A 144,179-nucleotide genomic window follows, 5' to 3' on the forward strand; every position below is an offset into this window, starting at 1 on the left:
TACAAAATGAACCTTCGTCATTCTCAGATGCCGTCAAGCATCAAGTATGGAAAGATGCTATGACTGTAGAATATGAGTCTATTATGGAGAATGATGTCTGGGAAGCAGTTCCCAGACCCTGGACAAGACAATTGTTACTTCAAAATGGCTTTACAAGATAAAGCATGCAGCAGATGGAAGCACGGAAAAGTATAAGGCTCGTTTTCTTGCTCGAGGTTTCTCCCAAAAGGAAGGTACAGACTATGATGAGATATTTCCACCTGTTGCTAGATATACGACCATCCACTCGATCATAGCCCTTGTGGCTTCATAAGGATGGAACCTACATCAGATGGATGTCAAGACTGCGTTCTTGCACGAATCGATCAAAGAAGAGGTCTACGTGGAGGAACCCAAAGGATTTGAGATTTATGATCGAAAATCTCATGTATGCAGGTTGAAGAAGGCTCTCTATGGGCTGAAGCAAGCACCCCGAGCATGGTATGAGAGGATCGATAGCTACTTGATGAAGCTGGGATTCATTAGGAGTGAAGCCGATTCTAACCTTTACTTTAAGGTTGAAGATGACAAGCCTCTCATACTGGTGTTGTATGTGGATGACCTCTTTCTAACAGGTGCAGACCCTCTCATTCACAAATGTAAGAGGGAGCTGGCTTCTGAATTTGAAATGAAGGACCTAGGACTGATGCACTACTTCCTAGGACTTGAAGTGTGGCAGAAGCCAAGAGAAACTTTCCTATCTCAAGGAAAATATGTGGTGAAGATATTGGAAAGATTCGGTATGATGGACTGCAAGCCTGTGACTACCTCGAGGATCTTAACTTTTAGAAGTTATATGGTAGTGATGTCAGACCAGATTTGGGAAATGCCTCTGAGTTTCATAAACTCATTCACATTGATGTTCTTAGTGAACCTCCATCTGAACATATTTTTTTGCAGTTAGCATTGTGAGCTCATATTTGGTTGAGCCTCACTGGATTGATGCCAGGAATCCTCTGAGATGTCTTCAGGACACAATCTCTCATGGATTAAGATACACTGCCGGAGATGTGAGATATACTGATGTTGATTGGGCAGGCAGTGTGGTGGACCGTAAGAGCACTTCCTGGTGCTGTTTCACCTTGGGATCTGCTTCGATATCCTGGATGAGCAGGAAGCAGAAGTCGGTGGCTTTGAGCACCGCGGAAGCAGGATATATTGTTGCTAGCATAACCTCGTGTGAGGTAGTTCGGTTGCAAAAGCTCTTCAGTGAGCTGTTTGGATTTACATTGGATACCACTGTGATTCTCTATAACAACCAGAGGTGGGATTCGATTATTGAGGAATCCCGTATTCGTCGATTGCTCCAGCAGATAGACATCATCTTGGATATGGTAAGTTGATGAGCAAGGAGGCTCCATCACATTAAGATGATGTACAGGTTGATACACCTTGTCAAAGCCCCGAGGAAAGATCTAATCTGTGATTTTCCCAAACAACTTGGAGTCGGTAAGAAACCCTTGTACAAGGGTCCTGCATGTTGCATACATTGAGCTCTGGGAGCTCTGAGGGCTTGCGGTTATTACTGGAGCAACATACGACCACAGGGTGACTCACCCTCCCCTGGTGGTGGACACTGGAATAAGATGATTCGCTCTCTTGTGGGACAAGATGATTCACTCTCTTGTGGAACAGGATGATTTGCTCTCCTGTGTAGTAGGATGATTAGTTCTCCTGTGAGGCGTGGATTGATGTGTTCTCCATGGCGGCCTGGATTGATGTGTTCTCCATGGAAATTGTAGCAGGATTGATGTGTTCTCCTGTGAGGCCTGGATTGATGTGTTCTCCATGGTAATTGTAGCAGGATTGATGTGTTCTCCTGTGAGGATAGGATTGATTAGTTCTCCTGTCGAGGCATCCTACCCATGCAGTCTAGGACTCATGGGAAGTACCTCTCATCTGATCAATTAGCAGGGAAATGAAGTTAGGGACCATAGTAGTACCGATGGACGCATCGTTGTAACTACCGTACTCCCTACGCTAGGATGACCTCCATTGATCTGGGATCAATGATACTAGTCTGGGACCAGTGGTAGGAGTTGTACCATACTATGACGCTGACTTCTGATCGGTTGAGACTGGTCTGGGATCAGTGGTACATACTCTGAGACTGACTTTGAGTCAGTGGAGGATGATATTGGTCTGGGACCATTGGAGTTGTACTCACTATGACGCTGACTTTGGGTTGGTTGAGACTGGTCTGAGACCAGTGGTACATACTCTGAGATTGACTTTGAGTCAGTATGATACATCCTCGATCATTTCTTCTTCTTCATAATTCAGACAAAAGCAGAGTAGAATAGAACAAAACAGTACAGATCAATGCAGGGCAGAACAAGACAAAGTAGAACAGGAAAAATAGAGCAGAGCAGGGCAAGGGTCAAGCTGTACAAGACAGTGCATTTGATGGATGAATAGTAACAACCGATAGACAGATTGCAAATGAAGTTCTCCATGGTTGAGAGGGAGTGTTAAAATTGGCAACCAGGGCAAAACTTCATGTGGGTCATCTTATTCATGGCCAATAATATTTTTATTAGATTCCTCTCGTCGAGAGGTGTAGGATTGATATAAATATCATCCAATTCCGATAAGTATTCATGGAGATATGAATTTATTTTGATTACGGAATTATTATGAAGCCGACCTACAACTCATGTAGGCTCATAAGCCCAACAGTCGCATCTATTCACCCACCAACGTTGTGTATAAATATAAGAGGACTTTTCCTCATTTAGACTCACTCATCTCATCACATCTCTCTCTCTCTACTGCGCAGAGATAAGTCTCTTCTCTATTGTGCTGAAATGGGTCTCTCTCTCTCACACATGTGAAGCCGGAAGCTGTTGAATTTGAAGCTGCAACTGCAGAAGTAAAGATTGACTTGCGTGGCCTAGAAGATCTCCTCTTTGGAACTACGCTATAGGTTCATCTGAACCTCCTTTTAAAGCCACAACTTTTGGTGGTGGAATGAAGTCAATCCGACGAACGGTTTGCAAGATATCGACTGCCCTAGTTTGAAGTCGGAAACTGCTGAAACTGAAGCTGCAACTGCAGAAGTAAAGATTGACTTGCGTGGCCTAGAAGATTCCTCATCTGAACTGCATTGTAGGTTCATCTGAACCTCGTTTGAAAGCCGCAACTTTTGGTCGTGGAATGAAGTCAATCCGACAAACGGTTTGCAAGATATCGACTGCCCTAGTTTGAAGCCGGAAACTGCTGAAACTGAAGCTGCAACTGCAGAAGTAAAGATTGACTTGCGTGGCCTAGAAGATCTCCTCATCTGAACTGCGCTGTAGGTTCATCTAAGCCTCCTTGGAAAGCTGAAACTTTTGGTGGTGGAATGAAGTCAATCCGACTGTCGGTTTGTGAGATATGGTCTGCCCTAGTTTGCTAATGAAGCCGCTAATGCTGATGCTACTGATCTAGGGTTTGCTACTGCTGGTATGAATCTGATTTATTGTACTATTTCTCTCTGCTGAATTATTGAAGATAGAAGAAGATTTGATCAAAGGGTTTCCCCACACATTGTGGGGTTTGTCCCTGGCTAGCCGCCACATCTTGTGTCTCTTGTCTTGGCTTGTTTTCTGTTGACCATTTAATGTTCTATCTGCACTTTACTTTATGTACATGTGATTGCTAATCGGTATAAGAAAAGGAAGTAAACTATTATAAGCATAAAACATACCATAACTTAACAAGTTACTATAAATTCTTGGTTTTAAAGGTTAGGGTTTGCGAAGATGAGGATAAAGCCCTAAGTTTAATGGAAACACATGACATAGTCCTTTCGATGTAGAAGCCTAGTTCCAGCATCCCCCAATACTACCTCGGGTGAGACTGCAACCTATGCTACACAGTTTATTTCCAAAAGGGCCAGTAGTGTAGGGTTTTTTTGGTTAGCGCAACCAACTCTGAACCTAGGTCCAAGCCCCCTCAAGCCAACATAATACCTAATATAAGGTAATAAAATGTTTACTTAAAAACTTGTGAACTTATCGAGAATTATATTGAGCATAATAATTGGGATTATAATGCCTTTGAATTCTATATAAATTTTAATACTTGATAGATAGTATTGTAGTTGAGGAGTTATAACTTAACACTACGCATGGCTAAAGAACACTTGTAGGTCTTCTTGTAACTATGTCGATGAAGGCTATATAAAAATTCCTAGTGTTAGGAATGATTAATCAAAGGAACCACGATTAATTGGAAAGGCTCATGAACTCCCTTAAGGATTCTTTTATAGATTTCCGGAAGGGCGCTGTGTAAAACATCTAATCTGCCCAACGTTTCGGATGGGAACTCCATCCATCCTTTGGTCCCTAATGATGGATGGAGTTACCATCCGAAACATTGGATGGATAAGATATTTTACACAGTGCCCTTCTAGAAATATATAACAATATGAAGCATTGTGGAAGTCTCCAATCACTTACTCCCTTATGTTTTCAAGTCTTCCTTGATAGAATCTAAAATTACAATAATAACATTGTCCTCCTATTGCTCTCAATTTTAATTTTAAACACAAGGTTCATACAAACTTAAGAGTTTTTGTACATTATATTGCAAGCTATAGTTTCTTGTATGCATGATTCATCTACTTATGCTATTTATCCTAACTAATGAATATTAATGTCAACTTATTGGCTCAGGTTAAAGGAAGTTAGTTCATGGTTTTTTATGAAAATCCATTCAAATAAAAATATATTAAATAAAATTGCAACTAATTTTACTTACAAGTAAATAAATATTCCATCACTAAGTTCCGTAAGTGAAAATGATACCACTTATTTAAGAAAATAAATAGGTTATTACTAAATTTCAATATATATATATATATATATACACACACACATATATAAGTTGCAAAATTTGAGATGTGAGAAACATAAACATTCATAACCAAATTCAAAGATAATTATCCAATTCTTGATTTGCCTTCTCTTGAACCCTATTTTCTAGTGCCACTAATGGTGTTATAAGAAAGGTATTCATCGATATAAAGAGAAAAGAATTAGATGAAGGACCTAGGACTATCCTATGAGAGAAGAAAAAAGCTACAAGAAACTCTATATTGTTATAGGAATCTACTATAAGTTGCAAAATTCGAGATGCGAGAAACATAAACATTCATAACCAAATTCAAAGACGATTATCCAATTCTTGATTTACCTTCTCTTGAACCCTATTTCCTAGTGCCACTAATGCTATTATAATAAAGGTATTCATTGATATAAATATAAAAGAATTAGATGAAGGACCCAGGACTATTCTATGAGAGAAGCAAAAAAGCTACAAGAAACTCTATATTGTTATAGGAAACTCCTATAGGAAATCCCAAATTTAATATTAAAGAGAGAAAGTGATTTTATACGGTCAAATATTTATCATAGAAGATAAATAATTCATGTGAAAATTGTAAGACTTACTCGGGAAAGTAAAAACACTATTAAATATACCTTATACAAGAACATGAAGATATGTCATACACCTTTCTACTCGAAATGAAGAAAAAAGCTAATAATAGTTTCCACATAAGAAAGCTTATATATGTACAAAAAAGGCACAATAAGGTCCTTGAGCTCCTGTGGGTGGGCCCTCCCCAAGGTGCTCAAACCCCCTTCAAAAAATCACACTAGTTGGCCAAATAACAAAAATGCTTCTTCATTAAATTGATGAAATGAAAGACATGAAAGCAATAGAAATGATAGAAAAGGAAAACTAACTCCTGATGTCAAAACTTAGTGTGGGGAATAACCTCCTTATTAGGAGGGTTAATTTCACTCAAAAATTCCTAAACTAGGGCCTAATCTCTAGTGATGTTTCTCAATCATCTAGATAGGTTCCTCTATTTAGGTCAAATTTTCTTAAATAGGAACAAGTGGATGAAAGTCAAGTTCTAATAGAAGAGGAAATAATATACCTAAAATATTTCTTTTTTGTTGGTTGAAAGTATCCTCACAAAATATGCTAACTCATTCAATCGATCTACATAAATAGGCCAAAATATCCCAACCATAATGTAAAAATAGCAGTCATGCATATATCAATCTTTTTGTTAATGCAAGGTCAATAAAATGTGGAACTAATAAAATATCATTAGAGTTGGGACTTCAATCCTTATGATCAATGATTAAGATTTGTAATCAACTAAAGGAAAACGCAAGCAGGGTAATAATTAAGAGGATACAACCTTAAATTTAGTATCTCTAATTGATCCTTGCATGGGCTTGAAATACTTGAGTTATAATATATGGACATAGAGAGAAAGAGAGAGATATTACCTAGTTTGGTTAATTTTAGGGAGAGAGGGAAAGAGAGCTTACCTAGTTTGGTTAATTTATTGGATTTCTCCTTAAGGTCTTATTTTTGGTTTTTTGGAAAGAAGCCCAATTATTAACAAGGATTAAATGAGTTCAAAATATCTTATAGACTAAAATGGATATTAGTATCCTTAGAATAATTCGACTTAAGTGTATGCATATTTGTAATTATACTCAAACTATGGTAGAAGTCTAAATTTTATTTCAGATCCTATAAATTTGTTTTATCCCTAGAGCCTAACCTTATGGTTTATTTTGGTTGTAAATTGAGGCATAGTACAATCAAGAAAAGGGATAAAGGGGTGAATGTTTAGTGTAATTAGGTGTCCTAATTATCTAGACATCTAGGAATTTTGGTTGCATGCCTAACAGTGGAATGGATAGGATGTTCTAGACATCCAAAGAATTAATTAAATGGATCTCCAAAAAACATTCATATGTCAAATGGCTCATATGGTTGGAACCCAAGCTAGTGTAATCGTAAAAGAAGGAACCCTAAAATTAGAGATGCAATTATCTACAACCTATCATTTTTTAACATGCAACAAGTTGAAATAAAAATTTAATCTAGATCCAAACGATAGGTGGATGAGAGATATAGGGAATATGTGGATCCCTTTATGAGGAACCATAGATTTTGTAGGAAGTCAAGGGGTTTTATATTGCATGTGATTGCATCCTTCCTAACATGGCAAGATAACATGTCATACGAAAATGGAAATGTAGATAGGTTATGAGGATGGGGCATGCTATTGTGAGATGAAAACATGGCATGTTTGTGTGGCATGCCAATGTGTCATGTTGATATGGCATGATGGTGTGAAGGAAATGACATTGTGGTAAATTTGGAATCAGTCACAATGGGTAACATGGATACTAGAAGTATAAAATCAGAACTTTCTAGAAAATGTCATTTTTGGTTTCTCCCAAATGTGGGATGGTCTAGATATATAGAGATCAAGATATGTAGAAGCACTAAATTTTGATTGTATTGATGATGCACTGGTAGCTTAATGACATGGAAACCAAAGTGTGATAGTTATGATGTGGAGGGATAGGTGGTAGTCATCATGGAAAATGACATGGAAATATGGTTGAAACACTAACCAAAGATTACTGGTACCCAGAGATCTAGAAATCTAAAATAATTAAAATTCACCATGGGAAGGATAAAATAGAAACTTGAATCCAAATATGACCTAGCAAGCCAAGGTGTCAAAATTAAAACATGGGTCAATATGATGGCGACGTAAAGTTGCAATATTAACACATGTCAACAACATGTTAGTGGGATGGATTTTGACATGGCATAAAATAGTAAATCTTCTTAGGGCCATAACTTTGTGCCATGAGCTCAAAATGTGATGAAATTTGTATCATGTGAAATCTATTAGAAAGCAAAAGACAATTGTAACCTTATAAAGGAGGTTCCAGATAGCTAAAATAAGAGTAAATTTGGATGACATGCCTCCATAAAGTAACCTTGGGGCTTGGGCATGTGTATCACATATCCTCAAAGAGGCCTAAAGGGGACTAGGTTTGTGTTGATGCCTCGAAAATCGCTGCATCAACATCAGGGAAAACCACCCAGTCTGGACCTTAAAAGCAACTCCTTTTCCATTTGGTGTGGTGGCTCTGACTGGATATAATGGGACCAGTTTCCCAATGATTTATAAATGGGATGGATAAGTGATCAATTTTCTAATATCTAATGTAAATGATGAATGATTTATTATAACATGCAAAAATATAAATAACTAATCTATCCTGGGAAGTCTTTCTCTTAGTGCAATTTTTTATGGTTCTTATTGACAAGTAGGCATATAGATGACTCTACTTATAAACAAAAATATTCATTCATATGATAATTACTTTGTTCAAGTAGTTGAACAAAGTAATAGTTAAAACATTATCACACTAATCTTTATATATTACTGATACATATAAATATGAAAAATAACAATTCTCAAACATTCAATAGTTATAAGTGAAAGAATTGCTATAAGAGCATATACATATATCAGTAATAGAAAAATTAAATAAATGTTGATTTACATAAAAGCATGAAACAAAAAACATAGATAATAGCACCATATGTGCTTGAATCTCCTCCAATATGAATTGCATTCAGATCCTGCCTTTCAATTTAGAAACACTTTTACAAGAAGCAATAGTGTATATCACATGAAAGTCTTCTTTATCAAAATTCAGAATTCATGTTTGTTTTCATAAAAATAAATATATTGGAAGTATAGTAGTGAAGCTTCCAATCCAAGTCTTAATACAAAAATTTGAGGACCCTTTCTAAAACCATGAAAGGGTCTATAAATACTATCTAAACTAACAAATTATGAATTAAAAATGCTATGTGATAGTATAATCAAATCATAGAAATTGTGATAATCTTCTCAAAATAGACATGCTGTAGTCGATCAGAGTGGTTCACTATTTTGGCTGACTATCTTGTGACCTGAGCTGGCAACATCGGTTGCAGTTCTGGCGGATGACTCATGTGCGAATATAATTGGGCAGTGTATGTGGCATCAGTGATTTCCGGAATCATATAACCGATTGCATCGGTGAGGCATTTCATCACTGTTTGTTGACTGTGTGGTTTAACAAGGAAGAACCAAAAGGTTTCCCATGTCAAAGTTTGAATGCCTGCTACTAATCTTTCCCTCTTTTCTAGCTCCTGTTTCCATGTCTATTCCAATGTTTTTATTGATGGAAGCTTCCCTAGAGAACACTCTGTAATTAAGTTTGACAAATAAAGAGTATCATTAATCAATTCAACCAGACCACTTGTTTCCAATTTGCATCTTGATGTCGCTCTTTCTGCTTTCATTAGTTGAGATTTCCATTCAAGGAATAGGATTTCTTTATGTGATTCCATAATTTGGGGTAGATTTGTAGCTTTTCCTTCTTTGGTTTCTTGCCAAGAGAGAAACTCTGTTAATATTTCATCTGCTTGCTCCAATTTCTATCTCGCATCAACTGACTTATTAATCATGGATGACGAAATTTCACATAGGGGAAGAACGAGAGAGATATTATGACATAATAGGCTCAACTGATTAGACAATGTTTTGGTAATTTGGAGAGCCTCTGATTTGAATTCTCCCACTTGGGGATATCCTTTGAATTTTTCTATTTGCAGTGACAGTTGAGCGATCTATTCTTCTTTTGATTTTCTCAACTATTCATTTAATGATCGCAGCTTGCTCAATGCTTGGGATAGCTCTTGTTGCTTCTGAATTGCATGTTGATCAATCCTTTGTTTTTCTTTGAGTAGTTGCTTGTTCAATTGATCATTTGACTGTCTCTGGGCTGCTAACTATTGTTCCAACTACTCTATCTTCTGTTGCTTCTCTTGTACCTGTGTTTCTAGCAAAAAAATTGCTTTTTCCTTTTCTTTAAGAAAGTTCTTTACCTCTGATGCTTTGTCCATTGTAGCTGTTGTGTATACTCTAACATACTAAGAGAGTTTAGTGAGATCTTCAGAAGGGTTGAATTCTTCTCTCCATACCACATTTGTTATCTCCATTTGTGAAGTTAAAAGAGGAGATTGATCAATTTTCCTCTTTTTCCTTTGTCTCTTGATTACAACCCTATGCTTAGGGCTGTAGAAGACATCCAAGGGTGGTATTTCTTCTACATGTAAAACAATTTCATCAGTTGGATTCTCAGGAATTATTTCTACATCCTTTTGAGTTATGGGTGGGCTGCTAGTTCCCTCAGTTGGAACTGTATTGATTGCTGATTTCTGACCAGTAGTCACCTCAGGTGTACTAAATCCTTGTAGATTTTCAGTATTGCTGATGATAGAATCAAATTGTTGCCATTCTTTGAGCAGTTTGGGATCAACATAAAGGCTTGTGTCAATGAGTTCACCACTTTTCTCTTACCCCTGCTCCTGCTCTGGGGATTTTTCTTTTTCAGTGATTTTCTCCTCTACGGGAATCTTGTCAGTTGCTTTCTGTTGAGTTTGGCTTGATGGCTAAACTGTAGGGGTTGTAGCTAATAGGTCCAAAGGCATATTTTGCAACCTCTGGGCTCTGAGCCTATTGAACGTTTCTAACCCTTCTTCTCCATATTTGATCCTAGCCAATGCTTTAACCTAAAAAAATATTTCGGCTGAAGCAAATAAATCATCAAAGACATTTGTTTCATGATCGAATTTGGCAAGTTTAGCTTGAGCGGTGACATTATGAGCTACCTTGTTTGGGTGATATTGCCTATTAGGAATGGTGGCAAGATTCAACATCTAAATCTTTTCTACCTCTTTTTCTGCATGCTTGTAGTCATGCAAAGTGAAAATGCCACATCTGTTTCTTAGAATCTCTAAGGGTTCTGGATGTCCCTTCAACAATTATCTGATATGCTAATTCTGGTGCTAACAATTTATCAGGAACATATAGAGGGAGAACATGAGGTTTAGTGAGACTTCCGAAAAGCCTTACATTGGTAAATTTCTCCTCTCCGAACCAGTTGCCTACTGTTGTTAGATCAGTTGTTGCATCCTGGGATATCCTGGGAGCGAGCTTATTGAAAATTGAATAATATATAGGTGAAACAAAATCATTGCAAATTCTGTACAGGTGATTTTTATAGTGTGCCTTTCACAACTGCTTGTGATAAATATGAATTGGGTTGGGATCTTTGGGAGTCCATTTCCATCCGAGTATCGGGAATTCAGAATTAAAAAAAATAATGTCCATAATATACACACTGCAGTAGAAAGGTGGAATGATTCGGGAAGTTGTAAATGATTTCCTTCTGTAATCTAATATCTCAGTGGCTAGTCTATCAGACAAAATATTTTCCCAATCCATAACATAACCATTAATTGTTGCTTCCATTAATGGGACCATCTCTATAGAAAATTTGGCAGAATCATGTTGTCCCCACAGTCTACACATCATAGCCCCATCATAGCAATAGGGAGAAGCTAGTGAGTCAACATAATACATACCCAATGAATCATGCTTATGTTTTTATGAGAAATTCCTTCATTGCTTGATCGGGTCTGACTCCAAGTCATTTTCCTTTGCAAATGCTTCTAGGAATGCCTTGTTGTAGTGCTTCTCAAGCTCTGGTAGATGGTACATTTGCCTGAGATCTTCAGGCTTGAATGAGCCGAATATCCTTCCATCTGTTGTGTAAAATGTTGTATCTGAAGTTGGGATTCTCTCAACCACCCATCTAACCACATCAGTGTATGGCAAGACTTTGGCCAGCGCTGCTATCCTGTGAAGATAAGAACAAGCCAATTCTTTGAAAGTTCCCTCTAACTTGTTGATTGAATCAACAGTGTCTTCTTCTGATAATTCTTTGGGCTCCTCCGCTTCTATCAAATTATAAATGCTTTCCTAGCTAGTATTTCCCAAGCTGAGACATGTTGTATCTGATATTAGTCCTTTCTGGCTCAGTCCTGGTTCTTTGGCTGTAGGAGTTGCTATGGGCTTCTTTGATTTGTTCCCCATTTTCTCTAGATTTACGGATTCGGAGAGACTCTCCATAGAAAATTGCAAACCGTAATACAGAGATATGCCGCTGAAAGCTAATATGAAAATGAACAGAATTAAGGCGATTGTTGTATAATAAATCAGATGTACAAAATTACCACAAACAAAATCTTTTGAAGGACACACTCTTAACTGTAAAATTTAATAGCCATTCGAGTCACCAATCGTAATGAATTAATACCATAAATGCCCATCTCGTCGATATTTATCTCAAGCGTATCTTAAGATTTCTCTGACCAGTGATTGACGATAAATCACAATCGGGAGTTTCAAAGGGAGAGGCTTAGTGACTTGCAATGAATATCTCCGATTGTCAAAAAGTAATATTATAATGGAGCAGATTATTATGCATGCAAATCATTTTATTGTATGTTTACCTTTTGAAATGCGTGCCTAATTGATTGACCACAAATCGGAGTTTGGCTTACACTATTGTCATTTGATATCGCCGATTGCCGATTGCGATATCAGATCAGAATATTTGATGAGGCCTTTTGTGTGTATCTTTGATATCTCCGATACCTGATTGCGATTACCTTTATCAGGTCAGAGAATATGATGAGGCCTTACTTTTATGTGTCCCTTTGTCACTTTCTATCTTTGACTTGCCGATTTGTGATTTCCTTTATCGGGTCGAAGGATCTGTTGGGGCCCCATTTGTGTATGTCCCTTTGTCATTGTGATGTGCGATCTCCGATCACTTTATCGCAATGTAGAATTATTTATAACGTTTTTAAAGGAACACTTTGTATTTTTCAAAAAAGCTTAACAAAATGAATCATTTACATTGGGTTTTTGATAAATATTTTCTACACAAAGAGGTCAATACCATTTTTATTCATTAATTCACAAATCTAACTAAGTTTTTATTTGAACAGGGACCCATTTCTTATTAAAAATTTTATGTAAAGATTTTTTTGAAAGGGGGGGTTGTTGTACAGCACAACAATTGGCGATTCACTGGGAGAAACATCCATTTCTGAGAAAATAATATAATATTTTAACCTTCTTAATCTGAAAACCTTAGTAGATGGAGAAAATCTAATATAACTAGGTAATCATAAATTCTGAATATAATGAAAACTATTTTTTCTATTTCCTTCTCACCTCAAAATTAAATACATCTTAAGTTTAAGTAAAGCTTAATTGGTTGATAATGATAAAACAAGAGACTTCTCCAACTTAGCTTGTATAATGACTCCTTTTTCACAGGTAGAGACACTGTTGCCAACAAACGTTTATAGTCTCGGCACGGTTACCTTTTAACCATTTGATCATTCACTGTCCCATCCATTTCAGAGTATGATTTAAAAGAATGAATCCAAAAGATATGTTTCCACATTTTTTGTATTGCATTTTCTTTTTTCCTTATTTCTTTATTCTGTAAGACAAAAAGCCATTGTCCTAGTTTGATGGCCAGCTATTAACAATGCCATTCATTGGTTGTAATTTAACCGAACAAGCTGGCTCGTGATGAGACCCCTTATAATTATAAGCCATTACCCTATTTTGGTATGCAGTGTTGGTAATGTCATTTGAACTAGTCCCCTATGATTATGGTAAGCAGGCTCATGATGAGACCTCTTATCTTTTCTATCAAATATATTTTGGAATTACAATTTGAAAAATCATAAACTTTGATGGATGGGGTGAATAATTTTCTCCTTAAGAGAAAATGGATGACAGTTTTAAGAGTTGAAGATGCTAAGATTAGATCAGTCTCTGCTTTGTATTGATAACCTTTTCAGGCTTCTAGAACTTAGAACGATTCACAATATTTTCAAGTTTTGAGAAGATTTCACAAAAATAAAAAGGGTTTTCAGAGTTTACTTATACCTAATTTCCTAGAATTTTCCTTTTCCCTCAAGGCTTCCATCTATCGGAAGTAAATATTAAGACTATTTTCTTTTAAGTAACCTTTTCAAAATAGTAAATACCAATAGAAGGCTATTTAAAACTTTATTTTCTAAGAAAGAAAATAAATTAATTATTCACACAAATATAGCTGAAAATTGAATATTTACAAAGTGAAAAGGGGTCACCTCCTCAATTGAAGAATTTTTTCAAGATAAGCCTATTGACAAGAAGAGAATCTCTCTTTCCTGATAGAACTTGCAATATGAATGTTGATGGGCCTATCTTCTCACTAATCTGAAATGGTCCGAGCCACATTTTCCGAAATTTAGTGTGTTCTCCTTTATCCTCGTGGGCTTTGTCCCATTTCAAAACAAGATCACCAACTTGTAAATGTTTTGAGTGGCTTGAAGTTGTATCAAAGGAAGACTTATTAATTTTTTGATGCTTGGCATGTGTAATTCGGGCTTTCTCCCATTCTTCCTCTAGTTTTAGAATCTGATTATGTCTTAATTGAATAGAAGATAAGGGATTTTATTCAATAAACTGCACTAAGGCTAGTGATGGAAGTACTAAGTTTTCTGGTATGACAGCCTCCTTTCCATACACTAGATTAAATGGAGAAGTGTCTATTGAGGCCTTCTGTGTTATACGGTCTGCCCATAATGCAAATATCAAAGACTTGTGCCAATTTTTATGATTCTGATCAATAGTTCTCTTAATGATTCTGATAAGATTTTTATTGGTAGATTCTGCTAAACCATTACACTGAGGGTAGTAGTTTGCAGAATATTTCAATTGGAATCCTCTTTTGACAGCAAATACAAGTATAGAATTACCAGAGAAATAAGATACATTATAAAAAATAAAAGCGTCTGGGACACCAAACTTGGTAATGATGAACTGATCTATGAATTCAATGATTGTCTCAGAGTTTGTTGTCTTCAAAGGAATTGCTTCTACCCACTTCGTAAAGTAATCGGTTGCTTTAAGGATATACTTATGCTTTTTGGATGAATGTGGAATAATTTCTCCAATGATATCCAATCCCCATTTTTCAAAGGGTTGTTCAATGTTGACTGGTTGCAGAGGAAAAGCTGGCTTCCTTTGCCTTCCACTGGTAGTTTGATATGTTCTACATTTCCTTACATATTCATGAGTATCTCTAAATAAGGTAGGCCAATAATACCCAACATGAATAATTTTGTGGGTTGTTGTGTCAGCTCCAAAATGTCCTCTTGCTGGACCATCATGTAATTCCTGCAAGACCTTTTTGCGCTTTAGGTTTTTCTAAGCATCTTAACAAAATTGAATCATAATTTCGTTTAAACAACACATCATCAACAATCATGAAGTTTTTTTCTTTTAGTCTAATGGCACGTTTATTTTTATAGGAAAGATTAGAAGGAGCATATCCATTTTTCAAATAGAATATCAAATCTGCATATTGGGATTCAAGATTAATGGTACTTAACTCATTGATTTCTTCGATATTGTTTGTACCTTCATGTTCCTGAATATTAGAAGCTCCTGCTAACAACCTGCAAAAGCCTTGGCCTTTGACAATCTTTGCTGGTCTAATGTCCAAATCATATTCTTGTAATGCTGTGACCCAATTTGCCCTTTTTTCTCCCAATTCCCTTTGAACTAGTAACTGTCTTACTACTGAAAAAGGGACTATAACTTTTGTGTGAGCCTTTAAGAGAAAGGGCCTAAAGTGTTTAATGGATTTGTATACAGCAAAGGCTTGCTTTTCAACTTTGGAATAATTAAGTTCAGCACCTTGAAGATTTGAACTATAGAATGAAATTGGTGCTTCCAAGTTTTGATCATTGATTTGTGTCAGCACTGCTGCGTAAGATGAATCAGATGCAAGAGTATATAAAATGAAATGATTTGAAAAATTGGGAGTGCTTAAAGAAGGAGCATTTATGATTGACTGCTTGATTGAATCAAATGCCTCTCTTTCTATAGGCCCCCATTTAAACACTGAGTTTTTCTTAATCATGGTTTGTAATAGTAAAACAATCTGCGAAAAATCTGGAACAAATCTTTTCATAAAATTAATTTGACCTAAAAATGATTGCATTGATTTTTTATTATGTTGAAATGGAATATCAGAAATCTCTTTGATTCTATCTGGATCAATATAAATACCATCTTTTGAAATAATGAATCCTAAGAGTTTACCTTGGTCAAGAGCAAAAAATGACTTCTTAGGATTGAGTGAAATGCCATACCTTTTACAGAGCTCAAAGATTTGTCTCAAATCTTATAAATGACTTGATCTTTTCTTAGAGAAGACAATAATTTCATACAAATAGAAAACTACTGATTTGTTAATTAGACCTTTGAATGCTATGTCCATCACTTTTTGGAATGTAGCTCCAACATTGATTAATCTGAAAGGCATTTTTTGATAGGCATAAGTTCCCCACTTAGTTCTGAAAGTAGTCTTAAGTCTGTCATCAGGGTGAACCAAAATTTGGTTATACCCTAAAAAACCATCTAAGAAAAACATTAGTTCAGAACCAACTACTGAATGGAGAGTTTGCTCCATTGTTGGTAGAGGAAAATTATCCTTTTGACTTGCTTTTTTAAGATTTCTGAAATCAATACAAAGTCTAATGTCGCCATTTTTCTTTCTTACTAGCACCAAGTTGGACACCCAATTTGAATGTCTGACAGGAAAAATTATCTTAGCCTTCAAGAGTTTGTTTAACTCGGCTTTTTTGACTTTCGAGGTTAAGATGAATTTTCCTTAATTTTTGTTGTACTGGCTTTTCTTCAAATATCATTGGAATTGTATGTTGTATGATAGAAGTATCATTTGTTTTCAAATCATCATAATTCCAAGCGAAGACATTTTTATACTTATTCAATAATCTGATAAATGCAATTCTTTCTTCTGAAGTAGGTCCTAATCCAAAATTGATGTTTTGTGGTTTGTCTTCCGTACCAAGGTTTATTAATTCAAATATCAAAGTAGAACTTTGGAGTTTTGAATTAGTAACCTGTTTAAACCTATATTTGATGTCATAAAGATCTTCATGTTTGACCACTGGTTTAGTTATTGAATTTTCTTCAATCTTTTCTTTCATTTGAAGATCATGCTCACTTTCATCAATAATTTGATCATCATAGGACTTATCGGAAGTTAAGAAATTTAAAATGTCATCATCATGATTAAATCCTCACCAGTTGCTGACATTATCGAGAATCAATGGTCTGAAAATTAATTCTACTGAAAAATCTATCGGGACTGTAATCTTCAGATGGAGGGAGATTAGAGGCAACATTGGTTAGTAAATCCACTGCTACATTCTAAGATCTAGGAATGGGAGAAATATTGAATGTTAGAAAATGAGATACAAGGTCTTGTACCAAGGATTGATAATGTTTAAGGTGACTAGAAAGGCAATGTATAGTATTTCTGACTTGTTTTATAATAATTTCTGAATCACCAAATACTTTCAAATATTGTACCTTAAGAATAACTGCTTTATAAAGTCCTTGAATCAAAGCTTCGTATTCAGCAGTATTGTTTGTGCACTCAAATTCTAATTTACATGATAGCATGGTCTTTTCTCCCTCAGGACTAACTAAAATACATCTTGCTCCTGCACCTTCATTAGATTTAGACCCATCAAAATATAATGACCAAAATAAAGGTTTATCTACAGTTTTATTTACAATTTCCTCAGCAGTTTTAATGCACCTTGATGTATCTGTTTGGGAAAATTTTTCAATTTGAGATGTGAAATTATTAACTGAGAAAGGTGATGATTGAGCAGTAAAATTACCAAAGAATGATTCAGATGAGTAGTTACCAAGAATGTTATTATTGAATGCTATAGGTTGGTTTTCTTGTTCAAACTCTGTCACAATATGAGTCATATGCTTCTCCCGATCAATCTTAATCTGATTTGGATTTCCTTTATAGGGCAGCCACATGTGAGACCAATCAGTAGAAATATAACCATGAAGTTTCTCAGACCAGTTTCTACTTAAAATCAAACCATAGAATTCAGAAATATCAGTGATTAATATGTCAATTCTCTGAACCACTCTTGGATCAGCTGATAACTTGATGGTAACCGAGTTGATTTCTCCTAATACTTGGACCTTAGTTCTATCTAATTGGACAATATGCACAACAAACTTTTGGGGTTCAATATTCAGTTTAGAACAAACCGAGGCCGACATTATATTGGATGAAGCCCCTGAGTCTATCAGGCAATTGTGAAAAATTCTATTATAAATCTCATAGGTCAAAAGAAAAGGAGGAGTATGGGAATTTGATCTATCTCTAATTAGAACAGTATCAGTGGCTTCCACTCTACCAGCTAGTGGTTTACCTGTATCATTAGCAGCATTGGACAATACAACATTCGGAAGGGGAGAAGAAGGTACTACATCCAATTCCTTGAGTAGCAATTTTTGTTCATGTTTGAGTTTACTGAGTTCAAACATGGTGATATTTTCCTTTGTTTTCTTCATTTCTTCAATGATGTTGTAATCCATAGAGTCTATAACTACTAATGTTTTAGATGTTGAAGGTGGATTGGAAGCTAATGGCTGATTTTCAGTAGGAGTGACAGTAGACTTCTTTGTGGGAGTCTTTTCCTTAGTAGTAGTACCCGTGTTCTTTTTCTTCTAAGTTACTTGAACAGGTTCTGGAGTGCCTTTACTCCTGGTACTTACTGGGAAAGTTTTCTGTTCATTTTCAGTATCAAAATTGGGCAAAATGAAGTCCCACATCCCATGACTTTCTACCACTACCTCTTCTTAAGTTTATTCATATGATAAGACTGTATCTTCTTCTTCATTGTCTTCGGGGTATGAATCTGCATTGGATATAGCATTAGGGAGTTTTGATTCTGGTTTCTTAAAGTTTCTAAATGGATTTTTAGTTGAAGTCCCAGCTACTTGTTTCTTGATTTCTATTATTTCATTTGACATAGACTTTATAACTTTTTGGAGACATTCCATATCGCATGGATCTTTAGCCATTTTTTTCGTTGAATCATCTTTGAAGGAGACTTTTTTATATTTTATATCTTCAAAAACAACTTTCTTTTCTAAGGCGATGATACGTTTTTCCACAGTAATTTCCTCTTTCATATTTTCTTCTAGAGTAGGTTTTCTAGCTCTATCTACAAAGATAGCTATGTTTGAAGGTAAATTTGTTATATACCATTCACTTCTAACTTGTTCAATAGGTCTAGAGGTAGTATGAATCTTATTTAAGAGTTTATTAAATTGTGAATTGAACTCTTTAATAGGTTCTTTAGATTCTGTTCTAAGATTTGAAAGATCATTGGTTAACGTTGCTATTATCACTTAAGAAATGATTTCTAAATTCGGAGCATCAGTTCCATTCCAAAGGATTGGTGCTAGCCTTGGTCTAGTCTTTCTATGGTTGCTTTAGTGTCTAAGATCTAGAAAAGAGTCTTGTTGGTATGGTCAAATAGGGTCAACACTCCGTTCTTGCCCATCACTGGTCCCACATCACACATTATTTCCATGTGTCAAGCTTGTGTCAAGGTTTAAATTTCACATTTGTTCCTAAGTCATAATGTTATATGGTTTTTAAGTCACTTTTATGGTTTTAAGAGTCTAAGTCATAGGGTTAGAGTCTCATTTCCATCATCAAATAAATCTCAACAACCTTGTTTTACACTTTATGGATATCATATCATGTTTTGAAAGTCATGTGTTTAGCCATTTTGAAAAAATTTTGAAACTTGCCACGAATCCACATTTTCGTAGCATAGACAGTGTAAAAAACTGGTTTTGCGCTACGAAATCACTGAACTAGGAGTTTTCGTAGCGTGCTACGAAACCCCTGAAGTAGCCTGTTTCAGCAGAAAAACTGTTTTTACTAGTCAACTTCCAGAAGGTTTCCTGAGCAGCTGAAAACTCAATTTTGAAAAGTGAAAGAGGCTTTTCTTCCTAACATACTAAAATGAAAAAATTCTTTCATTTTCTTCAAATTCATTCTGAGGTGGGAGAAATTTATGGTTAAACTTGTGCTACGAAACTGTTGTAGGTGCAGTTTTGTCTTCTAGTTTTAGTAGTCTTTTTCAAGATCAATTTCTGGTGACAAGAAAAATTATTTTGGAATTATAAGGGAGGTTTCTCTTCATTAAATCTCTGGCTACAATAACCTATCTCACTTTCTTCATAAGTGTTTTCAGTTAGGAGATACTAAGCTTTCATTGAGACCCTAATTTTAAAAAACGGATTTTTCTTGTTTTACATGTGTTTTTCAAGGACAGATTCTGGACAGCTGGAGAAGTGTTTTAAAAAACCAAGAGAATTTTTTTTCTAGACATCATGGAGTACAAAAACCTCCTTTAGTTTTGAAAAATGTGTCATGGATGAGGAGATAAAGGCTCTGTCCCACGTGCCAACTTTCAAGGATCCTAAACCTAAAAACAGGGAAACATGTTCCCTAATTTCTAGGGTTTGTCATCGGAAGTCAGGTGAAAACATGGGAGGCTTCATCAAATTCAACTTCATGAGGTTGCAGTTGTCAAAGAATGCATTTAATGTTTAGTTGAGGTGGTTTGGTCATAATAAGGAGTTACACTCCTAGTTGTATTAGGTCTCTAGGACTGCTAGTTAGCTGTCGAATGCATTTAAAGGTTTGTTTTATGGTTAGAATAGGTGTCACTGATGGAAAATTTGAATTCCCCTCATGATGGAGGAAGGAATCCAAGCTTGTAATGAACTCTATATATGAGAAGAGATGTAATGCACTTGAGGTTGGAAATTTTCAGAGAAAGACTCATATTGTGCCATTGTAGAAGATTATGTTTTTATGAATGCAGACTTTGGCTTTACTTCTCAGGATTCAGAAAGAGTTCAATGGTGCAATGGTGGCTTCTTTATTTTTGTCCTTATCTCCTTATGTGCAGTAGTATGAATGTATGATACTTAGAATTCATTGGTTATGCTCTAACTTCCTTCATACATTTGTAGACTGTGTTTTCCTTTATGCTACTGATGTACCCTTCATATGTTGAATTCTAGATGCCCTGACTTCCATGTAAAGCTAATTTTATTGTCATACTGAAGCGTTTATTGACTCCATAAGCCCAATGGATTCTTACTGATCATGTTCAACCATTCATATTTCTTCACTTGTTTCATAGAGTTAGTCATCTAATTCATTATCAAAAATATTTGATCTTGTGAGAAAGTCCTCTCAGGTTGGGGAGGCTAAGCCTCAGCCAAAAGTTGGTTTGAAATAGTTACTCAAAGTCTTCCTGATCAGCAGCCTATCAGGGGTGGATTTTTGTGATAACAGTTGCTACAGATCTGTCATCACCATATTTAGTTAAGAACTGTTCTTGAAAAATATTCCAACTAGTAATGGATCCTGATGGTAGGGAAAAGTACCAAGACCCAGCTGATCCTTGTAGGGTATAAGGGAAAATTTTAACAACCACATCTTCTTCAATAACTCCTTTTAAGTTAACTGACAACATAAAGTTGTTTATGTGTTCATCTGCCTGTATGCCTGCATCTGGATTGAATTTTGGCAACCATTTTTCAGGATGAGCTGGCAATGGGTTTAAAGGTGCAGGCATGGCGACTGCACTAGGACTGCTCCATGGGTTCTGTGCCATTGTCGAGCTACTAATAGATGATAGCGCAGATGAAGTTCCAGATGGCTGGGAAACAGATGTTGAAGTTGCAGTTCCCTGTTGAATGACAATCTGGAGTGGAGGAGTGGATGGTTGACTTCACAATGGAGAAGATGAAATGGATGATGATGATGAGAAAGTTTCACTATCAGATCCTTCAATAGTCTTCCTTGCTCTTTTCCTTTTAGGCAAAGGTAACTCAATAGGTTCAATACCAAGCTTTTTGCTCTGAAGTCTAGTGAGGGGGTGAGAAGGAATGAATTGCGAAGTCACACTGCCTTGTGATGACTCAGATTTCTGTGGTGATATCGAGAATCTTTGAAGTTTGTGGATTAGAGACTATACTTCAGGAGATTCTAGAGTTGATTTATCTGAGATGTTTTGGGGTTGAGCAGTGGTTGTTGTTTCCTCAACTTCTCGCTTGAACACTGGAGTTTTAGCATGCAAGGGGGAAGTCGGAGGTGAGGTGGAGGGAGATTTACTCTCAAAATGGATTGTAGATTTGGATTTTCTCGCCATTCACAATTCATGCCCTCCTTCTAGCGCCAAAAGTGTTGATGCCTCAAAAATCGCTGCATCAACATCGAGGAAACCCACCCAATCCAGACCTTAAAAATAGCTCATTTTTCGTTTGGTGTGGTGGCTCCGACTGGATATAATGGGACCAGTTTCCCAATGATTTATAAATGGGATGGATAAGTGATCAATTTTCTAATATCTAATGTGAATGACGGATGATTTATTCTAATATGCAACAATATAAATAACTAATCTATCTCGAGAAGTCTTTCCCTTAGTGCAATTTTTGATGGTTCTTATTGACAAGTAGGCATATAGATGACTCTACTTATAAACAAAAATATTCATTCATATGATAATTACTTTGTTCAAGTAGTTGAAAAAAGTAATAATTAAAATGTTGTGACACTAATCTTTATATATTACTGATACATATATATGAAAAATAACAATTCTCAAACATTCAATAGTGATAAGTGAAAGAATTGTCGTAAGAGTATATACATATATCAGTAATAGAAAAATTAAATAAATGTTGATTCACATAAAATCATGAAACAAAAAACATAGATAATAGTACCATATGTGTTTGAGTCTTCTCCAATATGAATTGCATTCAGATCCTGCCTTTTAACTTGGAAACACTTTTACAAGAAGCAATAGTGCATATCACATAAAAGTATTCTTTATCAAAATTCAAAATTTAGGTCCAGTTTTAATAAAAATAAATATATTGGAAGTACAGTAGTGCAACTTCCAATCCAAGTCTTAATACAAAAATTTGAGGACCCTTTCTAAAAACATGAAAGGGTCTATGAATACTATCTAAACTGACAAACTATGAAATAAAAATGCTATGTGTTGGTATAAACAAATCAAAGAAATTGTGATAATCTTCTCAAAATAGGCATGTTGTAGTCGGTCGGAGTGGTTCACTATTTTGGCTGACTATCTTGTGACCTAAGCTGGAAAATGGCAAGCATCGGTTGCAGTTATGGCAAATGAATCATGCATGAATGTAGCTAGGTAGTGTATGTGGCATCAGTAATTTCTAGAATCATATAAACGATTGCATCGGTGAGGCATTTCATCGTTGTTTGCTGACTGTTTGGTTTAACAAGGAAGAACCAAAAGGTTTCTCATGTCAAAGTTTGAATGCCTGCAACTAATCTTTCCCTCTTTTCTAGCTCATGTTTCCATGTCTGTTCCAATGTTTTTGTTGATGGAAGCTTCCCTGGAGAACACTCTGTAATTAAGTTTGACAAATAGAGAGTATCATTAATCAATTCAACTAGATTACTTCTTGCTGATTTGCATCTTGATGTCGCTCGTTCTGCTTTTATTAGTTGAGATTACTATTCAAGGAATATGATTTCTTTATGTGATTCCAAAATTTGGGGTAGATTTCCAGCTTTTCATTCTTTGGTTTCTTGCTAAGAGAGAAACTCTATTAATCTTTCATCTACTTGCTCCAATTTCTGTCTCACATCAACTGATTTATCAATTATGGATGACTAAATTTCACATAGGGGAAGAACGAGAGAGATATTATGACATAATAGGCTCAACTGATTAGACAATGTTTTGGTAATTTGGAGAGCCTATGATTTGAATTCTCCCACTTGGGGATATCCTTTGAATTTTTCTATTTGCAGTGATAGTTGAGCGATCTGTTCTTCTTTTGATTTTCTCAACTGTTCATTTAATGATCACAACTTTCTCAATGCTTGGGATAGCTCTTGTTTCTTCTGAATTGCATGTTGATCAATCCTTTGTTTTTCTTTGAGCAGTTGCTCATTCAATTGATCATTTGACTATCTCTGGGCTGCTAACTGTTGTTCCAACTACTCTATCTTCTGTTGCTTCTCTTGTACTTGTGTTTCTAGCAAAACAATTGCTTGTTCCTTTTCTTTAAGCAAGTTTCTTACCTCTGATGCTTTGTCCATTGTAGCTGCTATGTATGCTCCAACATACTAAGAGAGTTTAGTGAGATCTTCAGAAGGGTTGACTTCTTCTCTCCATACCACATTTGTTATCTCCATTTGTGAAGTTAAAAGAGGAGATTGATCAATTTTCCTCTTTTTCCTTTGTCTCTTGATTACAGCCCTATGCTTAGGGCTGTAGAAGACATCCAAGGGTGGTATTTATTCTACATGTAAAATAATTTCATCAGTTGGATTCTCAGGAATTATTTCTACATCCTTTTGAGTTATGGGTGGGCTGTTAGTTCCTTCAGTTGGAACTGTATTGATTGCCGATTTCTAACCAATGGTCACCTTAGGTGTTCTGAACCCTTGTAGACTTTCAGTATTGCTGATGATAGAATCAAATTGCTGCAATTCTTTGAGCAGTTTGGGATCAACATAAAGGTTTGTGTCAATGAGTTCACCACTTTTCTCTTCTCCCTGCTCCTGCTTTGGCTATTTTTCTTTTTCAGGGATCTTCTCCTCTAAAGGAGTCTTGTTGGCTACTTTTTGTTCAGTTTGGCTTGATGGTTGAACTGTAGGGGTTGTAGCTAATAGATCCAAAGGTAGAGTTTGCAACCTCTGGGCTCTAAGCCTATTGAACGTTTCTAACCCTACTTCTCCATATTTGATCCTAGCCAATGCTTTAACGTGAAAAATATTTCGACTGAAGCAAATAAATCATGAAAGACATCTACTTCATGATCGAATTTGGCAAGTTTAGCTTGAGCAGTGACATTATAAGCTACCTTGTTTGGGTCATATTTCCTGTTAGGAATGGTGGCAAGATTCAACATCTGAATCTTTTCTACCTCTTTTTCTGCATGCTTGTAGTCATGTAAAGTGAAAATGCCACATCGTAAGGGGAATATAGGCCACATCTATTTCTTAGAATCTCTAAGGGTTCTAGATGTCCCTTCAACAGTTATCTGATATGCAAATTCCCATGCTAACAATTTATTAGGCACATACAGAGGGAGAACACGAGGTTTAGTGAGACCGCTAAAAATTCTTACATAGGTAAATTTCTCCTCTCCGAACTAGCTGCCTACTGTTGTCAGATCAGTTTTTGCATCCTGGGATATCCTGGGAGTGGGCTTACTGAAAATTGAATAATATATATGTGAAACAAAACCATTGCAAATTCTGTATAGGTGATTTTTATAGTGTGCCTTCCACAACTGCTTGTGATAAATATGAATCGGGTTGGGATCTTTGGGAGTCCACTTCTATCTGAGTATCGGGAATTTAGAATTAAAATAAATAATGTCCATAATATACGCACTATAGTAGAAAGGTGGAATGATCCGAGAAGTTGTAAATGATTTCCTTCTGTAATCTAATATCTCAGTGGCTAGTCTATCCGACAAAATATTTTCCCAATCCATAACATAACCATTAATTGTTTCTTCCATTAACGGGACCATCTCTATAGAAAATTTGGCAGAATCATGTTGTCCTCATAGTCTACACATCATAGCCCTAGCATAGCACTAAGGAGAAGCTAGTGAGTCAACAGAATACTTACCCGATGAATCATGCTTATGTTTTTCCGGGAAATACCTCCTTTGCTTGATCGGGTTTGACTCCAAGTCGTTTTATTTTGAAAATGCTTCCAGGAATGCCTTATTGTAGTGCTTCTCGGGCTCTGGTAGATGGTACATTTGCCTGAGATGTTCTATCTGAAGTTGGGATTTTCTCAACCACCCATCTAACCACATCAATGCATGGCAAGACTTTGGCCCGCGCTACTATCCTATAAAGATAAGAACAAGAGAGTTCTTTGAGAGTTCCCTCTGACTTGTTTATTGAATTATGAGTGGCTTCTTTTGATAATTCTTCGGGCTCCTCTGCTTCTATCAAATTATAAATTCTTTCCCAGCTAATATTTCCCAGACTGAGACATGTTGTATCTGATATTAGTCCTTTCTTGCTCAGTCCTGGTTCTTTGGCTATAGGAGTTGTTATGGGATTCTTTGATTTCTTCCCCATTTTCTCTAGATTTACAAATTCAGAGAGACTCTGCACAGACAATTGCAAACCGTAATATAGAGATATGTCGTTCAAAGCTAATATGAAAATGAACAGAATTAAGGCGATTGTCATATGATAAATTAGATGTACAAAATTACCACGAATGAAATCTTGTGAAGAACACTTAACTGTAAAATTTAATAGCCGTTCGAGCCACCAATCATGATGAATTAATACCATAAATGCCCATCTCGTCGATATTTATCTCAAGCGTGTCTTAAGATTTCTCTGATGGGTGATCGGCGATAAATCGCAAATCGCAATCAGGAGTTTCAAAGGGAGAGGCTTAGTGACTTGCAATGAATATCTCCAATTGTCGAAAAGTAATATTATAATGGAGCGGAGTATTATGCATGCAAATCGTTTTATTGTATGTTTACCTTTTGAAATGCGCGCCTAATTGATTGATCACAAATCGGGGTTTGGCTTACGCTTTTGTCATTTGATATCGCCGATTGTCGATTGCGATATCGGATCGGAATATTTGATGAGGCCTTTTGTGTGTATCTTTGATACCTTCGATACCTTCGATACCCAATTGCAATTACCTTTATCGGGTTGGAGAATATGATGAGGCTTGATTTTTATGTGTCCCTTTGTCACTTTCTATCTCTGACTTGCCGATTTGTGATTTCCTTTATCGGGTCGGAGGATCTGTTGGGGCCACGTTTGTGTGTGTCCCTTTGTCATTGCGATATGCGATCTCCGATCACTTTATCATAATGTAGAATTATTTCAAATGTTTTTAAAGGAACACTTTGCATTTTTCAAAAAGGCTTAACAAAATGAATCATTTACATTGGGTTTTTGATAAAGATTTTCTTCGCAAAGAGGTCAATACAATTTTTATTCATTAATTCACAAATCTAACTAAGTTTATTTAAAAAGGGACCCATTTCTTATTAAAAATTTTATGTAAAGATTTTTTAGAAATGGGGGGTTGTTGTACAGCACAACAATTTGTTACAAATTAGTATTGAAGATCATTTTTAGTAAAAAGTCTTAATCCGAAATCAAGAGAGAGAGTAATATTGGTCATTGATAATGATAATTATTTTTATGAAGAAATTATAGCTTTCATTAATTGTTAATTTGAGATTTAAGTGGTTTTGAGGATTTATTTACTAGATATAATACCAATAAATATTTTACAATGAATTATAGTTGAAGCAGAGCATCAATCTTACGCCATTATAGGAAAATGAATATATTTCCAATGCAACACATGATGTGTAAATTAATCCTTTTTAATGAATTGATGATGGCATGTTATTTTCATCACAAAAGAAGACATAGAGTAGATAATAAAGGAATTTTAGTAGCAAGGTGCAATACAATATGGAATAAAACTTATACATCAAAGATTAGGAATCAAATGAGAATGAGGTTGTATAAATTCCTTTGAATCTAGTAGAGAGTATGAGAATCCTAAAGGTTAAACTTTACGTATGTAAGGTAGATAATGAGAGGTTAACATATAGAGGAAATCACAACATGGGCCAACTACAAGTAATGTAGAGAAACATCACTCCAAGAATGTACCCATATCATAAATGATTCAAAATCATGGGATAGTATCTATAATATGTTGGCATTATGACACAAGTTTGGTGCTATGACACAGGTGTTGTCCTTGATGGCAACTCACACAGATGACAGATCATAGTGCAGCAGGTCAGAAGCAAAGAATTGATGATTAGACTACAAAGAATGAAGAAAGAAAAGTATATACGCAGGTTCACTATATACCAAGTCGCGTACATACGCAGGTTCACTATATACCAAGTCGTGTACACACGCAGGTTCACTATATGCCAAGTCGCATATATACACAGGTTCGCTATATACCAAGCAGTGTATACACGTAGTTTCACTATATAAAAAGGTGTGTATATCGTACACACGCATTTTCACGCAATGAAAGGCACGTACATGTCGGAAAACTAAGTTTTGGGTCCGTGGTATTAAGACTTATGGTTTTGGACCTTGGTATTGCATCCAAAGTATTGAACCCAGGTATTGGGTCACTAGTATTGGTTCTAAATGGTTTTGGACCATGGTACTGAGTAAGGCCTAGGACTATAAAAGGGGAAGGAGATCATTGGGCAAAAGCATTGACTCAAGCATTGAATATCTAATAAAGAGAAAGATCTAGAATACTAGTCGTTGGGTAATTGTGCATAGCTGGATCTGAATCAAGGAGGAACCTGAGCGCTAGAAGAAGGATAAGTTCAATTGATGGGTCAAGATCTTAAGGCTTGAATAATAGTATCTTTGTGTTATTTTGATCTGTTATATTTGGCATGTGACTTGAACTATAAATCTAATAATCTAGGTTTAACTGATGTCTGAATAAGTGAAAAGGGTAAATTATCTTTTATAGATCTGTATGCAGGTTTGGCACAGCAGAGGCACGTATACACGCAAGTTGGCCTTAATACATCAGTGTATGCACATAGGTTTTACATATTGAGGTAGCGTACTTCTCATGAAATATGTTTTAGCTACTTCTGTTTATTGTTGCAGTGTTCTGGGTTTAGGATTGGTTCTGGTTACTGTCACTGTATTCTGATTACAACTTTCTAAGAAGTGATTGGTTGATGCAGATATAATTGATGTTTGATACAGTTTGAAAATTTATGAAACGTGGTCCCTGGAAGAAAATAGAAGGTTATAGCCTTCTGTAGGTCAGCACCTACGTACTAGTACCTCAGCTAGTAAAAGAGCTAAGGGAGTTGTAGCTCCCTTCCAGGAGAAGCTAGATAATGAGAGAAGGTTGTAGCCTTTTGCAGGTAGCAGCCTGCATACTGGTATAAGACTGCAACAGTGCAAAAAAATTGTAAAAAGAAGTTTCTAATTAAAAGAAGATAGAGACGAATTGCAGCAAGTGGTTTTCACCCACATCGGGTTTCCACCTTATATCTTGTGTTCTTATGTGTGACTGCCTATTCTGTTTTACTGTTCCTAGTTACTGTTTATATGGTTTTATGCACAGATTAATGATTAACATCTGAAGAATAATTTAAATTACAAGCCTACTAGTTATACGCTGGTTTCCTTAACTGTAGTTGCGTACATACGCGGTTTTCACTAACTAAAGTAGCGTATACAAATCTGATTGTGAAATGAAAAGTAATTGACCTGATAATACTGATTCACCCCCCCTCTCAGTATTATTTCCAACAATTGGAATCAGAGCAGGTCCATCAGAAGAAGCTTGATCGCTTGAAGGAAGATCTATCATCATGAGAAACTACGAAAAAGAGGCATCTATCAGGCCACCAATTTTTAATGGGAGCAACTTCGTCTATTGGAAGGTAAGAATCATAGCCTATCTTCAATCTCTTGGTATAGAAGTTTGGGATATCGTGGAAACAAGATACACATTTCCATCAGCAACTCCTACAAATACGGCTGGTAAGAAGCAGTATGAAACAAACGCAAAGGATGTCAATACTCTATTAGGGAGTTTATCTCAATCAGAATTCGTCAATGTTATGCATCTCAAAACCGCGAAAGAAATAGGGGACAAGATCATTCTGAGCTATGAAGGAGATGATCAGGTAAAACGGGAAAAACTACAAACTCTCATAATTCAGTATGAAAATCTCTGAATGCACAATGATTAAAGTGTGACTAACTATTTCTTACGTATAGATGAGATTGTTAATTGTATGAAAAAGTTGGGTGAAGAAATAAAAGAAGTTACTTTGGTTGAAAAGGTTCTAAGATCTTTGTCTTCTAAGTTTGAATCAAAAGTTTCTGCCATAGAAGAAAAGTAGAATCTACAGAGCATTACCATGTCACAGCTACACGGAATCCTAATTGCTTTCGAAATGAGAAAAGGGGGACCATCAGACAGGAGAGAAGCCACGTTCAAAGCCTCAGGAAAAGGAGAGTACAATGAGTCAGGACATACGTCAGAAGGAGAGGATGAATCAAACTTTGTCAAGAACCTTCAACGGGGTTCTCGAAGATTCAGAGGTAAGCTACCCTTCAAATGTTTTTCTTATGGAAGAGTCGGTCACTATGCTACCAAGTGTCCTCATAAAGATAAGCTTGACAAAGGTAAGGAACCAGTTAGATGGAACAGAAAACAGAATGTAACTAAGAAGAGCTATTAGACACATGAAGACAGTGATGGATTTTCAAATAGTGATGAAGATGAACAATGTAATGATTATAGACTTTTGATGGGTTTTGAAGATGATGATTTCTTGGATGCTATAGATGAAGAAGGTCTTTATGAAGAAATTTCTAAACTCAAAATTTGTTTAGAAGAAAAGAATATGATTATAGATACTCTGACATTCCAACTTGCTGAAAGGGAAAAACGCAATGAAAGTTAGAATGTGAAATTGTAGGACTTAGAAAAGATATTGAGAAATCAAAAGCTCTTAATCTTAGATTTGCTAAAGGATCTGAAACTTTAGATGAGATTATCAAAGTGCAGCGTTCTCCTCTAATCAATATAGGCCTTGGATATACTAAAGAAGCATCTCAAGCAGAGAAGCCATCCACCTCCAAAAGTTATCTTGATGCAGTAAGGAGAAGTAAACAGGATGACAATCGACATCAAAGGCATAATGTAGATCACCAGGTAAATCAGGGATAATTTACTTCAAGAATGAACAGAGATCACCAAGTAAATTGGGGGCAATATACTTCAAGGATGAACATAAGCTACAACCAACCACAGGTAAATCATTCTCAATTTTCCTCAAGAATGGATGTCAATAGAAACTACAATCATTTGGTCCGTAGGTTTGATAATCACAGGAATTTATTTAATGGCCAATGTTTCTCTTGTCATAACTTTGGACACAAAGCTGCTCAATGTGTTGCCTATAAGACCATCATGACTAGAGAATGTTGGCATTATGATTCAAGTGTTGTCCTTGATGGCAACTCACTCAGAGGTTGGTACAGGTGCTCAGAGGTTGGTACAGGTAATGGCAACTTAATCAGAAGACAGATCTTAGTACAGCATGCCAAGGAAGTTAATATACGCAGGTTCGTTAAGCCCAAGTCGCGTGTACACGCTAGTTGGATTCAGAAAAAGCGCGTGTATGTGGAAAAGTACCTTTGGTCCATGGTGGTTAGTCCTTGGAAGTTGTGCCTATGATTTCGGACCATTGTGTCTCGACGGGCGTGTCGATCCCTAGTTTTGAAGTTGATGGTATTGTGTTACTATGGTTTTGGTTCTTGGTATTGAGCAAGGCCTAAGACTATATAAGGAGAAGAAGATCATTAGGCAATATCATCTTTCGACAAGGCTTGAATATCTAAGAGAGAAAGAGATCTGATATGCAGATTCTGGGTTGCTTGATCTAAGCCAAGGAGAGATCACATCAGTTGATGGAAGACTAGATCTAAGGATAGATCGGGATCTAATGATTTGAAAGGCACTATCATGATATGGTTGATTATGCGTATTTCTAGATCTGCATATTGTCGCAATGTTATGTTCTGGGTCTAACTGATGTCTGGTACAGCTGCAAATTGAGAAAGTTTATTTTTAGATCTGTACGCAGGTTGGCTTCGGTAAAAGCGCGTGTATACGCGGGTTTTGCTCATTGAAGTAGCGTATATCTTTTGAAGCTTGATTTTGGGTTTACAGTGGGGTCTGACTGTTATTGCAGAGTTCTGTAGTCTGCTCTGTGTTCTGGTAACTGGTGATTGATAGGGTTCAGTGGTTCAGTGATTCAAAGTTTGATAATACAAGTATTGGTTGTTTTATGCTTCAATGATCTGTTGTGAAAGTTGAATGAATTGGGGTCTACAGATTGTAATGTTATGCTTCAGGAATATCCAGTCTGAAAATGTATGAAAGGTGGTACCTGAAGGAAAGAAGATTGTAGGTCAGCACCTACGTACTAGTATCTTGGCTAGTACAAGAGCAAAGGGGGTTGGAGCTCCCTTCCAAGGAAGTTTGGAGAACGAGAGAAGGTTGTAGCCTTCTGCAGGTTGTAGCCTGCGTACTGGTATAAGGCTGCACCAGTACAAAAGATTGTAAACTGAAGTTTCATATTAAAGAAAGATAGAGACAACTTGCAGCAGGTGGTTTTCACCCACATTGGGTTTCCACCTTACATCTTGGTGTTCATGTGTGTGGCTTTTGATCTGCTCTGTTATACTGCACCTGTTTACTGTTAATGTGGTGAATAATGTCCTGATGAACTTAACTGAAGAATAAGCTAACTAAATTATGAGTTTTCTTCTTATACGCTGTTTTATTTAGTCACAGTAGCGTGTACACGCTGGTTCACCTAACTGAAGTAGCGTATATGTTTCTGAGCATTGAAAAAGTTTGATTGATCTGATAATACTGATTCACCCCCCCTCTCAGTATTATTTCCAACAGAGAAGCACAAAAACAGAGTATGACTGGGATCATGAAAAGGACCTACAATAACTTTTCAGCTCTTGAAAATGAAATAGAATGTTCTATTTGTAACAACTTCGGTCATGAATATTCTAAATGCAGGAGTAGGTTTCAGCAAACATCTCAAAACGAGCAAGCTTCATTGAGTCCCAAAACATGGAGAAAGAAAGAACCGCAACCAGAAAGATGTGGTATAGCCTTATATGTGGAAGGGCAGGAAAATTAGTGGTACATCGAGAGTGGATGTTCGAAATATATGACAGGTGATAAAGAAAAACTTCAGTCATATAGTGCCTTAGAAAAGGAAAGGAAGGTCTCATTTGGAAATGACACCCCTGCACTCATAAAAGGTAAAGGTTCTGTTCTTTTGAAAGAAAAGGTCAAAGCTAGAAATGTTATGTATGTTGATGGCTTAAAGCATAACCTATTGAGTGTCAATCAAATGTGTGATCAAGGAAATGAGGTAATATTTCGATCAAATGGATGTATTGTCCGTGAGTTTGATATAGGAGAAACAGTGATCAAAGGCATAAGAACTCCCAATAATTTATACATACTGAAGGGAGGACAACAACAATGCTATCTAAGCAAGAATCATGAACACTAGCTATGGCACAAAAGATTGGGGCATATAAGTCTCTCTCAGATAAGGAAAGCATGCAAATATTAGGCGGTTCGTGATCTCCCTGACATTAGAATTCTAGACAATACAATATGCAAATCATGTCAGTTTGGTAAGCAAACCAGAACTAATTTTCCTGAGAAGGAAGGATCAACTAGCAGGCCACTTGAACTTGTCCATACTGATGTATGTGGTCCATCTAGGAAGAGGTCACCTCGAGGAGAAGAATACTTCATATTGTTCACTGACGATTTTTTTCCAGGATGTGTTGGATAAGACTTCTGAAGCATAAAGATGAAGCTTTTGAAAAGTTCAAAGCATTCAAAGCCTTGGTTGAAAAAGAATCAAATCGTGGAATCAAATGCCTCAGGTCTGATCGAGGAGGGGAATTTACCTCGGATGAATTTTTTGACTTTTGTGAAGAACATGGAATAAGAAGGGAATTCTCTATAGCAGGGACTCCTCAGCAAAATGGAGTAGTGGAAAGGATGAACAGAACGGTTCAACAAATCACTCATGCTATGCTTGATGAGTGTGAAACTCCCACAACCTTCTGGGGTGAAGCTGCATTTGCTGCAGTTACTATTCTCAACAAGACAAACGTCCGGGTGAACAACACTCAAACTCCTCATGAACTTTGGTATGGTAAGACTAGCATGGTAAAATACTTCAAAATTTTTGGAAGCAAATGTTACATCAAAAAGACTGATGAAAACCTTGGAAAGTTTGAGCCATGAGCTGATGAAGGCATTCTCCTTGGTTACTCTCCCCATAGCAAAGGATATAAGTGTTACAATAAAAGACTTAGAAAAATTGTTGAAAGTATTGATGTAGTGGTTTATGAAGAAGGAAACATTCCTAGGTAGGTAAAATCCAAAGATTTCGAAGATGATGAGGACTATCCTTCAACATAAAATCAGACTTATGATGAAGAAGAAACCCATGAGGCTCCAGAAGAATAGATAAGGTTCGAAGAAAAGACTCCTTCCAAGTACGTTCAAAAGAATCATCCAGAAACTCAAATTTTGGGGCAAAAAGAGGCAGGTGCACAAACAAGAAGAACTATTTCAGAAGCTTCAAGCTATCTAGCATTGCTCTCATCCACTGAACCACAAAATGTAAGTGAAGCATGCAAAGATGAATGCTCGGTCAGGGCCATGAATGAAGAACTTGAGCAGATTGAAAAGAATAACACTTGGCAGTTGGTTCCTAGACCAAATGATAAGAATGTCATAGGGACAAAATGGATATTCAAAAACAAGCTAAATGAAAATGGAGATGTTATTAGAAACAAGGCCAGACTTGTTTGTAAAGGGTATGCTCAACAAAGAAGTTATAGACTTTGAAGAAACTTTTGCACCGGTTGCTAGACTTGAAGCCATAAGAATGTTTCTTGCTCTTTCTAGCTTTCAGAAGTTCAAAGTATTTCAAATGGATGTGAAATCAGCCTTTTTAAATGGAGACTTAGAAGGAGTGTATATTGAGCAACCAGATGGATTCATCCTTGGAAATGATCCAAAACTTGTATGCAGACTTAAGAAGGCACTTTATGGTCTTAAACAAGCTCCAAGGGCTTGGTATTATCGTCTCGACAAATACCTCCATCAACAAGGTTTTTCAAAAGGATCAACAGATATCAATCTATATATAAAAAATGATAATGATAAATTGCTAATTCTTGTTGTGTATGTTGATGATATCATCTTTGGTAGCAATGAAGAAGCCACGAGTAAAAACTTTTCCTTCGTGATGCAGAAAGAATTCGAAATGTCCTTGATTGGTGAGCTGACATATTTTCTTGGCTTACAAGTCCAACAAAATAAAGACGGTATATTTTTATCTCAAACCAAGTACCTCAAGTAGATCTTGAAGAAATATGGCATGGAAGATTCGAAACCAGTATGTACCCCCATGGTAACAGGGTGCAGCCTCAGTGCAAATGATGAATCAGCAGCAGTACATCAACCAACCTATACATCCATGATTGGTAATCTGCTCTATCTGACGAGTACCTAACCAGACATCATGCATGCAGTGGGAATAGTTGGAAGATTCTAGGAAAATCCAAAAGAAGCACATCTTCAAGTGGTTAAAAGGATTTTCAAATATCTTCAAGGAACACAAAACTATGGCTTATGGTATCCTAGAGATACAGATCTCACACTTCATGCATATACAGATGCAGATTGGGCAGGAAGCGTGGATGATAGAAAAAGCACTAGTGGTGGTGCATTCTTTATGGCTTCCAGACTAGTATCTTGTTTCAGCAAGAAACAAAGTTCAATTGCTTTATCTACAATTGAAGCAGAATATGTGGTCGTTGCTTCTTGCTGCACACAACTTCTTTGGATGATGCAAACATTGCAAGACATCCAAATCACTTCTACTCTACCTATCTCCATTTTTTGTGATAATACAAGTGCAATCAGTATTTCAAAGAATCCATTCATGCATTCAAAGACCAAGAACATACCTATCAAATATCATTTTCTCCAGGAACAAGTTCTTGAACAAAAGGTAAAATTGGAGTATTTCCCCTCCAAAGAACAAGTTGTTGATATACTCACCAAACCACTGCCCAAGGAGACATTTGAATACCTCAGAAAAAAGCTGGGAATAGTTGATTCATCGTCTTGTTGTTGAAAGAAATTATCTGTTTCAGAGAATAGTGGTTGTATGCGAGTTTAATGAAGCGTATCTGCATATATACACTGATTTTTGTGGGTACAGTCGTGTATATGTTGGTTTGAAGAAAAACAATGGGAATAGACTTAGGATGAAAAGAGTCTGATATGGGTTTGATAGAGACCATCTGGCATAGGTTCAGGGGGGTCATATATGTCCAACAATGCATTTTTGGCATTATCTTAGAAGATCTTGGTTCAATTTCACAGCTGTTTTTGTTCAGGTGGAACAGGTACAGAAGAAGATCATGGTTGTCGGTCTGAATGATGATTGACAGATGTTGTTGATGTTAGTTGATGATCTTAGATATTTTTGTCTCTATGTCATGTATTTCCTTTATTATTAAGGTCATGTAACGACCTATGTTGGTTTCCCCACTATCCCTGGGATGGATGATGTAGTGTTCTTGTTTATCTTATGTAAACTCTTGGTATATCCCCACTTGGCAGGGAAATGGTTGTATGTATGAGTCTTTGGTGATAGGAAGGTCATGTATGATGTATAAAGTCATGTTTCGTCTTGTAGAACATCTTTTTGAAAACCTTGCCTACTGTCAGGGGGAGCATGGACAACACAGCAGAGTAGAGATTTCAGCATGTACTTAGGGTGAGCATAACCCTTTTCCCTTGATGACAAAGGGGGAGAATGACTTTGAGGAACTTGGGGTTGCCATCAAGTCCAAAGGGGGAGATTGTTGGCATTATGGCACAGGTTTGGCGCTATGACACAGGTGTTGTCCTTGATGGCAACTCACATAGATGACATATCATAGTGCAGCAGGTCAGAAGCAAAGAATTGATGATCAGACTACGAATAATGAAGAAAGAAAAGTATATACGCAGGTTCACTATATACCAAGTCGCGTACATACACAGGTTCACTATATACCAAGTTGTGTACACACACAAGTTCACTAAATACCAAGTCGCGTATATACGCAGGTTTGCTATATACCAAGTAGTGTATACACATAGTTTCACTATATAAAAAGGTGTGTATATTGTACACATGCAATTTCATGCAAGGAAAGGCGCGTACATGTCAAAAAACTAAGTTTTGGGTCCGTGGTATTTGGACCTTGGTATTGCGTCCGAAGTATTGAACCCAGGTATTGGGTCACTAGTATTGGTTCTAAATGGTTTTGGACCATGGTATTGAGTAAGGCCTAGGACTATAAAAGGGAAAGGAGATCATTGGGCAAAAGAATTGACTCAAGCATTGAATATCTGATAAAGAGTAAGATCTAGAATACTAGTCATTGGGTAATACTAGTCAAGGAGGAACCTAAGCGCTAGAAGAAGGATAAGTTCAATTGATGGGTCAAGATCTTAAGGCTTGAATAGTAGTATCTTTGTGTTATTTTGATCTGTTATATTTGGCACATGACTTGATATATAAACCTAATAATCTGGGTTTAACTGTTGTCTGAATAAGTGAAAAGGGTAAATTATATTTTATAGATCTGTACGCAGGTTCGGCACAGCAGAGGCACGTATACACGCAGGTTCATTAATTCAAAACAGCATATACACGGGTTAGCCTTAATACATCAGCGTATGCACGCAGGTTCTGCATATTGAAGTAGCGTACGTCTCATGAAATATGTTTTAGCTACTTCTGTTTATTGTTGCAATGTTCTGGGTTCAGGATTGGTTCTGGTTACTGTCACTGTATTCTGGTTACAGCTTTTTGAGAAGTGATTGGTTGATTCAGTATTGGTTTGTACAAAGGAGATTGGTTGATGCAGATATAATTGATGTTTGATCCAGTCTGAAAATTTATGAAACGTGGTCCCTGGAAGAAAAGAGAAGGTTGTAGCCTTCTGTAGGTCAGCACCTACGTACTAGTACCTCAGCTAGTACAGGAGCTAAGGGGGTTGTAGCTCCCTTCCAAGAGAAGCTGGAGAATGAGAGAAGGTTGTAGCCTTCTGCAGGTAACAACTGCGTACTGGTATAATACTACACCAGTACGGAAACATTGTAAAAAGAAGTTTCTAATTAAAAGAATATAGAGACGAATTGCAGCATGTAGATTTCACCCACATTGGGTTTCCACCTTATATCTTGTGATCTTATGTGTGACTACTTGTTTTTTTTTATTGTTCCTGGTTACCGTTTTTATGGTTTGATGCACAAATTAATGATTAACATCTAAAGAATAATTTAAATTACAAGTCTGCTGGTTATACGCTGGTTTCCTTAACTGTAGTTGCGTACATACGCGGTTTTCACTAACTGAAGTAGTATATACAAATCTGATTGTGAAATGAAAAATAATTGACCTGATAATATTGATTCACCCCCCGCTCAGTATTATTTCCAACATAATATAGAGAAGATTTCATCATGGAAGAGGCACATGCATGACAATAATGATATATCTTATGATAATACATCAACAAACTCTTCTAATGCAAAGTAAGATAGTTCTGAGAAGCTATCTATTGATGAGACTAAATTAGATTCCACAAAAGAACAAGAGACATTCAATAAATGTCATAACAAAGGAATTTAAGAAGAAAAAACCACTTATATGTGATGGTAATATTAAGGATCAAGGATCTAAGGCATGGCTACTAGCATTGAAAATGTATTTTTGTGTGCATAATTACTCTATAAATATGAAAGGCAGATTACCAACATTTAATTTATATGTAAGGGTTTCCATTTGGTGGGAGGAAATTAAAATTTTTGAAGGAATTAATGAAAGGAAGATGAATTGAAGGAATTTAAGAAATAGTTCAAGGAACAATTTTATCAAAATTATTATGGAGGGGAAATCGAGGAGTTCCATGATATTGGGTTGGGACAACTCACAATAGAAGAGTATGCAAATAAATTTATGGATTTGCTAAGGTATGTGCCCTACATTAAGGACACGAAAGTTAAAATACAATGATTTCTAATATGGTTTCCACAATCATGCAAACACATAGTTGAGTTTAATAAGATGAACACATTGGAAGATGACATTTCGAAGGTTAAGGCATTGGAAGATGTTATGAGGAGTCAAGGCATAGAATGAGGCCCCATAAGATATGGAAGAAAAAGGAAAAACCAAAATTTAAAGCCAAGGTATTGAAACCCTCTTGATATAGGCACTCAATGAGAATCACTAAGTCTAGTGCATTAAAAATGTGTGCATCAATAGAACTATCCCATCCAAAGTAGGAATAAAACAACATAATAAGTAAAGGAAAACATGGAAGAATAGAGGAAAATTCCACTAAAGTGTTAAGGATGTGGAGAAGAGAACCTACTAAGAGATTGTCCACACAAGAACAATGTACCACTACAAGAAAAAAGGTCATTGGCTAGGGTCATGCTTGTGACGGACCTTTAAGGTCTGTCACCAATGTCGCATATGGTGACAGTCTTTAAAAAAGAATTGTTGTAAGTTTATATAGTGATGGTCCTTTAGGGTTTGTCACCAAAGCCATTTTCAATGGCACTTTTGGTGAGGGTCGTTAAAGGCCCATCACTAATTCTCTCTTTGGTGACACTTTTGGTGAGGGTCGTTAAAGGCCCATCACTAATTCTCTCTTCGGTGACACTTCTAGTGACGATCCTTTATTGGCCATCACCAATGATATTTTTGGTCACTTTTGGTGATGGTCAATAAATTTTTGTCATCATTGATCATTCCAATGAGTTTCTGATGACACTTCATGTCTATAACAGACCTTTAAGGTCCATCACCAATGTCGCATATGGTGACGGTCTTTAAAAAATAATTGTTGTAAGTGTATATAGTGATGGTCCTTTAAGGTTTGTCACCAAATCCATTTTCATTGACACTTTTGGTGAGGGTTTTTAAAGGTCCATCACTAATTCTCTATTTTGTGACACTTTTGGTGAGGGTCATTAAAGGCTCATCACTAATTCTCTTTTTGGTGACACTTCTAGTGATGATCTTTTATTAACCCTCACCAATGCTCTTTTTGGTTACTTTTGATGATGGTCAAAAAAATTTCGTCATCATTGATCATTCCAATGAGTTTTTGTTAACGTTGTGTACATGTTACTATTTTTTTTGTCAAAAGATAATGATTTAAGACCATTGTTGTGGAGTCTTTTTCATTATGTGACCAAGGTCATAGTGGTTATAATAGTCAGTCAATTTGTTAAGAAGTAATTAGTGTGTATCATTTCTCTCATGTCATAAGAATATAGTTTTCCTATGAGTCAACAAATGACTCATCTCTATGAGGTTTATTATCTAGCAAATTTCATTTAAATAAAGTTCCACTAGTGTGTGTAGGAACTATATTATTTAATACATAATCAACCTTTGTCAATTCTTTTAATGAGAGAGACCTAGCACTCCTCAACACTCATGGCACACCTTAACATGCTTTGGAGAAGTACACTAACATTCCTTGGCACCTCGCATGTCTTGGAACATCTTTGTATGTGGAACATATTTGTACCTAGAACATCTTGCCATGAGTAGGATTCCCAAGCACATGTTGGCATGCACTAGCATAGCATATAAATCCCCTATCATGTGTTGGCATGCCGCATAGTCCCTAGCATGCCCTGGAACACCTTGGCATAATATTGCATTGACAAACATTAGCACTTGGCACACATTGGCACTTGGCATGTATTGGAACATATTATTAGTGTGCCTAGCATGCCCCTTTTGAAAGAGATAAAGTCCCGACTTATTAACCCTCTTATGTGTTAATTTTCTTGCATTTTAGCTTGGTTATTCCTTTTGTTGCCTTGAAACTCCTTGACACATATTGGCATAGTTTGGCACCATGCACATCCTAGCATGTCTTGGCACCTAACATGCCTTGGCACTATTTGGCACAGGTTAGCACACCCCGAAACTACTTAGCACACTCTAGCACTTCTTGATATTCCCTGATATTCCCTAGCATGCCTTACCCGTGCTTAGCATACCTTGTCACTCCCTCCTTCACATGAAAGCTAGCACTCATTGACACTCCCTAACACACCCTCATATTCATTCGCTTCCATGCATTTTGACCTAGTTCTCCCTTGTGTTATACTAGTACTCCCTAACACTCCTCAACATGCATTGGAACTCTCTAGCACACTCTATGCTCTACCACTTCATAGCATGCATCACACTGCCTGACACACATTGGCACTTGGCACGTGTTGGAACTTGGCAAGTCTTAGCATGTCTGGCATGCGTTGAGATGACTTGGTATGCTTTGGAAAGGTTTAATATTAAAGTTATGTGAGATCAATTATTGGAAACTCGATGAGAAGAAATGGAGGAAGATTTGGCACTTAGAATGCATTTACACTTGGCACTTGGCACCTATTAGTACCTAGTGTTGGTGTGCCTAGCATGCCCCTCATGGAAAAGTTAAATGGATGACTTATTAACCTTATCATGTGATCATTTCCCTGTAGTTTAACTTTTTCCTCCCTTTTGTTTCCGTGAAAGTCCCTGGCATGCATTGTCACACCCTTGTACATCTTGGCATGCCTTAGCACTCGGCTCATTTTATCTTGTTTGACATGTCTTTGTACTATCTGGCACATGTTAGCATGCTCTAGCATTACCTAACACACCTTGGTAGTCAAGACCTCACAACTAGCATTACATGTTTCCATGACTTGGGAACCTTACATTCACTAGAACACCTTGACACTCCCTGGTTGTCGTGCTCTATGTTATCCTCCACAATGTCCCGGGTTGATGAGGAGATCAACAGAAGTAACCACAGACCAAGATTTTAGTTTGGTAGCTAGCCCTACCAAACCAAAGAGGACTCTCTCTATGAAATCACAGCTAATACATGATTGGAATGTAAATGATTTTAGGCTAGATAGCTAGGCTCAGGTGGGTTTTGGAAAATTTAGGGTTTTGTTGTTGGATAAGGGAGAAAAACCAGGTAGTTAGGTCGGAGGATCAAAGGGTTACAAAAACAAAGATATAAAGGAGAAAGTTAGCATTAATTTTGTGATGTAACTTAGGGTTTTTTGGTGTAGTGTAGTGTTTAGAAGAAGAAAAAGGTCTTAATGAGCATGAAACATGAATTCATTAAGCAAGAAAGAAAGTAACAGATAATGATTTTTCCATCAACACAGAGATTTATGCAAAGAATTTTGTTTATAAACTGTAAGGAAAACCATTAAAGAATTGATGAATGGAAAGAGAAGGTGAATATCTTTCATATAAAGCTATAACAGAGAAAAGGTAACATCACAAACTTACTGCACATGAATTCCTAGATAATAGTTGCAAACAATGTCCATTGATTTCCATAAAATGTCGAAGTACAAGCTACAATAGTTCTCTCCTCTGAAATCCAACCCATTCTAGAACTCATAAACTGATACATAAAGACCAAGACAACATCTCCCCACTCTCAAGGGTCAAATCCATGACTCTAGGAACTATTCCATGAGGTGTTCTAACCAAACCCTAATGTCTAGGGAAGTTAAAAACAACTTCTACAACTAACTTTGACTCCAACCTCTCTCATAAATGAGGTCAAATTTACATCAAAAAAACTTACAAAGACTAACCACCCATTATTTACATTTTATTTTACCCCTCATATTCATCTACTTCACCCTTTTGACTTTTACCAAAGTCGAACTAGGAATAACAAAAAATTACATAGTGAAAATTTTACAAAAATCTAGAAATTTTTGGGTGTGCAGCGAGCTGTTGGAGGCCATTTTTGAGTGCCTTTATGAAGTCCAAATCCAAATCTGAAGCATTTTATGGAAATATGGGAGAGTTTAGATGTATTTAGAGTATGTTCTCACTCAAAATGACCCATTTTGGGGTGAGATATGGCCATTCTCCCAAGGTGTCTTCAAGTGCGCAATGAAATGGAAAAAGAGGGGCAACAAGGTGATTTTTGGCCTCTTTTTGGCAAATTTCTCAGAAAATGAACCCCAACCCAGGAAATTGGGAAAATGGGTTTTGAGAGGGGGTCATAATATCTGCAAAAAAAATTATTTTACATCATTTGGATCCTTGAGGAAGAAGCGAAACGTGAGCTTGCTGTGCTCCTAGATAGAAAATTGCCAAAAAATTGCAAGTTTGCACGAGTTTGCACCAAAACACAAAATTTTCTCCAAATTCTCCCAAATTTTGTGCCTGATGAGGTATGTTATGCAATCATGGATGCATCAGCAAGTAAATATAACTTACCATTTATCCTCTTGGCTGATTAGGGTTTCCTTGAGTTTTTCCTTCAATTGCTTGATTTTGACCTTGGCAACCTGATTCCTTGTGGAATAATGGATGGCAATTTTCTTTTGAAACTTGTTGTCCATGTTGGCATTGTCAAGGCACTTATCAAGGTGGAAATTGAATTTTTCAAGCCAAAACTCCCTGTCCTCATTTATTTCCATGGAAATCCTCTCTTCAAAGGTCAATTCTTCCATTTGTGGCTTTTGTTCTCTTTCCCTCTTAAGTGCCTTACTAAGACCCATTGTCCTTGGTTTCTTCCTTGCCACATGTCCTTCATGCTACTCAGTGTCCTCATGGTCCACCACTTCCTTTCCTTTCATCTTTTGTTTCTTGGCTTTGAATTTCTCTCTCTCCATGAATAGTTGTTTTGCCTTAAGTTGACTATTTTCTTGCTCAAGGAATGAAATGATGAATTTGGCCCTTTCCAAATTGTCCTTGAGCTCCATGATTTGAGAATCCTTCTCTTTGATGAATTGTTGTAGGGTTTGATGCTCATCATGTGCCTCCAAGTCAAATAGGTCAAATTCATGCTCAATGGGCTCCTCGTCATGCAAAGAAGCCTCATGATGTGATGGTGATCCATGTTTTGTTGATGTAGTAGGCTTGGCCCCTTCCTCAATTTGAGGAGAAAACACAAAGATTATGCCTCTCTGATATGTCTTAGTCACCTCAAGCCTAGGTGCCTTAGAAACCTCATCATGTTTTCTTGATGACCCCAACTCCATGGGTTGTACTGGCATGGTTTGGCGCTGGCTTGGTGAAGTGGTTATATGTGTTTTCAAGGCTGCCTCAATGAAGGTGTCCCATGTCATGTTATTCTCTTTCAACTGATGGAGTACTATAACCTTTATCAGGCTATGGTGAAAGAGGTTGGGATAATTAAATTTTCCTTTCAATTGCACCCTTTCAGACATTTTGGTTAGGCTCCTATACAAGTAGTTGGACAAATTTAGAGACTTGGCAGTTGTAAAGTGCATGAGTAGTCTTATGTGGTATTGATATAGCCTAGAAAATCTACCCTCACATGTGAAGGACTTCATGACAACCTTCATCAATGGTGAATATCTCTCCAACAAGTATCTAAATGGGAAAACATGTCAGTGAGCTCCTTTTTATTGTGATTTCAAGTAGGTTTTGTACTCTTCTAGGTCTAGGTTCATGCCTTTGAACCAGTTTTCACCATGGTTTGGTATGCCTGTAGCTTGAGAGATGGCATCCACTAAAAACATGAAATCAGTCCCTGCAATGGTGATCTTGTCTTCCTTCAAGGTGAGGGAAAATATACCTGTGAGATGCTCATGGTAACCTACTTCCTGCACTCTTTGACAAAATCCTAAACAATTGACAACTTCAAAGCATTTCATGAAAAATGGGGAGGAGGTGATTTCATTGCAATTAGAGGGCTCAAACCTTAGTATCTTTCCAACCTTGTTGTACTTCCTCTTCTCTAATGGTGATGATTCAGGTTCCATACTTCAAACCCTAGGTGAAAGGCAAGAAAATATAGTGAAATTTGTTGTTGTGAGGGAATGAGGTGGTATGATGGACTTAGGAGTTGCCTAAATTTGTAAGGAAATTTAGGAAGGTAGGCGATGATGTCAATGAGTAGGGGAAAATGAATTTTGGGAAACGAGTAAGGAGAGGTGGTAGAAAAGGCCAAAACATGGGCCTATCCTAGAAAGAGATAGGGTAGATTAGGGTTTAGAGTAAAATGATAGAAAATGAGGGGATAAGGCTTTGTGATGGATGCAAATGGTGTATTAGCTACAAAGAGAGGTGTAGGGAAAAAGAATCTAGGGTTTAGGGAAACAACTCATCATTTGAGGATCTGTTGATGGTTCTCGACCTGCCAACATTTCAAGGGGATCTTTTCGGTAATAAGTCCCAATTTTTCAGTTGAGCCTCTATGGAGTCCAAGGTAGTCAGGGCCTCTATGTGACCCTGGGGGCAATCTGGAGATATGGATGCCTTTGCATCAAAATGGTGGCTCTTGGTCGACTTCGAGCCTGAGCTAGGTATGTCCTATGGTGGATGATTCTCCATACAGTGACTAACTCCTCCTCTTTGGGCACCACCTCGCTACCGCGGCATGAAACTGACTCCTCCTCTGACCGTTACAGGCACTTGGCTGCCCAGAACAACCCACGACACCAATAGAATATGAACTAAACATAGAAAAATGTGGCTTACCTCCCCTGGGTCAAAGTTCTTATATTTCCCAGTTCAGTTCTTATGCACCTCCCCACTGTCTGCCAGCAAGCTAGGTGGCACATTGCAGGTCATGAAGGTAGACCAACCACTCCTAGGGAAGAGCCACACCCCACATTCTCCACCTAAATGTCGCTCCAGAGGAGAAATTCCTTGCCGGAAGAAGACCTAGAGTGAGGCAAGGGAAGCAAGAGCCCACCACCCACTCACACCAGCCCTGGGACTACAATTTCCATCATTGTAGTTTGTCGTGTGCTCTCTCAGATCCAATGGAAAAAGAGCTTGCCAGTTCCAGTCCCCTGCATACCCTTCAATCCTGAACTCATCCTGCACCATTGTCCCAAGCCTCTTCCTAAGCTAGGATGCCAATACCTTGCTTCTCTCCCTCACCCAACACTCCCTCCTCATCGCCCACCCTCTGCAAATGACCACGCTACTCTATCCTCCCTGCATTAAGTAACATTCGCGGGAGAGACAGACTCCCAGTAGCCATTAAGTTAGGCATGCTACACGTGGAGGCCCAACTAGCTCCATGCTCCAACCTACAGCCACCTGTCTCCTTGATTAGACACCTCCATCGAGGTCTTTTAGATTGTTATGTATCTTCTTTTGAAGATCCTACATTTCCCTAGGGTCCAGGTCCACTTTGGTGTGAATATTTGACCAAGCCGCCCTGAAGTGTTTATGCAGTGGGTTTGCCCCATAGTTGGCTAGCCAATCTATGACTTTATTGCCTTCACGGAGTACATAATTGGTACTGATGTATTTGAATTTTGTCAGGGCTTGTTGGATGTGAGAAAGTTGAGATTCTAGTCTCCAACTCCTAGACACCTTCTGGGGGGAAGATCCATTGATAATCCTTTGTACCATATCTATGATGAGGCGTGAGTCCCCCACTATTCTGATTTTTTGATATTGTAGGTTGGAGGCTAGGCTCAGGCTCACTTCCAATCCTGTTAGCTCAGCCATGTTATTCGTTGTTATACCACAAAATCAAGAGTAATATGCCTTTGGGGAGCCTACTGAGTCACGAATGATGTTGCCGAAACCTACCAGTTTGAGATTACCCTTAAAAGCCCCATTGAAATTAATCTGGAAGCAGTTATCAGGAGGGGAGGAATGAAAAGGGAGAGCAGGCAAGGGGCGTCGTGAGATAGGCATGCTCGGGTAGATCAAAGAAAATGAGAGGTTTAGATGGGCAAGAATCCGGGCTTCTAATGGGTCAAGATTCTAGTCATCAAGGGACTATGATTCAGAAAGTATGGATTCCCGGATATTTGACATTGTCAGGATCCATATGTTCACACTAGACAGAGTTTCTCCATTGAACAGGACCTGGTTCCTTTCTTTCTAAGTGTTCCATAGAATTAGACCCAAGGTTAACCATAAGGCCCCGTTCACCACCAAATTGGAGAATTGGTTAGTCTGCCAGTTCTTAAGGAGATCGTGGATGTCATCTAGATAGGTATCTATTGGTCCAAACAGGTGAGAGGTATGATCCCAAACATCACATGTTATGTGGCAGCCTCCAAAGAGATGGGAAAGGGATTCTTCTGCTTGCTTGTACATGATACATATTAACGGGCCAACAAAACCCCATTTTTGGAGGTGATCCCAGGTAAGAATCTGCTTGTGGCCCACTAGTCAGAGGAAGTGAGCAACCTTGGGCCATAGGTTGCTTCTCCAGATGTGTCACCAGAAGAGGTGATTCGATTGAGCCTGACCATTAGGCTAGATGAGATAGACTTCTTTCACTTAAAAGGTTCATGTTGTAGAATGACCCCATCTTAGTTTTTCCATCTCCTCGGATATATGGGCCCAACATTGAGAGAGATAATTCCCCAAGCATGCACTGACCTCCAATGAGATTATTTTTGACCAATCAACACCGTATTTCCATCTTCTTCATTGTGGTGTTCCACATCTCCCATCTAGTAATTCGATACGTAGAGGGACGAGATTGAGTGGAAAAGGGGTATCGAGTTAGAAAGTGATTGATCTTGAGAAAGTCGAGGGATATGCTTCCAGGAGTCCTACCAGAAGAGGGAAGATTTCCCATTCCTTACTTCCCAAGAGAAGTAGTCTTGAATTATATCACTATTATTATTAGCATTATTCCATATTGCAGATCTAATGCTTGTAAGAGGTTCGCAAAGGTAGGCTTCCTGCAATTTTCCTTGTCCATATTTCTGAGACCAAATCGTCTTCCATAGTTCATTCCCTCCTTGTATCCATCGCCACCAGTGATTTTCTCTGAGGGTGTCACTCAAGACATCCAGATCGTGCAAACGAAGCCCTCCCATGGTCTTCGGGAGATAAAGTTTATGTCAGGCTACTAATGGCCACTTCAGTACCATGGTTGCCCCACTCCAAAGGAATCTTCTAAATGTAACAACCAACTTGACATATGTTCTCTTAGAGGCCAGGAAGACAGATAGTTGATAAAATGACATAGCTTGTAGAGCATATTTCACCAAGGTGACCCTCCCTGCCAGGTTGAGAACACAGAACATCTAGGTCGATACTTTTTGGAGAGCTTATTGCAGAGGTATTTCCAGGGGGGAAATGTGGAGGGGATTGACAATGAGGGGGACCCCCAAATATTTAGAAGGGATATATCTAATTGAAAATCCCATAGCTCGAGAAAGATAAGCTTGGAAAGGCCTAGGAGTGTGAAAGAAATAACCCTTGGTCCCTGTCACACACTCTTATTCATTGATTTTTGTGCATTTGAAACTAGTTCTCCCTTGTGTTTCATTGGCACTCCTAAACACTTTTTGGCATGCATTGGCACACCTTGGCACTTGGCACATCTTGGCATGCTTCCCTAGCCACTAGCAATCCTTATCACTACCTAGCATACCTTGTCACTCCCTCCTTAGGACACCCTAAACACATTGACACTTCCTGTCACAAACTCTTATTCATTCATTTTGGTGCATTAATTTGACCTAGTTCTCCCTTATGTTTCCCCAAAACTCCCTAACACTTCCTATCATGCTTTGGCAGACCCTAAAACTTGGCACATCATGGCCGCATACTACCTGGAAACTCTAGCATGCCTTAGCACTGCCTAGCATACCATGTCACTCCATCCTTACCACACCTTGACCTCATTGACACTCCCTGTCACTCACTCTTATTCATTCGTTTTCATGAATTTTGACCTAGTGCTCCATTGAGTTTCCCTAGCACTCACTAGCACTCCTTACCATACATACGCACACCTTGGAACTTGGTACATCTTGGCATGTTTCCCTAGCACTCTAGCATGCCTTAGCGCTGCATAACATACCTTGCCACTCCCTCCTTAGCACAGTTGGAACTCGCTAACACTCCCTATCACATACTCTTATTCATTCATTTAAATGCAATTGAAACTAGTGCTCCCTTGTCTTTCCTTGGAACTCTCTAACACTCCCTAGCATGTGTTGATGCCACACCCTAACACTTGACACATATTGGAATGCCTTAACACTTGGAATGTATTGGCATGCCTAACATTTCGTGGAATTGTCTAGCATGTGTTAGCACTTCTTGGCATTCCTTGGCACACCTTGTCACTCCCTAGTTGTCATTCCCTTATAGATAGCCTTACTTTTTTGTGACTAGGGAACCCAACCAAGTCATTGAAAAATAGTGTTTTCCCTAGCCCAAAGTCTCCCTTTGTCTGAAACTGCTTTGTCTAGCCCCTTATCGCAATTGTAGGCTTGCCTCCTACAAGTCCTATTATAAAATTCTCCTAACACACTTGGTCCTTCGGACACCTGGAATTCAACAACACTCCCTGGAACACACTCCTATTTGTTCATTTAAATGCATTTTTACCTAGTTCTCCCTTGTGATTGCCTGACACTCTCCAACACTCCTTGAAATGCATTGACACTATCTGGAATTTTTTAGAACACCTTTTCATTCCTTGGCATGCCTCGAAACTCCTTAACTATCATGCCCTCACAACTACCCTTACTTTATTTCGCAACTTGAGAACCCAAACAAATCATGCCTCGACTACAACAGCTTGACCAAGTTACAGATAGTACAACTAGACTATTCCTTGTTCACCTAAGAACTTCCTATAACTCCTCTTATGATACTCATGTCGAATCTAAAATCATATAACTTAACAAGTTACTAAGACAAGACTCACACACAACCATGGTCATAAAATAACTAAGCAACATAGTTTACATTTTGACATGTTAGCACAACTAACAACCCCTTGGCACTATGTGGCACATGGTATCATTCCCTGAACTCCTTAACATGCTTTGGCACTCCCTGACACCTATCACACCTAGAACTCACTGACACTCCCCATCACACTCTTATTCATTAATTTCCATGCATGTGAAACTAGTGCTCCCTTATGTTTCCCTCGCACTTGACCCTAACAAATGCTAGAATGTGTTGGAGCCACACCTTGACGCCTGAAACATCTTTGCATGCCTTAGAACTTAGCCTGTATTGGCATGAAAAACATGCCTTGGGACTATCTAGCATGTGTCAGTACTTCATGGAATTCCCTAGAACACCTTGGCACTCCCTAGTTGTCATGCCCTCATAGATAAACTTACTCGTTTTGCGACTTGGGAAACCAACCAAGTCATTGGAAAAACCATGTTGTTCCCAACCCAAAGTCTCCCTTTCTCTGAAATTTCTTTTCCAAACCTTATCACAACCATAGGATTGCCTCCTGCAAGTCCTATTCGAAGCTTCTCCTAAAACACTTCATCCTTGGGACACCTAGAATTTGTTAACAGTCTTTGATACACACTCTGATTCGTTCATTTCCGAGAATTTTTACCTAGTTCTCCCTTGTGTTCCCTTGGAACTGCCTAACACTCCTCAACATGCATTGACATTTTCTGACATGTGTTAGTGTGCATTTTCATTCCTTGGCATGTCCTGAACCTCTCTATTTATCATGCCCTCACACTAAGACTCGGGAACACAACCAAGTTCTGCCTCGACTACAACAACTTGACCAAGTCACAATTACTACAACTATACTATTCCTTGTTCACCTAAGAACTACCTATAACTCATCTCAAGCTACTCATGTCTAATCTCAACTCACCCCACTTAGCAAGTTACCAAGCCAAGGATCACGTCCAACCATGGCCATAAAACAACTAAGCAACATAGTTTACATTTTGACCTGCCATAGAACCTTGTACATCTAAAAATCCATTTGGCACTATGTGGAAAACGTTAGCATCCCCTACATTCCTTGGAATTCTCTGGCACTTCCTAGCATACCCTACCACTCCTTGACATGACCTGGAACTCTACTAAGCCTTGGCACTTCCTAAGATATAACCTTGTCGCTCCCTCCTTAACGCACTTGGAACTCACTGACACTCCCTATCACACACTCTCATATGTTCATTTCCATGCATTTTGAATTAATTCTCTCTTTTCTTTCCATAGCACTCCCTAACACTCCCTGGCATGCATTGGAACACAATGGAACCTGGAACATCTTGGTATGTCACCTTGGAATTCTAACACTCCTTGACACTACCTAACATACATTGTCACTCCCTCCTTAGCACACCTAGAACTCACTGACACTCCCTGTCACACACTCTTATTGATTCATTTCCATGCATGTGAAACTAATGCTTCCTTGTGTTTCCTAGCACTCCATAACACTCCCTGGCATGAATTAGCACGCCCTAGCACCTAACACATCTTGGCATGTTGCTTTGACCTCTAACATGCCTTAACACTGCCTAACAGACTTTGTCACTCCCTTTTTAGCACACTTGGACCTCATTCATACTTCCTATCACAAACTCTTATTCATTCATTTGCATGCACTAATTTGACTTAGTTTTCTCTTGTGTTTCCTTGGCACTTCCTAGCACATGTTGGCACACCCTGGCACCTAGCACATCTTATGCGCATGTTTCCCTTCCACTCTAGCATGACTTGGTGATGCCTAACATACCATGTCACTCACTCCTTAGCACACCTGAAAGTCACTAAAACTCCCTATAACACACTCTTATTCATTGATTTCCATGCATTTTTACCTAGTGCTCCCTTGTGTTTCCCTATCACTCACTAACACTTCCTAGCACATGTTGGCACACCCTGGAACCTGGCACACCTTGGATGCATGTTGCCTTGGCACTCTAGCATGACTTAACATTGCCTAGCATACCACGTCACTCCCTCCTTAGCACACCTAGAACTCATTGACACTCCCTGTCACACACTCTTATTCATTCATTTCCATGCATTTTGACCTAGTTCTCCCTTGTGTTTCCCTGACACTCCCTAACACTCCTTAGAATGCATTGGCACACCCTGACACTTGGCACATCTTTCTATGCTTCCCTAGCACTCTAGCATGCCTTGACACTGCCTAACATACCTTGTCACTCCCTCTTTAGTGCACCTGGAGCTTGTTGACACTTCATTTCCATGCATTTGAAACTAGTACTCCCTTGTGTTTCCTTGATACTTGGCCCTCACACTCCCTAGCATGCGTTCGTGCCACACCTTAGCACTTGACACATCTTGGCATGCCTTAGAACTTGGCTTGTCTTGGCATGCCTATCATGCCTTGGAACTGTCTATCATGTGTTAGTACTTTCTAGCTTTCCCTGGAACACCTTCGTACTCCCTTGCTATCATGCCCTCATAGATAACCTTACTTTTTTTGTGAATTGGGAGCCAACAAAGTCATTGGAAAAAGAATGTTGTGCCCAACCCAATTAAGTCTCTATTTGTCTAAAACTTCTTTGTCTAGGCCCTTATTGTAACCATAGGCTTTCCTCCTACAAGTATTATTCTGACCTTATCCTAACACACTTTATCCTTGAGACACCTAGAATTCATTGACACTCCTTGGAACACACACTTATTCGTTCATTTCCATGCATTTTGACCTAGTTCTCCCTTGTGATGTTATGGCACTCTGTAACACTCCTCAACTACATTGACACTGTCTCACATGCACTAGCATTCCTTTTCATTCCTTGGCATGCCCTGACACTCCTTAGCTATCATTCCCTTACAACTACCCTCACTTTTCTTGGGACTTTGGAACCCAATCAAGTCTTGCCTCGACTACAACAACTTGACCAAGTTACGGCTACTACAACTAGACTATGAATTGTTCACCTAAGAATTGAATATAACTCATCTTAGGCTATTGTGAATATATTGTTGGACCATTACAATGTTTTATAGTATTATACTTCCCTTTACGAAACCCCCTTTTCTCTTTTGGGTTAATTTTCTTGAGTGAACTTTCAAATGGTTACTAATGATTTTTGTCAAGACCTTATATGAAATATTGCACAATGACACTAAATGGCACGTATCAAAACCAGCAAGATCCATTTATTTCTATAATAGTGTAAGGCAGGATGTGTTTATCACCTCATGTGTAGATGCCCCATTTATTATGAGATTCAAGGGATGTTCTATTGTCTTTATCTACATAAATGCTTTAAATAACCTCACATTAGCCATGAGTGGTGAGTCCAGGGGTGAATGTGTAAAACTATTAAAGTTACATCATGTCTAATTTCCTTTTACATCGTGAGGTTGTTCTCGAGTAAGGTTGATGCATCATCACAAGGGAGCATGACACAATTTTGTGGGGGAGCGATTAAAGTTGTAACACAATTCAAGTGATATACACCTCCAATGTAAATTCCATTATTATATGATTATGTCAAGTTATTAGAGAGGTTATTTATAGACAATACATTTAGTGTACTTGGAATTCATATGTTCATTGCCTCGACTCTAAGATGGATTTGTACTAGGTACACTTCATGCAAATGAGAGGGGGTGTTAGTGTTTAACCCACATATGCACTAGAGCATTGGATGTTTCTCTTAGATTCCCCTTGTTGTGTTCGAAGTGGGTTTACATTAGCATTAAGTTGAAACTAATCATCATGATCTTCCTCTTCTCAATAACATCTGCTAGCTTTTCCATATACATAAGACAGAGTTAGAGGTTCACCTCATATGTAGAAGCCGCATTTATTATGAGATTCAAGGGAAAATATATTGTCTCTATCAAGATTTGGATGGTTCATTGTCTACATTCTTTCAATACATGTGTAGCTCTTTTTATGAGGGAGGTTCTTGGATTTAGATATTTATATAATGCCTTATTTGACCTTCCCCATTTGAACTCTTTTAAGCAGGTCACCTCCTTCCATGTTGCCTTGCATATTTTGGGCCAAACTTGACAAACCAAGATTCAAACTTCTTCAACTATCAAATTGGTGAGGCCTCATACCTCATCTTGGCCTTAATGGGACATATTTCTTCAAAGAGACTTATGAAGATTTCCTATTGTAAATTGTAGGTTGCATATCTTAGGACCTATTATCCCCCTTTATATATGGGGTTCAGAGGAAATTTATAAATTTTCATTGTCATCTTAGCCTCTGGAATTATTTTCACATTGATCATTTTCTAGCTGAGGTATATACATCTATATGTAACTCATGGATTTATGATTCGCTTAATCACACCTTTCCTCAGCCATCTAGGATCCTAGGTGTAGGAAGAGGTTGCTTTAGCTACTGCATTTAGCTCGATATGTATGATCCATGTGTATATGATCACTTGAATGTGTATTATTTTTATTGTGACCACTTAAGAAGTCTATTCTAACTCTTAATGCTTTTCCTATAAATTCTAAGTTGGATTGTCCCATTGTGTTTCATAATTTTACTGAAATAAGTGTGTCATCTTGATGGTTTGGGAATATACTTGGTGATTTGAGTAGGTGCTACACATAAATATTATTGTACCCCTTATTTCCCTTAGTCAAATTTTATCCCATGTCATTCTATAGGATATTCATTCATTTTCCGCAGGTGAGACCTTTATGATTAAGCATTCATAGATTTTTGGCAAATTATTTCCCCCTTTGTCATTTGTGATGAAAGAAAAGAAAAATTAAAAGCCAAAATAATTAAAGATACACTAATACGATGTATCTAAGTCTAAACTCTAAGGTTAATGTGCAAATGCATGTAAATTTTATATCTATGAGTTATTCCAAACTAATGAAAAACTGATTCCCCAAGTCTTAGATATAAGAAAAAGGTGAAGAAAGGAAAATTAGGCCTGATGAATGGTAACCCATGATAATCAAACCCAAGATCTCAAAATGGCAACTGCGACTATTTCTAATTGTTTCCCTTGAACACTACATGAGTGGTGTGATGAAGGAAGTATCCCAAGTAGAAATCAACTAGCCTTAGATGAATTCCAAATTCCTAAAATATAGTAGTGAGAAAGTGTGGCATTTGGGTAATATCTTGGGCAATAAGCCACATTCTCTATTTCAAAAGAACATCCTTGAATCCCATTTATTTCTATTTCCACCAACATCAATCTAATAAACAACGATAAAACCTAGTTTTATGATATAAAACAAGTTTGGGATGGAGAGCCATGTTGAATGCATGGAGGCTTGAAATGCCAAATGGAACGCAAGTGGGCAGATGTTGCATTTATCTTGAATGTTTATGTAATAAAATTTTGTTTTGAGGGAAATCACAGAAAGTAAAGGAGAGCGGATAGGAGTAGGGTTGAACAACAAATGGACCACATAGGCATTGAGAAGAACACCTTGGAGTGAGGAGCTTCCCTTTCATTAAGAATGATTATGTTTACAAAGCTCATCAAATGCATGGATGAGGGTCACATGCTAAGTGTAGTGGGGGAGGGTAAGTAATTAGCACCCTTGGGTGGCTCTAATGCAAAGGGTTAGACATTATCCACATTAGATGTGAGTGTGGATCAATACAATATCACTAATTTACCATTCCATTGATTATTCTCCAAATATTAACTAAGTGTATTGTAGCCTTGAGGGTTAGTTTAAGTAACCATGAGTAAGATGTGATATCTGTCTCCCCATTTTGGTGAGGTTAGATGTTCATTTCTCTTGGTCCTCTAGGGGCAATATGCTTGGAAGTTTGGCAGTGATGGTCTACCTAAATTACCATCCATCAAAGATGGTGAAGTCTATGGCATTTTCCCAATCATATATATATGTAAAAGAAGGCCACACATAAGGTGGGTGCTCTCCTTATGGTTTCGCCCCATTGACACAATCATTTATGTCACACAAGGCCCAACCTACTTTGTTGGAAGACTATTGTTGAAGGAATAACTTAGGAACTTGGTGGAGAAGAAGCAAAACTTCTTGTCATTGCAGGGTCATATTTTGATCACATGAAGGACAATCAATGCTTGTGAGAATATTTGGCATTAGGATACAATGTTAGAGGTCTCATTTGTATGAGAGCTCAATAACTTCTTATTTGGAGGAGATATATGCAATAGTGCAGACATGACATAAACACAATGAGATAACTTAATTGTGAAAACTCTAATATATAATGTAATACACACCTTTTATAAACAAAAATAAATAAATATTTATTATTCTCAATATAAATATATTATTATTCTAAGTTGATTTAAATTGAATCCTTAGATTTATCCACACATATTATTAATTACACCAGATACATTTTGAAATGAAATAAATTATCATATAGAACTAATCATATAGAAATAATTTATCCCTCCAAAAACAAAATTAAAATTAAAATTTTATCCCTCCAAAAATAAAAATAAAAATTAGAAGTCAAAATGATTTACTGCTTGACTCTACCCCTATTTACAAAATTTCACCACCATTATCTAACCGTGTGTTACCACGGCACAATCGTCAAGAGCGAGAAACAAAACATTTGAAAACCATTACCTGACCACACATTACCTCCGTGCACAATCAGCGAAGGGTGGGAAGCAAAGTGGTTTCAAGTTTAAAACATGACTTTTCAATCAGACCATTGATTTAGAGTCTGTAAAGAAGAAAGTCAGAGAGGTTTGGCTTCTTAAGGTTTGGCTTCTTACTCATTTCAAAGACGTTTTTAGTAGTTCAATAGAGTTTTTTTCTAACCCATTATCCACAACCAGTTTCTGCAATAAAACCCTGATACGATCTCCCATATCTACCATCGTTTCACTCAATACATGACTCAAGCATAGGGCTTCTATGGATGTATGCATCTACCTGTTTGGACTTCAATTCACAAGAATGAGAGCATGTTGTAGAGGTTAGGGTTTATTTTTTCATATCTACATGCAGGAACAAGACAAAATTACTAGTCTTCTGTGATTTGGAGGTGCTACAAAATGAGGAGCCACATAGAGAATCTGTGGGCAATGTTAATTCTATTTCAAAAATTAAGAGGCTAATGTAGGCTATGGGAGGCCACGATTTCAATCTGAAGGACATTTTCAAGCCCAATTGCCGACGTACCATCAAGTTATTTCGAGCTCTCATCAATTTCTGGTGCTACAAGTGAGATGGATATTGTATGTTATGAGATCCTAGTGTTGGATTTTATATTGGGTTTAATGTGTTTTGACAATTTTTTCTTCATACTCAAGGAAAATATTTATTAGGGGTAGGCCAGACAATAATGGAATGCAACAACAAGCTTGAAAATGAATTACCGATAGAAGAGATGACCATCGAGGTTTTTCTGCCCAAATTCTAATATGAAAAATAATTGGTTTTCTTTAGATTTTTTTTTGTAAATTTAATTATCTTAGATTTGCATATTTTTTTTATTTTTTTATGGATCTAAACTGGAACGATAATTAAAAGAAATTGAGGAAGAGTGACAATCAAAGCAAATTCTAACTTAAGCACTACAAGCTAAAATTAAGAAGTTGCAGATGGATTTCAGCATCTTTGGGAAACATGGCATGATAAAGAAAATAGTTCTTCAAAGTAGGATTTAGAAAATTATCATAACTCCATCTCAATGGCTCGAATAGCTCCTCATTAACATGAGGATATAAACTCAGAAAATTTGGATCCCCTATTTGCATCTACTTTAAATCAAGTTTCCAATCATCCACAAGTCTTCTCATAAATGTAGCAGGTAGTACACGTACGGCTAGGGGAAAACATTTACATTCATCTGCAACTTGTCTCCATGTATTCGCTTTATCCTGGGGAATACCTTGGCCTTCAAAAGCTATCTTGAAAACCGAATCGGTGGCTTTGTTGAGGAATAGAGTTTGTACTTTCATGGACTCTTGTGCACCCATTTCTCCGTCTTGGCGAGCAAAAAGTATAATCTTGCTTCCCTGCTTATTGAAAAATGCCATGCCCAATTGATTAATATCAAAGAATCTCTATAAATCATCTAAGAACACAAGAATTTTCTTGTCCCTCAGAGAAGCAGACAATGACATCTTCCTATAATCAACATCATTATAGCTTGGTAAGTCATGCTTGATTTCATGAACAATACAACTCTGCAAGTTGTCCAAATTAGGGAATTTACCAACTTTAACCCAAATCACAAAATCAAAGCCTCCTCTATTAACCTTGAAAACGTTGTATGTTCTTTTTAGCAATGCTATTTTACCAACCCCTCCCATTCAATATATACAAATTACATGAACAACCGGCTCTCCCGTAAGCAAGCTCATTAGCTTCTTAGAGTTAATCTTAGACCCTACCAATCTAGTGGTTGGCTCCTCCTACAAGAGTACTATATATTGCTGTGTAGAGACGACTAGCATCTGAATACAGAGACTAAACTGTATATCATTAAGGAGACCCTTAAACACCTCATCGAAAGTTTTTTTCAAAGCTTTCATCTATTTTGAGACTTTGAACTTGGAAGGGTCGCAATCAGTACATTTCCAAGGCTATAATGAGCTAGTGATGAGTGTAATTCCTTTACCAATTTTAGCTTTCATCTCATCAAGCCAAGTTTTCAGCCATTGATGAGCCCCGGAAATGGGTAACTATATCGGCTCATTTTGCCTGTTATTCTCATTTAATCCACCATTCTTCATATTTTTATGCATGCTTTTGAATATATTTATGTTAATTGAGTGAATGGGAATAGTCACTTTACCACAAGGTCTAATATGTGCTTATTGTAGATTTTTGGACATTTTTGGACCAAGATCAAGCATTTATGAGTAGATTGATAGCCAAATTCGAAGAAACAAGGCTGAGGATTTATAGGAGGGGTGTCTCTTGCACTAAATGACCCCTTCCTCGAGTTCTCCACCATCAGCTCAGAGTTCAATAGCCCACCAAAGATGATTTGAAGGGGCAGTCGAGCAGGTCTAGTGGAGTGGTTGATTAACTATAGTTTTGGGCAGCCAAGCTCTTAAAGTTAAGGAGAAATCTCGGGAGTCCTCATTTGAATACGTAGGAAGGCTTCAAGCCTTAGTAGTTTAGCCATTTGATAGTCTATTTTCACACTTTAGTGCAGCCCTATATCAGCACATTTTTGAGCTTCTTCTTGCAGACAGTTTTTGTGATGTAACTATTACTTTTTGATCAATGAAGATGAATCCAGCTTTGAACCAACTCTAAGCTTTCTTAGGAGACTGTAGCTCTTGGGGTTGGGCCCAACCCAAGTGCCTAGTACCTACTTTGTGTACTTTTATGTGTTTTTCTTGCATTTATAGAATAATTTCTATTATTTAGGTTAAAATCTTGCTTTGTTATTTAGGTTGTTTTTGATGATTAAGATAGTTGTTCATGCTTCAGGTTGATTTTATAGTTTGATAATAGAAAATATCCACAAAAATTATTCAAAGCAATCCTTCATCTCCTTTCGCCCTCCTTGGGACCATGAATTGAGACCAAGGCACACTTGCTGCCACAAAAACATTGTTTTTGTCTTCCAATGCAATTGCTAGTGTTAGATTTTGAGTTGGAAAAGTTGATATCAGTTGTTTTCATGCTTAGATATGTTCTTACTTAGTTTCCATAGCTTTCTTGCATGATTTCCTATCTATAAACTTCTGTTCATCATGTTTCTGGTTTCTAGGTCAGAAATAGGGCAAAATAGGTAAATCTCTGTTTTTTTTAGTCTTTGCTTGGATTAGTTTTGGAAAGTAATGTGCAGAACACCTGTAAGACACTCCAGCCTATCCTTCCTCCATCATAAAACCTACTCCGGTCCCTCACTCAAGGTCTCCTTCACTCATTCGCCATACTTTCCCAACTTGCCCTAATTTCTACATTTTTGTACGACATTGCTTTCTTCATCCTTGAACAAATCCAACCATCTTCATCACTCTTGAGCTTCATTTACCAGGTTTTAGACCCCTTATCATCTCTATCCATCCTTTATTTCCACTTTCCCACCATTTTTCCACCATCAACCCTCTAAAAACCACTTTCGGCCTATTCCTGTAGAACTTCCTATAGATCCCCTGTAGCCTCCTGTAGAAGTTCACGCGAGCAATTTTTCAAGATCTGAGCATGGTGGAAATCTCCAGAAGGGTGCTAGGGACCCCTTAGGTCCTCTCCACACCTTCCCAACCTCCTGCAAATGCCCACTCCAATTACTTTCGCCAATAAACCTCTACACAGTCAAAAATAGTTAAAACATGTGCATAATAATTCTGCATAAAATTGCTCAAAAATACAAAAAGATGATCTTTCCATGTTTTCCTTTAGAAGTATCTTAAACACATGCATTTTACCTTTGCAATAGTCAATGGTATCCATTTCAGTAGCTTACATCTCTTTTCTTGCATAAGTAGGGTTAGTCAGAAAAACTAGGGTTTGTTAGGGTTTGCATTTCCTTTCAGCTTTCATCTTCTTTCTGCAAGTAAACTAGCCTCTTTTGAGTTAGCTTTCATCCATAATAGTTAAAAGCTTCTTCTAAGAACTCATAGAAGTTGGCTTAAGCTCCTAGCGAACTTTTGCCAACTGATCAAGTGATAGCCTGCAGTAAGAGCTAGTACTTGTGCATATAGCACCGTCACTTCCAAGTTTGTTATGAACTACCGTGTTGATAAAAGTAAAGTAGGGAGTTCCAAGAGTTGCAGCATCACTGCTGCAATACTAGAGCTCACCATATTTTTGGCACTGTTGTCGGGGAAGCGTCAGAGTATTTTGTGATTACTGCTTTTCTTCTATTTTCTACTACAACCTTCTGCTAAATTAGTTTTTTCCAAAAAAAGTAGAGTAGTTGTTTCATTTCCATTCTACAATTTCACTTCAGCAAGCGTAGATTAGATATTTCCTGCTTTCCTTTCAATTTTGTAATTTCAATTTTGCAAACGTAGATTATCATCTCCCGCTTTCATTTCAATTCCACAATTTCATTTCAGCAAGCGTAGATTAGCATTTCCTGCTTTCATTTCAATTCTGCAATTTCATTTCAGCAAGCATAGATTAGCATTTCCTGCTTTAATTTCAATTCCGCAATTTCATTTCAGCAAGCATACATTAGCATTTCCTACTTTCGTTTCAATTCCACAATTTCATTTCAACAAAACAGATTAGTCCTTTCTTACTTTCATTTCAATTCTACATTTTCATTTCAGCAAGATAGATTTCAGTTAGTTGCAATTTGTTGTTCAATCAATTTCAGTTTTGTAGGTACAAGCAGAAAAAAGAAACAAAAATCACTCAAAAAAAGAGATTTCCTTTCATGCCTCGTAGGAACAGAGACAATTCAGGAAAATTCCTACCCAACACCCCTACCACATCACTGAGTCACCCTTCTCTCTTCTTTGGTGGTAGTGATCCAGAAGAACCTATAGGTGAACCTCTAGAGATATACGAAGATCCTATAATAGAAGAAGAGCAAGAAACCATTCCTCCTGTGACCATGGCTAAAAACAGAAACGGTAGACGAAATGGGGAGAGAGTAGAAGGTGCCTTTCCCATCCAAGAGACCAATGGAGACACAAAAATGAAAAACATAAGTCCCTCAACCTTACCTCACTTCCATGGATTGACTACTGAAGACCCTGATACCTTCTTGTTTGAGTTTGTTGTCCTTTGTCGAACTTATGACTATGCAGAAGACGAGCAAAAGTTGAAACTCTTTTCCTCTACCCTCAAGGATGCAACACTCCGCTGGTTCATGGGGCTACCTGGAAACAGTATCACAACTTGGGCTCAAATACAGCAAGCCTTTAACAACAAATACTGGGACTACTGTAGGTCAAAGGATACAAAAGAAGAAATATTTCGAATGACCATGGGAAGTGATGAATCTTTAGCAGACTATGAAGAGAGGTTTCAACTCAGTTATAAAAGGGCTAGGTGCACACTTGACCCCGAATCTCTGAATTTGGTTCTGCTCAGAGGAGTCCCTGAAAACCTTCTAGATACCGTCCATTTGCTGGCCGGAGGAGACATCTACCAGCTACCTTATGATGACATAAATACTGTGTTTAGAAACCATTCTAGGGTAGCCAGAAAGAGAGGTAGGGGAATTCAACTCTCAGCCAGTACCCACTTATCTAGTTCATTCCTTAAAAACGAGTTTGCAAATCAGATGGAAGATTTCAAAAGCGAGATGAGACAGACCATTGCCATGCAAATGGATACCTTGCGAATCCAAAAGAAGCAAGAGGAAGCCAAGAGGTCTTTGACCATCTTTTGTCCCAGGTGCACCAGAAAGCATCCTAGGAACGAATGTCCATTGCACTCTGTAGAAGTGTGTTTTGTCTGTGAAGAATACCATCCTACAAATCAGTGCCCTTTCTTTCCCATATTTAAAGCTATATACAAAGGGGCTAAAAGAGCCACTAAACTACTCTACTTCATGAACCAAAGGAGGCCACATGGACCTAGACCTTACCAGCAGGGAATGCAAGGGACATCCCAAACTTATTACAACCACAATGAAGCCACTTACATACCTTCTTGGGGACCCCCTGCTCATCCTTCCTGGTCCACACCCCCTCCTTGGTCGTATCCTCCTCAATACCATACTCAACCAGCTACTCACTCGTTTCATTCTCACACTCAGCCACAACCTCAGTGGAATGCACCTCATCAGGGATGGAGGCCCCAATACAACTCTCCTCCCGCTCTTTTGCCTCCACCACCTGCTCAACCATAACCATTACCTCCTACTCCTCCCAGACAACCCCAGATACCCACTCAACCGAACCCGAACCCCAATAACAGACAGGCCCAGTAGGTATATACTGGAGAAACAACATGCCCTACCTATGCTACGGAGATTCAGAAGATTAACCTATGATCTAGGAAGGTCCTCCTAGATAGCCAACCTCCTCATAAGGAGGATGGGGAAGAGAAACAGAAAAGTGAACCCAAAGCCATTCTACCCAAGTTTCCTAAGAGACTATCTGGAACCACGCAGCCAAACCCAGAAGAGACTGAACTTCTGGGAGAACTTAAATAGTTATGCGTGAAAATACCACTTCTCCAGGACATAAAATATGTACCAATCCACAACAAATTGATCAAAGAGAAGTGTTTCAAGCACCCAGGCAGGCACAAGAGAGATGCCCCAACTATCAATGTCATAGGACAACTGTCTTACCTAATGTTGGGACAGGTAATCTATCCAAAATATCTGGAACCTAGGAGTCCTGTAGTCGATGTCCACATAAATGGCACCATAATCCTCCACAAATTGATTGATCTAGGAGCTTCCATTAACATAATGACCAGGGACACTATGCTCAAACTCAACCTTCAAAGTTCCGTAAGAAAGACCTCAATCGTACTGCAGTTGGCAGACCGCTCCACTATGACTCCTGAGGGGATTGTGGAAGATGACATGGTCTCCATTGATTCCTGGGAGTACCCTGCTAAATTCTTGGTCCTTCAGCCAAAAGAAAAACTCACTTGGTATCCCCTCATCTTGGGAAGGCCTTGGTTAGCTATTGCAGATGCTTATATCAGTTGTCCAGCTGGGAGCATGACCATCAAGAATGGGCATATGTACAAACAACTAGTCCTATATCCTCCTGCCCAACATCTGCTAGAACATGACTTACCTCTCTAGTTGGAGGAGGAAGATGAGGATGAAGTCTACTCTGCACCATTGTGCATAGTGGAAGCGACTAGGGGAGGTCCTCAAACTGAGGATGATCTTATTGAGAATTTGATTCAAAATCCACCCTCCGGTGTGTTTCCATTAGAAGAGTTCGTGGAAAAAACCCAAGCCAGTGCTTTAGTTGATCTCTGTGTGTCTAATGCGACCTCTCTCCAAGTTAATAATGTGGAATTTGGCCCTAAAAGAACTTTGAAGATTAACTCATCCCTATCCCCCTCTAAGGAGAAAGAGCTGTGTAGCTTATTGAACAGTCATTTGGATGCTTTTGCTTGGAGCTATAAGGAGATGAAATGAGTCCACCTTTCAGTCTATACCCATCAAATTTACATTAAAGAGGATTGTAAACCAGTTAGGGAGCCTCAAAGGAGGATGAATTCAGCCCTTAAGGACATTGTCAAAGAAGAACTGTAAGAGTTGTTGGATGCAGGATTCATCTACCCCATCTCTGATAGTGAGTGGGTTTCTCCTTTAGTGTTTGTGCCCAAGAAAAATAGGAAGTGGAGAATTTGTGTAGGTTATCGAGAACTTAACAAAGCCACCAAGAAGGACCATTTGCCTTTTCCTTTCATAGATCAAATGCCAGATGGCCTGGCAGGGAAGAAGTTCTTTTCCTTCCTAGATGGGTTTAGTGGGTACAATCAGATCCAAACCAACCCAGAAGACCAAGATAAGACCACTTTCACTTGTCCATGGGGTACCTTTGCCTACCGGGTCCTTCCCTTTGGGTTATGAAATGATCCTGCCACTTTCTAGAGAGCAGTACTAAGTATATTCGCTAAGCTAGTTCATGATTCAGTGGAAATCTATATGCATGATTTTACCCCTTATGGTTCTAACTTCCAAGAGGCTCTAACTAACCTGAGCAAAGTTTTAGCCAAGTGTATTGAAATGAACCTGTCCCTTAGTCCTGATAAATGTGAATTCCTAATGACTGAAGGGACCATGCTAGGTCATACAATTTCTCAGCAAGGTTTATAGGTGGATCCCAACAAGATTACTATCATCTAAAGGGTCCCACCTCCTCAAAAATTAAGAGATGTTCGGAGTTTTATAGGCTTAGCAGGATATTATAGAAGATTCATTAAAGATTTCAGTAAGCTAGCCTCTCCATTGTTTGGTATTTTGGGAAAGGATGCTGAGTTCATATGGACTGACAACTGTCAAGAGGCTCTGGATGCTTTGAAAGGTAAGATGATAACTGCCCCAATCTTGAGAGGTCCAAACTGGGCCCTACCTTTCATCATTCACACAGATGCCTCGAACAAAGCCATAGGAGTAGCCTTAGGACAAGTTGAAGAGAAGCTACCATATGCCATATATTTTGTCAGTAAAAACCTGTCCAAGGCAGAGTTAAACTATACTATAACTGAGAAAGAGCTCCTGGTTGTAGTCCATTCCCTAAACAAGTTCAGACACTACATCGCTAGCTATCAAACATTTGTGCATATTGATCATGCCGCAATTAGGTATTTGATGAATAAACCTGATGTAAATGTTCGTATCATTAGATTTTTATTGCAGCAATTTGATTTGACCATTGTTGATAAGCCAGGCAAGGAAAATGTTGTTGTTGATTTTCTGTCTAGACTAGATTTTCCTGCAGGTGAAGAAGGGATGGTGGATGATCACATGCTAGATGAACATCTGTTTTCTATCTCAGTACTCTCTCCATGGTTTGCTGATATAGAAAATTATTCGGTTTCAGCACAGTTTCCACCATACCTGTCCTCAAAAGAGAAGAGCAAGATCATGAGGAAAAGTGCCCCATTCACTTGGATTGGGGGCAATCTTTTTAAACTTGGCCTAGACTAGATTTTGAGGCGATGTGTCAGGGAGGAGGAAGCTTTTGACATCCTCCTAACCTGTCATGATGGACCCTGTGGGGGCCATTTTGTAGCAAAAAGAATCTCCTTCAAAATTCTATAGGCAGGGTATTATTGGCCCACTCTTCATCAAGATGTCAGGAGATACATCAGCCAATGTGACAAATGTCAAAGGATGGGGAAACCTACTCCAAAAGATGAGATGTCCTTGCAGCCTCAAGTGACTTTTGAACCATTTGAGAAGTGGGGCATGGACTTTGTGGGTCCTATCAACCCTCCTTCAAAACAGAAGTCCTACATCATTGTGTGCATGGATTACTTGAAAAAGTGGGTGGAAACAAAGGTAATCAAAGTAGAAACAGAAGAAAAAGTAGCTAAGTTTTTGAGGGAAAATATCTTCTACAAGTTTGGTTACCCAAGAGAATTAGTCACAAATCAAGGAAGTCAGTTTACCTCTAACCTGATTGAAGACCTGCTTACTCATCACAAGATTAAGCACAGGACTTCCACCCCTTATCATCCACAAGCAAATGGATAGGTGGAAGTTAGTAACATGGCTTTGGAAGGGATTTTGACTAAGGTAGTGAGCAGCAACAGAAAAGATTGGGTAGATCGCTTGGTTGAGGCCACTTGGGCCTTTAACACTCTTTGGAAAACTACAACAGGTTTCACACCCTATGAGCTGGTCTATGGGAAGAAGGCTTTGTTTTCCATAGAGTTTGAATGTAACACATTGAGGTTGGCAGCTCAGCTAGACCTAGATCTCAGCCACGCTCAATAAGAAAGATTGCTTCAGCTGAATGGATTAGAAGAACAAAGAATGCAGGCCCTTCTCCACTCAGAGGTATTCCAACTTCAAAGAAATATATGGCATGACCAACACCTCAAAGAAAAGAAATTTCAGCCAGGAGATTGGGTACTGCTATATGATTCAAGATACAAGGATTTCAAGGGCAAGCTGAGGACAAGATGGCTGGGACCATATACAGTGGAAACATGCAATGACAATGGTTCAGTCCTTATTCAGACCATTGATGAAGAAGCCATCCCCATGCTCGTCAATGGGCATAGATTGAAGATCTACAGGAAGCCCCTTTCCAAGCAGGAGTTCATTGAGACTCTTGGTAAATCAGTATTGGTAGTGGAGCAGGTCCTTGTATCCACTCCACCTACGCCATGAGCAAAAAAAAAAAAAAAAAAAAAAAACACAGAAAAAAAAAAGAAAAAAAAAAGAAAAAAGGAATAAAATATCCTTAGGTGAAAACCTCTTGGAGGCACCCCAGCTGTCTCAGACTAAAAAAAAAAGAAGAAAAAAGAAAATGAAAAAGAAGGAAAAAAGAAAAAGTAAACCTAATTTTTGTTGAATAAATTGCAGGCTACAAGAAGGTCATTGCAAGTCTTAGGAGGATTGCACAAGACAAAGACAGAGGACATGACTAGGCTGCATGCATCCCTCACAATCCATTCCTCCATGACCATTTCCCTTTCCTAAGATCTGGTCTCATTTGGTTTGAAATTTCACATCCTACAGGAAGCTCTATATCTTCTATAGGAGGATCCTGTAGAAACTACAGAAAAGCCAAAATTGATCTCAGAAGAGGACTCAAGGGTTTGAAATCTGTCTATGAGGCCTATGAACGTCCCTGCCTCCATCCATCGCCATATGTCACCCTTTTCCATCTCTATACACCTTCATTGCACTCATTTTTATGTCCCTGCACAGTCACACACAGAAATTTTGTTTCCTTCATGCTGCAAACAAAAAAAAATTAGTGACAAATAAAAGCGGCAGCCTTTTCACTCACCATATCTGATACCCTCCATCTGTGATTCCTTTTTAGCCGAGACCCTCATCAGTAGTTGTAGCCCTACTCATTTTAGCTTGAATTTTAAAAGAAGCAGCTACAGGAAATCCTACAGGATTCCTGTAGCAGCTGATCCCTCTGAAAGAGATACTCTAGAGATAGGGACAACAAAGTATGGAATATGAAACATGCAAGGATCTCTGCTTGAACATGTTAACATCAGCAAAAGCCAAGGCTGAGCATGCAGAGCGCAAGCAGCAACAACAATGAAGAAATGGGTTCCAAAATTCGAAATATGCATAACACGACCACGACTACATAGGTAATTGCCTAAACCTATTCCTCAATTACATGAATCATATTTCAAGGCTGTGTGACTATGGGAATGGTTTCGATTGAATGGAATCAGTGGCCAGTTATCTAGCCACCCTCGTTCAGTTACACATCCTCGTGGAATTCAAACAAGCCCCGTCAATTTCAAAACTGCCGATCAAATATGTAGCCAGCACGTGTGGTATGTCCATTCAGGAAGAAATATTCGGGATTGATAGTGGTGATCGCAGTCAGATGGCATGTGGAAAAATTATGACCATGACGTAGGATCAATGGTCCGGTCCGGCCACCTCATCTCCTCACCATGAATCATGCCAGCAGTTAAAAGACAGCTCAGTTAAGACATTCACCACCCTTTGTTCATTTTGCAATCACGACGTTCTCAATTGGAGTACACACCTACCACTTCCAGAGCAGCTAACCAATCAACCTCCGCCAGTTTTCTGCTTGTTTTTTAAAAATATCCCACCTATCGGGCTCTACAAGAGCACAGTTTCATTCTATAGGAGCTGGGATATTTCTACAAGAAGGGTTCTACAAGAAAGGCAGAGAAAAGCTCTGCAGAAAGAAAATCCGAGATTTTCGTCGAAATTCAAGCTCAAGATGAGGTAGGCTCAGGAAAACTTCTCTATGCATGATTTGTTTGAGTAAGGAACACATATTTCATTAAATTTGGAATTAAATAGTGGATTTAGAATTTAAAAATAACCAAATAACTTAATACTAGTGATTTCCTTGTTATAAAAAATTTCCAATTTTAATGAAATATGTGTTAAGGTGGTGAATTGAACACGGCATTAGATTGAAAAAAGAGAGTGAAAGTTTGCCTGTACATTGAAAAAAGTGAAAGTCTGCCTGCATATTTCCCTGAGTCTACACAGTTTCTTTTTCTCTCCACATCCGAAATCTCCTCATCCTTTTTCAAATTCTCCTGTAAGAAAGATACATGCAGCAGTAGAGGCTAGCCTATGTGTGTGTGAAAAAAACGAATTTGCATATCTATCCACTTGCTGAGAAAAGAACCTATGTCCTTATCCTCTGTTCTGTGGAAAAAAAATTCTTTTCAAAAACAGAAAGTCATATTCAGGGTGATAGCAGTTTAAAATAGGGGAATTATTGCCATTTGATGTTATAAGGAGCACACGGGAAATTCCTTCTTGGTTTTAGAAAAAACCGAATTCAGCTATCCTCTATTTCAGTGATTGACTATTTTTTTCCACCTGAGCATTTTCTTTTCTGGTTAAAACACAAAAAGAAGCACTCAACACCATGCCAGGAGGATTCATGAGAAAATAACCCTTAAACTCTAGCAAATTGTATGAGCACCCTGAGGTGGTGGACCTTTTCACCAGGGCAAACTGGATATCCTTCTTTGACAAAATTCAGGGTTATGATGAGGAGGTGATTGAAGAGTTTTTGATATCCCTAAGACCACATTCGAAGACACATGCCATAATTAGTTTTAGGGGTTTGACCCTAGAACTTACACTTGATTTCATCAGTAGAATTACTACTCTCCCATTGGGGCTCCCTTGGAGCAAAGAGGAGAAATCATTGGGACAAGTTGCTAAGAAAACATTTTTTTTGCCTGAGGAGCATCCTGTAGAAGATAAAAACAGGGTCAGAAGGACAAGCTTGCCTCCTTTCTGGAGTGAGGTCAGTTATCAAATAATGAAGTATATCACATGTGAAGGGAGGTTTAGCATCATTTATGGTTATCATTTTAGGTTGTTACATGAATTGAGGTATGGGATGGACTTGCCTCCAGCTAGAAAATTGAGCATCCCATATTTCCTCCTTCAGTCTTTAATTGAATTTGGTACAAAGCTAAATGCAGGGGTCCCAGATCAGTTGGCCCACCATGGGTTCATCAAACTATTGGTTGAAGATGCTTTAAACACCTATACTATCCCCATAGCTTGGGAAATCTTCAAAAATATCTCCAGGGATGATAACATCAGAACTTTGGCTAAGAACATCAGCCCATCCAGTAGTGATGAGGGGAAGCAAACTGAAGAAATTAAGAAGAACAATGATGAGGGAGCACAAGACATTCAAGCAGAGGGCAAAACAGAGGAAGAACAGAAGGAAAAAGAGGAATTTGACAAGACTACTGAGCCTAAGACAGAAAATGAGACAACAACAAAAATAGAGAAGGGAAAAAGGACAAAGATTGGAAAGAAAAAGGCCAAGAAAGCCCAAAAGAAGACTGCCATAGCCAAGGCAGGCACCCAATAAGAGAAAGAAAAGACACCCTGAGATGTCAGTGACACAAGCAAAAATAGTGGGCATAGAGATTTCTTCAGGAGGTGAAGGAAAAGAACAGCAGAAAGAAAAATCCCCTGAAATGTTGGCAAGGGAAGCAACAACTGTGTTTGCTGCATTAAGCACACCTACAAAACAAAAAGGAAAAAGAAAAAGGCAAACCTCCATGTACTTTAAAGCCAAAAAAAGAATAAGGATCAAAGTAGGCAAACCCCAGCCACCATCAAAGGAACCAATTGTCATTGAGAACTCACCCACTAAAAAGAAGGAAGAGTCTCATTCCGGGATAGCTATCACCTATGAAAGAAGAAGCCCAAAAACCTCCACATGGAAAGAGACAATCAAGTTGATGAATTCAAAGGTAGTTCTACAGGAAGCTGAAACATCTCTACAGGAAACTCTAGCCAAGTTAAAAGAAATTGAGAAATTGGAGGAGAAGGCAGTCAAATAGTCACAGGGGAAGAGCAAGGCCAAAGAAATACCTGAACCAACCCCTCAGCCTAATTTGGGCTCATATTACAATCTATTAGAGGGTGGGAAAATCATCCCACAGAAATTTGTTGTACCTTTATTCTTCGAATTATAAAAAGAGAGGGTTAGAACACACACATGGATGCAAATCGCCAAGTCTAAGGGAGTTGAGGACATAAGCCATATGGAGGACAAGCTAAAGGACATTAAGAGGGGAATTGGCCATGGTGAGACACATAGAAAGCAGCAAAAGAGCCCAGCTACAGGAGGAGAATGAATTGTTGAAAACGCAGTTGCAGCTACAGGAAGTTCATAAGGGAGATATGTTGTCCATTTTGGGAGGGCAGCAGCAGCAAGAAGGCCCTCTAGCAGACAAGGAAACAACCGAGAAACAATAGAAAGATGGAGAGCTACAAGCTAATGTTGAGATGCTAACAAAACTGCTGCAAGAAAAGGAGTCTCAGGCAACAGAAGAAGTACAGGTTTTAAAACAACAATTGCAAGAAAAAGAAGCCTAACTGGCCTGCATGGCCAGTTGGGCAATAGAAGCCTTACAATGTAGGAAACCTACTAAATCCTATGCATTATATCTTAAAGACCAATGGTTGCAATTTCAAATTAACAAATTGGCCCAAAGGGGCAGCACCCCATTCCAAAATTACAATCAGTTTATGCATTTGTGTGAAAGTAGCTCAGCTGAAGATAAGGCCAAGTTAGCATAATTCTATTTACACAACTTGGCGCTTCCTAACATGAATCTATGGTACCCAAACACTGCATTAGGAGATCTGCAACTCATGACCATGGCTTCTTGGCTAAGCCATGAGGAAAAGAGGGCAGTAGAGATTCAGAAAATTAAGGTCAAGGAGCTAAGTGAGCCACTCATGATCAGGGTAGAACCAGAAGATCCCTCAACTCTTATATATTCCCATTGGCACCTTTCAAACAACCCTCACATTGCACCTGGCTATGTTGAAAGGCAAGCTCAGGACATTGCTCACTTTGAAGACATGAAAAGATTGTTTGGTGATAATTGCATTCATGCTTACACAAGGAGATGGAACACATTGTCCCATAGTCTGAAAATAAGAGAGTACCACTCCCCAAACAGAATGAGAGAGGATATGAGAAGAGTACCCCTATACAAACAATCAATTCAGAACTTGAAAACCAATTGGATTGGCCTTAAGTTTAGCCATCCACTACTGCTAGGGCTGTTACAAGGGGTCAAGGAGGAAGACGAGCAAATACAATAGGAAGAAGTAGATAGAAAGGCATGTTTTCATGACTAAGAAGAGGACATCACCCCAGAGGCCTGGGATGTCAGAGAGGCAGTCAAAGAAATCAAAGATGATGAACTGGATTAGTTGCTCAGAGGATGAGCAACACATTCAGTAGTGTGGTGATGAGCCCTGGAAATGGGTAACTATATGGGCTCATTTTGCCTATTATTCTAATTTAATCCACCATTCTCCATAGTTTTATGCATGCTTTTGAATATATTTATGTTAATTGAGTGAATGGGAGTAGTCACTTTACCACAAAGTCTAATACGTGATTATTGCAGATTTTTGGACAGTTTTGGACCAAGATCAGGCATTTATGAGCAGATTGGAAGCCAAATTCGAAGAAACAAGGCTAAGGATTTATAGGAGGGGTGTCTCCTACACTAAATTACCCCTTCCTCGAGTTTTCCACCATCATCTTGGAGTTCAACAGCCCACCAAAGATGATTTCAAGGGGCAGCCGAGTAGGTCTAGTGAAGTGGTTGATTAACTACAGTTTTGGGCAGCCAAGCTCCTAAAGTTAAGGAGGACTACTGGGAGTCCTCATTTGCATAAGTAGAAAGGATTCAAGCTTGAATAGTTTAGCCATTTGATAGTCTATTTTCACACTTTAGTGTAGCCCTAAATCAACACATTTTCGAGCTTCTTCTTGCAGACAGTTTTTGTGATGTAATTATTATTTTTTTATCAACGAAGATGAATCCAGCTTTGAACTAGCTCTAAGCTTTCTTAGGAGGTTGTAGCTCTTGCGTTTGGGCCCAACCCAAGTGCCCAGTACCTCTTTTGTGTACTTTTATGTGTTTTTCTTGCATTCATAGAATAATTTCTGTTATTTAGGTTTAAATCTTGCTTTGTTATTTAGGTTGTTTTTTATGATTAAGATAGTTGTTCATGCTTCAGGTTGATTTGATAGTTTGATAACATAAAATATCCACAAAAAGTCTACCAAGCAATCCTTGATCTCCTTTTTCCCTCCTTGTGTTATCGGGAAAACTAGTGTCCATTCAGAGCTACTAGTCCCACTAAGACGGGTAGCTATCTTAGAAACAAACAAACTAAAGTCACTCATGTTTTCCTTTATGAGAGATAGATGAGAAAGAAGTAGAGAGTAACAAACTCAGTCTTTCGCTTGGCTCCTTGCTTGTTTCCTTTCCCCTTTGACAGAACTTCACCACTATTTCCTTACTTGTCCTGCTTCAAAGAGCACCTGTAGAGTCAAAGCAGCATAATACAATCAAAGCATAGAGATCTATAACCATAAACAATATAGGATCAGATGTATATTAACCATACAAATGCATATATCAATACAAGATTCAGAGATACACAAGAATATGGAGGAAAACTAAAATAGCTTTATTGATAGAAGTAGTAGAAGAGAGGATTACAACCCATTGGTCTGACCCAGCACCATCCTCCCAGCATGAAAGCCCTCTTCACCTCATGAAAAGCTTAGATCACCCAACAATACAATGTTGCACAGAGAAACCAACAACACTCTGTCAGGCGGAAAGAGTCAATTGTGCGGACACAACCAACCTCCCTAGGAGCCTAAGACTCTCTAGTGACAAACAAGACAAACAAGAGCAATCCTTCTCTAAACATGCATTTACTATACGGGAAATCAAGTGTTTAGATCCTACCTGTAATCCAACGCTGTTGTAGCAGTCCAGCTCCGCTGATCCGGATGAACTCCTCCTTCACTTTGAAACCTGCATACACTAACAATCAAACGATTAAATAGCACTTGATAATCTCATAGAATAAAACATATTTAACACATAGACCAAGGAGTACATGAAACAACTCATAAATAACAAGTTATTGAGAAGAATGGACTCATTTGCATTAATAGGTAACAAAAGGAACAAATACAACCTGAGCCTTGGTGTTGTGCAAGTCCCTCCCAGGGTCCATCAAGAGTTCTCCTTTACTTTGACAAAGCTCACCCACTTCCAAATAGAACAAGCAAAGATGGCAATCTCTCCTCACAAGCTTCTAAATGGGAGTCCTAATTCCTGCAGCATTTACCCTTAGAAATGTATAGCTTCCAACCTCTCCTCCTTCTGGCCCAATGCCTGTACTTATAGTGCTCAAGAGGAAGTTAATCAGGTCCACCATCAATGGGATAATCCCCTCTTTGGATGGGATAGCTCCCTTATTGATGGGATAAGTTCCTCTTTGGTAGGAGTGCATGAACCATCTGGAGGCGCTCAATACACGTCGAACAACCTTCTAGAATGCTCTAGAAATAACCACAAGTGACTTTTTAAAGATGAAACTTGCACATTTTAACCTTTTCAGGGGGACGCACCTGCACCTTTACATACAGAGCGTCCAAAGACGCAGTTTTTGTCAACATTGGGTGCGTCCCCGCAGGTAAGGTTGAGAGAACCTGCGTCCCCAGAGATAAATACATTTAGAAAGACTTTCTCTCTTTTTTGGAGTTTGACATGGAAAGTAGAGGCATAAGACTTGCCTAAGAGGGTAGCATGATTGTTGATAGAGCCATTCTAACTGTGAATAGTCATGGTGACATCTTTTAGTGTAACAGATTGCCCCCTAAAGTGCGAAGCCTGAAATAGATTAGGGTTTTGTATTATCTAGGAAGGGTGAAGCGCTTTATCATTTCAAGGATTATCTCGTGGAGAGCCTGGTCAGAACCTGCAATTTTCAACACAAAATACATGTATAAGATTATATCATCACTGAGGTAGGCATTCCCATACTCAGATTAAAACTTTAACTAATAGACTAACTACTCTGATACAGGAATGATCTTGCAGTACATCATAATCATAGACTTTTGTAGACACAGTATGGGCGCAGCCATCTGTTTATGATTAGTCTACTTAGATAATGAATACAAAACTGCTCGCAGCCTGGATGGTGGAAACTAGATCCAGGGTCTTCATTTCTACTTCCCGAATTGGTACGATTCTGGCCATGCGAATAAATGAGTTGATGTCGAACATGGTAGAAACCACTTGATTACCAGTCGATGATGTAAACTGTTAACAAGTGTGAGAGAGACCACCAGTAATGTCAATGGTTCTCAAAGTACCCAGTACAATCCATGAGATGTGAATGAATGAGTTGATGTCGAACATTTCACGGAATCCTTTGATCGAAAGTCAATGATGTAAACTGACGTCAAAGGCGAGAAACCTGCCATTGATGCATGCAGACTTCAAGGTACTGACGATTTCTAAGTCATCTCTCTAGATAATGTGCTGATGTCGATAGAAAGTGACCCGTTGCAGGCAAGCCCGCAACACGAAATCATTGTTCAAGTTGAAGAAATGTTGCTGTAAAGACTGACTCAGGGATGGTCAAATGGATGACAAGTATTTTGTAGATGAAAGTTTTGTTTGTAGACCTCTTGAACACATAACGACACGACAGATGGCTTGGTGCTAAATAACTCAAATTTAATCCCCGGAACCTGGCTGAAGACTTTCAAAGTAGTTTGATCAACTGTGAGGTAAAGGATTTCCCATCCCAGGTGAATGAAAAGTGTCGTGTTCAAGAGTGGTAATAAAGTTTCTTCTGAGACAAAAGGTAACAAATAGGCTCATTCTTCTCTCTTTTCCCCCACCATTTCTGGCAAGTACCTCTTTATTTTTAACAAGCTTGAGGAGGATAACATATGCTTGATTATAAGCTCATCCTTCGGATGAGTCCAACCTAGTTTTGATTCGAACCCTAGGAAGGAGTGGTTCGTTCCTGTTTGTAATTGAACAGGTCCTTTACTGTGAAATGTTTAACGAGCCCAGTATAGGAGAAACTCGGCGTTTTTCAATTTTAGAGAGTCTGAAAAACTTAAGAAGACTCCAAGTTGAACTTTTTCGTAGATTTGTGTCCCTCAAGCCCGAAAAAGTATAAAATAATACCTGGGGGAACCGCTTGATCTTGCGACCAAGGAGTACTTTCATAATTAGTGTCACTGACCTGAAAAGTAAAAAGCGATCAAGGACACGTCGTTTTATTTCCGTATCGAGTTTGAAACGACAAAAACCCGGCAATCTTTTCCTGATTCTACGGTCAGAAAAGAGCTATAAGGGGACCGTCTTTTAATTCCGTTTTAACAAGTGTAAAAGAAACGCTCGACAATCTTTTCATTTTTTAGGAGTCAGAAAAGGGCTTAAAAGATGACTCTGATATTTTGGTTCGTGAAAAATGACAATTTTCCCTCTAAGTCCCTTTGTCCTGCACAAAAGCAACACATTACTCATACCTATTTAAGATAGGCAAAAATACATCGAAAAACATCTATCCATGGTGAAAAATGAACAAATTCATCCAAAAAACCTATAAAAAGACTTTTTACAATATCATTTTTACCATTTTACTGTTGAGGTTGAAAAAAGGGCTTTTGGCAAGAAACTTCCTGTGGTTGCTGCGGAAAATCTAACCGTCAGAATCGAACGCCGTCTCTTCCAGGTATTTTACAACATCCTACTCTTCAATTTCATCCGATTAAAATTGATTTTTAGGTTTTAGTTTTGTTTTTTGGGGGGGTTTAGGTTTCAAAATGCGCCCCTCGGTGGACGCAGGTGCCCTTTGGGTGACCTGCGACCCCCGACTTTTTCCTATACAGGAAAATGGTCGGGGGACGCAGCCCACCTTCAGGCCAGCTGCGTCCGGATGCCCTGTGTTGTAAACGCGGGGTGCGTCCTCCGTGAAAGGCGGATTTTAAAACCCCAATCTCCACAAATAACCATTCAAATTTCCCCAAATCAGTTCTAATCATTGTTTCTTGGTGTGTAGGGCACTCACCATGTTGGATTGGAGAGAAAGAGAGCATGAGGACGTTGATTTAGCTGCAATTGAACATCAACCTTCCATTGATGCCCTAAAAGAATGCGGGCTATATAAATACTGGGCCATACCTGGCATGAGGGCTCAGGTGAGATTCTTAGAATGGCTGGTTGAGAGATGGAACGTTCAAGAGAAATGCTTTTACATAGGAGGGCACCAGCTCGAGATAGAGCCCTCTGATGTATACTTTCTCACTGGCTTGCCAAATAGAGGCGAGCAACTCAATCTAGCCGGGACTAGGCCGGGTGGCCAATCCCTTGTTAGTCTACAGGAAGATTGGTGCACACCTGGTGCACACCATTCAAAAGGCGTGGAGATCAAACACATCTCTCTGCGTGAGCTCAAAGTTATAGCGTTCACGGTTACCAGAATTTGCGGCGCAGCCGCTTTACACATTGCTTCCGGGTCCCAAATGCGGATGGAAATTGACTGTTACCAAGGCACCATTTTCAACTGGTGTGATGCTGTGTCGGCTAATGTGAAGAGCCAACTGACTAAGGCAAAGAACGGACGACTGAAAACTTTTGGATATGGGCCTTTAGTCGTGAGCTTTGCCTTAGAGAGAGTTCCGATGCTGATCCCTCAGCAACTCACTGTTGATATCTTGGGTCCTCGGGAGCCAAAGCTGGTACGATGGGTTGCGGTGATGGCCCGGCATCCTGACGAGGGCGCGGCAGTTGTTCGATTTTCTGATAGTTATTTTCACTGGTTGGAGGACCAGGTTTTCTCGATCCAGGACTTTCCGTATGCTGGAGTAGATTTTCGAGGTGATCCGGACATGGTTCTTCCACAGGGAGAACAATGGGATGACAGAGGTACTTTATTTTTCACAAGTTTTCAAATTATGTATTTTTTTTTTGTTTTTTATATATATCGTCTCAAAACTGACAGTAAAAATTTTCAAAATGCAGATGTTGGTCCACAGCGCCCAGCCAACCTCCGGCCTTTTGAGAGGAGACATCCAGTTGCACCGGTACAGGCCCCACAGGACGCGGCTACAGAGGTACTAGCTGAGTTGGAGCATGATCTAGAGCGTCTGACGGCGGATATGCCTGAGACTACTATGGATGATATTCCTATCAGGCTTCAGCGCTATGTAGTCGCAGTCCCTGGACCATTTAGGAGATTTTTGCGTAAGGTAGCCCGTGCAGTGGTGTCGTATAGGGAGCACCACCAGTGATTGGCTAGTCACTTTGTAGACACATGTGAAATTTTTGACTTTTTGTACTTTATCATTTTTGCCGATCATAAGGTGTTTTTCAACCTATGATCGAAGACGATGTATATTTTTTGACACACTCCTATCTATATATATATATATCACTATTACCGGTTTATCTTGTTTAACATATGTGATGAAATGCTTTTAAATTTACTTGCATGATTTATCGTAAATGTCTGTCCAACACTCGAGAAGCAATTGCATCTGCTAATGTATTTAAAGACCTTGGAATATGCTGATATTCAATGTAATCAAATTCACGTTCCAAGAGACGCACTCTCAAAAACAACCTTAATAACACAGGATTTCTAATGGCATAAACTCTATTAAGCTGTAATACAACAAGTTCAGAATCTAACCTCACTATCAAACGTCGAATTCCAAATGAAATAGATTCGGATAATAATTCAACCACTGCACTGTGTTCTGCAATGTTGTTCGTTGTTTGACCGAGGCTTACCCCATGCATAGAAACTAACTCGTCAAAGGGTGAATAGATAACCCAAGCTGCGGAAGAGATATTCCGTGTACTACGACAAGCACCATCAGCGAATCCAATGTATGTTTGGAGAGGCGTCGACATCTGCGATATCAAGAGTAAAACCAAGATAAGCCAGAATAACGACGAAAAACACACTCGCTAAGCTAAGCACACTGACTAACTAACAAACATACTGGCTAGAAAGAAAACCTAACCTAACTAAAACTTCTCCATACCCACCATTTAAGCATAATACCTCTTTAGGTAAAGTCCATTTCTGGGTTTACCCAAAGAGTCCCCATCAAAATCTACTAGCTCATAAGCCCCTTTTGCTAGCTTTCGCTTTACAATATAGGGTCCATGCCACATAGGAACGAATTTTCCAGCACCTAGCTTATCATTAGCTTGATCATATAATAGCACTAGGTCTCCCTCCGAAAAACTTCGAGGGGTCACATTTCTATCATACTGAGCTTTCATTTGCTTCGCGTGAGTCTCGATTGCCAATGCAGCGTCACGTCGAGTCTCATCTAATTTAGCTAAGTATAATAAACGTTTCTCCTCTTCGGAAGTAGCTGGGAGTAATTCGACAGCCATTTGAAGTGATGGGATTTCGCATTCAATGGGTAACACAACTTCCAAGCCATAAACTAGCTGGAAAGGAGTGAACCCTGTTGAAGTTTTCACTGAGGTTCGGTATGCCCATAGCGCCGAAAATAACATGTTGTGCCAATTCGACCGATGAATACCAATGGTTCGTCGGATCATGATAACTAGAACTTTGTTGATAGATTCAACCAAACCGTTGGCTTGCGGATAATAAGGAGTAGAGCTATCGTGGCGCAAACCAAGCTAGCTTGTAAGCTCAGTCATCATGATGTTTCGAAAATGGCTCCCATGGTCAGTAATGATTGCTTGTGGGACACCAAACCTAGTTATGATATGATTGAATACGAAAACTGCAGCTGTTTTGCCGCTTGCGTCGAATGTAGGCATCGCCTCGGCCCATTTAGTGAAATAATCAACCGCGAGGATGATATACGCATGCCCCCCGACCGAGTGAGGGTTACAAGTAATAAAGTCGATACCCCATTTGGCGAATGGACCAACGGCAATTATAGGGTGGAGAGGAGCAGGTGGTGCGCGCATCTTGCGATCAAACACTTGACAGTTGTAGCACTTCCGAACTGCAATGGTAGAATCTTTAAACATAGATGGCCAGAAATAGCCAGCGCGCAACACCTTCTGAGCTGTGGCATACCCAGACATATGACCGCCACATGCTCCAGAGTGACAATCATTCAAAACCCTCTCAGCCTCTTCATGAGTTAAACAACGTCGAAAAACTAAGTCTGCCCCCCGGCGATAAAGTGTATCTCCAATAATTTTGTATTGCTGGGATTGAAACCGAATTTTTCGACGTTCCGCCTTTGAAGCTTCAGGCCGAAAGGTTTGGGTTTGGAGATAGATGATTATATCCCCGTACCACGAATCTAAGGTACTGATAAGAAACAAAGATTCGTCCGCAATGGACTCCTCTGCCACAGTCTCTGTGTCAGTACGCGGGAAATCACACATCAATTCCGCAAAAACCAAGGATTTCTTAGACTTGGACTTCTCGAACTCCAAGTCGAACTCTTGCAGGATAACGATCCATTTAGAGTACTTGCCCCCTAGCAGTTGTTTTGTCAAAATTTAAATCATAGGGTTGCAATCCGAAATAACTGTAGTTTTACGGAGAAGAATGTAGTGATGAAAACGCTGGACAGCTTGAACGGCTGCCAGGGCCAATTTCTCCACATGTGAATATTTTAGCTCAGTGGGATTTAAGGTCCTACTGAGATAATATATCACATGTTCCGCTCCGAATTCATCTTCTTGAACTAACACCATTCCAATGGTGGAATGCGAAGCCGCGAGGTATAAGAAGTAGTCCTGGTTGTAGTTGGGAGGATGCAACAACGGTGCATGGGTCAACGTGTGTTTAACTGCATCAAAAGATTGTTGGGCAATCTCGTCCCAAAAGAATTGAACATTCTGTTTCAACAACCGTGTAAAACCTTTAGTGACCTCGGCGTAGTTAGGGATGAATCGTCGTAAAAAGTTCGCTTTCCCTTGCAAACTTTGGAGTTGGCGCAAACTCGAAGGAGGAGGCAATTTGATGATAGCTTCGACTTTCGAGGGATCGACGCAAATGCCGGCTTTTGAAACCACAAATCCCAGCAATCGACCTGTTTCTATACAAAAAACACACTTGTGGGGATTCAACCGAATTCGATAATGCCTACACCTCATAAAGATTGCTCGTAAGTGGACAAGATGATCAGCTCGATTTATAGAATGAGCAGGCAAATCATCGAGATACGGTTGCACAATGTGCTTGATGTCATGAAATGCGTAAGACATCGCCCGTTGAAAAGTGGCCCCGGCATTCTTAAGTCCAAAAGGTAATTTGCAATAAGCAAATGTCCCCCATGGACAAATGAATGCCGTTTTTGGTTGGTCGGCAGGTAGAATATTGATTTGATTATAGCCCGAAAAACCATCCATGAAGGAAAATCATCAATAATTTGATCGATATAAGGCGTAGGATAGTTGTCTTTTGGACAAGCTCGATTTATATCCCTATAGTCGATACAGATTCTTATTGTTCCTTGTTTTTTGTTGACCGGAACAATATTCGATACCCAATCCGTTAACGAGATCGGATAAATGAAACCTGCTTTCAACAGCTTTTCGACTTCTGCTTTAATGGCAGCGGCTTTTCGAGGGTGAATCTGACGCAATCATTGCCGGACGGGTTTAGCATCCGGGTAGGTCTTTATTTCATGAACAACAATGGCAGGATCGATTCCCGGCATTTCCTCGTAAGACCAGGCAAACACATCGCGGAATTCTTGGAATAGGGCCTTGTAAGTTTGGATTTCATCTTCTGTACATGCGACACCTATATGAATGTTCTCCTCAATTCCGGGCTTCACTGAAATATCAATGGGAATAGTACGAGAAATATTCCCTAAATTCAACTCTGAATCAGAATGTTTCGTTGGATCCTGAGCGTCTTTGACATATTCAGCGGTAAAGATGGATGAAAAATCATTTTCAAATGCATCATCCTTAGGTAAAAACGAAGATCTGTGATGGAGATCCTCCCATGGTAGATCGTCTACGCTTAGGATTTCGCGAAGTTGTTCGTCAGATGACACGACTTCGGGAAACGTTATCTGTTCTAAGGTTGAGGTGAAAAGTGATTCTTCATTGACCACATTCATTTGGTCGATCTCGGTTGAATGAGAGTCGGTAAAAGACATGACAGCTTCATAAGCAATTTCATATGGACTCAAAGGCATAGCATCACCGAATGAGTCTATCTCAGAGTCAGATGGGACAATCCAAGGATCATCATAAATAATGTTTTCTGATGTAATCATATGAATTGTTGCAAATGAAGGGTCTACGCCGAGTGGAGGGAGAGGAAAAGTTCCCAGTAAACCGGAATCCTTAACTAAACCTACACCAACGTCCCTATAAGGGATTGTCGTCTTACCGACATGCTGGATACTCTCTGAAGAGGCTGGGTCGGATGAAAAGTATGTCAGCTGATCAATAGTCACGATCTTACCGTTATGTGGAAACTTAATTACTCTGAAGACCGATGAAACGACCGCCGTCATAGCATATGACCAACTTCGACCCAAAAGAAGGTTGTAGTCTAGAGGGGCATCAACCACTTCCACATCCAGACTAACGGTTTTACCTTCCACCCCTATAGGCAATTCCTGTAGAATACCAAACGAACGGAACCCACGGCCATCAAAGGCCTTAAGGATGGTGGGGGATTGGTTCAATGAAGGAGAACCAAGGGATCTCCAACATTGAATCGACATAATACACGTAGAAGCTCCCTCATCAATCACAGTCCTATGAATAGGCCTGTTTTTTACTATCACTGGAATTTGGAAAGCCATATGATGGGGGAGACGCGATGTACTATTTTCTAGATCGAAGATTATTAGATTTGGGTCCTGAACATCAACAGCTCCTATAGCCGACAAAAGTAATTTTCGTTGTGCTGGGCATGATTGCAGCACTTCTAACGCCGACATTATTGAGGGTGAAACAGCTAAGTCCTCAACAATGTTGTAATTCTGGGCCGCTCTCGCATGTGGATTGAAAGCAGACCTTCGAAGTACACCCTTGGCGGGCGGTTTAATTACTAAGTCCGGGTTAGGTTTCTCGATCTGTAGTGGATCGGAACCGGGAGCTGAGGTTGATGGGTTAGAGTGAGAAGATTCTGCTTCCTTACCATCAACAGGATTCTTACTACCATAATCTTGCGATCGAGTCGCAATCCTCACATGAGACATCATCAAAATGGGTTCTTCACTGGCATTCGAGGAAGAACCTATCATCTTATTCTCCTGCTCCGGAAATGGATTTTTTAACACAGCAGGAGTGGGAGAACCTTTGACTATTTTCACAACCTCGGCCCGATGAGGGCAATCTCTCGTAAAATGATCCTCTTCACAAATAAGACAAGGATATCAAGGTTTGCGCTTTTCGTCATTGGTTTCCGACTTTTCCGTTTTCTCCTTCGGAGCCTTGTCTGCTTTAGCCTTCTTCTTTCCTTTCTTCTTTCCGCCGTTTTTTGATTTGGCCGTAGATGACTCTACAGCGTGAATATCGGCGGTAAGTTCAGGAGAAGACTCTCCTGTCGGGGAATCGGGCAAAGTGATAATAGGAGTAGTTGAAGCCTTGGAAGACTTCTTCTTGCTCTTTGTATTCACGATACCAATCATACCATCAGCGGCATGAGATCCCGAAGGAGCAGCAGCGATTTGATTCGACTTTGGAAGATCCGGAATCTTCTCGTGCAATGTACCCGACTGAGTGTAAACTAAGTCAAGGTATTGCGCCTGAGCAATGACTTGCTCCTCAGTAACTACTCCGGCCTTAGCTACATCTTTAGTAATCTTCGGTAATAATGATTTAACAAACCATTCAGCTAAGATTTGGTCCGGGATAAAAAATTTCACTAGCCTTCTTCGACGTCTCCACTCATGAATGTGATCAGAAATATACGTGGACGTTGATTGTTTTAGTGAAGTTAATAACTCCGTGCCGTTATCGTATCTGACCGGCAACTGAAAGTGAGTTAAGAACGAGGTAGCTAACTGGCTAAAATTGTAAAAAGAGGCTCGTGGTAACTCAATGTACCACTTGGCCGCGAGACCAATGAGTGTACGCTGGAAAAGACGTAAGCGGATCGAATCATCCAAGATAGAATTTGAAGCACACCAGAGGTGGTAAGTCATCACGTGATTGGACGGATCCTCTCCAGACTTACCTTCGAACTTGGGTATATCGCTGGGCAACTTATTTGGCATTGGCGGCCAGAACGGAAGATATTGAATTGGATCGTTCGTTAGGCGCGTCAAGTCTGGTAAATCCAAAGTTGCGATAAACGGTAACTACCGGTTAGGATCTCTAAAACTCTGGGTCACAATACCAGCCCCAGGAGGAGGATATCCAGGATAACTAGGAACAGGAGTCACATTTGGGATATTATATCCTCCTGGAAAACCAGGATTAACCGGACCATACTGGGGTTGTTGAGGTTGTTGATAAGTGTACCTAGGATACGGTTGATACTGGTAAACCGGTTGTTGGACAGCTTGCCCAGGTTGGTACTGTCCCTGGTACGGTTGGTGAACAAATTGAGGTTGAGTAGTGACAACCGTACTTATACCAGGCTGACCTATAGGCATCTGGACCGTGGTTTGAATCGTAGATCCAGACAACGGTAAAGATGTCTGACGAGTGGTTATAGAGACAGTAGAAACCGGAGCCGTCGATACTCCAGAAGTGAGTATGGTAGATGTGGCGGTAGTTGCAGCAGCCGTTTGAGATGGAGTACTAGGTGCAATTGGCGGCTGAGTAACTACCGAAGTTACAGAAGTTTGAACATTTGACTGGACAGGTTGCGGTTGCTGGGGTGGACCAGAAACTACGGGTTGTCCAGCTTGAGGTACCAACTGTATACTTGGCTGCAACACCTGTTGACCCTGTGACGGATCCCACACTAACATTCCATGGTATTGACCCGTAACAGGTTGAGGATACTGAGATCCATAGCCGGATTGAGGATAGGGTTGATAATTGTAAGGTGCAGTTCCCATACCTTGACCATATGATTGACCTTGAGGTGGTTGATAACCTTGACCTGAGTATTGACCTTGAGGTTGATAACCTTGAGGTAAATACGGATACTGGGGTTGACCTTGACCTTGAGGTTGGTACCCTTGAGGTTGATACCCTTGGGGTTGATACCCTTGGGGTTGCCATCCTTGAGGTTGCCATCCTTGAGGTTGATATTGATACTGAGGTTGACCTTGGGGTACATATTGAGACTGGGGTTGACCTTGAGGTATGTATTGCCCCATAGGCGCGTACTGACCTTGAGGTTGCCCCCCAGACACAAATGATGTACCTTGAGGTTGCCCCCCAGGCATTAACTGAGGCTGCCCCCCAGGTGGTAATTGGCCACCTTGAGGTTGGGAAACGGGAACTGAACCTGACATCATGTAAATGTCTCCTACACCCAATGGTACATTACCACTGTTTCCAACTAATAACCCATGATCAACGGGTTGAGGAGATGCCCCCGCAAAGGTACCAGAAAGAGATTGATACCCAGTGGGGACAGAAGGACCGCCATGTAAGAAAGATTCAGGACTTTGAGAAAACACGGACGACGGACCAGCCATATTTACAGGAGTGTGAATACCTCCAGGTGGAAAAGGAGTACGAGGTGTAGAAAAACCTAGCCCAAATTTGTCTAAATAATTGGTTAACGAAAGGTACCAAGTAGTACTTCTGGGAGGACTGTAAAAGATAGATTCACGCTCCCTTAGATCAATAGTAAGTTGATCTTCAGGATTAGAGACGCCTATTTCTTCCTCTGGAGCAAGTTCTTCGATAGCAATCAAACCAGTAGGAAGATTTTCGGTGATAATTCTTTCTATTCTCGGTGAATCAGGAACACTAGAAGTCGGAGTAACAGGTTCAGATATTTCTGGTTCTTCGCCTGTATCACTAGCAGATGAAAAACTACCAACAAGCTCAGAAACTGTAACAGCTTCGGGATTATAACCTGTCTCTAAGCCTTGGTAATCTGAATGGACTACCAAGGAAGATTCCCCTTCTTCAGGTGAACCTACTCTACTGCCACTAGGAGGAGTTACAAGGACCTTTAAACCTTCTAGATTACCTGGGTCGTCCCGAGGAGGTGATCCGCTAAGCCTACGGGATCTTCTCAACAATTCGGCCACAGAAACAACTTCAGGAGACTGGCCCCGAAGTCTACGGGACTGTCTCGGTAATTCCGCCATAGCTAAAAATCTTTTAACTACTACACACGAAATCAAAATAAAATTTCAAATCAAACCACCTAAAGTCTCTAAAGAACCAAACAAATGTGAATCACACGCCTAAAGAATCTAGAGCGTCAAACCAAGCACAAACAGTAGCCTTCCAGACCGAAAGTGCTAGTTGGTGATGAAGCCCAACATCGCTGGATTCAGTACAGAAGTGGCGGGTGGAACAGTTACCCCGGCAACCTGCTTAATGAATAGACTAGACCAAGTTCCTCCACTTTAACCGTCTCGAGTGAAGTGAACCCCCCAGAAAATCCAAGTGAGTCTAGCCGACGTGTGCTCCAGGTACAGTGGGACCTTCCCTCCACCGTCACCTCGGTAGAATCCTAAAGATAATGGTCACTAAGGTTACCAACCGCAACAAATGCACCTGGGGGAACAGTCTAAACTCCGACAGCACGCAAGGGCAGAGTAGCAAGCTCAATCCCCTTGCCGGCTCCTTGACAATAATCCAAGGTTTACCGAATAGTGACCCCTGGCTCCTCGACAATGGTTAATCCGAGGTTTACCGTTTGTAATACGTGCGTGTCTGGCGTCGTTCCCAACGAGGGGGGATTGATCCCCTCACTGGTTCGGACACGAGCTCATGCTTCTCCTTTAAGAGGAGCTTTCCCAGAGTACAAGTGAGACAATTGGATTTATTCTATCACAAGATAAGCTACTTGTTTGGTTTTGTTGTCTTGGAGAGTTAATTACTCACCTACTCCAAGACACTAGCCTGATCTAAATTGGTGTTTCAGAGCCCTAGTAAATAAAAGTTACTACGTCGATTTTACTTTAAGCGTTAATTTTATGGTTTTTCTTTAAAGACGAAAGGTAGCGGAAGTGAAATTAATGGTGTGTAGACTCGACTCAAACCACTACAAAGATGCACCTAAGATGATTTACGCTACTTTCTTTTTTCAATGAAATTCTTAACTAAGAGAGTTGAGAGATGCAAATTTTATAGAAAACCACTTCCTTAGAAAAGACAATCAAAGAAACAATTCTCTTTATCTTTCCAAGCATACAAACATGACCACTCCTTACGTGCACGAAAAAACTCTTTTTCTTTCAAAACTTTTCAAAGCTACTTGAAACAAAACTTTTCAAAGGAGATATTTTTTGTATTTTCTCTTTTTAATAAAGCATATAAACCTATCTTAACAAAAAAAACAATCTTAAAAGCCATAAAATCTATGAAAACTTGACTCACAAGCAAATCAAAACGGGAAATTACTCTAAGCAAACCTAACAAGGCAAAAGCTCACAAAGATGATTCTAGGTTGTTTTACTTGACCAAAATCAAATCAAGGACCAGCTAATGCAGAATCAAAAGACTAGTCAAAACAAAACTCAAATCTTTTTGTTCTTTTTGTAAAATGGAATTCAAGACTTAAACAACAAGCACTTCGAAATTTGCCCAAAAAGACAACTCAATGGTAAGTTGCTCTCACAGGTAGACTTTAGGACAGGTCTGACTTCTTAGAATGCTGACAAAACCAGAGAGATCTAAGGCTCGACAACTTCTACCGCCAAAGTCACTACAAGACCTACTCAAAAATCAGACCCTAGGGCTTAAACTTCGATGAAATCCACTAAAACACTCAATGCTATCGAAACAAGTTCAGGTGAAGATCTTTGACAAGGGACTAATGAATCTGGGCAGTAAAAACTAAGAAAAAACAAAATCTAAGAGCAAAAATGCAAAAAATGGAATTTTCTCAAATTTTAGCAGGGGACGCAGGCGACCCGTTAGCACAGGTGCGGGCCCGCTCTATGCACACAGCGACAGTGCGTCCAGGGACGCACTGTGCAACACTCAGAGGGTGCGTCCTACTGAAAAACTCAAGAAAAACCAAAATGAATCTAATCCTAAGCTAACCCACCCACAGACAAAGTCACAGAGCTAAAACCAGAAAAATAAACCAATTTTCTCAGAGCAAAGTTCACACAAAGGAAAAGACTTTTCACATCAATGGACTCCCCAGTGGAGTCGCCAATTTGTCAGGCGGAAAGAGTCGATTGTGCGGACACAACCAACCTCCCTAGGAGCCTAAGACTCTCTAGTGACAAACAATACAAACAAGAGCAATCCTTCTCTAAACATGCATTTACTATACGGGAAATCAAGTGTTTAGATCCTACCTGTAATCCAACGCTGTTGTAGCAGTCCAGCTCCGCTGATCCAGATGAGCTCCTCCTTCACTTTGAAACCTGCATACACTAACAATCAAACGATTAAATAGCACTTGATAATCTCATAGAATAAAACATATTTAACACATAGACCAAGGAGTACATGAAACAACTCATAAATAACAAGTTATTGAGAAGAATGGACTCATTTGCATTAATAGGTAACAAAAGGAACAAATACAACCTGAGCCTTGGTGTTGTGCAAGTCCCTCCCAGGGTCCATCAAGAGTTCTCCTTTACTTTGACAAAGCTCACCCACTTCCAAATAGAACAAGCAAAGATGGCAATCTCTCCTCACAAGCTTCTAAATGGGAGTCCTAATTCCTGCAGCATTTACCCTTAGAAATGTATAGCTTCCAACCTCTCCTCCTTCTGGCCCAATGCCTGTACTTATAGTGCTCAAGAGGAAGTTAATCAGGTCCACCATCAATGGGATAATCCCCTCTTTGGATGGGATAGCTCCCTTATTGATGGGATAAGTTCCTCTTTGGTAGGAGTGCATGAACCATCTGGAGGCGCTCAATACACGTCGAACAACCTTCTAGAATGCTCTAGAAATAACCACAAGTGACTTTTTAAAGACGAAACTTGCGCATTTTAACCTTTTCAGGGGGACGCACCTGCACCTTTACATACAGAGCGTCCAAAGACGCAGTTTTTGTCAACATTGGGTGCGTCCCCGCAGGTAAGGTTGAGAGAACCTGCGTCCCCAGAGATAAATACATTTAGAAAGACTTTCTCTCTTTTTTGGAGTTTGACATGGAAAGTAGAGGCATAAGACTTGCCTAAGAGGGTAGCATGACTGTTGATAGAGCCATTCTAACTGTGAATAGTCATGGTGACATCTTTTAGTGTAACACACTCCTTACAAAATACAAAATTCCAGCCTCTGGATCTCTAGGATGAGGGATCCATATATATATGTTTGCAGGTGGGTGAGTTAGCTTCTGGGACTTTGATTAGTGTCATCTCTCTGATAGTTCTTGGTTCCACTTGGAGATTTCATGATCTCTTACTCATCTCTGGGCGAATTCAGAGAGGAAATTGTCGAATGAGCAGCTTCTAGAAGATTCTCTGGGTTTGCACCTAGCAAACTACTTCTTCTATTTGTTTGCTCTCATTCATCCCACCCTATAGAAGGGCTTTCCAATATGCATCGCACCCTTAGCACTGAGCAGTCTGTATGGTCCAGTTTTGACCAGTTATGAGTAGTTTTTTAGGGAGAACTTCTAGGAGATGATGTAATCAGCTGAACTTGCTCCTTTAGGGTATGAAACAACACTTTTAGGGACTTAGAAGCCCTTGGTTTATGGACATATGTGATTGGGGTTACAGTGCCCAAATATGTCTATAACAGTTGCCACCTAAAGCATGAGGTCGTAAATCTTTTTGATGTCAGGTGAAATTCTTTATCGTGAGGATCTAAGGTTTTTTGAACCGGAAGGTGACCTATAATAAGATATAATACGATACATTATCTTCATAATATTTTCATGATCTAGTTGAGGTGGGCATTCCCATGCTCAGCATTATAAATTCATTTTCATGTTCATAGGACAAACAACCGTCTGTGTGGCAGACTGATGATTCTGGTAGAGCCATCATCCTTTGGCTTGGATGATTATCTGTGCAGCAATGATGTACATTTGATGTTTTTATTTTCCTGAATATATCATAGCCCGGATGGATGAAACTAGATCCGGGGTCTTCAAAAATCATTCAATCTTCGCCCGAAGTACAAGCCAATCCATGTGAAAAGATGTTCTGGTGTCGAACATGGAAAGACATCACCTGATTACCAGCCAATGATGTAAGTTGTTAATAGGCGCGAGAGGAATCACTGATAATGATAATGACCCTCAAGGTACTACAGTACAATTCACGTGGTGTGAATACATGAGTCGATGTCGAACACCATGCAAAATCTTTTGGTTGAAGGCGATTAATGTAAACCTGTTGTCGGAAGTGAGAAACTTGCCATTGAGGCATGTAAGCTTCAAAGTACTGAAAGGGTTGTTCCTAGGTCGACTTCTTGGATAATGAGCTGTTCTTGACAAGAAGTGACCTGTCAATGGAGGGCATTAATGAATCCCACATCTACGACACGGAATAGAGCAAATGATTTTGTGGAGGTGAAAACGATCTGATGATACAAGGTTCAGGGTGGCGGTCATGAAAGAATGAAGCATGAAGGTATTGCAGTGGATGAGACACAAGCTGGTTTGGTGAATTCTTTGAGCGAATTCTCTTGAACATATCGGTGACACTAAAATGGATTGGTAGCATTAACCCCAAAATATGGATGGTATGGTGGACCAATGGTAATATGACCAGTGAATGGAATAACACAACCCGACTCAATCATGGTGATGGAGTGAAAGTGTCATGTTCAAGAGCAACTTGCTACCAATAAAGTTTCTTCAAGTTTTCTTCCCAACTTTCCCCAGTCATTTCTGACCAGTACCTCTTTATTTTTGTCAATCTTGAGGAGGATAACATATGCTTGTTCTATAATTTACCCTTTGGGAAAACCCGTCGCTATGTTTTAACAAGTCTAGCGACAGTGAAACTTTCCCTTGCCTGCATGGACAAGTTTGTCACTATTGTTTTAACGAGTTTAATGACAAAGATAACTTGGTCCTTTTCATTTTTAGAGAGTGTGAAAAAGGACAGAAAGGAAACTCCAGTATTCCTTTTTCATAATGTAATCCCTTAAGTTCGAAAAAGTGTAAGATAATACGAAAGGGATGAATTTTTGATAGTTTTAACGAGCTGAACAAGACAAGTGCTCGATCTTTTTGTGTAATGATCCGTCAGGTCCAAAAATATTAAAATCTAGAGGAGGGATAGCACTTCCGATCGCTTTAACGAGCTGGAGAGGCTAATTGCTCAGCAATCTTTTCATATTTTATGAGTCAGATGAAAAGAGCTTAAAAGAGACTTGTTTTTTGAGGAATGAGTGATGTTTTTGGATAACAGCTGGTTCCAGGTAAGGTTTGGAACTTTTTCAATCATGGCAGTGTAAAGAAGGTGGCTAATAGGATCACTCATCGCAGCTGTTCCTGAAAAGGGGTAAACAATCAAATGGAGGTGTATGATCGACTAAAAAAGAGTGGAGGTGATGGTGAGAACACGACTAAGGTTCAAAAGCTGCTAATTATTTGATCGCAATGGTTATTTACCGAAGGTGGGGTTCATTTTTTAATGAGCTTGAACTCTATGGGAACACTTGCTCATTGCTAGGTTTATTTTTTAACAAGCTTGAACTTCGCATAAAACTGCTCATTGCTAGGTTTATTTTTTAACAAGCTTGAACTTCACATAAAACTACTCGTGTTCCTTTTTATGTAAGCTAGGAATGACCAAACTATAAAGCTAAAAAGCAAAAAAATGTTAAAAAGCTAAACAATGAAATTGGTCGTTTTTTCTTGTATAAAAATGTTTGCATGCCCCCAGCATAAAAAAAAAGTCTTCAGTAACCATATGGAAACTTACTGTGGTTAAGCAGGATGATTTTCTGTCAATACTTAGACAAAATACTTCCTGCACTTTGTCTGCCAAATAGACAAAGATGAAAGGTCACCTAGACTGATCACATAACTTACAAGGAAACTTATCTCTGCAGCTGGGTTTGTCTGCAAAATAGACAAGGGTGCATGACCCTTAAGCTTCGTTACATTCACCAGACTACTCATGGTAATTAGGTGGATGAAATGAAAGTTCTTTTACAGGATCAAGTGAAAGACTCGACTTAGAATTTTGCTTAGCCTTGTTTCATTTTTTAATGAGGTTGACACCAGTCAATGAACTATCCTTTGGCGACCTTTGATCACAACTCATAAGGGGTCATGAAGGAAAGATCTGGTTCCAATGCCCCCAGTACATAATGTACAACATGACTGAATTGCTCATCAGATGATGTAGGTATGATAGGGCTTGGGGGTAATACCTTTCGATGATCCACACTATCAAAATGGTCAGAGTTCTTATTAATCTTTGATGATGTAGAAGATATCATATGACAGGTTTCCAATGTGGCCACTTCCACTAGATTACTTGGAGGTGGGAGGGAAAAAGTACCCATTAAAAAAGGGTCTTTTAGGAGACCTACTCCGATATTTTGAAGCGATTGAGAGCTTCCATGGATCAATGGAATGCTTCCGGTAACTTGAGAACTATTGGGGGAAACGGTTAGTTGGTCAGCGATTGTAATTCCAACTTGGAAGGGAAATGCAATCTTTCTAAAATATGTTGACACAATAGCGGCCATAGCATAAATCCATGGCCTTCCTAGCAAGATATTGTAGTCAAGGTTTCCATCAAGGACCTTAACTTCAATTTCTACTGTCTTGCCCCCTAGTTCAACTTGCAAGTTACTTAATATCCCATATGGCGTGTATGTTCTTCCATCGAACACTTTTAATGTTGTTGATGATCGTGACAAGGGTGGAGAGCCTAAATTTTTCTAGCAACTCATTGACATAATACAGGTAGATGCCCCCTCATTAATAATTGTTTGATGAACAGTTTTGTTGAGGGCTTTCACTTGGATGAGGAAAGCGAGTTGGGCCAGTAGCTGAGGTTCATATCCTTTATGATTAAAGGCCACTATATTGAAATCCGTTGGATCAATCCCACCTATCGCTGATAACAAAGCCTGCTTTTGGGAGGGGAAATTCTGCAGTACTTCAAGTGTCGACATAGCGGATGAAGATTGGGCCAGATCCGCCACTATATTATAATTTTGTGTTGCTCAAGCATAAGGATTAAATTTCAATTTATGTACTACTCCCTTAGGTGGTTTTATTGTTAATTTAGGAATGATTGGTGGAACAACTTCTGGTGAAGTTGTTGTCAAACTACCGGGTTGATCTGTAGCCTTGTTGTTTAACGATTGTGGATTCCCATAATCTTTATTCCTTGTCGATATCGAAGCATCATTTTGCTATTTCAAGATGGATAGCATAAGAACTTGGGATGGGGAAGCAAGATCGATAGCAACCAGGTTTGTTTCTGGGCTTGGAAACGGATTAGTCAACACCGCTGGGGTATTTGAAGTTTTTAAAAATTTCATAACCTTAGCTTTATGTGGACAATCTTTCGTCCAATGGTCCTCATCACATATGTCATATGGCCCAGGAGGTTTCCTTTGCCCAGAAGTGTTTGCAGAATATTTTTTAGGAGATGAATCATCCTGTTTATTCTTTTTTGCTTTTCCCTTTCTTCTTTCCCCTTGGTTGCTTCGGTTCTTTGCCTTTGTCTACCAACACGACATTAACCTCCGAGGCAAGATGTTCTTCATTTGCATTTTGACCAGAAACCGTGCGGGCCTTTTTAGATGTAGCCTTTACAATTTTCGTGTTGGTTGTACCTATCACGCCATCGCCGGCATGAGAGTCTTTGTTTGATTTAGGAGGAGGAGGAACGGAAAACTCTAGTCTAGGAGCATCAGGGATTTTGTCATAGAGCTTGCCAAACTGAGTATAAATCAAATCTAGATATTGAACACGAGCAATAACTTGCTCTTTAGTGACAACCCCCCCTTACCCACATCTTCTGTAATAGAAGGTAATAATGACTTAAACATATCTTTTTACCATTCGACGACGATGTCACCACTGATGAATTTGATCAGATATGTGAGTGGTTGTCATCTGCTTAAAATTGGTAAGAAGCTATGTTCCTATTTCATACCTTATAGGTAACTGAAAATGGGTTAAAAAGGTTGTGGAAAGGGCGCTGAAGTCATCGAATGAAGCTCTAGGCAATTCGATGTACCATTTTGCTACCTGAACAGTTAACGTTCGCTGAAAGAGGTGAAACCTAATTGAATCATCATTGAGAGTGTTGGACGAACACCACGGATGAAAGGTCATCACATGATTCGACTGATCTTCACCCAGATTTCCATTGAATTTAGGAATATCTGACAGATGTTTATGACGAATTGCCAGCCACCAAGGGGTGTAAGAAATTGGATCGTTTGTTAGCCGATTTAGATCTGGTAACTCCAAAGTCACCACAAAGGGAAACTGTTGATTCAGGTTCGGTGAAGCATAACCAGGATAAGATGGGATCACCTGAGCTGTGGGTCTTTGCATACCAGCATAATCTATTTGATGTTGATAACTTTGATAAGGTTGTTGGGCATAACCATTTTGATATGATTGATGATAACCATTTTGAATATATGGCTACCCATTACTGGCAAAGTTTTGTTGCTCAGGTCCTTGGTAAGCTTACTGGAATTGCGGTTGTTGATGTTGCACCAGCCATGGTTGTGAAACCATTTGATGTTGCCCAATACTAGATGTTTGACCAAGATGAGGTACCCATTTGAGCTTGAGTAACTCCAGTTAAGGAGCCACCAATCAACGATCCCCAGTGGAGTCACCATTTTGTTATTGGAAAAACTAGTGTCCATTCAGAGCTGCTAGTCCCACTAAGATGGGTAGCTATCTTAGAAACAAACAAACTAAAGTCACTCATGTTTTCCTTTATGAGAGATAGATGAGAAAGAAGCAGAGAGTACCAACCTCAGTCTTTTGCTTGGCTCCGTGCTTGTTTCCTTTCCCCTTTGACAGAACTTCACCACTCTTTCCTTACTTGTCCCACTTTAAAGAGCACTTGTAGAGTCAAAGCAGCATAATACGATCAAAGCATAGAGATCTATAACCATAAACAATATAGGATTAGATGTATATTAACCATACAAATGCATATACCAATACAAGATTCAGAGATACACAAGAATATGGAGGAAAACTCAAATAGCTTTATTGATATAAGTAGTAAAAGAGAGGATTACAACCCATTGGTCTGACCTAGCACCATCCTCCCAGCATGAAAGCCCTCTTCACCGCATGAAAAGCTTAGATCACCCAACAATACAATGTTGCACAGAGAAACCAACAACACTTCCTTATAAAATACAAAATTCTAGCCTCTGGATCTCTAGGATGAGGGATCCATATATAGATGCTTATAGGTGGGTGAGTCAGCTTTTGGGTTTTTGATTAGTGTCATCTCTCAGATAGTTCTTGGTTCCACTTGGAGATTTCATGATCTCTTACTCATCCCTGGGCGAATTCAGAGAGGCAAGTCGAATGAGCAGCTTCTAGAAGATTCTCTGGGTTTGCACCTAGCAAAGTGCTTCTGCCATTTGTCTGCTCTCGCTCATCGCACCCTACAGAATGGATTTCCAGTATGAATTTCACTTTTTTCATGTCGCAAGTGAGATGCATCGCACCCTTAGCACTGAGTCGTCTGTATGGTCCAGTTTTGACCAGTTCTGAGTAGTTTTTCAGGGAGAAATTCTAGGAGATGACGTAATCAGCTGACCTTGCTCCTTTAGGGTATGAAACAACACTTTTAGGGACTTAGAAGCCCTTGATTTATGGAAATATGTTATTGGGGTTATAGTGCCAAAATATGTCTATAACACCTTGGGACCATGAATTGAGACCAAGGCACACTTGCTGCCACAAAAACACTATTTTTTCCTTCCAATGCAATTGCTAGTGTTAGATTTTGAGTTGGAAAAGTTGATATCAGTTGTGTTTTCATGCTTATATATGTTCTTACTTAGTTTTGATAGATTTATTACATGATTTCCAGTCTATAAACTTCTGTTCATCATGTTTATGGTTTCTAGGTTAGAATTAGGTCAAAAGAGATAAATCTCTGTTTTTTTTAGTCCTTGCTTGGATCAGTTTTGGAAAGTAATGTGAAAAACACCTGCAAGACACTCTAGCCTATCCTTCCTCCATCATACAACCTACTCTAGTTCCTCGCTCAAGGTCTCCTTCACTCATTCGCCATACTTTCCCAACTTTCCCTAAGTTCTACATTTTTTGTGCAACATTGCTTTCTTCATCCTTGAACAAATCCAACCATATTCATCACTCCTGAGCTTCATTTACCAGGTCTTAGACCCATTATCATCTCTATCCATCCTTCATTTCCACTTTCCCATCGTTTTTCCACCATCAACCCTCTAAAAACCACTTTCGGCCTGTTCCTGTAGAACTTCCTGTAGAATTTCCTGTAGATCCCCTGCAGCCTCCTGTAGAAGTTCACCCGAGCAATTTTTCGAGATCTAAGAGCAGTGTAAATATTTAGAAGGGTGCTAGGGACTCCTTAGGTCCTCTCCACACCTTCCCAACCTCCTGCAAATGCCCACTCCATTTCCTTTCACCCATAAATCTCTGCACATTAAAAAATAGTTAAAACACATGCATAATAATTCTGCATAAAATTGCTCAAAAATACAAAAAGATGATCTTTCCATATTTTCCTTTAGAAGTAGCTTAAGCACATGCATTTTACCTTTTCAATAGTCAATGGTATCCATTTCAGTAGCTTACATCTCTTTTCTTGCACAAGTAGGGTTAGTTAGTAAAACTAGGGTTTGCTAGGGTTTGCATTTCCTTTCAACTTTCATATTCTTTCTACAAGTATACTAGCCTCTTTTGAGTTAGCTTTCATCCATCACAGTTAAAATCTTCTTCTAATAACTCATAGAATTTGGCTTAAGATCCTAGCGAACTTGTGGCAGCTGATCAAGTGACAGCCTGCAGTAAGAGCTAGTACTTGTGCATATAGCGTCATCGCTTCCAAGTTTGTTATGAATTATTAGGTTGATAAAAGTACAGTAGGGAGTCCTAGGAGTTGCAGCATCATTACTGCAATACTGGAGCTCACCAGCAACCACGATGGTGTCTTTTTTTGAGCTCAGAATTGATCATTTATATGCTCTATAATCACTGAATAAACAACAATCTGATTTACAGGTTGAAGTTTGTAATTCCTAGAAGAAAACTAGCTAGTATAATAACCAGGTAAAATCTTGGATTTTATGGGCCCTTTTCCTTTTGTAGAGTTTAGAACTTTGAAAACCTAACTTGGATATCAATGTCAGGCTTATTTTAATTTTCAAAACATTTAAATCTATCATCCTTTGGTTGAATGCTGTCACCCAATACCCAATACTTACGAGCTTTTGGATTTCTCCCTTGACTGCATTGTATCATTACTTTTGCTAGACAAGCAATCAAGTAGATATTGCTTTTTACCTTGTAGTGCTTGGTTTTTGAAAATAAGATATGTTTGCACATGTTGAATACCTTAATACAAATGTATAATCAATACTGTCATAGAGACCACCTAACTATGCCTCTTAGACCATAGTGCCTCCACCCTAGCTTCTCCTGTCTCCATTTCTACTAAATGCTAAAAGTAACAAATCTCCAATATGATGAAAACCTGTATACTCTCTTTGGAAACTAACTCCGGACAATTTTACTAAATCATCTTGCATCTGAACTCTTGTTTAAACCAACCTCTAACTCAACAAAAATTGTCTCTGAAATCATACTCTAAACACTAACCTAATAAAATGCTCTAAACACTATCCTAATGAAATGTCCTGGCCCTAAACCCTCTAGTATAAGATGGAGAAAATATGGGGGTTAAAAAGAGGGTAGACATGAAAGGATTGAGATAATTGAGGGAGGAAAATAATTGGTACTAAAATAAAATGTTATCGATAGCAGCAGATTAAATGTGTACGGAGAATGATGCATACTACAAATCAAAACATACATATAATTATGATAATGGTACATTCTTTCTTGCAATAAAGAACAATATGATTATACTGATGAAATCATTAATTAGCAAGGGGATATTGCAATTTTCTCTCTCTTGAGATAGATAAGCATAGGCAACATATCCACCTTAGTGCCAAACTCCATAGAATCCATATATTTTTTAGACAAACTCATTTTGGATGGAAATTTTGCAACTATATCAACTTTAGACTCTATCAACTCTATAAGGAAGAAGCTGGTTGATCCACCATTAAAGTCTTCCATACATTACCTTCTCCATAGAAACCTGCGAGCAAAATAGTGCTTTTCCTTGCCATTTTGTTTGACAATCAATAAATATCCTCAAATTGCCACCTTCTAGCTAAGCTGACCAAGAATGAAGTTTGTTTATTCTAAATTGGTCCATACCCACAACACTCAATGAGATCTACAACTTTAAAATACATGTTTCACTATTTCATCTGTTTAAAATGTAAGCAAACCATTGGTTAACCCTATTTTAATATTTTATGAATTGCATTGGCAACAAGGGACTGATTGATTACAAACAGGCCTAAAACTTGGGACTTGAAAGATGTTATGACTTCAATATGGTTTGACACTATTTGATCCATCTGTCATTCTTGTCCTAAATTGTCTGACTCTTGCTAATCCTTCCCACTACCTGGGAGGTAACTCATATTCCTTAATGTAGTTTGTAGGTTTCATAGTAAAGAAGTGCTTGTCATATACTATCACCAATCTTGCTAATTAGGTCCGCTCACCTCTACTTGTATATTAAAGATACCATATTTTAGAATAATAACTTACGAAACTCCAATATAGTAGTGTTTCCATAGATATAAAGCATGGGGAGTAAATTTCAAGTTATCTTTTCGACTAAGAACCCTTCTTCCTATTCCATAGTTTCATTGAGTCGTAACCACTTCCTAGAGAATTTTTTTGTTAGAATTAGGAAGATATCCCAACTATCATTGGAGTGAGGGAAAGGTCTAGATATGGATCACAACCAACTCCCAAAAGGTTTCTTTGCCTTTCAAATTTCCAGGACAACTTCTTTGAAACAATATGCTAAGCATACCAACTTATCGCAAATATTGGAAATTCTGGCAATATAAAGGATCTGGCTTATCTAAAATGTCAAAAGCCCTAATGATACTCACTACATGTACATCTGTCTCTAAATGGTGTATAACTAAAGTTGTCGAGGAGCCTTTCCATTGATTTCCCTTGTCATACGTTTACTATTGCAAAAACTGTTGTCAATATTCTAATTGAATTTTAAGTGAGGGGAAGGTTCAAATAGATATTGCAACTAAATCCTAGCTATGTCTTGGGTAAACAACTTTAAATTTATAATACATCTACCTGGAAACAATCTGCTAAGTATTCTAGTTTCTTGCAAGTATTAGCAATCCTAAAAATTTAAATATATTTAAGGTATTAGACTCAAAAGGTCCCCTGATTCTAGGTAAAGCAATAGGCATCTCTAAAGGATATTTTAACTAAAATTTTCCATGGATATAGGTTCTACAATATTTGGGGAGGATGAAGGGAGCATAAAATGGTAAGAACAGGCATGAAAAAATGCCACCAAAAAATAAAATCCATCTTTAATCAGCTCATAGATGATGCCATGAAACTAATGGATGGTGGTGATTTCATTGAAGTAAATGATTTTCATTTCGACTGTCAGCCTTGGAATTTCCCTCTTAGGTTTTAGATAGCATGGGTTTATCTAGTGTGTACTATTTTTCTCTGGTGTTATGCATGTGTTTCTTGTGCTCAACCTTATTTTGGTAGTCATATGTTGATTTTTCTTACATGATATTCCATCTGCATATTTTCTTTATAGGTCATCAAAATCAATTCTGTACATGTCTTCATTTTCTGTAATATAATGTTTAGATGTGATAGTGGAGGCTACTTATAGTTAATTTGTGTTGGATTACTATTATCTAAACTCCTTTGCTCATATGTTTAAGCTTTGGTGTCTCATAAATGCAGATGTATATCAAGAGAGAAAGGATGCATTTGAACGAGAGGCTGGTAAGTAATGTTACATATTGTTCCCCACTGTAAGTTCATGTCACCTATTGTTCCCCACAAAAGGGATAGAAGAAAACTTGTCCTATTGTTTCAGTTACAACACTTTAGGTCTGGGCAGCTGGAGTTTTTACAAGTGATCAGTTTCCCCTTTGCTGGTTATTAGGCTTCTTTTCAGTCGTATTCCTTTGATTTTTGTCATCCATTCAACCTGTTTACCTACCACAACTTTTCCTGTGATTGCCTTTAATTTATTTGAAACTAATTTTCTTTTATGAAACCAATATTTATGCTGAATAGGATTTATCTTCTTTTTAATTGCTTTTGTGACCTTGTATAATTTGTCTTACAACCAAATTGGTAAAATGAAGTGCATGGGAGACTGTATGGTGATGTATATCGTGGTTTTCACTATTGTCATCTTTGCTCACATATTTGAAAAGAGAAATGCGAACATTAACAAATTTTTTATAGGATGTCGCCAACTAGTGTTTTCTTTCCCACGTTGAGTCAATCATTTGAAGACACACCAACTACGTGGTGTATGATACACCAACAGAAAAGCTATTGTATATCCTAATAAAATACTAAAAATGGAATTGTAAGGTTAAAATTTGTGTTACCATGATACGTACCAGCTAGATTTTTGAAAACCCAGTATCTGGAAATGGCAAGGATACATCAAGTACAAAAAATGTATTAATATTTTTAAAATTAAAAAATATATATTGAGAGTTTTGAATTGAAACCATTCATGAATCAAAAGATCCAAACTAAAGTCATTAGGTAATTTATAAATTTGAATATGAATGGTGACTTGAAGTTTGATGAGCTATGCAATACACTCTTACAGTAGGACAAATGGAAGAAATAAATCGATAGCAATAGTGAGACAGAGGGTTCAGAGCAGACCTTTGCAACCAGTGTCAATGGGAAAGGCAAATGGTTAAAAAAGAAAGGCGAATGCAATGGTGAAGATGCAACTAGAAGTTAGAAGAATATATGCCACCATAGAAAGGTGGGCCATATGAAGAAACATTGTAAAAAGAGGCTGGCTGATTAGAAAAATGGTGAGAGAGGGCCTCAACAAAAGGCTTATGTTGGGATCTCATAGCCCTTCCTCCAGGAAAGAAACCCATTGGTGGCAAATGGGTATACAAGGCCAAGGGAAATGAAGATGGCACACTTAACAAGCACAAGGTTGGGTTGGTCGGAAAATGGTACTGTTAGCGAGAGGGAATTGACTATGAGTAGAACTTTATGAGCACCACCCAATTAGTTCTAGCCATGGAAGCATACTTTGGTTGGAAGATCCATCAGGACTTGAAGAGTGCCTTCCATCAGATGGAGATTTCAAGAAGAGGTGTATATGCATCAACCAGAGGAGTCTTGGGTTCCAGTGGAGGAGCATCTTGTTTGCAGATTGTAGAAGACTATATATAGTGTAATGTAGACACCTTGGGCATTGTACATTAAGGTTGACAGATACTTCGATGAATAGGGTTCCAACATAGTCCTTCAGATTTTAATTTGTATGTCAAAAGTGTTGGTAATGATATCATTCTACTGGTCATTTATGTAGGTGACATTATTATTACAGCTAATAAGGTTAGTGCTATTAAACAAATGAATTCTAATATGAAAGATTTTGACATGACTAAGCTAGGCCTCCTACATTACTATCTAGGTATAGAAGTTTGGAAAATAGGGAGCAACACTTTTGTCTCACAAAAAGGAAAATGCTAGGATTTTACTTGATAGGTTTAGAAGTGCAAAATATCATCTACACCTATGGGGATAGGGCTGAAACTTTCAGCTAAGACTGACTCTAAAGAAGTTAATGAATCAATTTTCAGGTGACTAGTGGGGAGTGTGATATATCTTGTTGCCACTAGACTTGATTTGAGTTATGCTGTGAGCTTCATTTCTAGATTCATGAGAGCATCAAATGTAGATATTTGGACTATAGTGAAGTGAGTGTTGAGATATGTGAAAGAGACACTTGAATATAGAGGAAGCAAAGACCCTAGGCTGTGTTGGAATAGAAAATTAGATTGGGCAGTTTGTGTGGATGATAGAAAATCAGCTTCTCGATGTGTATTTAATCTTGGCGTGGGAGTAGTCACATAGGCTGGCAATAATGCAACATGTAGTAGTTCCTTAATTGACAAAAATAGAATATTGAGGATCAATGAAAGGAAAATTTGAGGTAGTTTGGCTGAGGAGGATGCTTTCAGAAATGATGTTGCAGACAAAGCCAATACCCCTATTTTGTCACAATCAATGGCTGCTCATATTATCGAACAATCATGTTTTCCATGACCATACCAAGCATGTTGAGATTCACTACCTCTTCATTAGACACCTTATAGAGGATGAATCTATTGAACTGTAGAATTGTACCACAAATAATCATACTATAGATATTTTCAATGAGTATTTGGGTTCCAATAAACTTGATGTAGTTAGTAGATTTCCCAGTAAGAGAGGGTCTTAAAATAAATATCAGGTTATAAGAATCAATTAGATATTAGACATGGGCATTAATAAAGTCAATTTCTACTTTAGGGTATTTTATAATTTTATTCTTTATTTCACTTTAGTGTATTTTTTGGTCTATCCCACATTCATAAAGTGGATTTGACTTGACTGGCTTGTAGCCCTTTATATCATTATTAATGCAATATTGATTTTCTTTACGTGTTCTTGTTCTTGTCACACTGAATATGTGGTGATAATCAAATACCTAGAACTTGTATAGAGTAGTGGAAAAAACATGTATGGCTATTGAGTCACTTGTTATGTGCCCTAGATATCAAACAAATTTTTTGCAAATTTATAACAAAAGTCACAGATCAATGCAAATGTTGTGTAGCCATTGATAATAGGATGAAAACCACTATAGAAACGTCCTTGTCAGGGTACATTGTTAGACCTAGACTAAAGTTGACGTAGGAAAGAAATCAAAACCGTTTGCATGTCCTTGTATTTGCAGATGCACGGAGATGTGTGCAACCCATTATTGTTGTTTTTGCATATATTCAGTGGTTGATGAATTAATTTCATTGTTTTTTTTGTTGGAGTTATTTATTTGTTTTTGGAAATTATTGATGAATTTTGTTAATTAATGATCAAGACTATATTAGGTATGAAGCGACCAGTTTGCCTACCTACTAGAAAACCTTGAGAGTTGCCAAAAGACTATCCAATTTTATTCTAGAAAGGAGTTTGAAGATTTAATTCTTAAAATTATGTGCATGTTATAATTTACCTTGTGATTTGTGAAAACGAAAAAAGACTTCCAGTTTTAATTAAGTAACTCAATTAGGTTTTGAGGCAAAGGGTACATGACTTCGAATTATTAGCTTGATAGATTGTCCAGCTTAATTCCACTAAATCCTTTTCTTGATGGAAAGAGATGTGTTAAAATTGGCAACCAGGGAAAAAATTCATGTGGGTCATCTTATTCATGGCTGATAATATTTTTATTAGATTCCTCTCGTCGAGAGGTGTAGGATTGATATAAAGATCATCCAATTCCGATAAGTATTCATGGAGATATGAATTTATTTTGATTATGGAATTATTATCAAGCCGACCTACAACTCATGTAGGCTCAGAAGCCCAACAGTCGCATCTATTCACCCACCAACGTTGTGTATAAATATAAGAGGACTTTTTCCTCATTTGGACTCACTCATCTCATCACATCTCTCTCTCTACTGCGCAGATATGAGTCTCTTCTCTACTGCGCTGAAATGGGTCTCTCTCTCTCACACATGTGAAGCCGGAAGCTGTTGAATTTGAAGCTGCAACTGAAAAGGTAAAGATTGACTTGCGTGGCCTAGAATATCTCCTCATCTGAACTGCATTGTAGGTTCATCTGAACCGCCTCTGGAAGCTGAAAATTTTGGTGGTGGAATGAAGTCAATCCGACGAACGGTTTGCAAGATATCGACTGCCCTAGTTTGAAGCCAGAAACTGCTAAAACTGAAGCTGCAACTGTAGAAGTAAAGATTGACTTCCGTGGCCTAGAGGATATCCTCATCTAAACTATTCTATAGGTTCATCTGAACCTCCTCTGGAAGCCAAAACTTTTGGTGGTGGAATGAAGTCAATCCGACTGTCGGTTTGTGAGATATGGTCTGCCCTAGTTTGATAATGAAGCCGCTAATGCTGATGCTACTGATCTACGGTTTGCTACTACTGATATGAATCAGATTTATTGTACTATTTCTCTCTGCTAAATTATTGAAGATAAAAGAAGATTTGATCAAAGGGTTTCCCCACACATTGTGGGGTTTGTCCCTGGCTAGCCACCACATCTTGTGTCTCTTGTCTTGGCTTGTTTTCTGTCGATCGTTTAATGTTCTATATGCACTTTACTTTATGTACATATGATTGCTAATCGGTGGAATATAATAAGAAAAAGAAGTAAACTGTTATAAGCATAGAACATACCATAACTTAACATGGTATCAGAGCTGAGGTGAAGACCAAGCCCGAGCAAGAGCAAGAGAAATCATTGAAGAGAAGATTGGCAAGGCTATCCTAAAAGAACTATGGGGTCCTCATCACTCTTTCCTGCCGAAGACAAGCTCCGTGAGAAAGCTGACTATCACGGATGGAAGATGTCTTTCAATCTAACCCTTGAAGATCAAGGAGTGATGGACCATGTAAGAGGCAATAGTGTTGAGCCTTCATCAAATGCATCTACTCCTGCCTGGAACAAATGGAAAAATGGAGAAGTCAAAACAAAGAAGATCATCCGGGACTCTATTGACAAGCGCTTGGTGGCCTACATCTCTGATCTAGACACCTCCAAGGAAATCTACGACAAACTGGTGAGTTTATTTAAAGTTAATGATGCAAATCAAGTTTTGTTTCTCAGAAATAAGTTGAGGGAAATCAAGAAGGGTAAAGATGAAAGTATGCAAGCATACTTCTTAAGAATCACCGAGATCAAGAACGATATCCTATATATTAGGGAAACCATTATTGACAGAGAAATGGCACTCACAACTCTCGAAGGATTACCATCTGAATGGTATGTGTTCAAGACTACTCTTCTGAACAATAATGTAATTCCTAGTTTCGAGGAATTAATGGCCGATGCATTCAAGAAGAAACAAGGGAAGAAGAGCAAGAAATGCCCATGCCTAAAGGTCCTCCTGCTGCCTTTTCTTCTCATGCTAAGAAAAGAAATAATTCCGGGACTAAATCAAAAGGAAATGTTGGACCTAAGGGTGGAAGAAAAGGATGATGTTACATCTGCGATAAAGAAGGTCACTATGCTAGGGAGTGCCCTGATAGAAAGGACTCACACCGGGATGATGATCAAAATCCCTCTGATGGCAAATCAAAGGAATGAAAAATTCAACAACAAAGGTAAGAGGAGAGCTGGGGATCGAGGAAGAGGATAACCATTCAAGAAGGCTAGTCCAAGATGTATTAAATGCACCTGACCTCAAAAGGAACCTAGTGTCCATCTTGGAAATGGAAGACAGAGGCTACAATGTAACCTTCAGCAATGGAAATGTATGTATATGGAAAAATAACGTTAAAGATGCCTTTACTCTTGGGTTTAGTGTTGATTCATTATATCAGGTCGATGGAAGTCTGCTAGGTGTCATGTCTTATGACACATCTCTTCAGTTCGAACTTTGGCATTAGAGGTTTGCCCCCCTTCATTAAAAAGATATACTCGGTGTAAGACAAATGGTGTCAGGGATGCCCGAATTTTGAGTAGAGAAAGAAGGTGTATGTCCGGGATGTGCCGAAGGAAAGCACAAAAGGGGACCATTCCCCTCAAGCCAAAGCAAGACCTCCGATATATTACAATTGGTTTACTCAGGCATACTTGAGGTTAGCATTAAGAGGGAGACTTCTACACCACATACTCCTGAGCAGAATGGTGTGGTGGGAAGGAAGAACCACACGATGATGGAAGCTGTTCGGGCCATGCTACATGATCAAAGAATTCTGAAGTTTCTATGGGCTGAAGCTGCAAACATTGTCGTATATGTACAAAATCGATGCCCTCATCAAGCATTGGGTTCCAAGACTCCTGAATAAAAATTCACTGGTAAGAAACCTGATGTTTCTCATTTTGAAATTTTTGGAAGCCCTGTATACTTTCATGTGCCAAAAGAGAAAAGAAATAAATTGGGAGCATCTGGAAAGAAGGGAATTTTCGTGGGCTATGGTGAAAATACTAAAGGCTATAGAATCTATGTAGCTGGTCAAAGGGAAGTCATAATAAGTCATGATGTCACCTTTGACGAAGATATGGCTCTCAGCAAGGTGATCAATCTTCTGACTTTGAGGAGCTCTCAAGAAGCCGACACCAGGGAACCAAAAGAAAAGGATGATGAATCAATGCCTGATGTAAAAGAACCCATGGATCTGATTTATCCTCCTCCATATGAGCCTTCCTCTTCTAGGAAGAGGCCTTCATGGCTTAAGGGGTTACTTGATGATGCTGAAGGACATGCTGCACCCCGAGGAACCTTTCATCAAAGTAAGAAACTTAACAGGTATCAGGGATACCTGACCATCATGAGCACGATCATACAAAATGAACCCTCATCATTCTCAGATGTCATCAAGCATTAACTATGGAAGGATGCTATGACCATAGAATATGAGTCTATTATGGAGAATGATGTCTGGGAAGTAGTTCCCAGACCCTGGACAAGACAATTGTTACTTCAAAATGGCTTTACAAGATAAAGCATGCAGCAAATGGAAGTATGGAAAAGTATAAGGTTCATTTTGTTGCTCGTGGTTTATCCCAGAAGGGAGGTATAGACTATGATATTTGAACCTGTTGCCAGATATACGACCATCCACTTGATCATAGCCCTTGTGGCTTCACAAGGATGGAACCTACATCAGATGGATGTCAAGACTGCGTTCTTGCATGGTTCTATCAAAGAAGAGGTCTATGTGGAGCAACCTGAAGGATTTGAGATTTATGATTGAAAATCTCATGTATGCAGGTTGAAGAAGGCTCTTTATGGGCTGAAGCAAGCACCCCGAGCATGGTATGAGAGGATCGGTAGCTGCTTGATGAAGCTGGGATTCACTAGGAGTGAAGCTGATCCTAACCTTTACTTTAAGGTTGAAGATGACAAGCCTCTCATACTGTTGTTGTATGTGGATGACCTCTTTCTAACAGGTGCAAACCCTCTCATTCACAAATGTAAGAGGGAGATGGCTTCTGAATTTGAAATGAAGGACCAAGGACTTGAAGTGTGGCAGAAGCCAAGGGAAATTTTCCTATCTCAAGGAAAATATGCGGTAAATATATTGGAAAGATTCGGTATGATGGACTGCAAGCGTGTGACTACCTCGAGGATCTTAACTTTTAGAAGTTATATGGTAGTGATGTCGGACCAGATTTGGGAAATGCCTCTGAGTTTCATAAACTCATTCACATTGATGTTCTTGGTGAACCTCCATCCGAACATATGTTTTGCAGCTAGCATTGTGAGCTCATATTTGGTTGAGCCTCACTGGATTGATGCCAAGAATCTTATGAGATATCTTTGTGGTACAATGGGTTAAGATACACTACCAGAGATATAAGACTACTTGGATATACTGATGTTGATTGGGCAGGCAGTGTGGTGGACCGTAAGAGCACTTCCGGGTGCTGTTTCACCTTGGGATCTGCTTCAATATCTTGGATGAGCAGGAATCAGAAGTCGGTGGCTTTGAGCACCACCGAGGCAGAATATATTTCTGCTAGCATGACCTCGTGTGAGGTTGTCTGGTTGCGAAATCTCTTCAGTGAGCTGTTTGGATTTACATTGGATACCACTGTGATTCTCTGTAACAACCAGAGGTGGGATTCGATTATTGAGGAATCCTGTATTCGTCAATTGCTCCAACAAATAGACATCATCTGGGATATGGTAAGTTGGTGAGCAAGGAGGCTCCATCACATTAAGATGATGTACAGGTTGATACACCTTGTCAAAGCCCTGAGGAAAGATCTAATCTGTGATTTTCCCAAACGACTTGGAGTTGGCAAGAAACCCTTGTACAAGGGTCCTGCATGTTGCATACAATGAGCTCTGGGAGCTCTGAGGGCTTGTGGTTCCTACTGGAGCAACATATGACCACAGGGTGACTCACCGTCCCCTGGTGGTGCACACTGGAGAAAGATGATTCGCTCTCTTATGGGACAAGATGATTCGCTCTCTTGTGGAACAGGATGATTCGCTCTCCTGTGTAGCAGGATGATTAGTTCTCCTGTGAGGCCTGGATTGATGTGTTCTCCATGGCAACCTGGATTGATGTGTTCTCCATGGCAATTGTAGCAGGATTGATGTGTTCTCCTGTGAGGCCTGGATTGATGTGTTCTCCATGGCAATTGTAGCAGGATTGATGTGTTCTCCTGTGAGGACAGGATTGATTAGTTCTCCTATCGAGGCATCTTACCCATGCAGTTTGGGACTCATGGGAAGTACCTCTCATCTGATCAATGAGCAGGGAAATGAAGTTAGGGACCATAGTAGTACCGATGGACGCATCGTTGTAACTACCGTACTCCCTACGCTAGGATGACCTCCATTGATCTGGGATCAATGATACTGTTCTGGGACCAGTGGTAGGAGTTGTACCATACTATGACGCTGACTTCGGGTCGGTTGAGACTGGTCTGGGATCAGTGGTACATACTCTGAGACTGACTTTGAGTCAGTGGAGGATGATATTGGTCTCGGACCATTGGAGTTGTACTCAGTATGACGCTGACTTTGGGTTGGTTGAGACTGGTCTGGGACCAGTGGTACATAATCTGAGACTGACTTTGAGTCAGTATGATACGTCCTCGATCATTTCTTCTTCTTCATAATTCAGACAAAAGCAGAGTAGAACAGAACAATGCAAGAGCAGAGCGGAATAGAACAAAACAGTACAGATCAGTGCAGGGCAGAACAAGACAAAGCAGAACATGCAAAATAGAGTAGAGCAGGGCAAGGGTCAGGCTGTACAAGGCAGTGCATTTGATGGATGAATAGTAACGACCGATAGACAGATTGCAGATGAAGTTCTCCATGGTTGAGAGGGAGTGTTAAAATTGGAAACTAGGGCAAAACTTCATGTAGGTCATCTTATTCATGGCTAATAATATTTTTGTTAAATTCCTATCGTCGAGAGGTGTAGGATTGATATAAAGATCATCCGATTCCGATAAGTATTCATGGAGATATGAATTTATTTTGATTATGGAATTATTATCAAGCCGACCTACAACTCATGTAGGCTCAGAAGCCCAACAGTCGCATCTATTCACCCACCAACGTTGTGTATAAATATAAGAGGACTTTTTCCTCATTTGGACTCACTCATCTCATCACATCTCTCTCTCTCTACTGCGCAGATATGAGTCTCTTCTCTACTGCGCTGAAATGGGTCTCTCTCTCTCACACATGTGAAGCCGGAAGCTGTTGAATTTGAAGCTGCAACTGCAGAAGTAAAGATTGACTTGCGTGGCCTAGAAGATCTCCTCATATGAACTGCACTGTAGGTTCATCTGAACCTCCTCTGGAAGCCGGAACTTTTGGTGGTGGAATGAAGTCAATCCGACGAACGGTTTGCAAGATATCGACTACCCTAGTTTGAAGCCAGAAACTGCTGAAACTGAAGCTGCAACTGCAGAAGTAAAGATTGACTTGCGTGGCCTAGAGGATCTCCTCATCTGAACTATGCTATAGGTTCATCTAAACCTCCTCTGGAAGCCGAAATTTTTGGTGGTGGAATGAAGTCAATCCGACTGTCGGTTTGTGAGATATGGTCTGCCCTAGTTTGATAATGAAGCCGCTAATGCTGATGCTACTGATCTAGGGTTTGCTACTGCTGATATGAATCAGATTTATTGTACTATTTCTCTCTGCTGAATTATTGAAGATAAAAGAAGATTTGATCAAAGGGTTTCCCCACACATTGTGTGGTTTGTCCCTGGCTAGCCACCACATCTTGTGTCTCTTGTCTTGGCTTGTTTTCTGTCGATCGTTTAATGTTCTATCTGCACTTTACTTTATGTACATATGATTGCTAATCGGTGGAATATAATAAGAAAAAGAAGTAAACTGTTATAAGCATAGAACATACCATAACTTAACATGGTATCAGAGCTGAGGTGAAGACATAGCCCGAGCAAGAGCAAGAGCAATCATTGAAGAGAAGATTGGCAAGGCTATCCTAAAAGAACTATGGGGTCCTCAACACTCTTTCCTGCCGAAGACAAGCTCCGTGAGAAAGCTGACTATCACGGATGGAAGATGTCTATCAATCTAACCCTTGAAGATCAAGGAGTGCTGGACCATGTGAGAGGCAATATTGTTGAGCCTTCATCAAATGCATCTGCTGCTGCCTGGAACAAATGGAAAAATGGAGAAGTCAAAACAAAGAAGATCATCCGGGACTCTATTGACAAGCGCTTGGTGGCCTACATCTCTGATCTAGACACCTCCAAGGAAATCTACGACAGACTGGTGAGTTTATTTAAAGTTAATGATGCAAATCAAGTTTTGTTTCTTAGAAATAAGTTAAGGGAAATCAAGAAGGGTAAAGATGAAAGTATGCAAGCATACTTCTTAAGAATCACCGAGATCAAGAACGATCTCCTATATATTGGGGAAACCATTACTGACAGAGAAATGGCACTCACAACTCTCGAAGGATTACCATCTGAATGGTATGTGTTCAGGACTACTCTTCTGAACAATAATGTAACTCCTAGTTTCGAGGAATTAATGGCTAGATGCATTCAAGAAGAAACAAGGGAAGAAGAGCAAGAAATGCCCATGCCTAAAGGTCCTCCTGCTGCCTTTTCTTCTCATGCTAAGAAAAGAAATAATTCCGGGACTAAATCAAAAGGAAATGTTGGACCTAAGTTTGGAAGAAAAGGATGATGTTACATCTGCGATAAAGAAGGTCACTATGCTAGGGAGTGCCCTGATAGAAAGGACTCACACCGGGATGATGATCAAAATCCCTCTGATGGAAAATCAAAGGAATGACAAATTCAACAACAAAGGTAAGAGGAGAGCTGGGGATCAAGGAAGAGGACAACCATTCAAGAAGGCTAGAAAGTCCAAGATGTATTAAATGCACCTGACCTCAAAAGGAACCTAGTGTCCATCTTGGCAATGGAAGACAGAGGCTACAATGTAACCTTCAGCAATGGAAAGGTATGTATATGGAAAAATAATGTTAAAGATGTCTTTACTCTTGGGTTTAGTGTTGATTCATTATATCAAGTCGATGGAAGTCTGCTAGGTGTCATGTCTTATGACACATCTCTTCAGTTCGAACTTTGGCATTAGAGATTTTCCCCCCTTCATTATAAAGCTATACTCGGTGTAAGACAAATGGTGTCAGGGATGCCCGAATTTTGAGTAGAGAAAGAAGGTGTATGTCCGGGATGTGCCGAAGGAAAGCTCAAAATGGGACCATTCCGCTCAAGCCAAAGCAATACCTCCGATATATTACAATTGGTTTACTCAGACATACTTGAGGTTGGCATTAAGAGGGAGACTTCTACACCACATACTCCTGATCAGAATGGTGTGGTGGGAAGGAAGAACCACACGATGATGGAAGCTGTCCGGGACATGCTACATGATCAAAGAATTCTGAAGTTTCTATGGGCTGAAGCTGCAAACACTGTCGTATATGTACAAAATCGATGCCCTCATCAAGCATTGGGTTCCAAGACTCCTGAAGAAAAATTCACTGGTAAGAAACCTGATGTTTCTCATTTTAAAATTTTTGGAAGCCCTGTATACTTTCATGTGCCGAAAGAGAAAAGAAATAAATTGGGAGCGTCTGGAAAGAAGGGAATTTTCGTGGGCTATGGTGAAAATACTAAAGGCTATAGAATCTATGTAGCCGGTCAAAGGGAAGTCATAATCAGTCATGATGTCACCTTTGACGAAGATATGGCTCTCAGCAAGGTGATCAATCTTCCGACTTTGAGGAGCTCTCAAAAAGCCGACACCAGGGAACCGAAAGAAAAGGATGATGAATCAATGCCTGATGTAGAAGAACCCATGGATCCGATTGATCGTCCTCCATATGAGCCTTCCTCTTCTAGGAAGAGGCCTTCATGGCTTAAGGGGTTACTTGGTGATGCTGAAGGACATGCTGCACCCCGAGGAACCTTTCATCAAAGTAAGAAACTTAACAGGTATCAGGGATACCTGACCATCATGAGCACGATCATACAAAATGAACCCTCATCATTCTCAGATGTCATCAAGCATTAACTATGGAAGGATGCTATGACCATAGAATATGAGTCTATTATGGAGAATGATGTCTGGGAAGTAGTTCCCAGACCCTGGACAAGACAATTGTTACTTCAAAATGGCTTTACAAGATAAAGCATGCAGCAAATGGAAGTATGGAAAAGTATAAGGTTCATTTTGTTGCTCGTGGTTTATCCCAAAAGGGAGGTATAGACTATGATATTTGAACCTGTTGCCAGATATACGACCATCCGCTTGATCATAGCCCTTGTGGCTTCACAAGGATGGAACCTACATCAGATGGATGTCAAGACTGCGTTCTTGCATGGTTCTATCAAAGAAGAGGTCTATGTGGAGCAACCTGAAGGATTTGAGATTTATGATTGAAAATCTCATGTATGCAGGTTGAAGAAGGCTCTCTATGGGCTAAATCAAGCACCCTGAGCATGGTATGAGAGGATCGATAGCTACTTGATGAAGCTGGGATTCACTAGGAGTGAAGCTGATCCTAACCTTTACTTTAAGGTTGAAGATGACAAGCCTCTCATACTAGTGTTGTATGTGGATGACCTCTTTCTAACAGGTGCAAACCCTCTCATTCACAAATGTAAGAGGGAGATGGCTTCTGAAGTTGAAATGAAGGACCAAGGACTTGAAGTGTGGCAGAAGCCAAGGGAAATTTTCCTATCTCAAGGAAAATATGTGGTAAATATATTGGAAATATTTGGTACGATGGACTGCAAGCCCGTGACTACCTCGAGGATCTTAACTTTTAGAAGTTATATGGTAGTGATGTCGGACCAGATTTGGGAAATGCCTCTGAGTTTCATAAACTCATTCACATTAATGTTCTTGGTGAACCTCCATCCGAACATATGTTTTGCAGTTAGCATGGTGAGCTCATATTTGGTTGAGCCTCACTGGATTGATGCCAAGAATCTTATGAGATATCTTTGTGGTACAATGGGTTAAGATACACTGCCAGAGATATAAGACTACTTGGATATACTGATGTTGATTGGGCAGGCAGTGTGGTGGACTGTAAGAGCACTTCCGGGTGCTGTTTCACCTTGGTATCTGCTTCGATATCCTGGATGAGCAGGAAGCAGAAGTCGGTGGCTTTGAGCACCGCCGAGGCAGAATATATTGCTGCTAGCATGACCTTGTGTGAGGTAGTCTGGTTGCGAAAGCTCCTCAGTGAGCTGTTTGGATTTACATTGGATACCACTGTGATTCTCTGTAACAACCAGAGGTGGGATTCGATTATTGAGGAATCCCATATTCGTCGATTGCTCCAGCAGATAGAAATCATCTGGGATATGGTAAGTTGGTGAGCAAGGAAGCTCCATCACATTAAGATGATGTACAGGTTGATACACCTTGTCAAAGCCCTGAGGAAAGATCTAATTTGTGATTTTCCCAAATGACTTGGAGTCAGCAAGAAACCCTTGTACAAGGGTCCTGCATGTTGCCTACATTGAGCTCTGGGAGCTCTGAGGGCTTGCGGTTCCTACTGGAGCAACATATGACCACAGGGTGACTCACCCTCCCCTGGTGGTGCACACTGGAACAAGATGATTCGCTCTCTTGTGGGACAAGATGATTCGCTCTCTTGTGTAATAGGATGATTCGCTCTCCTGTGTAGCAGGATGATTAGTTCTCCTGTGAGGCCTGGATTGATGTGTTCTCCATGGCAGCCTGGATTGATGTATTCTCCATGGCAATTGTAGCAGGATTGTTGTGTTCTCCTGTGAGGCCTGGATTGATGTGTTCTCCATGGAAATTGTAGCAGGATTGATGTGTTCTCCTGTGAGGACAGGATTGATTAGTTCTCCTGTCGAGGCATCTTACCCATGTAGTTTGGGACTCATGGGAAGTACCTCTCATCTGATCAATGAGCAGGGAAATGAAGTTAGGGACCATAGTAGTAGCGATGGATGCATCGTTGTAACTACCGTACTCCCTACGCTAGGATGACCTCCATTGATCTGGAATCAATGATACTGTTCTGGGACCAGTGGTAGGAGTTGTACCATACTATGACGCTGACTTCGGGTCGGTTAATACTGGTCTAGGATCAGTGGTACATACTCTGAGACTGACATTGAGTCAGTTGAGGATGATATTGGTCTGGGACCATTGGAGTTGTACTCACTATGACGCTGACTTTGGGTTGGTTGAGACTGGTCTGGGACTAGTGGTACATACTCTGAGACTGAATTTGAGTCAGTATGATACATCCTCGATCATTTCTTCTTCTTCATAATTCGGACAAAAGCAGAGTAGAACAGAACAATGCAAGAGCGGAGCAGAATAGAACAAAACAATACAGATCAGTGCAGGGCAGAACAAGACAAAGCAGAACAGGAAAAACAGAGTAGATCAGGGCAAGGGTCAGGCTGTACAAGGCAGTGCATTTGATGGATGAATAGTAACGACCGATAGACAGATTGCAGATGAAGTTCTCCATGGTTGAGAGGGAGTGTTAAAATTGGAAACTAGGGCAAAACTTCATGTGGGTCATCTTATTCATTGCTGATAATATTTTTATTACATTCCTCTCGTCGAGAGGTGTAGGATTGATATAAATATCATCTGATTCCGATAAGTATTCATGGAGATATGAATTTATTTTGATTATGAATTATTATCAAGCCGACCTACAACTCATGTAGGCTCAGAAGCCCAACAGTCGCATCTATTCACCCACCAACGTTGTGTATAAATATAAGAGGAATTTTTCCTCATTTGGACTCACTCATCTCATCACATCTCTCTGTCTCTACTGTGCAGATATGAGTCTCTTCTCTACTACGCTGAAATGGGTCTCTCTCTCTCTCACATGTGAAACCGGAAGCTGTTGAATTTGAAGCTGCAACTGCAGAAGTAAAGATTGACTTGCGTGGCCTAGAAGATCTCCTCATCTGAACTACGCTATAGGTTCATCTGAACTTCCTCTGGAAGCCGAAACTTTTGGTGGTGGAATGAAGTCAATCCGACGAACGGTTTGCAAGATATCGACTGCCCTAGTTTGAAGCCAGAAACTACTGAAACTGAAGCTGCAACTGCAGAAGTAAAGATTGACTTACGTGGCCTAGAGGATCTCCTCATCTGAACTGCGTTGTAGGTTCATCTGAACCTCCTCTGGAAGCCGAAACTTTTGGTGGTGGAATGAAGTCAATTCGACTGTCGATTTGTGAGATATGGTCTGCCCTAGTTTGATAATGAAGCCGCCAATGTTGATGCTACTGATCTAGGGTTTGCTACTGCGGACATGAATCAGATTTATTGTACTATTTCTCTCTGTTGAATTATTGAAGATAAAAGAAGATTTGATCAAAGGGTTTCCCCACACATTGTGGGGTTTGTCCCTGGCTAGCCGCCACATCTTGTGTCTCTTGTCTTGGCTTTTTTTCTGTCGATCGTGTAATGTTCTATCTGTACTTTACTTTATGTACATATGATTGCTAATCGGTGGAATATAATAAGAAAAAGAAGTAAACTGTTATAAGAATAGAACATACCATAACTTAACAAGATGGCAATTGAATAGAGTGGAAAGGTTGTTTTGATGAGTTTATGGAAATATGCCCTTCAAAATGAGGAAAATGAGAGTATGGTGGAGAACCAACAAGGACCTAGACCTAGAGATGAAGAAAGTTGAAGATATGACATGTAACTGGGAATTGGGTTACCATCCTAGACAACCAGCAATCACTATGGCTGTTTACCCAGCTGCCTCTGTGGATGGTGGTAGATCGGTTTGTGGTCTTAAGAAATTTTTTTGTAATCTTTGTAAAATTTGGAATTATTTTACTAGGGGAGTTTGGGGGGATTTGAGTAATGATAAAATGTGCTATTCAGTGTTGGGGCATGGAGGTGTGGTGGTAGAGTGGTAACACTCAAAATTGTTGTTTCAGTAATATTTTCCACTTTATATGTGACCAACTTAATGTTAGATGTTTTAGTTAGATGTGAGATGGTTAAACCATCCTACCCACTAGTGTTGGTATATGAATATGTCACCTATGTGTTTTAATTCAATTATTATTTATCCTCTCTACACCATTCCCTATGTAAATCGTGCACCTTAATTTTGTAGAAATAATTGCCAAGCAAACTTCTCTAAACTTTTGCTGACATCATCGACTTCTTTTTGTATACATATTTATTCTTTTCTCCCCTCCATGCTCACATATAAAATTTAATATTTAGCAGTCTTATTCTGGGAACTTGAAAGGTAAAATTATTTTGGAAACCATTCTTGAGAAAAGAGAGAATTTTGTTGCAAATCAATACTATGGAAAGTGTAATATATATTCCTGTTGAAATTTTTACTGCAGACATATTTATGAAACACAGGGGATTTTGCATGCAATATGTTACTGTCTTTTCCTAAATTTTCAATTATTTAAGTAGGAAGATGTATCCATATGCTCTAATCACTTACATGCATGCCAAATTGCAATGCATGGATATGATATGATTGGGAGCATCATAACATCATATCCTTACAACTATCTTTTTAGTTTTATCTTATTTGCATTCTCTAGTTCGCCCATACACAGGGGAATATGAACTAGTGCTTTAAAATATTACATTTCCATTCTGATATACTAGGGATTTACATTTGCAATTTTGATTTTTTTATGCTTCTTTATGTATTATCCATCCGTGTAGTGATTGTATTGCTCCAACTGATAAATTTTTTTTTCTAATAGTTAAAAAAGAAAAGAAAATACCACTATAAAATTGTGAGTCAAGTATAATTGTTTATTTCCTTGGAAACTATGTAGGTGCTTGATAAGGATGGTGGATTTTTTTCAAAAGGTAAGCTCGACAGTGGAATTGGGTGGTCAATCCATGGGGTGCCCTATCATAGTGGAGAGTATGAGTCAACCCTGACAATTGCTTATAGAGGTCAGTTAAATTCTTAGATTAACAGGGTTTTTATATCCACTCAATAACTCATTTTTGTTATTTTGAGACATGGTTTAACATTGTCATGATATTTTGTGCTGGTTTTCACCAATATTGTAGATACTTTGTGAGGAGTGGGGGCTCTTCCTTGAAATAGCTAACATCATTCAATGCTTGTGGCATATGATTTTAAAGAGAATCATGGAAGCTCACAGTAGCAAGATCTGGGCCCGCTTTGTTGTTGAGGTAATGCCATGGTTGCAAATAAGATAATTAATTCTCAGACCTTTGATTCCATGTAAATCTTCCTCTTTTATTTGTGTTTGGTTGCTTGAGTTGACCGTAGACTTCAAGAATTAGCATTTGGATTTATAATAAGAACAGTGTATGCAATTTATTTTAAGCTTGAGAGTGTTTCTAGAGTTGGAGAAAAGTGCCAAACCAAACAAATTGTTATGGTTGATGCTTAATAACTAATAGTTGGAGATTGTTATTGGGAATTTGATAATGTATTGTTGTAGACCATAAGATACTCTAGCTATCAATCTCTATATTTCACCAAATGTGCTCACGTATGTTTTGGCATATAAAATTATGAAGGCACCCTAACCTAATTTGTCGTGTTGTGTAATTTGGTAGTTTCATGGTATTTTTGGACAATAGTGACTTCTTGGATTGGAAGTGAAACTCTAACAATGTAAAAAGATCAATAATGTTCTAAGAACCACAAATAAATTTGAAAATCTCAATTTTGATCCTTGTTGAGCCCTGGACATGCATGTTACTAAAGACTATTTACATTTAGCCAAAGATTAGGTAAATCAATGAAATTGTATTGGGAGACTTAGTACTCTCACTCGAAGATGTAAATTAGAATTATGGAAATGTAGGAAGATGCACAAGGAGAAATAATATAGCACTATATTCTATGGCTTATGTTAGTGTCAGTGTCTTCACACTTCCATCGGTGATCAAATTGCTCTTTTGCATGCATATTAGGTGTCTCATTCGATCAGTTGTATTCCATTAGGTCATGGAACAACTGATGGTAGTAGTTTCATGTCAATTTCCCTCATGACATTCACATGCTGACTTGTTTACACATTTTTTTAGTCATTTACTGTCATCCTGTTTCATTTCATTTATAAAAACCAGTGTTAGGGGTTAGTTTCACTAGGTCTTAGGGTTTTTCATCATGGTCATCCGAATTGAATAAAAAGGGTCAGCAGGAACATGAGGAGAATAAAAAGGTTCATAGAGTCATAAGTTTACTTCTGTTATTCTAAATTAAGCTCTTTTTGTTGGAAATAATATTGAGAGGGGGGGTGAATCAGTATTATCAAACTCTTTTCAATTTATACTAATATTTGCAGTTCTTGACTAATGAAACTTGTGTATACCTTCCAGACTTATAATATAATATATTCTTCAGATGTGGATCATTAATCTATGTGTCAGAACCATAAAATAGGAACAAGAAAAATAGAGCAACCAATCACACCAAAGAACACAAGATATAAGGTGGAAACCCAATGTGGGTGAAAACCACCTGCTGCAATATGTCTCTATCTTCTTTCAATTAGAAACTTCTTTTTACAATGCTTTTGCACTAGTGTAGTCTTATACCAACACGCAGGCTTCAACCTGCAAAAGGCTACAACCTTCTCTTTTCTCTCAAGGGCCACGTTTCATGAATTTTCAGACTGGATCCATGAATATCAATCAAACATCAAATAGATCTGCAATTAATCAACTTCCTTGTGCAACTTACGGAGTCAATAACTTCTCAGAACACAGTACCAGTAACCAGACACCAATTCAAAACCCAGAACATAGTAGTAACAGAAAGAAGCAGTTAAAACATATTTCTAAAAAAGTTCGCAACTTCACCAATAGAAACCTGCGCACATCCGCAGCTTCTCTGTGTCTAATCTGCGGGTCTCTGCACCCACACTGTGTCAGTCCTACGAAATTCGCACCTGCGCTGTGAAAAACCTATGAACCTCTGCACCTTTTCTTGATAGACCTGTGGATCTCTGCACTTTCTCCTTGCCTGCTCTCCGGTTCTCCGCACCTGCACCGTGTTGCACCTGCGGTCGTGTAGGTACAGATAGTTTTTCAGAGTTCAAGTATACCCCAGACTATCAGATTTACAGATCTGATCATGCGCCAAGGAGATCTCAACCCATCAGTAGATCCGCCTTATAATTCTCAGGTTTCTCTTTGATTCAGATCCAGTTATCACTCACCATCTGATCACCAGAATTTTAGATCTTGCTCTCCTCAAGATATTCAACACATAAGTGCCTAGCCAATTGATCTCCTTTCCTTTTTATAGACAAGGCCTTACTCAAACCATGGTCCAAAACCATAGAGATCCAATACTAGGGACCCAAAACCTAGGTTCAATATTTTAGATGCAATACCACGGACCAAAACCATAGGATCAAAAACGTCGGACTAAATACCATGGATCAACCATAAAATTTCCCACGTGCGCGCATTTCTCTGCATGAAAGTGTGTGAACTTGACGTCTACACTTTTTGTTCGGAGAACCTGCGGGTATGTCTACACCTCTTGTTCGGATCACCTGCGGGTCCGCGACTTTTGTTTGGCGCACCTGCGGGTATCTCATTTTCTATCATTTTGAGAGCCTAAACTGTGATTTGTCACCAGAGAGAGTTGCCATCAAGGACAACACCTGTGCCATAGCGCCAAACCTGAGTCATAATGCCAACAATCTCCCCCTTTGGACTTGATGGCAACAACACCAAATCACTCTCCCCCTTTGACATCAAGGGCAAAGGGTGGACCAAGATATTCTCTTTCCTTGAAAAACATTCCGCTGACCATACTCCCCCTGAGTACCTGCTGAAATATCTGAATGAGCTCCCCTCTTTGTATATGCCAAGGTGTACCAATCTGTCCATGCTCCCTCTGAGTTCATGCTGAAATCTCTGCTCTGCTGAAGAGTGTTGTTCATGCTCCCCCTGACTGTAAGCAAGATCTGCAAAAAGATGTTCTAAGAAGAACATGACTCTATCATAAATGACCTTCCTATCACCAAAGACTCATACATACATCCATCTCCCAACCAAGTGGGAATTGACTCATCTACCCAACCAAGTGGGGCTACATCAAGGTTTACACATCACAAGAGTATAACATCATCCATCCCAGGCATAGTGGGGAAACCAACATAGGCCGTTACATGACCTTGACAAAAGAAATATAAGACATAGAGACAAAACATCAGCAGCATAATAATGCCAACAATGCACTATTAGAAGAATATATGCTCCCCCTGAACCTGTGCCAGTTGGTCTCTGACAGATCCATAAACCAGCGAATGTATACTCCAACAATTTCTGAAACAGATAAGATTCAACAGCAAGATGATGCATCAACTACCCCCAACTTTTGTCTGAGGTATTCAAAGGTCTCCCTGGGCAGTGGTTTGGTAAGAATATCAGCAACTTGTTCCTTAGAGGGAACATACTCCAATTTGACCTTTTGTTCAAGCACTTGTTCCCGAAGAAAATGATACTTGATTGGTATGTGCTTGGTCTTTGAATGCATGACAGGATTCTTTGAAATACTGATTGCACTTGTATTATCACAGAAGATGGAGATAGGTGGATTACAAGTGATTTGCATGTCATGCAATGTTTGCATCATCCAAAGGAGTTGTGTGCAGCAAGATGTAGTAGCTACATATTCTGCTTCAGCTGTAGATAATGCAATAGAGCTTTGTTTCTTGTTGAACCAAGATACTAATCTAGGACCCATGAAGAATGCACCACCACTAGTGCTTTTCCTGTCATCCACACTCCCTGCCCAATCCGCATCTGTATATGCATGAAGTGTGAGGTCTGTAACTTTAGGATACCATAAGCCATAGTTTTGAGTTCCTTGAAGATACTTGAAGATTCTCTTAACTTCCTGAAGATGAGTTTCCTTTGGATTTGCCTGAAACCTTCGAACTATTCCCACTGCATGCATAATGTCAGGTCAGGTACCTGTTAGATAGAGCAAACTACCAATCATGGATCTATAGGTTGGTTGATGTACTGCTGCCAATTCATCCTTCGCGCTGAGGCTGCATCCTGTCACCATAGGGGTACATACTGGTTTCGAATCCTCCATCCCATATTTCTTCAAGATCTGCTTGAGATACTTGGTTTGTGATAAAAAAATACCGTCTTTGTTTTGTTGGACTTGCAAACCAAGGAAATATGTGAGCTCACCAAGCATGGACATTTCAAACTCCTTTTGCATCACCAAGGCAAAATTTTGACTCATGCCTTCTTCATTGCTGCCAAAGATGATATCATCAACATACACAACTAGTATTAGCAATTTCTCATTGTCAACCTTTATATATAGATTGCTATCAGTTGATCCTTTTATAAAGCCTTGTTGATGGAGGTACTTATCCAACCGATAATACCACACCCTAGGAGCTTATTTAAGGCCATAGAGAGCCCTTTTGAGTCTGCATACAAGATTTGGATCATTTCCAAGAATAAACCCATTTGGTTGTTCAATATATACTTCTTCATCCAAGTCTCCATTCAAGAAAGCAGACTTCACGTCCATTTGAAATACTTTGAACTTCTGAAAGCTAGATAGAGCAAGGAACATCCTTATAGCCTCAAGTCTGGCAACTGGTGCAAATGTTTCTTCAAAGTCTATGCCTTCTTGTTGTGCATACCCTTTACAAACAAGTCTTGCCTTGTTTCTAACCACATCCCCATTTTCATTCAGCTTATTTTTGAAAATCCATTTTGTTCCTATGACATTTTTATCTTTTGGTCTAGGAACCAACTCCCAAGTGTTATTCCTTTCGATCTGCTCAAGTTCTTCATCCATTGCCTTGACCCAGCATTCATCTTTGCATGCTTCTCTTACATTTTGTGGTTCAGTGGAGGAGAGCAATGCCAAATAACTTGAAGCTTCTGCAATTGTTCTTCTTGTTTGTATACCTGCCTCTTTTTGCCCCAAAATTTGAGATTCTGGATGATTCTTCTGAACATACCTGGATGGATTTTTTTCTTCTATCCTTATCTGTTCCTCTGGTGCCTCATGGGTTTCTTCTTCATCATGAATCTGATTTGATGTTGATGGATAGTCCTCATCATCTTCGAAATCTTCAGATCTTACCTGCCTAGGAGTGTTTTCTTCATCAACCACTACATCAATACTTTCAACAATTTTTCCAAGCCTTTTATTGTAGCACTTGTAAGCTTTGCTATGGGGAGAGTAACCAAGGAGAATGCCTTCATCTACTCTAGGTTCAAACTTGCCAAGATTTTCATCAGTATTTTTGATATAGCATTTGCTTCCAAAAACTTTGAAATATTTTACCATAGGAGTCTTACCATACCAGAGCTCATGAGGAGTTTGAGTGCTGTTTACCCAGATGTTTGTCTTGTTGAGAATAACAACTGCAGCAAATGCAACTTCACCCCAGAAAGTTGCGAGAGTTTCAGATTCATCCATCATAGCACGAGCCATTTGTTGAACTATTCTATTCATCCTTTCCACTACTCCATTTTGCTGCGGAGTCCTTGCAGTAGAGAATTCCCTTCTTATTCCATGTTCTTCACAAAAATCGAAAAATTTATTTGAGGTAAACTCCCCACCTCTATTAGACCCGAGGCATTTAATTTTGTGATCTAATTCGTTTTCAACCAAGGCTTTGAAAGATTTGAATTTTTTTAAGGCTTCGTCTTTGTGCTTCATAAGTCCTATCTAACACATCTTGGAAAAATCGTCAATGAATAATATAAAGTATTCTTCTCCCTGAGGTGACCTTTTCCTAGATGGACCACATACATCAGTATGGACAAGTTCAAGTGGCCTGCTAGCTAATCCTTCCTTCTCAGGGAAGTTAGTTCTGGTTTGCTTACCAAACTGACATGATTCGCATATTGTATTATCTGGTATTCTGATGTCTGGAAGACCACGAACTGCCTGGTATTTGCATGCTTTCCTTATTTTTGAGAAGCTTAGATGCCCCAATCTCCAATGCCATAGCCAGTGTTCATCATTCCTGCTTAGATAGCATTGATGTTGCCCTTCTTTGAATATGTATAAATTATTTGGAGTTCTTATGCGTTTGATCATTGTTTTTCTTGTATCAAGATCACGAACACTACATCCATTTGATCGAAATATTACCTCAGTTCCTTGATCGCACATCTGATTGACACTCAATAGGATATGCTTTAAGCCATCAACATACATAACATTTCCAGCTTTGACCTTTTCTTTCAACTGAACAGAACCTTTACCTTTTATGAGGGCAGGGGTGTCATTTCCAAATGAGACCTTCTTCTCCTTCTCTAAGGCACTATATGACTGAAGTTTTTCCTTATCACCCATCATATGTTTCGAACATCCACTGTCGATGTACCATTGATTTTCCTGCCCTTCCGCATATAAGGCTATACCACATCTTTCTGGTTGCGGTTCTTTCATTCTCCATGTTTTGGCACTTGAGGCTTGTTCCTTCTGAGTTGTCTGCCGAAACCTGCTCCTGCATTCAGAATCTTCATGACCGAAATTGTTACAAATAGAACATTCTATTTCATTTTCAAGAGCAGAAAAGTTATTGTAGGTCCTTTTCATGATCCCAGTCATACTCCTCTGTTTTTGAGCTTCTCTAGTCATGATAGTTTTGTAGGCAACACACTGAGCTGCTTTGTGTCCAAAGTTATGACAAGAGAAACATTGGCCATTGAAGAAATTCCTGCGATTATCAATCCTGCGGACCGAATGATTGTAGTTTTCATTGACATCCATTCTTGAAGCAAATTGAGGATGATTTACCTGTGGTCTGTTGTAGCTTCTGTTTATCCTTGACGTCGATTGTCCCCAATTTACTTGGTGATCTCTGTTCATTCTTGAAGTAAAAGGTCCCTGATTTACCTGGTGAGCAGCATTGTGCCTTTGTTGTCGATTGTCAACTTGCTCACTTCTCCTTGCTGCATCAAGATAACTTTTGGAGGTGGATGGCTTCTGCGCTTGAGATGCTTCTTCATTATATCCCAGACCTGTCTTGATTAGTGGAGAATGCTGCACTTTGATAATCTCATCTAAAGTGTCAGATCCTTTAACAAATCTAAGGTTAAGAGCTTTTGTTTTCTCAATCTCTTTTCTAAGTTCCACAATTTCACATTCTAACTTTTCATGATGTTTTTCCTTTTCAGCAAGTTGGAATTGTAGAGTATCTATGATCACATTCTTCTCTTCTAAACAAATTTTGAGTCTAGAAATCTCTTCATAAAGACCTTCTTCATCTCTAGCATCTAGAAAATCATCATCTTCAAAAGCCATTAAAAGTTTATAATTATTACCTTGCTCATCTTCATCACTATTTGAAAGTCCATCACTATCCTCATGAGTGTAATAGCTCTTCTTATTTACATTCTGTTTTCTGTTCCATCTAACTGGTTCCTTACCTTTGTCAAGCTTATCTTTATGAGGACACTTGGCAGCATAGTGACCAACTCTTCCACAAGCAAAGCATTTGAAAGGTAACTTACCTCTGAATCTTCCAGAGCCCCGTTGAAGATTCTTGACGAAATTTGATTCTTCCTCTTCTTCTGACATATGTCCTGAGTCATAGGAATCTCCTTTTCCTGAGGCCTTGAATGCAGCTTCTCTCCTGTCTGATGGTCCTCCTTTCCTCATTTCGTAAGCAGTTAGAATTCTGTGCAGTTGTGACATGGTAAGGCTTTGTAGATTTTGTTTTTCTTCTATTGTAGAAATTTTTGATTCAAACTTAGAGGATAAAGATCTTAGAACCTTTTTCGACCACAACAACCTCTTTTATTCCTTCACCCAAGTTTTTCATACAAATAACAATCTCATCTATTCGTAGGAAATAGTTAGCCACACTTTCATCATTATGCATTCTGAGATTTTCATACTGAATTCTGAGGGTTTGAAGTTTTGCTCATTTTACCTGTTCATCTCCTTCGTAGCTCAGAACGATCTTGTCTCATATTTCTTTTGTGTTTTTGAGCTGCATAACCTTGACAAATTTTGTTTGAGATAGACTCCCTAATAGAGTATTGACAGCCTTTGCATTTGTTTCATATTGCTTCTTACCAGCCGGATCTGTAGGAGTTGCCGATGGAAATGTGTACTCTGTATCTATGATATCCCAGACTTCTGTACCAAGAGATTGAAGATAGGCTGTGATTCTTACCTTCCAATAGACGAAGTTTGTCCCATAAAAAATTGGTGGCCTGATCGATGCTTCTCTCTCGTAGTTGCTCATGATGATAGATCTTCCTTCAAGCAATCAAGCTTCTTTTGAAGGACCTGCTCTGATACCAATTGTTGGAAATAATACTGAGGGGGGGTGAATCAGAATTATCAAACTCTTTTCAATTTATACAAATATTTGCAGTTCTTGACTAATGAAACTTGTGTATACCTTCCAGACTTATAATTCAATATATTCTTCAGATGTGGATCATTAATCTGTGTGTCAGAACCATAAAACAGGAACAAGAAAAATAGAGAAACCAATCACACCAAAGAACACAAGATATAAGGTGGAAACCCAATGTGGGTGAAAACCACCTGCTGCAATATGTCTCTATCTTCTTCCAATTAGAAACTTCTTTTTACAATGCTTCTATATTGGTGCAGTCTTATACCAGCATGTAGGCTTCAACCTGTAGAAGGCTACAACCTTCTCTTTTCTCTCAAGGACCAAATTTCATGAATTTTCAGACTGGATCCATGAATATCAATCAAACATCAAATAGATCTGCAATTAATCAACTTCCTTGTGCAACTTACGGAATCAATAACTTCTTAGAACACAGTACTAGTAACCAGAAACCAATTAAAAACCCAGAACACAGCAGTAACAAAAAGGAGTTATAACATATTTCTAAAAAAGTCTGCAACTTCACCAATAGAAACCTGCACACATCCGCAGCTTCTCTGTGTCTAATCTATGGGTCTCCGTGCCCACACTGTGTCAGTCCTGCGAACTTCGGACCTGCACTGTGCAAAACCTGCCAACCTCTGCACCTTTTCTTGATAGACCTGCGGATCTCCACACTTTCTCCTTGTCTGCCCTGCGGTTCTTCGGAACTGCACTGTGTCGCACCTACGGTCCTGCGGGTATAGATAGTTTTTCAGACTTCAAGTATACCCCAAACTATCAGATTGACAGATCTGATCATGCGCCAAGGAGATCTCGACCCATCAGTAGATCCGCCTTATAATGCTCAGGTTTCTCCTTGATTCAGATCCAGTTATCACTCACCAACTGATCACCAGAATTTCAGATCTTGCTCTCCTTAAGATATTCAACACATAAGTGCCTAGCTAATTGATCTCCTTTCCTTTTTATAGACAAGGCCTTACTCAAACCATGGTCCAAAACCATAGAGATCCTATACTAGGGACCCAAAACCTGGGTTCAATATTTTAGTTGCAATACCACGGACCAAAACCATAGGGTCAAAAAAGTCAGACTAAATACCATGGATCAACCATAAAATTTCCCACGTGCACGCATTTCTCTACATGAAAGTGTGTGAACTTGACGTCCGCACTTTTTGTTCGGAGAACCTGTGGGTATGTCCGCACCTCTTGTTCAGATCACCTACGGGTCCGTAGCTTTTGTTTGGTGCACCTGCGGGTATCTCATTTTCTATCATTTTGAGAGCCTAAACTATGATTTGTCAGCAAAGAGAGTTGCCATCAAGGACAACACCTGTGCCATAGCGCCAAACCTGAGTCACAATGCCAACACTTTTACCTCAAAACTTTGTTTTGAGGTGAAATTGAGCATTTACAGTTAATGAATCACTTGATGTAATTTTATGTAATTTTATTGTCCTAATATGTAATTGAATAGCTCTTGGTGACCCGGTGACAAAATCAACTCCTACCACTACAAAAATTCAATGGATAAGTCCACTTGCAAAAAGGCAAAAGACAGATGTAAGTGAAAGATAGAATTTTTGAAAAAGCTATCAAAACTATAGAAGAGTGGGTCTTGGTTAATGAAAAATTAAAAGGATAAAGGTATAAAGGCAATTTCATGTGTTTCTTGTCTCCATTGTTGAATTGAAAGAGCCAAAGGGAGAAAAATCGTGATTTTGAGCAAACAAGGAAAAGAGGGGAAAAATCAGAGCATCTTCCTCGTGCTACGCATTATTTCCCTGGCACTGCGCATTAAATTGGTGTTGCACACCTATGGTAGGTTTCCAGTGTATTTTTGGTTTGGCGCTGCATATTAAACTTGCACTGCGCACCTGTTAGTGAGTATTGGTGAAGCCCAAATTGCCTCAAATTGCCTCCAAATTTCCTAAAAAACCAATTGATGCATGTTCCAAGTAAGTATATTACTCATCCTTACTAAGAAGAGTTATGCTTGGTTGCTTGAGTGTGTTTGGCTTCCTTTAGAGAAAACGCTAGCTAAATGTTAAACACATACCCTAACTAATTGCTAAATCACCTCTCACAAGTTATCAAAGGTCATTTGCTCATCTCTCTTACTCCATTCATATTGAGTTTTCAAAATCCCATTCCCTATCCCTCAGTCATCAAAATTTACTCCCCAAACCCCACTCTCCTTACCAAACCCTAGCCCTATACTCTATTCCCAAACCCTAATCCTATTACACTATTCCCAAACCCTAATCCTATTACACTATTCCCAAACCCTAACTTCAAAATTAATACATTCCACTACATCCACTTCACTATCAAACCCTTATTCCACATCCATAACACCATTCACTCCCCTCATTCCCCAAAAGAAACCCAAATTCCTATTCCCTCAAGCATTCACTTCCTCATACACATTACTTACTTCATATTTCAAATTCTCTTCATACTCATCTGCTTTCACTTCAAATTTCATCACCCATCATATTACCAAAAGCATGGAGAGAGATTCAGATTATGAGAGGGAAGAGGAAACTCTCAGTGATTCTTCCAGAGAAGCTCATGTGTCAAGAAAGCCACAAAAAGGGGGAAAGATCATCCGGGAGGAGCCCACCACTCTTACAGAATTGCTTGTTTGCCCTCTTGCTGTAGCTAGCTTTAAAAACCAATCTTGTTATTAGTTTTGTGAAATGGTAGAGAGGGTAAAATTTCATCATGAGCTTGCTAGGTTGTTTGTTATCCATATCCATAATGTCCAGGTGAAACTTGTCGGTGTTTCTTTCACCTTGACACCTGCCACCATTTCAACAACAAAAGGCATTCCTAATGTATGTGAGTAGTGGAATAAGGGGCAATATGTGGGCAAAGAACATTATGAGCCTAACATTAAGGCTAGATATCACAGTCAAATCAGCAGGGTTTTTCCTTTCAAATACTTGCAGAACATTTATGCTTCTCTCATGAAACTCTTTATCAAGTATTTCACCTGTGAAGGAAGGTTTTCCCGCATATATGCATATCATTTCAGGTTGTTGATGCACTTCACAAGAGTGAGGATGATGAACCTCCCTTACTTTATATGCAGGAATATTGAGAAGATGGCTCACTATGTCTAAAGGAAACCTTTCCCTAAACAACTCAACATCATTTACCACTTCTCACTGATCAAAATTGTTGTCTTGCATTAGCTAAGCTTGCTGAACATACCATGGGATACCTTTATTGCCAATGAGATTTTCAAAGGCCCTCAGGTGATTCCATCAGTGTCTCAGGAGGAAGGAGGGCCATCAGGACAACCAGATGTTCATGAGACCGAGACTATAGGTGTGCCAGTGTTTGTCACCTATGAGAGAGGCACAAGGAGGTTTTTTGATGCTACCAGGCGAGTACTATCTCCACTAGGGGTGGAAGGGGTCTTTTTTATTCACTAAAAAAAATGTCAAAGGGTAGAAATAAAGGAAAGCAAAAGATGCATGAAAAGAGCCCTCCTGAAGAGCAAGATAGAGAGTTTATTCTGATTGAGGAGGAGGTTACTGATTTGGGCCCTCAAAGCTCACGACTCAAGGACATTTATCAAAGAGAAAGAGGATGAAATACAAGCCTTATCACTTAACCTTGAGATGGCCAAATGGATCAAGATGACATCCCTTGAGCAAGAAATTGAAGATGACTGAGAGTCATGGTCGGAAAGGGTGAACATTCACCTTGAGAAGTTGCTTGAGAAAGCCAACAAAGAGAAAAAAATGCTGCGCCATATGGCTTATCACTACCTAACCGGGAACAAGATTTGCAAAACAAGGGTAAAGAGGCTAAAAGCTAAGCTAAAAGGAGCTTTGAGGAGCAAAAAAAAGCAAGATAAACTCAAGATCTTGGCTAAAGCATCATTGGCCCATCAAAGCACTTAAAAAGGATCATACATGCCAAATTTCAAGAAATTTGGAGAAATTTTTGACATTTTGAATTTTTGAAATTGAAAAACAGGGTTTTCCAACAGTGGCACTGCGCTTTTGTTGGGGACATTTTCTTGCAAAAAGGTTTACATTTTTGGAATCAGCATGGAAAAATATGAAAGCTCAAAAATATTGAGGAATTTTGGACAAGTTCTACGTCTCCAAAAGGTAAAAAAACACCCAAAAAGTGCCCTCTCTGCCACTTTTTTGCCACACAGGAAGCAGTCTTGGGAGAATCAATCTTTGGAGTGGCAAATCGACTCCAACTTCAGAAGTTCAAGTTGTTCCAAAAAGTAGACTCGACAATATTTCCAACTATCTATCTTGCACATAATTTGGACTCCAGGAAGGTTTCCAAAATTGGCCTAGAAAAAGTGTTGCACATTAAAATTTTGGTGTTGCACATTAAATTGATTTTGCTAGTTTTGCTTGATTTTCCATATTTTTCCTAGTTTTCTTGGGAGATCACTTTTTCCTCATTTCTTGGTAAATGTAAGAATGGTAAATGATGAATTCGATGTAAATATGGTTGAAAATCACTTCATAGGGTAGATACATCAAGTTCCAAGTGGTTTTGAGCTATAATGAATTAGTTTCCTTAGTTTTAGAGGCAAGTTGTTCTACTGCCTATATCCATGTTCTTAGTTTAGATATGATTGAAACCATCCCTCTTATCATGGATTCGACCTTGATAGCTAGCTTGAGTAGCTTCCTTGCCTATATCATGTACTTTTTGATTCATTTGTAAAGGTTGGATTTTGGCAGAAGTGTTGGACTCATTGAACATTTGTATCAACAGTTTGGCAAGGAATAAAACCAGGTTTCACAGCTATTTTTGTGGGATTCTTGTGACAATGAGTTTATTTATTGTTTCTTCTTTGTAATGAGTTTTTTCTGATGTTTTATATGTATCCACATCTCTCTCTCTTCTAAACTAAATGAATCAAGGTGAAGAGACAAAATACACTAATTTTACAGTGCTTTGTCTTGGGAATGCATTTGGTTTTCAATGTTTTCACTGTTTGAAGAGGATTCATAGTTTCTTTATCCCTCCTTAAATCCTTAGCTATCTTAATCTACCATCTCAATCCATTGCTAGTGTTAGCCTCCTATTGCGATAGGTTGTCATCTTTCATGATTGACAGTGGAAGTGCCAAATATGTTCATCTTTTTCATGCTGCAAAAGTTCCATATTTGATGAGTCATGCCATTTTTGAAGAATTTTTCAATTAAAGGGAAGGACAAACAGTTTAATCTTGGCTTCCCTAGGTTTAAATTTCATGTTTTAGAATATAGAGAATAAACATCTGTCCAAACTGTTTAATCTTGGCAGATTTGTAGATAGGTAGAGAATCTTGGGTGCTCATTAGCTTAATCTGAGCCCCGGAAGAAATAAGGGTAGATTTAAATAGGAGTGTAGCTGAAAGAAAAGTTGAAAAGTTGGGTTTCCTAGTTCAAGTGCACCCAAACCGAAAAGAAGAAAAAATGTTAGGTAAGTAGGCCGAGTAAGTAGTTTTGTGGTGGCAGAATGAGGAATTGTGATCCATTTTATGTTTTTAAGTGTTATATCCATTCAGATCACAAGTATGAGGCAATTTTCCCTTGGAGCAGCTCAAGTGAGGCATGTCTAACTTCCCCTTCTTCCTTTCCCCAAAATCATTCACTAACTTCCCCTAAAGAGGTCAATATCTGCTTGATATCTCTTAAATTCATCATTTTCCATAACATTTGCCTAAGTAAAGATCTGATTTACTTAAGGATGCTCATATTTCTTCTACAAGTCCTGTTTCCCCTTTAACACCTAAGATTTCTATACTTAGCGCTTTCTTCACCAATTTCATATTAATTTTTAACTTATTATATAAATCCCTTGTTATTTGCCCTTCCCCTATTAAAATATGCTGTAAATCCCCCTTATATACATATCCCCTCCCCTGGTTGAAACATAACCATAAATATTCCCTTGGGAATTACTAAGTTTACTTGAAACTTAGTAAGAACCCTCATTTTCCTCATGAAAACCCTTTTGATGTATAAAATCCCTTCATTAACCTTGTTGTTACCTTTTTCAAGGCAAAAAGCCTCCTCCGATCAGGGAGGCTTTCCCCCGATCGCAATGTCCCTTGTCCGATCACATATACATTCTTCTGATCCCTTTGGATCCTCCTCCGACGCGATATCGTAGTCGGAGGTCTCAATGATAGTGTTCATCCCCTTTGTTAATGCCCCGATATCAATCCTGCGGATGCGATTTCGCAATCGGCGTATCACAATCATATGTTCTCATATATATGCCTCTTCCCCTTGCATCCGAAGCGATATCGCTATCGAGAGGTGCCCCCATCATATTTCCCTTTTTATATATATATCTCCGCATTTTTGTAAAAACCTGCTTTATCGTGTTAAAACTAAGTTTTTCATAAAACTTACTTATAACGTAAAAACCCGCATTTTTCAAAAATATCGCATCGCAGCCGTCCATTGCCCCCGCCCAGATCAACGGCTCACATTATGTCGGCGATCTCCCATTTCGGCGATCGCAATTATATAAAGTCCCGCCCCCATGTCCCCGCCGATAGCGAAATGCCGAGTTAATCGCGGCCGCCCATTCGGGCCCTTAGATCAATGGTCCACATTGAGTCGCATCGCTCCCATGTAAAGCTCCGACTGGTCGTAGCCGAAAATGTTATAAAATGGAGCTTAATTGTGTGTCGGGTCCGCAGGGATCGGCACTATTCGCTCTGATATTCCGGAGCTGAAAAGTTATTAACAGTAGTTTAAAGGGCATTTCGGGTCCGATGACCCATTTCATTGTAATTCCGCTGATAAGGGTTCAATGATGGGCCACACCCGATATCAAATAAAAGTGGGCCTATAAAGCAGTTCGGGTCCGCGGGCTTCATCGCTCATCGGAGGCATTGTGGTTTGCGATCCTCCGATTCACCGATCGTCGATTTAGCGCCAGCCGTTGGATCTGCCTTAGCGTGATCCAACGGCCACGATGTGTTTAAAGCTACAGTGATCACTACCACCCCATTTTTGATAAAATTTCATGTTTTAAGGCATTTTTGCCTTATAAAAGGAAAATGGCCATTTTTCACAGGACTTCTTCCAGCGCCCATGCCCAGCTCCAGTTAAAGAAAATCATGCATTTCTAAGCCATTTTGGATCGCTCCAAAGCCCAGTTTTGCTTCAGAAATCCAGTCTCGACCTCAGCACAGTTATCAGGTTGCAGATCCTCCTCTGTTTGGCAGTTTTCTCCAGATTAAGCATTATTTTGATCGGCCAAGCGCCGATAGCATTCCAAAGGCCACGGAAATCATTGCAGCAGTTATTTTGGCCTTGAAGGCGGCTACAAAGGGGCGATTTTGATGTTAAAGTGTATCAGTTAAAGGTAAGGGGGTGATTTGACAGCTAAAGCGTTCAGCAGTGAGAGATAGAGCCCAGATTTAGTTTAAAAGAGTATCAGACGAAAGATCAGTGGGAGATTTAAAGCGCCAACGCACATGAATAGTAAAAGCCCCCATCATAGTCAATCAGGCAGTTCTGAGCCATTATGGCTCACCAAAGCAGAATTAATGCACTCCAATGCCACTTAACAGCAGCAGAACTGCCTAAAGGGAGCAGATAGGAGATTTAAGGCCCAAATTTTGTAGAGATAGTGTAGAAAGACACATAGGAGTAGTGCTGCAAGTCCCAAGGCGCAGTTATGGCAAAATTTCCAGCGCATTGCAGCAAAGGACCAATATTTATCCATTCTTGAGGCTGTTGCCCCAGCGTAGCTGTTAGATAGACATTTTTTCATTTATTTTCAACAGATGTTAGGTTAGAAGCATTTATTTCTTCAGAGCTGTCTCAGATCTGCTGTTGTAGATATTTTTAGATATTTTCTCTATAAAAACCTCCCTCTGCATTGTAAAAAGGTTTGGTTGGTTGATTTCCTCATTCTAGACCTGCGCTGTATATGTTGAGAGCTTCTGTAATCAAAGATTGCTGGAATATTTGCATCTGAACTGGCTGGTTGTGCTTTCAATGGATGAAGAGCTTGATATGGAATTCTCGTGCTTGCTCATGGTCCAATAAGTCTTTCCTCCCTCTCTTTATCAGCTTATATGTATCTGTATCATCTATATATCATAATCTAAGTTGCAGGAAGAAGGAATAGTTCAGACCTGGCTTCCATGCCCTCTGTGCTCAATTCTTGTAACTTTTCTATGTTTTCCTCTGAATTAGTGATGAATATGCATACTTAATTGATCATGTTTAAGCTATTTCACGTTTATGAATGCTGTCTAGGAAACTCTTCATTGCTCCTATTTAGCGTTCATCCACTTTCCCTCTTTGGCTGGATGAGAGATCCTTAATTGCCTCTCATCCCCTGACCTCCATTTCATCCTTGTTCCAGCATTAATCATTGTGCCATGTGTAGCTATCCTGCTCCATATTCCCCTCTTCTGCCAAAGAAAACACACCCTTCAGTTCACATTCATGGACTCCATGCCCAATGGTTTGAACTTCTTACACTTTGCATGCCAACTCTGCTTGAATAGATCAACCATCCCACCAAACTCAAACAAAACCTAAAGAGCTCCATAGCTAGCCTAAAATCATCCTTTAAACAAAGTTAAATCCTAAAGAGAGAGCCCTCTCTGACTGCTGGTAGGCTAGGACCTGCAGTCCAAAGATTGGTTTGTGGTTACCTCGGCCGTATTCCCTTAGGAGTCAAAGGGAACAACCTGAGTGATAACATTATTGGCAACTCCACTGGGGAGAATCTTGTTTCCCGGAGAAAGTGCTTCATGTTTAGATCTGATCTGTGATGGTGAACAAGGATCAGACACACCAAGGTTAATTCATCCACCTGGCGACTCCACATCATCCTCATAATAAAGACTCCACTGGAGAAATGAACCTGAAAGAATTATATGAGCAGATCAGGCTTTTGACCTGGATTATTATCCAAGAGATCATGTTCTTTCTCTTCCATAAAATTTTGCAATGTATATTGTATTTTAAAGACGATTTTAGATCAGATTTTTATGATTTTCCTTTGGAAAATGTTGTTGAAAAGCCTCCTTGCACATCTGAACAACAGTCTTCTAATTCTTTTGAATATCATCATACAGCCAAGGAGAACCCAAAAATCAAGCCCAATCTTCCAATCCCTGTACATATTCCCATGCCTCATAGAGTTCCTGATAGATATAAGCCACTCATTTTTCCTCCCGTGCTCAATCCTTTGCCTAAAGATCATCCTAAGTATCTCCCAAGATTTTATGGAGAGAATGGTGTTACTGCACAAAAGCATATCCAGGCTTTTGAAGACTATCTAAACATTTTTGAAGTAGAAGATGAGGATGTTAGTATTAGGCTGTTTGCCCTTTCTTTGCAAAGCGAAGTTAGGACTTGGTTTAAGACCTTGCCTGAGGCTAGCATCTCTAATCTTGAGCAGTTATTAAAACTCTTCCTTGATAGATGGATGATCAAAGTCAGTCTCCTCATGCTTATTGAAGAATATGATCAATTAAGAAGGCTTCCAGATGAAACGGTCTAGCAATTTTCAGACAAATTTAATCAAGTTTATCATTCTATGCCATTGAATATAAGACCTCCCCCCGATTTAGCTCTATTGCATTATCCAAGAGCTTTTGATGCAGAGATTGAATTTTGTTTGAGAGAAAGAGGCCCGTCCACCATGAAACAGATGCAAGACATGGCTGTGGACGTGGAGGTAAATCTGAAGATGAGGGAAAAACAGCGCAAGGAAGAGCAAGAAGAAAAGCTTCTTTATTTGTTAAAAGAAGCAGAAGAAAGGATGCAGCAGATCGCTATGAAAGTTGAATGTCTAGAACACCAGAACACATCTGTTTTGCAACAGGAAAGTAGTGATATTCACGAACAAACCTACCACAAATCAGATGACATATTCATAGAGCCATATGTGAAGGAGCAATCTCCTGATATACTGTGTGAATATAGTAGCTTTTCTTCTTTCAGTTGTTTGCCCAAATATGATCTGTATGATGATGATTATGCTCCTCAAATCCATATCAGCCTTGCAGAGGAGTCAGAGCCTTATCTGGAAAAAGGAAGAGTTCAGGTTCAGTAGCCTGAACCCAGTGACTAGCCCGTTCATTTCAGCTATGATGAGGAGGAGGAAAGTGTAGAAAATTTTGAAGCCAGCAAAGGAAATTTACCATTCTGTTTTGAATCTTTTCAATTTATTAGGGAGATTTATCATGCAGTTAATAATCAAGTGTCAGTGTGTATTGATATAGATCATCTAGAGGAGAGTCAAATCCTTGCTTATAATGCATAACCTCTAGATTTACAGCCCCAAAGTGCCATTGAATATCAAATCGAGGAAGTCTTAGAAGCAGCATGTGATCAAGAAGTCCCAGATGATTCTCTGTCGCTTTGTTTTGAATCATCTGAATTATTTAAAGAAAAGGAGGAGCAGCCCGTGCAAATCAGTCAAGTGCCATCTGAGCCCATTTATAATAAATTGCAAGTATCATTCCATGTTTTGTATGATCCATCAGCTGATAGGCTGAGTCATGGAATAAGTCAGCTCTCTTCTCCATTAGCAGGCTGTAAGGGTCAAGATCAAGTTGAAAGTGATTTCCCAATTCAAAGGCATGATAGTCACCCTAAACCTTTGTACAGCTCTTTAATTCAGCTCAGCAGTTGTGTATATATGTTGCAGGACCCTTTTGTACAGTTTCTTGTTTGAGCAAAGGAGATCAGGACCGTCCTTGTCTTTGCAGGGATTAACAAAGCTATATCAGATTCCAAGATCTCCATCTCAAGTGACAGCAAGCACAAGCAGCAAAGCTCATTGATGTTTATAATGCTTAAGTGGCTGCATTGGCTGTTTCATTTCACCTAACAGCAAAGTAAGTGTTGATTAGGGTAAGTAGGTAGGATTAATAAGGCAGCCAGCCAAAGGAATTTTGCAGAGTATAGCAACAATTGAAGATCAAGGCAATCTGACCTGCTGTTCTTGACTTTTCGCAAGGAAAATCCATCCCCAAGTGGAGCCACTGTTAGCCTCCTATTGCAATAGGTTGTCATTTTTCATGATTGACAGTGGAAGTGCCAAATATGTTCATCTTTTTCATGCTGCAAAAGTTCCATATTTGATGAGTCATGCCATTTTTGAAGAATTTTTCAGTTCAAGGGAAGGCCAAATAGTTTAATCTTGGCTTCCCTACGTTTAAATTTCATGTTTTAGAATATAGAGAATAAACATCTGTCCAAACTGTTTAATCTTGGCAGATTTGTAGATAGGTAGAGAATCTTGGGTGCTCATCAGCTTAATCTGAGCCCCGGAAGAAATAAGGGTAGATTTAGATAGGAGGATAGCTGAAAGAAAAGTTGAAAAGTTGGGTTTGCTAGTTCAAGTGCACCCAAACCGAAAAGAAGAAAAAATGTTAGGTAAGTAGGCCGGGTAAGTAGTTTTGTGGTGGCAGAATGAGGAATTGTGATCCATTTTATGTTTTCAAGTGTTATATCCATTCAGATCACAAGTATGAGGCAATTTTCCCTTGGAGCAGCTCAAGCGAGGCATGTCTAACTTCCCCTTCTTCCTTTCCCCAAAATCATTCACTAACTTCCCCTAAAGAGGTCAAGATCTGCTTGATATCTCTTAAATTCATCATTTTCCATAACATTTGCCTAAGTAAAGATCTGCTTTACTTAAGGATGCTCATATTTCTTCTACAAGTCCTATTTCCCCTTTAAAGCCTAAGATTTCTATACTTAGCGCTTTCTTCACCAATTTCATATTAATTTCTAACTTATTATATAAATCCCTTGTTATTTCCCCTTCCCCTATTAAAATATGTTGTAAATCCCCCATATATACATATCCCCTCCCCTGGTTGAAACATAACCATAAATATTCCCTTGGGAATTACTAAGTTTACTTGAAACTTAGTAAGAACCCTCATTGTCCTCATGAAAACCCTTTTGATGTATAAAATCCCTTCATTAACCTTGTTGTTACCCTTTTTAAGGAAAAAAACCCTCCTCCGATCGGAGAGGCTTTCCCCTAATCGCAATGTCCCTTTTCCGATCACATATACATTCTTCCGATGCCTTTGGATCCCCCTCCGACGCGATATCGCAGTCGGAGGTCTCAATGATAGTGTTCAGCCCCTTTGTTAATGCCCCAATATCAATCCTGCCGATGTGATTTCGCAATCGGCGTATCACAATCATATGTGCTCATATAAATGCCCCTTCCACTTGCATCCAAAGTGATATCGCTGTCGGGAGGTGCCCCCATCATATTTCCCTTTTTATATATATATCTCTGCATTTTTGTAAAAACCCGCTTTATCGTGTTAAAAATAAGTTTTTCATAAAACTTAGTTATAACGTAAAAACCCGCATTTTTCAAAAATATCGCATCGCAGCCGTCCATCGCCCCCACCCAGATCAACGACTCACATTATCTCGGTGATCTCCCATTTCGGCGATCGCAATTATATAAAGTCCCGCCCCCATGTCCCCGCCGATAGCGAAATGTCGAGTTAATCGCAGCCGCCCATTCGGGCCCTCAAATCAACGGTCCACACTGAGTTGCATCGCTCCCATGTAAAGCTCCGACTGGCCAGAGCCGAAAATGTTATAAAATGGAGCTTAATTGTGTGTTTGGTCCGCAGGGATCAGCACTGTTCGCTACGATATTCCGGAGCCGAAAAGTTATTAACAGCAGTTTAAAGGGCATTTCGGGTCCGATGACCCATTTCATTGTAATTCCGCTGATAAGGGTTCGCCGATGGGCTGGACCCGATATCAAATAAAAGTGGGCCTATAAAGTAGTTCGAGTCTGTGGGCTTCATTGCACATCAGAGGCGTTGTGGTTTGCGATCCACCGATCCGCCGATCTCCGATTTAGCGCCAGCCGTTAGATCTGCCTTAGCGCGATCCAATGGCCATGATATGTTTAAAGCTACAGTGATTGCTCCCGCCCTATTTTTGATAACATTTCATGTTTTAAGGCATTTTTTCCTTATAAAAGGAAAATGGCCATTTTTCACAGGACTTCTTCCAGCGCCCGCGCCCGGCTCCAGTTAAAGAAAATCATGCATTTCTAAGCCATTTTGGATCGCTCCAAAGCCTATTTTTGCTTCAGAAAGCCAGTCTCGGCCTCAGCACAGTTATCAGGTTGCAGATCCTCCTCTGTTTGGCAGTTTTCTCCAGATTAAGCATTATTTTGATCGGCCAAGCACCGATAGCATTCCAAAGGCCATGGAAATCATTGCAGAAGTTATTTTGGCCTTGAAGGTGGCTACAAAGGGGTGATTTTGATGTTAAAGTGTATCAGTTAAAGGCAAGGGGGCGATTTGACAGTTAAAGCATTCAACAGCGAGAGATAGAGCCCAGATTCAGTTTAAAAGAGTATTAGACGAAAGATCAGTGGGAGATTTAAAGCGCCAACACACATGAATAGTAAAAGCCCCCATCATAGCCAATTAGGCAGTTCTGAGCCATTATGGCTCACCAAAGCAGAATTAATGCACTCCAATGCCACTTAATAGCAACATAACCGCCTAAAGGGAGTAGATAGGAGATTTAAGGCCCAGATTTTGCAGAGACAGTGTACAAAGACACATAGGAGCAGTGATGTAAGTCCCAAGGCGCAGTTATGGCAAAATTGCCAGCGCATTACAACAAAGGACCAATATTTATCCATTCTTGAGGATGTTGCCCCAACGCAGCTGTTAGATAGACATTTTTTCATTTATTTCCAACAGATGTTAGGTTAGAAGCATTTATTTCTTCAGATCTGTCTCAAATCTGCTGTTGTAGATATTTTTTGATATTTTCTCTATAAAAACCTCCCTCTGCATTGTAAAAAGGGTTGGTTGGTTGATTTCTTCATTCTAGACCTGCGTTGTATATGTTGAGAGCTTCTGTAATCAAAGATTGCTGGAATATTTGCATCTGAACTGGCTGGTTGTGCTTTCAATGGCTGAAGAGCTTGATATGGAATTCTCGTGCTTGCTCATGGTCCAATAAGTCTTTCCTCCCTCTGTTTATCAGCTTATATGTATCTGTATCATCTATATATCATAATCTAAGTTGCAGGAAGAAGGAATAGTTCAGACCTGGCTTCCATGCCCTCTGTGCTCAATTCTTGTAACTTTTCTATGTTTTCCTCTGAATTAGTGATGAATATGCATACTTAATTGATCATGTTTAAGCTATTTCTCGTTTCTGAATGTTGTCTAGGAAACTCTTCATTGCTCCTATTTAGCGTTCATCCACTTTCCCTCTTTGGCTGGATGAGAGATCCTTAATTTCCTCTCATCCCCTGACCTGCATTTCATTCTTGTTCCAACATTAATCATTGTGCCATGTGTAGCTATCCTGCTCCATATTCCCCTATTCTGCCAAAGAAAACACACCCTTCAGTTCACATTCATGGACTCCATGCCCAATGGTTTGAACTTCTTACACTTTGCATGCCAACTCTTCTTGAATAGATCAACCATCCCACCAAACTCAAGCAAAACCCAAAGAGCTCCATATCTAGCCTAAAATCATCCTTTAAACAAAGTTAAATCCTAAAGAGAGAGCCCTCAATGACTGCTGGTAGGCTAGGACCTGCAGTCCAAAGATTGGTTTGTGGTTACCTCGGCCGTATTCCCTTAGGAGTCAAAGGGAACAACCTGAGTGATAAAAGCTAGTACATAAACCCTTGTCTACCTTCCCCCACAGAACATGACTGTATCCCTGAGTTGATTTCTCGAACCCAATTTTCCTTCTCCAATTGATCCAGCAACCAAAACCTAAAATCAAACAAAATTCTCTGATCTACTATACCTAGCCTAAAATCAACATTTATTTCAGTCATCTCAAGCCCTAGTTGCTAATATCCTAATTGAGATTGACGAGGAGAGAGCCCTCTCCCGACATGGTAGGGCTAGCTACCAGGTTAAGCATGGTTTGATGTTACCCTAGACCTGCCTTCCTTTAGCCTGAGGTAGATCCAGGCACTAACACATTCTCCATAGGTACATGTGTAGGAGGTTGTGTAAAATTAGGTCAAGCTATAACGCAGATTTTAACCTGAGAACTACGATTTTTCCACTTGGCATGCAATTTTGACAGTTTGGAGTGCATTCTAAGTATGGAATATGATGTTTCATGGGATATAGGATAGCCCTTTTTCCTTATCATCCAACTAGTTTGCAATTTATGATCATGGCATGCATTTTCTAATGTAAGTGGACATTTTGGCACTATTAAAATAATAGGTAGAAAGCAAATTTCATCTTACAGAAAGCATATTTTGGCCCATGTGAGTATAAATCAAGGTAGGAGATGGTGTCAGTGAGAAATATGAGTAGGTTTTCCCTTAGACGTGGCATGATAAAAAATCATCATAAAGTCTAACTTGGAAAATTACCCATTCCAAAGACCTCCAAGTATGGGATTAGTGATCAATTTTGACTTTGTCAAACTCAAAGATGACATACTGCATGGTAGGATACTTAATGGTTTAGGAAATTGTTTTTAACGATTAAGGCCCAGGAGGAGGATTTTCATCTTTGACACTATAAACTAGATTAATGTTGAGGGCTCCAAATTACTTCCTTGATCACCAATTGGATGAGAGGAATGATGATCATCTTTGACTTGATCAAAGGGATAATATGTATTTATTGGAAAATAAATGTTGACTTTGTGAAATGGTCAAGGTTAGAAATTAGATAGTCATTTTATACTTTGTCAAAACAATCTACATTGAGGATATTGTAAAATATGTAAGGCATGGTTTTTTGGGGGTTTAATCCTCGAAAGTTTGCAATAAGACAAAAAATGATCTCTGAGGGCAGTGCAACAAGCCATGGTTCTATCATTCATCCTTTTCCCTTTTCTATAGATCAGGCTTATATGTTAATGTTGCAACCAAAAGTTGTTATTGATTAGTTTGTATTTATATTTCATGTAGGAGAATTATTTCCCTTTATACTTTTGAGTAAATCAAGAGTGGGAGTCATGATTCGTTGTGTATCCTCTGCTGCTCTTTGTAAGTTTAAAAGAGTTTGAGATATCATGTTTAGACTACTTTGTTAAGAAGCCTTGATTAATCAAGCTGTTGGTTGCTTTTCTTACATGGTCCATTGATGATTATGGTTTGAAGTAAATGTTAGTTCATCCTAAACAATTTTATTCCACATTAATATAGAAATTTTGTTGATTTGAGTTAGAGTATATATTCTTATAATTAGAATTCCCTACTAAACCTCTCCATCATTTGCAATAACTTTGGCATCAATGTGCGAGTAAAGGAATCCATCACCCAATGAGAAATGACTAGTCCTAATTGAGATCCATCTTATTAGTCATCGATATATTCAAAGCCTTGTTCTGTGATCTAAAATATTTCATTTGAACTCAAATTTGCATATCAAAAATAATGGGAAACTACCCTATAGCTAGAAAGCCTCTAGCTATGAATATGAATTCAAATTGTGACCAACCTTTAAAAGGTTGCTTAGCTATTGTAAACTTTATGACCAATCCTAGTTAACATGTTTAACTTCATATCTGAGACAAAATGTCGAGAGAGATCTTCAATTAGGGTAACCTCTAAATTGGAAGACACAAGTTCCCTATTTATATTATGGTACAAGTTTTTGATTCAAAGAGATGAGTTTTCAAAATTTTATATCCCGGTGGAGAGCAAAGTCACAGGACATGGACCCAAGAAACATTGGGCAAAGTCTAAAAAGGAAGACCGATTTGGATTCCCCAATAGAAAATTGGCATAAAATTCCACAATTAAAATAAATTCTAAAATAATGGCTTGCCCAGTTGGTAAAAATGAGATGCTGAAATTGCCCATATTAGTGTTCAAGCCTTTTTGATGACAAAATTGCATTTGTTCTTATGGATTTAGCAACACAAAAGACAATGGCTGGAGTCAAATGCACGTTCTGAGCATCTTTTGGCAGAATAAATGCCCCCGGCACCCCCCCCCCCCCCCCCCCCCAAACTCACAATCTCTTAGTGGATACTATTGGTTCTAATTTGTCTTGCTTATCTAGCCACATTGTGGTAAGAGGAGGCTAGTTTAGATTCTCTCTTCGAGACATACAAAAAGGGAAAATTTGTCAAAATATGTTAGAGTAGTCATCTCTATCAAACTTCTTTTTCAAAATCCAGGGTCAAGCTTGTTGACTAGCTTAGGAAAACATAATTAAGCTCATTACATCTTGGCCGAAATTGACAAGATTTGACTAAGCTTGGCCCAAACTCAAACAAATCAGACATTTAGAAACAAATTTGGGAACTCTTACTTTAATGTTGGATTGTAAGTAGAGAGTGTAGCACAAAACCCCAATGCCATACATAGATGATTTACTCTATAGGACAATAGAAAAGAGGCTATGATTTTCTTCCTTTTTACTAAAGAAGTGAATGTCATTTTATCAAGTTCATAATCAATCACATTGGGTTCTTTTCTTTCCTCTAATCTTTGAGTACATGTGGACACATGTTCAAATTAGTAGATTGCATTGCTTGCTGTCTTTTTGCTTATCATCTTTATTTTTCCCACCCCAATCTTATTCTCTATGGATCTTTTTGTTATCCCCTAGATCTATTCTATAAAGGTAGAGGGGGGATATGTTGAAATATGTAACTAGGTTCAATCTTCATAAATATGAAATGTACTCTTGATTCTTTTATGTTGTAAAAAGAAAAGAAAAATTATTATTATTTTTGTAGCATGGGTTTCATGCTCAAGGTCATTTTATTTATAGTCAAGCACCCATTGAGTGCTTTTAGGGTTTGTCATGAAGTCAAGAAGTCAATAGAGTCATTTTCACATGAAAAATACCCCATTGGGCATCTTGTAACATGTTAAAGGAATTATTTTTGTGTATAAAGTGTCAAAATACCCCTCCAAGACCAAGTCCGTCTCACAGCGAAGAAGTCGGCCTCATTAGGGCATGTACTCTTTGGAAGCTTATATATTTTTCCTTCCACCCACTTTTCATAATTTCCATAACCATTAGGTAGGGACTTGTAGCTTTGATGCTACTTTGCTTGTTTAGTAAAAGATTGTGAAAACTTTAATTTATTGAAAGTTGTAGAATTTACAATTTATGATGTTTCAAGGTCTAATTTTTAGAATTATAATTCTTTAAAGGGTGCTAGCTCAATGGAAGAGCACCTGCTTTACAAGCGAGAGGTTGGTGGTTCGATTCCATCGTTCCCTGATATCCATATGGAATGGCGACGATCAATTTTTGGTGACAGAGGCTCTTTTGACCATCACCAATGAGCTTAGGGTGACATTTTTTGACTCTCACCAAAATATGAAATGGTGATGATCAATGAATGCCATGATATATATGCATCAATAGTGATGACCATTAAAGGTTCGTAACCATAAATCTTTGTTGTTGATAATAAATGGTGACAGTCATTGTCCGTCATTATAGTCATGATTCGTGACAAACCTTCAATGTCTCCACAACACCTATACTTTTGATGATGCAGCTTTTGGTGATGGTAAACAAAAGTTGCCATACATATGCACCAATAGTGATGGCCATGAAAGATCCATCACAATAAATTGTTGTTGTTCATATGAAATGGTGACAGTTACTATCCGTCATTATAATCAATATTCATGACGGACCTTCAATGTCACCATAACACCTATACTTTTGGCGACACCACCTTTGGTGACGTTCAATTTTTGGTGACTGAGGCTATGGCTCCTCACCATTTCTCATATGAAATGGTGACGGTCGCTATCCATCATTATAAATCATTATTGGTGAAAGACTTTGAATGTCACCACAACACCTATACTTTTGGTGACACCACCTTTGGTGACATTCAATTTTTGGTGACCGAGGCTATGGCCCGTCACCATTTCTCATATGAAATGGTGATGGTCGCTATTGGTCATTATGAATCATTATTGGTGATATACTTTGAATGTCAAGACAACACTTATACTTTTGGCGATGCCATTTTTGGCAACGTTCAATTTTTTGTGATGAAGGCTATTTTGACCGTCACCAATGAGATTAATGTGACATTTTTCGCCCCTCACCAATGTCTTTTTTTCTTATAGTGTACGTAGAAAGTTTTATAATTTCCAAGAGCCAACTATTACCAAAAATGTGGCTAGGAGTGCACCTCATATATATGCAGTAGTGAAGAATGACAAGGCAAGCCATTAGGACTCTATGGAGGAAATGGAAGGTATATTTTACAACATACCCTTTTAAATTTTTATTGAACTTGGTTCAATCCATAGTTATATTACAATAACAATTGTTAAATCATGTGTTTTATAAAGGAAAAATAACAAAATATCTTGGTTACTTCAGTTAGATACAAGAACTAAAATAAAGAAAATCAAAATTGTTACAATGTGCCAGTTCAAAATGAGTTGATATGCACCAAAGCCACTTTAAACATGCTAACTTTGTGGTCATATGATATGTGGATTGGCATGGAATGGATAGAAGCACATAGAGCCAAATTTGAATACTATTATCAGACCTCATAATGTGCAAATGGTGAAGAAAAATAATGTATCCTCCAAGGAGTGTAGAGGCTTGTGTCTCTGAGACAAATTTGAACCTTGCAATTAAAGAAACATTGTATAAAATGGTGTCCTCTATATAAAATACATATGATAGATTTAGCTAAAAATAGTAAGTTGAAATTTGAATAGCATCTAGCACTAAAAGAGCACCTTATATAATGAACACTCCTAAATTAATGGAAGTGAATATACAACGAAATGAAATGTTGGATAAGGGGTACATCATGCCTAGTATGTCCTCATGGTTAGCACTAGTGCTATCTATTAGAAAAAGGGATGATATTCTCATGATGTCTATCAATTACAGATAGTTTGAAAAAATGAACGTTAAAAATAAGTATCAATTTC

Source organism: Pinus tabuliformis, chromosome J (assembly GCF_031772625.1).
Source record: "Pinus tabuliformis cultivar Carrire ecotype Pingquan chromosome J, CPIR1, whole genome shotgun sequence".
NCBI lineage: Eukaryota > Viridiplantae > Streptophyta > Pinopsida > Pinales > Pinaceae > Pinus > Pinus tabuliformis.